The following is a 120,976-nucleotide window of genomic DNA, read 5'->3' on the forward strand; positions in this document are numbered from 1 at the left end:
AGGTGGTGATGATGTGGCAGTGTTTTTATGTGTTTTTGTGTTTTCTTATTGGGTGGATTTTTGATCTTTTTGTATGGTGAGTGTTTTTCTGATGTGGCAGCTGACTGGACACGTTTTTAGGTGTTTTTAGTGGGTCTTATTGTGGATGCTCATGTGTTGATTGGTTGGGGGCGTCAATCATGCTACCTCAGCAAGAGGGTTAGACAGGAACACCACCATGGAGGGATGCTAAAGGGACACGAGTGGGCTCACGGGAATGGAACAACTGACATGGGGAAGTGTAAAGGAGGGGGGGGGGGGGGGCGTTAGGGGCATGTAGAATGGTGATTGGTTAATGATGGTTGCTTACGTACCGTCTACATGACCCTATAGGCTTTGTAGGATTTAAACTTATAACCAATTAGTTGAGACACATTTACCAACTCATGCTCTTGAGGACATCTCTAACTTTAATTACAAACGATCTAATAATTTCATCTTAATCCTTAGATGATAATCATCACCTTTAAAACAAATATTATTATTAGGTAAAGGTTAGTTAAAAATAAAAACATTTTGTAAGCTTAAAATGAGAAAAGAAAAAGAAGAAGAAGCCGTAGTATGCTATTGCAAGTTGCAACCATCAACGGTGATCTATATTCTTCCATATTCTATGTCTATAAGTGATAATGCAATCTTATATAAACAATGACAATATTTTCGATTCTCTCATCAACCAATAGGAGTCTTACACAGTAAATTTCTTTAATATTATTCCTTTCCAAAAGACTTGCCACAAACACGCTCTCTTGAATGACATTTTTCCACTATCACTTCTCATGCTTCTTTACCAGTTATTAGTTATTACATGCCATAAGATAAAAAATAAAAACAAAAATGACCCTTAATGGTGAATTACCTTCCTACCCTTTTTGCCCTTTCCACCCTTCTTTTTCTTTAACCCATGCGGCTTGGTACGTTGGAACTTTTGAGTTTTTTTCAAGGGTAAAACTGGGATACTTTGTTCATGCTTGAAGAAGTTATCAGGATCAAACTCAGTCTTGATCTTCACCAACCTATTGAAGTTGTCTTTGAAGTACCTTGTCCCCCATGAAGTTGCATTTACAACACTTGTGTCATCACCATTTTTATCATTCATTCCAAGATCAAGATCTCTATAATTCACATAAGCCTGTCTTGGAGACACTGAAACATATTCACTCATGTAGTCATACAGCTTTCTGATCCAGTCAACATGCTTGTCCATAGCTTCTTTTTCAGGGCTCATCCAGTTGTTCACATACTGAATCTTGAAAATTATACCTTCTCTATGAGGAAATGGAATTGATGATTCTGCTATTCTAGCCATCATTCCTCCATATGGGTTCCAGACCATTATTGGGCTTTCTTCTTGCAAGAATCTTTGCCAGATTCCTTCTAGTCCAGCTTCTGGAATTGGGGTTGTTACGAAATCAGACTTTGCTTTAAAATAGTTCAAGAAAGCTGGTTTTCCGGCGAGTAGGGCTGCGGTCGGGACGCTTCTTGGGTAGCCGGCGATGAACAAGACGGATTCCAACCAACTCATTTCCAAGCAATCTTCTTTTGTTAATCCCAATTCTGGGAAATTTTCTCTCATGATTTGTTGGAGTGTGTTTACATCACCAAGAAAGAGTGCATTGTATGTTGTAGTTATGGTTTTTTGAGTTGTGTTTGGTATGTTTGAATTTTGGATCAAAACCCTAATGAAAAGGTTTTCATCAAGTTTGTCGGCAACTTGTTGCCACTTGTAAAGAGTCTTGGTGGCTCCTTGTTCCAATGTCCTTACGACATTGAAAACCGTGACAGTTTCAGGGACTGGTACGAGTTTAAGTTTCCAAGAAAGTATAACTCCGAAACTGCCCCCGCCACCTCCGCGGATGGCCCAAAATACATCCTCACCCATGGCTTTTCGATCCAATATCCTGCCATTTGCATCGATAATCTTAGCATCGAGTGCGTTGTCGGCTCCAAGCCCGTATTTTCTCATCATGGAACCGTATGCACCACCCGTGATGTGACCGCCTACACCTAGGCTCGTGCATAGCCCAGCCGGAACCCCATGAGTCTTGCTTTTCTCGGCAACTCGATAGTAGAGCTCACCAATGGTTGCACCGGCTTCAACCCAAACCGAACCATCTTCGACATCAACATTGATGCCACGTAGCTTGGCTAAGTCGATAACAACATACGGAGGGTCCATAACGGATGTATAGGACATCCCTTCATAATCATGTCCTCCACTTCTAACCCGAAGTTGAATCCCAAGCTTTTTTGCGCAAATAACTGCGGCTTGGATGTGGCTTTCATGTAATGGGGTGAAAATAAGCTCGGGTTTTACCGCATAGGAAGCGATGCAACGGAGATTTTGTGCGGTTGAATTCAAGAGGGGTGTGAAAGAAGTGTTGTTTGGGGTGAAAAAGATGTTGGAGAGTTGTGTTATAGAGATTGTATTAAGGGAAAGACATTGATGGAAGCTGTCTTGAATTGGGTTTGAAGCACAAAAGGAGGAAAGTGATGCTAGTAAGAGTAGAAGCACAATGAATCTTGAAAAATAAGCCATTTGAGTTTGTGAAGAAATATGAAGGATAGGGGTCACATTTATATGGAATGGGCGTTGATCTTTGATGACCGATGACCAACTATATGAGCTATTGCAAATGTCATGATGTAGAGGTTTGACACATTCTTATGTGGTAGGAATTTAATTCTGTTTTATGAGAATTTATTGGTAGGTCATTAAATATATTTTTTTTGTTGAAACATTCCAAAGTTTGTGGTCATATTTGACTCCCAAAACTTCCACTTTTTACCGGAAGGAACCCGACTCTTATATTTTGGGAAAAAAGTTGGTGGGTTATAGTAAAATTTTAACTTTTTCCATTAATAGTTTTCAGACTTTTTTTAACTGATAATTTTTTTAATCCTCTGTTATCGGTGGAACTTGAACCTAATACTTTTCTCTTCCCAATTTAGGTGCTTTTAAATGATTTGCCTTTGTCAATGGACCACCACCCCATAGTCCTTGCATGATGCCCCTCCAAGGATGAAACCAAGAAAATGAAGGATGAGTCTACCCCACCTAGTTAATTTATTTATTTTTTTAACCTTCACCGCTGTAACGCGTGGCCCTTCAATCTAACATTGTATACGTTGTGCCTTAAATTTTAAGCTCCGGCCGCAACGCGGCGGGGGTAAAACCTAGATAATATTAAAAACCAAACATTAAATAATAAAACTCAAATTAAACCTAAAGGGTTCCTATGTTAATTACTTTAATTATAGGGAGTGGATATGAAACTTCTAAAGGTTTCCTATGTAAATTACTTAGACTAGAGGGTATGGAGAGCCCCATCCTCAAGAGGATGGGCCGCCATGTCATCGTCACGTAGAAAGGGTTTGAGGGTGATGGACTTAGGGGGTGGGGGATGAACCTCTTTATATATATATATATGTATGTATAGGTATATGTGAGAGAAGGAGAGAGGAGAGAGGGGCGTCGACTTCGGCTGTGGGCGGACGTTTTGGACGGAGGGAGGGACGGCGACGGGGCTGGGGGTTGGTCTTTTTGGGGCGGCGGCGGGAGGATGGGCTGGGGACGAGCCCCATACCGCTTAATCTTAATAATAGGTAGTGGATATAAAAACCCGCCTCTCTTACGCTTCATCTTCCCCATAACATTTTTTTCATTAAAGCTCCATCAAAGCTTTCCAAGATTTCACAGCTATTCGATGGTTTATTCCAAGAAACTCAGAATTATCGTTGAAACAAATATTAAAAAACGGAGATGGCTCAATAACCGAGACAAACCATGCCCTTGCTGACGGATTTTCTTGTCCTTTAGCGAGCGTCCTCAACGTCTGGGGTTGAATGTTCTCGACGGCGACGGCAGGATGGAAATGGTGTTGAGGCCCGGCGACGGGCCAAGACGGGCCTTGCCAAGCCCCATACCGAGTGGCCTAAGTGTTGTTTGTTATTTAAATACCAAAAAATACATTTTACTTTTGAATATTAAGGGTATGTTTCGAATGAAGCTTTTAGTAGTTTCTATCTTTAAGCTTTTAAAAAAAAAAAAACTTTTACTCAATAAAAAACCTTGTTTGGTTGAATCAGCTTGAATTTTTTAGGTTAGGAGCTTGAAACTTTTGGTTTAACGCTCCTACTAGTAACGTTTAGAATGAGCTACAAGCTTTTAGGGAAAAACTGACTATGTTAACATTTGAAGATAATGAACTTTTTAGTTATATTTTTTTAGTTATGTCTATTTTGGTCATTTTATACATTTAAGCAACCCACTAATAGGTTATTAAATATGCTTAAGAAACACGTAGGGGTGCAAACGAGCCGAGCCGAGCCCGAGCTCGACCAGGCTCGAGCTCGAGCTTTATTTCTAAAGCTCGAGTTCGGCTCGAAGGTAATTTTTCAAGCTCGAGCTCGGCTCGGCTCGGGCTCGAAGCGTTTAGTATTTACTAATCAATATATATTAATTATAATTATTATTATACTTATAATTTAGTTATTTTTTATATTTATATAAATGGTAATAATTATTATATAAATATATGTTTAATATATTAATAAAAATATATAAACAGAAAGCTCGTTTAGGCTCGTGAGTCGGCTCGAGCTTGATAAGCGAAGCTCAGGCTCGGGCTCATTTAGTAAATTAGCTTGTTTTTAGGCTCGGGCTTGAGCTCAGGCTTGTTTAAGCTCGGCTCGTTCGAGCTTTTTTCGAGCCGAGCTCGAGTAGCTCGGTTCGTTTGCAACCCTAAAAACACGGCATTTACCAATGTCGTTTTATAAAAGTTTTCTAAGTGGGTCATTTAAAATTTGTTTTAGTATCTAGACGTGGTAATGGATATTACATTTTATTAAAATAAAATAATAACTTACTTGACTATGTAGTGGGTGTACTGCCACTAAAACATACATGATTCTGATCCAAATCTTTTTGTTTTCTAGAAAACTTATCACAAATCTCACCTAGTCGGTAAACGATATCAACTTTTTGAAAAGTTAGAAACTTAAATCCCATAAAGATTCATCCTCAAATCATTTGACGAGCCTTAAGCACGGTGAACTTTAGATGTATTAGACCAGACGTTATGGGGCCGGTTTAGGCCCGGCGAGGCCTGGCGCCAGTCCCCACACCGCCCCCCTTGGCCCGTTACGTGAAAACCGGCTCCCAGACGACGATTGTGACGGGCCTCATTTCAAACATTTAGCCGTTGGTAACGGCTATATTTATTTAAAAAAAAACTTTTTAACTTTAAATAAATACCCCTCCTTTCATCCATTTTTATACAATTTTCTCTCATTCTTCTTCCATTCTCATCCATTATTATAAAAAACACTCTCTTTTTTTATACAATCATGAATCCATTCAACCCGAACAATCCCAACCCGAACCAACCTAACTTTTTTTCGAGTACCGCTTACACTCCGACTATGGATCCTTCATGGGTGTCTCCATAATTTACGTTTTCGGGTTTCCAACAATCACCCAACGCCTTCTCACAAATGTTCCAAGTTCAACAAATGCAACAATACCAAGCACTCTAACAATTCATGCAACGCAACTTGGTTCAACTTGAACAATTCCAATCGCAACTGGCAACTTCCCAACCGTCACCCCCGGTTCAACTTGACGATGATGATGAAGAAGTCGTCCCCGAATCGCCACCTAAAGAACTCAAGCGCAAAAAAAAAACGGGGAAGGGGAAGGCGGTTGAAACCGAAACCGACACCGCAAAAAAGCGGTTCGAGAGCAAAGCCGAGACAGTGGACAAAAGTAGAGGAGGAGGCGCTAGCAATTACGTTTGTTAAGTCCTCAACTTGCCCGTATGAACCAAAGTTTATTTTTTTTAATTAAAATTTAAAAAGATTTATTTTTTACTTTGACTAATGCATTTTTTTTAAATTTAGGGAACAATCAAACGGGTACTAGTTTTTGGAAGGCGACAACGGATAGATTTAACGAGCTTATGGGGCAAGGCCTGACGCTGTATCGTGCAAGTGGCGGAAAATGAACAAGACTGGCAATGAATTTTGCGGGTATTATAACCAAATTTACAATAATCCTCCTAGTGGGAGTAACGATGAGGACATTCTTAACCTTGCGATGGCTAAATGGGATTCAAAAAATTCGGCGCCTTTCCCTCACCTCCGAGCATGGAACGTTTTAAAGAAAGAACCAAAATGGAAGTCGGTTCCAAAAGAGGTCGCAACCGCCAAAAGGACTAAAACTTCCGTGTCCGAAAGTTATAGTGGACTATCATTTTTGTAATCATCCGATACTTTTTCCTACCGTGTCATGTTGTAGACTTGTAGAACTTCAATTTGATATGAGGATAATTTTACTTGGCTATCACGAAACTAGTAGTTATTTTGTCACTTTATCTGGTGTTTTATATTTTTTAAGTAAACTGTAATTTTACCCCCTGGGGTTTAGGGCAATTGGCAGTCTTACCCCCCCCCCTAAGGAAATAATTGCAATTTTACCCCCCAATGTTTGCTGTTATGTCGCAACTTTACCCCCCGACGTCAAAGTTGTTAACAGATCTGTTAACTATAACTTGAAATGACAATATTACCCTTCCATTTTACCCCTCAACATTCCTGTTAAGTCGCACAATTACCCCCCACTGGTAAATTACTAATTTGTCCTTTATTATTACCCCTTGTACTTTGTGTTAAGACACAACATTACCCCATGCAACTTCCAAAACCCTTCCCGCCAAAATCAGAAACCTGTTCTATGATTCTATAATCAAAAATCTAAACCTGTTCTATGATTCTATAATCAAAAATCTGAAACCTATAAATAGCATCAAGCAAACTTGTTCAAAAATCTGAAACATGTTCAAAAATCTGAAACCTATAAACCATGTATCAAACCTTCAATGTTTGGCTGTTCAATGCGTTCTATACTCAAAAAATCAAACCTGTTCAAAAATCAAGCATACCTGCTGCACTAACAATTTCATTCAATGTATCTGACCATGTATCGAACCACTATCTGACCATGTATCAAACCACTGCTGCTCTGACCATTTATTAAACCACTGCCGCACTAACAATGTATCAAACCATTGCTGCACTAACAATGTGTTTCATAATCTGATTAAGCACACTCACATTCAGACATTGTAATTAACAAAATATGATTAAGCACACTCACATTTACTGCTGCACTAACAAAGTGTTCGAGAATCTTTTATGACTATTAGTAGCAGCAGCTAATAACAACAAACAGTTGAAAGACTTTAAACAGGTTGTTGATCAAATGGACTAACCACTGTCATCAACTGCACATTTTGATCAAATGGACAAAATGTAATCCTAATCAAACATCAGACTTCACAACTGCACATTTTGATCATGTAAGATCATGTAACTGTCATCAACTTATCAAAACATCAAACATCAAACTTCACAACTGCACATGTAACTGTCATCAACTATGATCATGTAACTGTCATAACTAGGCACATTTTGATCCTAACCTGTATCAAGAACACCAATATACCATCATGAGAGTATAAAAAAGGCTTATCAAGAACACATTACCTGTAACTATTGGTCATAACTAGGCACAATATAAACATCAAAAGATCCTAATATATTAAACCAAAAGATCCTAATATATTAAACATCAACTACACAACCATTTCCTGCTGAGGGGGAAACTGGAAGTGCAGGAAAGGGCGGCCCTGCATTTTCACAACCACGGAAACCACAATTGATCGGAGTGACAAACGAATCCTCATGTCCACTGCTAACACAGAAAGATCGATGTTCAATAACCCCTGTTTTTTACTTGTTCAACCTGACATTACTATAGTTGCTCGATTATACCTGACAGCAAAACGAACAGGGAGGATCGCTGGTTGACAGGGGCATCGCCGGCAGACAGGTGCATCGCCGGAGGTGTGGTCGCCAGAGGTGGAGGTGGAAGCATGGTGTTCTCTGATTCACTCATGATGAAGAAGAAGGAGTGGGGGTGGAAGCACGATGTTTATAATATGTGCCTAGTGATGATCGCCGGTGGGTGTGGAAGTGATGATCGCCACTGGGTGTGGAAGTGATGATCGCAAAAATAGCAAATGTGTCCAAACCTCAGGGACGATTTTGGCAATTAACTCTAATTACAACAAAGGTCCTTTTTATGATAAAAGCATTACACCTTAGGTCCTTTAGTACTAACCTAATTAAAATTTCTAGTTAAGCATGACATGTGCAAGGCACATGAGGGTACTTTGGTAATTTTACTTATTTATCCAAAATAAATTTATAAATAAAACACAAAATCAGATCCACCACACTACACCACCGAATTCCCAGACGTACAACTCTGCATCCTCTCCTTCCTCACCCCTCCGGAAATCTCATCATTCGCCTGCACATCCAAACACTTCATAACCCTCTACCGGACCGACTCTAAGCTCTGGTTCTCCCTTTGCGATCGCCACTAGGGATCCAAGACCCAGATCGCCAAATGGGGCTCCGGTTTGATCTCGTTCAAGCACCTTCACAGGACTAGGGGTGTTCATCGGTTCGGTTTATGGTTTATTCGGTTCGGTTTATTCGGTTTTCAAAATTTTGTACCCCAAACCAAAAACCAAACCAAACCAAATAAGGAATATGCAAACCGATCCAAACCAAACCAAATTCAATTCGGTTTGGTTTCGGTTACAAACCATATAAACCATATAAACCAAATCTAACCAAATTGTACTTAAGTACTTTTTTTTTCTAATTTATATTTATGTTTGTGTTCCAACTTCGGAACATCACAACTAATTTACACCTAACAATATATGAATAGAAGAAAGTTTCATTGCGAAATAAAATAAACACATCCATAAAGTAGTAGTAGACACAACCACAAAGTTAAAGTTTCAAAACATAGATCATAGAAACTATCGGATGACTTAAAGAGTGGTTTTGAGTTGGGCTTTTAGATTTATATTTGGTATTTTGGGTTGCATAAAAATAACTATTTTGGGCTAATAAATTGTATATGATTTATAAAAATTATTGTTTTTATTTAATAATTAATTAAGTTAAATGGTTTATTCGGTTATCCAAATAAACCAAATTAACCAAATAAAATAAAATGTACCAAACCAAAAACCATATTCACAATTCGGTTTCAGTTAGAAACCAAACCAAAAACCGAATTCGTTATTCGGGTCGGTTTATTTGGTTACGGTTACGGTTCGGTTTACGGTTTTTATTTGGTTACGGTTTTTTCTGAACACCCCTACACAGGACCCTTAATGAGTACGAAAATCTAATCGGGTTCTGGATATTGAGCAGCAGCCCGAGAACCCAGATTAATACCCCCAATTCGTTTCCCACCAAACCATCGGCGTTGGTGTTTTTTGACTGGGCCAGTCCTTTATTACCAGTTCAAGGGTTTTCCCGTCGAAGAATGGTGGGTATGATGTGGTAAAGTTGTCGTTTTTGTGGATGGCTATTTTGCCAAAAGGGGAGATTGTTAATTTTCATCAGCCGAATTCAGGTTTAAAGTTGGATTCGAATTCGATTAAGTTGTAGAAAAGGTGATGTTTTTCAGTAGAAAGGAGTAGAAAAGGTTTTAATCTGTTTTTTTTATTTCAGATTTTTGTTGTTTTAATCGAAAAGTAAGTTTGTTGTTTTATGTATAATTTGTGTGTAGAAGAGGTTTTGGTAGAAAGGGTTTTGGTGACAATGTATGGTGGTGGTGGGTTAGTGGTGGTGGTGGTGGTGGTGGCAGCATGTCAAGTGTAGAAAAACAATGACAAAGATGAGGTTGGAGGTTGGGTAGATGGAAAAGAACAATGACAAAGATATACTTTGAATATAATAGGTAAAATTACTAGCATACCCTCATGTGCAAGGCACATGCTATAGTTAACTGGAAATTTTAACCTGGTTAGTGCTAAAGGACGTAGGGTGTAATAAGTTTCCCAAATAAAGGATTGTAACTGTAATTATTAGAGTTAAAGGTTATCCATTGCAATACGATACAAACATAAAGGACGAAAAATATAATTTACCCTTTTATTTTATATTGTTACTTTACATAAAGGAATATATTTAACTCAAACTAAAACCAATGATTAGTAAACTATTGATATTAAGTTAAACTACAACGTGGTAATTAAATAACTGGGGTTAGTTAAAGTTCAGTGTCTACATGACAATAACGTACACTTTAACTACCCCTTTTTAGTTAAACCATAACATATGGTAGTGGAAAGTTCAAATGAGAATAAATTTTTTTTTTTGTAAGAATAAAAAAGAAGAAAATTTCAACCAATAAGAATCATTCATTTACTCTATTTAATTTTTGTATTTAATATTAGTGTAAGAGTATATTGGAAAATTTAGATATAACATTAATTGGTACTCTTTCTTTTTAATAGCTAACTACATTAAATTTGTAACTTATTTAAAAAAAAATATTTTTCAAAGAAGAAAAAAAAAAATTAAAGCGTGGGATGAATCACGAGGTGTGTAGGATTAACTACGAGCTGTGTAAGATAAATTTCAATATGTGTAAGATAAATTTCAAAACGTGCAAGATAAACTTTGATGTGTGTAGGCAAAAATTTTAGTGTGTAGGATGATAATGTTTATAACTAATTAATTAGTCAGATATAATAACAAATGAAACAAGAGAAAAACTATTTAATGTTGTACAACTGTACTCTTTATTTTTTTCTTTTAAATTTAATTTCTTTTTAAATGAACATTCCCACATATAGTATTAATGTACAATAAACTAAATACACGTTAGTTAAAACACTTTAACTAGCTCTTTTTAGTTTTTAGTTAAACCATAAAACATAGTATTAATCTAATACTAATAAAAAGGTATAGATAATACCACATGGCATTCTCATACTAAACAAAAGCCTACTTAAAGCCATATGTCATTTTCTCCTTCAATTCACATTTATTATTATTATTATTATTATTAATTATTTAATTAATTAATACAAAACAATAAAAAATTCCTTAACAACTTAATACTAATAAATATTTTATTGTTTACTTAGATATTAATTATTTAATTTTGACTTATCTAAAATATATAGTTAGTTATTAGTAACAATTCTACTTATAATAAACAATTTCATATAATGTCAATGTGACAACACCTTCTTATTCTTTAAAAAAAGATTTCTTTACAATAAATTATTATTTTATATTATAATAATAAAAAAGGTAAATAATAGGTTAATCTGATATTTGAAAACCGGTTTACTTCCATGCTTTGAAAACACTTTTAATGTTATTAAACCTATGTAACAAACGCGTTTAAGGATATACTATCTTCATACTAATTTTGATACAAGTCTATACTCACTGGATGTCCTAAATGGAGTTATATTTTTAGGCTTGCCATACCATTGATAATTAATAAAGGTCAATGTTCCAGTGGCGTTATTAAGAAATATTCATTGAAAGAATAGTTTATGTAACGAACTCGACTACAGGTCCTATCACTAGGTGACTAGGTTATTGAGGCACTCATATTATCCTCCGGAAGTAATAATAACACTTGAACATTTATCCCTAAATTTCGTTTAATACCGCCAAATAGAAATATTTCATTTATATTGAAAAGAGATAGATTCCTCTCGCCTAATGTTTTGACATGACGATAAATAAAAGTATAGGACAATTTTTATGTAAAGTTGGTTTGTTTATAAGAGAATTAGTTTTTACACATGACCAACTGTTGCATCATCTACGGTAAAGAATTCACTTATATAAATTTACGAAGAGAATATAAAATTAAATAATTTACAAATTTATATCCTTAAACCCGTGTAGTACACGGGTCTAATAATCTAGTGTACAATAAAACTAAATACAAGATAGCTGAAAAAGAAGTAAAATCTTGATTAATTCAAAGAAAACTGGTTTCCCAAATAAAACAACATACTAAAAACACATGATAGCGTTTACTTTCTCTTTCAAGAAACCACCATCTTCGGAGGGATTTTTGGAACAAAGAAATTTTCCTTCAATCACCCCCTATATTAAAAACACATGATAGAAGATTAGAAGACAATCCCTTTTTCTTTTACCATCCTTTTGAGTATTGACTTCCCTATGGGGAGTACTTTGAAAACAAACCAAACTTTCAAATTTCAATCACCCCCTATATTTTTTTATAACTTTTAAGAATAGGTGTGAGTGAAAAAAAAAAAAAGAGAAAAAGTTAATAAAAAGAGGAATAAAGATTATTATTTTTAGTTGCATATATAATATTAAAATAAAATGTCTTCAAACATGTTATTTCTTAAGTTTAAATAAAGTAATAACGCATGACATTGTGATGTACATACGTATGTGTGTGTGTTACATAAAATCGTGTTTCTTCTAGTTTGAAATATTAATCCAAAGTTTAACAATTAATGTATGTTTTAAGTTCAATGCAATTACATATGAACACCACCGTTACTTTTATGTTGCAACTAGGCCTAATGGATTTGATCTTTGTAGCCATTTTCAAGATCATATTCAAGAATTTATCAAATATGACTATTATCAAAATGTTCCTTCCCTTTTCTGATTGAATAAGAAAGAAACGAGTTTTATATGTTTAAAATGAATATTGACCAATTATTCAGTTCTTCAATATGCATAAATTTATAAGAAGGGTGAAGAAAACACAAGAATGGATATATATGTACACACACATAGTCACGGGTCAAATATATACATCTTAATATCTTAATAAGATATATATGTCGTATAGAATGGCTAGTAGGATAGAGACAAAAGTCAACGTCAACATCCCTCACTAGTCCTATTTTTTTTATAATTTAGATGCTATTACAACAATTACATGCTATAGTTGAAAATCGTTCATGAAGTTTGCATTAGTACATTAGAGAATGAGAAATACATTTTGATATCCTATTTTCTCTGTGAATATGAATTATATTGTAAGTTCTCATTTTGATATTTAAGTAAATTCAATTACCCAAAACAACTTGTTAAATGTTAACACTAAAATCATCAACATTTAATATTTAAATAACTTCGTTTTCGTGATTTCCCCTTGTAAGTCTTATTTTGAAAAAAATAATATAATCTTAATTAGGTGGCAAGGACAAACTACAAAATGTGAAAAACAATCATGTCGTCAGGGGCGGACCTACAGGGTGTGCGTCGGGGTCCCTAGACTCCAATCTTTTCTAAAAAGTTAGTAGAGACGGTATTGTAAATTTTTCAAGGATCCCATAAAAATAATAAGATGGACCCCATGGTAACAAAGCTAAGTTGTTGCAATTGTAAATTCTTTGTATTTATTCTTCAAGGTCACAGGTTCGACTCTCTTCATATTGTTTATAGCGTTTTTTTATTCCAAAAAACACAATAGCAAAGCGCCTCTGCCTTCACAGTTTTGTTCCTTCCATTCGCAGAATCACATCTAATTTTTATTTGGATACTTGTAACCTTTTTTAGATTTATAACTTTGTTGAATATATAAATTTCATATTTGAATACTTGAATAGAGTTGAATATAATATTTGAATTTCGAGCTATAAAATATGAACATAGAATTTTGATTTAGTTTTGTTTAAACTTGAAATTTAGGACTAATTATGCAAGGATTATGAAAAGAAATTTTGAATCTTAATCTTCAAAGATTATTGAAAAGAAAGTTTTAGGGCTAGTTATGCTAATAGTATTGAATTTTAGGGCTAATTTGTTGAATTTTTATAACTATGCAACTAGGGCCAAATATATCGTTTTTTAAAAGATCTAAATCCGTAGGGAACAACTTTAAAAATCTGTAATTTTTTTATATTAAATGACGTTGTATTTTTATTGAGTGTTATACATTTTTATCATGATATTGTATTTTATTATGTTCCTAGCTCCGCTCCGCCCCGCCCCGCCCTGCACGTCGAACAACCGAAAAATCATAATGTACGGTTGTGAAAAAAATTTACACCGAAAAATTGGACCCCATTAGAAAAAAATCCTGGGTCCGCCACTGCATGTCGTCATGTCGAGATCAGAAGTTGTATGGTAACCTACAAGTTGGGTTGATCATAAATACTTTTCTATTTCATTTTCAGGATGAATGATTAGTACAGATTATATAATATTAATGTAATGATATTTTATATATATTAATGAATTATTTTTGGGTTGTTTTATGGACTAAAAGAATGCTTTAGTCAACATCTTCGACCTTTTTGCATATTCACATTAAACAAACTGTAGTTAAATAAAGAACTTCCAATCGACATTTTCTATTACATTCGTTTAATTATAACATAAATCAAGAAAAAACTCCTGGTGCAAATAATCATATTAATGGCGATGATAAAACTGTATTACACATTCATTGAAAATTCAAGTTTTACACGAACTCGACAAAAAGGAGAAGTTTTCATCTTCGTTAGCTAGTGGCAAACATTGAACCCGAGCCATGCTACAACAAAATAGCCAAATCTGCAGTTTACAAAATACATAAAGTTAAGGTAAATAACGTAAAACATTGGGCATATGGCGCTTCTACCAATTTAACACGTTTATTTCTGAATGTGTTGTTTCAGATTCTAAAATATCCTGAAAAGGACCAAACAAACAAAAAAAATTAGATAAAAGGTGTATTTTAGTGCATAAAACCTCTTTAGATCATTTTATTCAAAAACTTTAGATTATTATTGAAACAACATGTATTTGAAACTGTAATTATTATAAAATTTTAATATAAAGAGTAGTTTGGGCCTGAGCCCACCCCAACCCCTGTTGACATAAACCCAATTTGGGCCGTTACCCAACCAGTCCATTTTGCTATCTTTAGTTTAAGGTGTCATGCACACACGAGCCATTATACATATGAAAACTATACGTACCAGAGAATTATTACAACGTTGCAAGAGGGGATCCCGCCTCGGTGAAATAAGATGAGAGATCTACCGCAGTGCTAGCTCATCATACATATTGATGAATGGATGTGACTGGATCTCATAGAAAAGAAAATATACCATAAGTTCATTTGCTATATCCTTTGGATCTTTCTGCACACTAAAACAATAACAAATTTTGTACTTGTTAGCCACTTGAGATGTGAAATAATAGAACATGGGTCATCAGGGGCGAAGTATAGTGGGTGCCCGGGGGTGAACCCCCCCCCCCAATGTTTCGGTTAGAAGTGTATAAGTTTCGATATTTCGTCCAAAAATTTTAAAATTACATAGGATCGCCCCCCGATTATTTTTGTAAAATTATAAATGATGGGTAGTTTGGTGAATATATTTTAACTCTTATTTGTCTCTTATTTGTTTAACCTTAGATTACCCACCACACAATAAACTTAATCACAACTTAAAACCAAATTATTAATTATCAAATATCGGCATTTGGCGTTTTATATTTTCTATGTGCATGAACGGGTCCTTTGAATGAATGAATTTTTTTATTTTTATATGGAACTATTATTATTTGACCCGACCTGAATCGAATAGCCGACCCGACCCGACCTGAAACATAACGATAGGAATTTTTTTTTTGGGTTCCATCACTTTACGCCTCCTCGAAACTTTTGGTCAAGCTCCGCCATTGTGGGTCATGGTCTAACAGAATCATGGTCATATGGTGTGGCCCAACAGTAGACTAGTAATGGGCCTGGGACTCAAGTGCCTGTCCAGGCTCAACTCAAGCTCGTATTACATACTAAAGCCTGCCCAGTGGCGGACCCAGGAATTTTTTTCTGGGGGTGCGGAATATTGCCTTTAGCTGTATAAAAATATCGGTTCATAGCGTGTCGGGTCGGATCATGTAAGATAAAAGAATATCAAACTAAAATTTATAAATCATCAAAAAACCCGTCAAACGTCATTACAAATTACAAACGTATTTAAAATTATGCCCCACATGTTTTTTTTTAAATATATCCAAAATATCATCTAAAGATACTAAACACGCCATAAGTTTATTACATTCTTACTCATTGTTCCTAACACATATAATTTGCTCCATAAGTTCATAAAACAACACTAAACACTTAAACAAAATAAACAATCATGTTCAACGATAGCCCATAACTTTCAATTATATTTTTAAACATTCAAGCCCTAATATTAAATGTTGATTACTTGTAACTAATCATTTAAACTAACAAAGCTATAAATAAAACAACAAAATCATTTAACTACAAGTCTAGAACAACAAAGAAATAAAAAAAGATTAAATCCTTACACGTCTATATTTTCTCCTAATCATCATCACATAAAACAAAATAAATAAACCATACTAGTTCTATATTGGAACTCTAACGTAATATAGGTCGGTCCAACTGGAATTTTGGTTTTTCCGGTAAAAAAAACCAACAGGTCGTGAGCAGTGGCGTCAAGTCGCTGGGAGTTTTTTTGGAGGCGAGATTTGGAAATGGAATGGGTGGATGGGTTTGAGTTATTTTATTTAGTTCAATTTCTTTAGGTTGGGTTTGGGCTTGTGTTAATAAAAATTGATTGAAGATTGGGCTTTGATTGGATTAAATAATTGTCCTATATATTAAAAACATAACTAAATAAACAGTAAACAAATATAGTAATAAAAATTGAATTTAATGGATAGTAAAATCATCAATGAATGAGCTGGTATCGGGTACCTGTATCGGTATCGAATTTATTAAACCGGGTGTATTTTCGGTACCGGTTCGACACCGGTATTCATCTGTTTTTACCCTCAAATGCCAATGTCGTACCAGTACCGGTACCGATCCGTACCGTACCAGGTATATTCGGTACCGGTACCCACTTTTGGGGATTTCGGTAACGGTATTTTCCGTATCGGTTCGTACCTAGCTCATCAAATCCCGTAGCAACGTAGCAATGCAAGTAATTGCACCGTTTATATTACTTTTTCATACACACAGTAAATAAATTGTATTTCGTTTGTTGTCCTATATATTAAAAACATAACTAAATAAACAGTAAACAAATATAGTAATAAAAATTGAATTTAATGGATAGTAAAATCATCAATGAATGAGCTGGTATCGGGTACCTGTATCGGTATCGAATTTATTAAACCGGGTGTATTTTCGGTACCGGTTCGACACCGGTATTCATCTGTTTTTACCCTCAAATGCCGATGTCGTACCAGTACCGGTACCGATCCGTACCGTACCAGGTATATTCGGTACCGGTACCCACTTTTGGGGATTTCGGTAACGGTATTTTCCGTATCGGTTCGTACCTAGCTCATCAAATCCCGTAGCAATGCAAGTAATTGCACCGTTTATATTACTTTTTCATACACACAGTAAATAAACTGTATTTCGTTTGAATGGGGTTTTGTATAGATAACTTATTTTGCTTTATTTTTTGTCTTTCTGTAATGAATGAATTGTAGCATGTAAAAAAATTACGATTTTCTCTTCGGTTCAAAATTACGCTTTCACCCTCAATTCAAAATTACGTTTTCCCCAGTTCAAAATAAAAATATGGTTTTCCCTAGCTAAAAATTACGATTTTACCTCCGCTAAAAATTACGATCTTGTCATCGTTTTAGTTTTCCTTTCTAACAAAATTATAGTAGTGCTTTTTAAATTGGTTGAGAATTATTCGGCTATCGCCCGGCAGCGCGGGGCGGGCATCAACTAGTTAAGTGAATAAGCGGTTAATAATTTTTTTTCTAAGTGGGGCGGTTGAAAAATTTCAAGGGGTGCGGGTGAAAAATTCCAAGGGGTGCGGTCAGAATTTCCAGCGAAAAATAACACTAAAAAATATTTTTTCATGGGGTGCGCCCTCCCACCCTTGGCTTAGGGTGGGTACGCCCGTGAGCCTGCCTAAAGGTGGCAACACATTTACTCGTGCATTGATTAGTTTTGATAAATCTTAATCTCTAACAAGTAAGCGTAAGTGCGTAACCGTAAAATTTTCAAAAACTTTTAAAAAACAAATATAAGAGAAAGAAAATGATAAGGAAAAATTATTATTACAAAATTAACGAGTCAAATATTTAAAAGAAAGTATATGACAGTGCATCTCTAACTTTAAGTAAGCAATGGTCTAATAATCTCATCTTAGTTATTATAAATGATAATCAACAATTTTAAAACATGTACTACTAATAGATTATTCTAAAATAAAACATCTTAACCTAAAAAAAAAAAGAAGTCTCAAGTTGTTGCAACCATCAATGGTGATCTCATGACTCATGTATTCTTCCATATTCCTATGCCTATGAAGTGATAATGAAAACTTATACACACGATTTTTGTCGCCACTAAAGCTGAAATTTCTTGTAGTGTATGACCAGAATTTCGATTCACCATGAACCAATAACAACTGCTTGTTTGCGAAAGAGATTTGGGCTATCGTGGTGGAGCGAGTGCGACTTCTACTTGGTTAATTCAGTTCAAGGGGCGTTCAACATGGTAGCGGGGCTGGATGGTTCTAAAGAAGTGATTAAATTTCGTTCGCGGTGATGTATTCTGTGTTCTGGTTTATTTGGAAGGCCCGAATTAAACGACTTGGTTTTCAAGAAGCTTAGTCCTTTGATCGACAATACAGTTGAGACACTATTCCAGTTGGTGCTGGTTCGTTTTGTTAATGAGCTTTGTTGCTTGCCCAAAATATCAACCAATAACAGTCTTACACATTAAATTTCATTAAGAGTGAATTTCAAGGATTGTCCTTTATCATTATACTCATTTTCAGGCGCTGTCCTTTATGTTTAAAATTGACGAGTTTTGTCCTTTATGTTTTCATATCATACACGTTTTGTCCTTTAGGCCTAACCCAGTTAGTTTTTTCAGTTAAATTTGGTCATGTGCTTTGCACATGAGGGCATTTTTGTCAATTCAAATGTTGCATAAGCTTTGACCTGTAAATCTGCCGTTAGACTTACCTTTGAATTGACAAAAATGCCCTCATGTGCAAAGCATATGACAAAATTTAACTGAAAAAACTAACTGGGTTAGGCCTAAAGGACAAAACGTGTATGATATGAAAACATAAAGGACAAAACTCGTCAATTTTGAACATAAAGGACAGCGCCTGAAATTGGTATAAAGATAAAGGACAATACTTGAAATTCACTCTTTCATTAATATTATTCCTTCCAAAAGTCTTACCATAAGATGTAAATTAAAATCACCACAAACACTCTCTTGAATTACATATTTGTGTTTACCTCTCATGCTTCTTTTCAGTTATTAGTTATTACATACCCAATCACCCATAACAAAAACAAAAAACAAAAACAAACAAGATCCTTAATGGTGAATTACCTATCTACCCTTTTTCCCCATTCCACCCTTTCTTTGGGGCTTGGTATGTTCAAGATTTTGAGTTGTTCTCAGGGGCAAAATTGGAATACTTTGTTCATGCTTGAAAAAGTTATCAGGATCAAACTCAGTCTTGATCTGCACCAACCTATTGAAGTTGTCTTTAAAGTAACTTGTTCCCCATGAACATGCAGTTACAACACTTGTGTTATCACCATTTCTATCATTCATTCCAATATCAAGATCTCTATAGTTCACATAAGCCTGTCTTGGAAACACTGTAACATATCCACTCATGTAGTCATAAAGGTTCCTCATCCAGTCAACATGTTGGTCCATTGCTTCTTTCTCAGGGCTCATCCAGCTGCTCACATACTGAATCTTGAAAATTATACCATTTCTATGCGGAAATGGAATTGATGATTCTGCTATTCTAGCCATCATTCCTCCATATGGGTTCCAGATCATCATTGGGTATTCTTCTTGCAAGAATCTTTGCCAGATTCCTTCTAGTCCAGATTCTGGAATAGGGGTTGTCGATGAACATGACGGATTCCAACCAACTCATTTCGAAGCAATCTTCCTTTGTTAATCCTAGTTCAGGGAAGTTTTCTTTCATGATTTGTTGAAGTGTGTTTACATCACCAAGAAAGAGTGCATTGTATGTTGTGCTTATGGTTCTTTGAGTTGTGTTTGGTATGTTGTAATTTTGGATCAATACCCTGATGAAAAGGTTTTCATCAAGTTTGTCGGCAACCTGTTGCCACTTGTAAAGAATCTTGGTGGCTCCTTGTTCCAATGTCCTTGGGACATTGAAAACCGTGACGGTTTCAGGGACAGGTACGAGTTTAAGTTTCCAAGAAACTATGACTCCAAAACTGCCCCCGCCACCTCCACGGATGGCCCAAAATACATCTTCACCCATAGCTTTCCGGTCCAATATCCGACCATTTGCATCAACAATTTTAGCGTCGAGTGCATTGTCGGCTCCAAGCCCGTATTTCCTCATCATGGAACCATACGCACCACCCGTGATGTGTCCGCCAACGCCTAAGCTCGTACATATCCCAGTCGGAATCCCATAAGTCTTACTTTTTTCGGCAACTCGATAGTAGAGCTCACCAATGGTTGCACCGGCTTCAACCCAAACCGAACCATCTTCGATATCAACATTGATGCCACGTAGTTTGGCTAAGTCGATAACTATATATGGAGGGTCCATAAGGGATGTATAGGATATCCCTTCATAATCATGTCCACCACTTCTAACCCGGAGTTGAATCCCAAGCCTCTTTGCGCAAATAACCGCGGCTTGGATGTGCGTTTCGCGTAATGGGGTGAAAATAAGCTCGGGTTTTGCGGCATAGGAGGCGATGCAACGGAGATTTTGTGCGGTAGAATTCAAGAGGGGTGTGAAAGAAGTGTTGTTTGGGGTGAAAAAGGTGTTGGAGAGTTGATTTGAAGAGTCTGTATTAGTGGAAAGACATTGATGAAAGCTATCTTGAATTGGGGTTGAAGCACAAAAGGAGGAGAGTGATGCTAGTAAGAGTAGAAGCGCAATGAGTCTTGAAAAATAAGTCATTTGAGTTTGTGAAGCTATGAGACCATGTGTAGTCATAAAGCCCCCAAAGGGGCGTTATGCGCCATGTGGCATGCCACGTCACCCCGGGGCTTTATGGGGCTTGAGGCCGTAGTCATAAAGCCCTACCTCATCATAACCAAAGTGTAAAATGCAGGGACCAAAGGTGTAAAATGCAGGGGACCAAAGTGTTTTAATGCAGGGACCAAATTGTAAAATGCAGGGACCAAAGTGGAAAATGGAGAACAAATCCCCTTCTTCCTCCTTCTTCCTCGCGCCGCTATGTCCTTCACGCCTTTCTTTTTTTTTTTCTCAAAGCGCCCCGGGGGGCGGTGTAATCGGCGCCATACCGGCGCTATGTTCTTCTTCGCGCCCCATTACATGTGGCCTGAGAAGGATAGGGGTCATATTTATATGGAAAGGGCGTTGATCTTTGATGACCAATTATATACATGAGCTATTGCAAATGCCATAATTAAGAGGTTTGACGCATATTTTAATTTTGTTTTCATGAGAAATTATTAGGCCACTGGGAGTGGAGGATTGATCTTCCGTGATGGCCATTTTCCACGAGTGATACACCACCGCCACCATGTATAATGCGTGCAATATTCCACGCGTGGATTTTATCACGCCGTGGAAAATGGGTGTTGTGAGGGAATATGGGGGTTTATTTTTGGGTGTTGTGACTTGTGAGTGATAGGCAATGCCACTAAAAAAGGTTGTGAGTGATGGAAAAATGGTTGATGACATGACGGAACTTGATTGAGTGCTTGTGAGTGATGAAATTCTATCACTAGTGACCACCCCCACCCCTTAGTGGGGTCATGAAATTAAAAATACATGTTTTTTTAAACATTCCAAGGTTTGTGGTCATGCTGACTCCCCAAAACTTCAACTCTTTTTTTCCCGGAAAAATCCGACTCTTAAACTTTGGGAAAAAAGTTAATAGGTTATAAAAAAAAAAGATAAATAAATAAATAAATAAATAAATAAATAAATAACATTCCAAATTTTGTGATCATATTGACTACCCAAAACTTCAACTTTTTTTCCGGAAAGAATCCGACTCTTAAATTTTGTAAAAAAGTTGGTGGGTTATCAGTAAAATTATAAAAAAATAATAGTATGATGGTAAATTTGTTCCGACTTAATAAACACCTTTTAGTGTATTATTTTTACCCGATTTATAAGAGTTGTTTGTTATTTAGATGCAAAAACAGTCCATTTTACTTTTGAATATTAAGTTCAATAGCTTACAACATGGGTTAAATATAAAAAAATGTAAGTCACAAACTTCTACATAATAATTACCACACGATTAAAAAATATAATAATATTATAATCTTATACGTTTATAATTCATGAATTTTATCACACATGTTGAGGAAAATATAAACTATAATCTTATAAAAATGTGTAACACCGTGAATAAATTCAATAATATTATAATCTTATCACATGGTTCTATATTATTGATGGACATATCAATTGTTTCATTAATACTATTATAAATTTTCCGTGTGATAAATTCATTTGTTTTTTATTTATAAAATTTGTGCGGCATTGGTATATTATCCTATATCTATATATAATTAAAAATTTAGTTATATAAACTATTTTACAACCTTCATTAATGAGACTCTTAAATACATTCTTTCTTCAAATTAATAAAATTAATATTATAATTGTAACAAATTAGACTTAAAATAAAATTAAAGATAACGTAACTGAATTAATGGAATTAAAGGAATTTTAAAGGAATTAAAGGAATAAAAAACTTTAAACATTTACTTTAAAATATACGTGTGTTATAGAATTAAAGGAATTTTAAGAACAACTCTTCATCTCCTTTTGTTAGACTTAAAATAAAATTAAAGATAACGTAACTGAATTAATGGAATTAAAGAAGAAATTAGAATTACAATAATTAAAGATAACATAACTGAAATAATAGAATTAAAGTAACTGAATTAATTGAATTAAAGGAGAAATTAGAATTACAATAATTAAAGATAACATAACCGAAATAATAGAATTAAAGGAATTTTAAGAACAACTCTTCATCTCCTTCCATCATTTGGTTGACCCCAAGTCTCAATATATTCTTCCCATTCGATTTGGTTAATCCAGGTCAGGTTTGGTTAACCGCTTAAAAAGCCAAACCAGTACTGCATAAGAAAAAAATATACTCAATTTGGCTATTTGAGCAAAAAAAAAAAACAAATAATAAAACCTCCTTTGAGTCAAATATGCTAAAAAGCTGGATGAATCAAATATGTCTGGATCTCATCTCATCTCTTTTTATAGTTGGTTTCTTTTGCAATTATCCTAAACCCATTTCAACCGGATCAAATGGTTTGAAAATCCTCATAACCGACAAACCGAAATATATTTTTTAATACGGAATTCACATTTATAGTTATTTATAAATATTTTTAACAGTTATAAATATTTATAAATATTTTTAAATATCGAATTCACATTTTTAATACCAAAAAAAGTAATGTCCTTTTTAATACCGAATTCACGTTTATAAATATTTATTGAAAACATAAAATGTAATTTAAATATTAGGTATGTACGTAGTCCGTGGCGAACCAAGCATATGTAAACGTTGGCCATTTTGGTTAACCTCAAATCAGGTTTGCATTAGAATGTAATATACACTTAGGATATGTCATTTTGGATAAGCACAATATTGGTTATCATTTTTTAATCAAATGGTTAAAGTTTATAGTTACGCTGGTAATATATGCAGAGTGCTGAATTCACCTGTCGTGTTGAAGTCAAACGCATACGCAATAGCCAAGATTGGTTCAGGCTGACATGTGGCGGTGGGAATTGCATGAAAGGTGTGTCGCGTAAAGACAATAATATGTGGTGTGATGGGTGCGAAAACCCCGTTGTCTTCCCCAGAGCAAGGTTTGTTTATAAAAATGTTTAGTTGTCTTAATTTGTAGCCATTCTCATGCAGGCTTATAACTGAAAATAAAGTACAAACCTTGCACAGTTTCAGGGTAGAACTCGAGGTGTTTGACTCAACAGCCGAAGCTGTCGTTGTCTGCTTTGAAGACACCGCCCAACGCTTGACAAAGACCACTGCTCATAGTATACTCACAGCAGAGACTGGCCTATCACGCGTCTACAACCTTTATTCCACTGACATACAGGATAAGTTCACTCCGGTGATGGTAAGGAACGCTGATGGAAGCATTTCAACACTGCCCAGTTGTTTGCACTCTCTTGTGGGTAGCACTCAGACCCTCCAGCTTGATTCGTGTACATATTATGATCATGGCCATCTTGAATCCTTCAACTGCAAGAATGTCCTGCTACATGGAGATGGTTGTAAGCCCTTTGGTTCTTCCACACCTCCATCGATCCCCGCTAAAGACAAAGGGGTACTACCCATTCCGACACCAATTAAGCGCGTTGAACCGATCGTAAGGTATATATCGGCTTACACTTTATTCGTGCCCTGTTTAATAAACAATTTTAATTAAAGATGTGCTACTTACCTTTCTACTCGATCTGAAATGTTATTTACATACCTGGTATATGTTTACTATATTTTAAAATTATGAGGCTACCACAGTCGGAAACTTGAGTTCGTAAATATAAAAGTGCATTGTTCTACATTAAAAAATATAGCAATAAAAAAACTTGGTACTGCATCACTTCGAATGTGTCAAGACATATAAGGGGAGAAGTGGGCTTTTAAAAAAAATCATCTTGGTGTCGTTATAAATGGAAAGGCAACAAAAAAACTTTCAACTATAATTGATTGATTTCCATAAACAATGTAATTGTGCATATTTATTTTTGGATAACCGTCTACATAAATGTTTCGTGCTTTTCCTTCGCAGGCCTGCTTATGCAGATTCGGATTCAGAAGAAACAGTTGACAGTGACCCATATGAAAGGTATACCGTCTGCACTTAGTATTAGTAATGAAAACCCGTACTACTTTTCGATGCATATATACGTAAACATAGTATACCATATTTAATACTTTTCTTTTTGTTATTTCACTGCACTCAGTTGGCTGGTGATGGGATTGGGGATGACGGTGGCATGCGTTAGCTAACGTTTGGTCTATGTGTCATCCAATAAGATAGGAAGGCGTGCGAGAGTTTATGCGTTTTTCTTTTTTCTGTTTCATGTTTTTTCCTTGGAAGACATCTTTTTACACTTCTTTTTGGCCGGCAAGTTTTGCGTATGCCTCTAGGCAATTGAAAAAGGTAATTGCGTATGCCTCTAGGCAATTGAAAAAGCACAAAGAGAATTACACAACTCATGACCTAGAGTTAGGAGCCATAATTTTTGCCCTTAAAATTTGGAGACATTATCTGTATGGAAGTAAGTTTACTATCTATACGGACCATAAGATTTTAAGGTATATATTTGGGCAAAAAGAATTAAACATGAGGCAACGAAGGTGGATGGAAATCCTAAGTGATTACGACTGTGATATTCAATATCACGAAGGGAAAGTGAATGTAGTCGCAGACGCCTTAAGTCGTAAGTATCACGAAAAGCAAAAGCGAGTCCGTGCTCTTAGGTTAAATCTACAATTAGATTTAATGGAACAATTGAAGAAAATTCAGGAAACGGCAATCAAGGACGATGCCGAAGGAATGAAAGGTTACCTAAAGAAATTAGAACAAGGAAAAGATGGAATTTGGAGATTCCACAAGAAACGAATTTGGGTACCTAAGCAAGGAGAATTAAGAAATAAGATTTTAGAAGAATCTCATAAATCTAGGTATACTGTACATCCAGGAAATAATAAGATGTACCAAGATTTAAGAAATAATTTTTGGTGGATAGGAATGAAAAAGGATATAGCCGAATACGTGTCTAAGTGTCTAACCTGTTCACAAGTTAAAGCCGAACATCAGAAACCTTCAGGACTACTACAACAGTTAGAAATGCCTGTATGGAAATGGGAACTCATAACAATGGATTTTGTTACTAAGTTACCCAAAACCAGAAAAGGTAATGATGCTATTTGGGTAATTGTTGATCGATTAACCAAATCAGCTCATTTTCTACCAATAAAGGAAACCTTTAGCATGGAAAGGTTAGCCAAGTTGTATGTAGATGAAGTAGTATCCTTACATGGAGTCCCACTCTCCATTGTATCGGATAGAGATAGCTGTTTCACTTCCCGTTTCTGGACAAGTTTCCAGGAACCAATGGGAACTCGACTTAATTTGAGTACTGCATATCATCCTCAAACGGACGGACAAAGTGAAAGGACGATACAAACCCTGGAAGACATGCTCCGAGCATGTGTAATTGACTTTGGTGGTAATTGGGATAGCCATTTACCATTAATTGAATTCTCCTATAACAATAGTTATCATTCGAGCATTGAAGCTGCTCCATTCGAAGCACTGTATGGACGCAAGTGCAGAACTCCCGTTTGTTGGGCAGAGATAGGAGAAAGTCAGTTATCAGGTCCAGAGATTGTACAAGAGACTACAGACAAAATAACTCAAATCAAGGAAAGATTGAAGACAGCTAGAGATCGTCAGAAGAGCTATGCAGACAATCGCCGTAAGCCGTTAGAATTCCAAGTCGGAGACAAAGTACTATTAAAAGTATCTCCTTGGAAAGGAGTAGTACGATTTGGAAGAAAGGAAAACTGAGTCCAAGATATGTTGGACCATTCCCAGTGATCCAACGAATAGGACCAGTAGCTTATCGTTTACGACTACCAGAAGAGTTAGCTGGAGTACATGATGTGTTTCATGTATCCAATCTCAAGAAATGTTTATCAGACGAATCCCTGGTAGTACATCTTCAAGATATAGAGGTAAATGAAAAGCTAAAATTCGTAGAGAAACCCTTACATATAGAAGACCGGAAGATCAAGTTTCTCAAACACAAACGACTAGTACTAGTAAAAGTCAAATGGGAATCCAAGAGAGGACCAGAGTATACTTGGGAACTGGAATCAGAAATGAAGCGAAAGTACCCTCATCTATTTCAGTAAATCTCGAGGACGAGATTCTTCTTAAGGTGGGGAGGATGTAACAACTGCCACTAAAATCAATAATTAGGACGATAATTAGTCAATAAGAAAACCCTAATTGAGACACCCAAGTAATTCTACACTAACCCTAAAATTTTTAGAATGATCAGAATCAGGATTAGGGCCCCTAAAACTCGAGGGGGCAAACCCTAGCTGATAATTATCTAAATTCAAACGTTGCACAGTTCTGATTGGTTGAATTCTTGAGTCACCAAGGCTAGTCCCGAGTCTAGGCAGCCTATGAATTAGACTGCTTAGCTTACGGACCGTAAGGGGTCAGGCATACGGTCCGTAAGGGAGACCCAAAAATTACTATAAATAGCCGACTTTGGGACTTGCACAGAGGAGTTGAAACGACGTTTATACCTTCTGTATACGTCGAATTATCATTGTTACACTACAATTAAACACACACACGATCACGAGGTGCTGCCGCAATCAGGGTAATAACTCGATCGCTATTACGATTCAACGTCCGATCGATTATAACTATCCAACGATTGTCCGAGTGCTGCTCAAATTGAGCTTGTACTTTGTTATTCATTGTGATTTCAACTTGAATGTTTGAGTGCTGTTCGAATTCGGACTATGCTCTGTCATTCGTTGTGAATCCATTTGATTATTAAGTATCGCACTTGATAATAGTTGTGAGGGTTTAATCTCGTGAATTGACGTAACTGCTGAATTAGTTACTAATCCCGTTTATGTGTGCATTGTTATTTAAATTAGGTTAGCAGGCTAATCAGTAAAGCTTATACTCTGCTCGTAAATCTGCAATGTGAGTCATTCTCTTTTTATCAACTGTTTTACAGAACTCCAAATTATTTTCAAAGTTATAGTTACAGTGATTAAGTCTATGTAATCACCAAGTTACAGCTGGTATGTGGGGTTTTGTATACATTACTTGTTTCCCGTCACACTTGGACAAACGGGTGGCCAAGGGGTGATCTGACCACAGTCACAGACACCATTGGACAAATGGGCTAGCCAATGGATGGTCGAGTGACAAATACTGTGGGTAGTTGGTTTGATATCAGAAACATTGTAATTCCCCTTAATACTGTAGATTATAACAAATGTGTCGTTTTCAGTAAAATGAATGATTCACTCAGTATTTCCCCGCTGATAAAACCTTTTTCAAACATGTTTCAGGTGATCTGGTATGAGCAAAGAAAAGTGTCGTGGAGCACTCCCAGCTTAGAAAAGTGGCTCAATGTAAATAAATAAATGAACATGTTTTGAAAATAAAGATTTCCTTGAGAAATCACATTATTGTAAATTTTGGGAATTTATCCCTAAGTTATGAAACGAGCAGTTTAGATTATTGAAAGATCCTGTTTTAAAAAGACTTCCGCTGTCGCTTAAATTAAATACCACGGGATTCCTGTCCCGCGGCTCCTGAAACGGGTAAAACCGGGTTGGGGGCCGTGACACCTATATACCCGGCTAAATCTCAGTATCTAATCAAAAAACCATATTTGAACACCAAAAAATACGGTGAGTTTCAAGACGATTACGACCGATGGAGAAAGACGAACGACAACGGTGAACAACAAACGACCATCGATTTCAGTGAGAATGACGAATACGGAATTAAGAGGTATCGATTAAATCATCTTCTAATCGCGTTTATTTTGTTATTCAGTCACAACTTAGTTGAACTAATCGGCGGTTTCATTGTATGGTGAACAAGCTAAACGAGAAAGACGGAGCAAGAAAAGAAACGATCCGCTGAAGACGGTGCACAGTAACGGCATAAATCCAGGTTTGATGTTGATTGAAGTTTCTTCTAGAAAAAAATCCGGTTTGGGTAACTAGCGTTATTTGATATGAAGAAGCGTAATTTTTTGTTGATTCATTGATATGTAGTAGCGGGATTAGCAGGATTGACATTAGATGATGTTGATTCTTTTAAATGAACTAGCGGTATTATGTTACATTGTGAATTTGGGAATTTTACTAGTTAAAATATGGAATTTTTGATATTGGGGCTTCTGATCTAATTGTGAAATTGGAGCTTTTGAGCTAACAAGCGGCATTAGCATGATTGATATTACATGATTCTTTGATATGAACTAGCGGTATTAGGTTAAATTGTGAAATTGGGGATTTTATTAGTTTAAATAAGGAATTTTGAATTAGGTTACATTGTGGAATTGGGAATTTTACTAGTTAAAATATGGAATTTTTGATATTGGGGCTTCTGATCTAATTGTAAAATTGGAGATTTTGAGCTAACAAGCGGCATTATCATGATTGATATTACATATGTTGATTCTTTGATATGAACTAGCGGTATTAGGTTATATTGTGAAATTGGGGATTTTATTAGTTTAAATAAGGAATTTTGAATTAGGTTAAATTGTGAAATTGGGAATTTTTACTAGTTAAAATATGGAATTTGATATTGGGGTTTCTGATCTAATTGTGAAATTGGAGATTTTGAGCTAACAAGCGGCATTAGCATGATTGATAATACATATGTTGATTCTTTGATATGAACTAGAGATTTTGAGCTAACAAATGGTAGTATGCATTCTGTGGGGAAATCAGTTAAAAAAATGTAAAGTGCACATCTTGTGACTTGAGCTAACAAGCGGCATTAGCATGATATTTAATTTTTGTATTGAAATATGAGTGTAGGGGTTGCTGATGATGATGATGATTTTGAGCCCCAGATTCAGATTCAGCCAATGATGACAAAGCAACCTCACAATTTAAAGGTAAATAAAAAGCAAACAAAATTAAGTCTACAAGATGATGATGATGATGACTTTGAAGTACCGATTAAAGACTTGATAGTCAAAAGGGGTGAAAACACAAAAAAAAGGCCAAATACTCCAACTGACCAAGATGATGATGACTTTGAGCTAGTAAAAAAGAAACCATCGAAAGACGAAAAGCAGATGGATCCTATAAAGGGGAAACAGAAGATTACCGATGCAGAACCAATTAGGACAGAACCAAGACCGTACTATGATTATCATCATGATGTAATAAGCCTACGGTGTAGTCCTTCAGGTTTCTTGGATACAGTTAAACACTTTACTGAAGCGCAGGTAGCGGATGTGAAGAGCATTGGATTTGGTGATGTCCTTGATATAAAGCTTTATCATATAAGCACACGTTTAGGGTATTGGCTCGTACGAAACTATGACGAGCAATACAGCACACTAAACATAGGAAATCACAAGATAGAAATCACCCGAGATTCAGTACATGACGTGTTTGGTATTCCAAAGGGGAATGTTATAGTACGAGAAAAAAATAAGCCTAGGAAAGGAGCGATAGTGGAAAAAAATACTGCTACTCAAGGCGTAGAAACAACCATTGATGAGTTCAAAAACCAGTGGCCAGACACCAACAAAATTACTCATACATTACTTGCAAAACCTATGAAAAAACAAACCAATGGCGGAAGATTATTCAAGTTAAATTTCCTAGCCTACTGGAACACTTTGTTTGTAGAGATAACAAAGTCAACAACTGTTAAACAAAGTTTTCTACTTGCAATCGACAAAGAGGAAGACATTCCAAAGCTGGATTGGTGCTCCTTTGTTTTAGAATCGCTGAAACGAACAAGACAAGGTTGGAAAAAGTTTGACTCACAATACAATGGACCAGTTGCATTTCTAACGGTATGTTATGTAGACATCTTTAAAGCTTATGCTAAATACGCTATTGATAGTAGTAATTTGGTTTTTTTCAAAAAACAATATGCAGCTTCTATACAGCCATTATTTCAACAAAAGACACAAAATTTTCGATGAAGCTGTCAAAATGCCTGTCATACAGTATGTAACATCTGGTATGATCGACGACGTGGAAGAATATTTATACAATAATGGGCCGCTAAATGTTGAAGATTGTGATGAAGTTGAGAAAGACGAAGAAACAAATGATAATCGCCAGGATCAACAACATGTTACTGCCTCGGGCATCAATGGCGATGATCATCAAAATGAAGAGGCTCCGACAACACCATTCGAAATCGTAAAACAAAACACTTCGACGCTATTCACGGACCTTTTCGCTGACAACATCCCACTACACGAGGCAGCTGCGGTACAAGAAAACCTCACCAAATTCGATACATTAGATGAGCCTATGGCAGATACAGATGAGTTCATAATACCACCAGTGGATACCACACAGGTCTACAAAAGAAGAAACCTGGCTGGAAACCTGGCTGGGGAAGATCCGATTGACGAAGGTTACATACCATCAACTACAGATTGGTTTGAGGGCTGGAATCCTAATGAACATATTTCAGATTTGAATTTAGATGAAATGGACATAGGGACACAAACGCAAAAAGAGCTTGACTACTGCAACACTCCGATTCAACTAACCGGGGTGATCTATGATCATGCTGCGTGGGAAGCCTCAAAAAAAAAAAAAAAAGGTAAACTGGATTTTTGTTTTTGTTACTATGAATAACACATGCTATAATACTTGTTTATGATGTTAGAAAAATAACTACTGTACATTTACATCTAGGAAAAACACATCTATAAAAAAATCACGCAATTTTAAAAAAATTAATAACGCATGTTATTTTAACAAATTAATAACGCATGGTTTGGGGCTTCTAATTTTGAACAATTGGGGTTTCAAAACATGGACGTATGCTGCTACTGGTTTGGGCTGACATAAGTCTGAACTAAGCACAAAATATATATGACCGGCACAGAAGAGGCCCATTAGCATAAGTCTTGATGCCATAAAAAGTGCAATGGGCTTCTAATAGTATTTACTACCCACTAGTTTAAGCTGTTGGTCCAATTTATTAGGAGTAACAAATAGCTTGATAATCACGCATGCTATTAAAAAAATGAAAATTAGCTTCTTAGACTGATAATCACGCATGAACTTGATGAAACTCCAATTTTGCAGCTGTTGTTGAAAACAATGGACAAGAATATAAAGAAATACATTTCTCTTGTTACGGAAATGAATAATCTCGTTAAGGGGGTAAAGGAAAAGTGTTTCTGGGATGTTGAAATTATGGAAATGTGTAAAAGATGGGATAATGCGGTTAAAAATACAGTTCCGAGAACTGATGAAGTAAGCTCTGAAGGTGATGAGGCGTTTCAAACAAAGTTGGACAGGGTGGCGAAACAATTCAAGAGTTAGGGGGCGATGGAGATGCAACATTGGAACATGAAAACACAGGAAAAGATAAAGGTAGATAAGAATTTGTGTTATTTGTTAATATTTACAGGAACTTATGTTTAATAATAACCAAAACGTTTGTGATTTTATAGGATGTGATGATGTTCATAATATGACATTTGATGATGGGGGTATTTCAGACTCATGCGTGGCTGCCTTACAAACCATCGAACCAGGCGTATACAGGCAGACGACAGAAGGTAACAAAAATACGATCATTACTAAAAAAAATTACAGTTTTCTAACTTGTGATTACAAAAAATTAACCTACTCAAACATAAAAACAGTGACACAAGCAGATGTGGTAAACAACATGGACCAACCTGTAAATTTGGCAGAGTGCAGTCAGCAACAAGCACAGAAACAGAATACAGTAACCGAGTCGATGTTAAATGAGCTTGAAAAGATAAACGCTGAGACAGAAGCTGATGAAGTGACAGAAGCAGAAATGCAGTCGGTTGAGACACTTTTAAAATTGGCTCCAATCCTACAAACATCAAGTGAAAGTAATCAAAACACTCCTGCTGGGAACACAAATAAAACGGATGACGAGAGACATACACAACTAGTGAGAACGCGTATCAAAATGTTGAGGGAAAAGAACGAAAAGCGGATGGCAGAATTAGGTGACGCATACAGATCACCTTACTGCAACAGGATAACCAACTTATATGAGCCACTTCTGGACCGTGACCAAACAATCATCTGTTATCTCTTATCTCCGGTCGGAGATATTGGGTAAGATTTTTATCCCTAATAATGAGTTTAAAATTTTCATTTCTTTTTTAAACTGTTCTTTGTTGGTATTAAAAAAACAGGACATTGATATACAAGTCTGACAGTGGAGTCGAAACGCTAAAAATCATTTTTGAAACCTTCCACCCATCGCAATACATATCTTATGGTGGAATGGACGCGTTTGTAGATGTGTTAAACTTTGAAGAGAAAAAAAGGGACAAAAAATCATCACCCTACAGGCTGTTCTTGCCAACTACAATATTGGTAAGTTTTTCAACAATAATCACGCATGGATGAAAATATAATATGTTAATCACGCATGGTTGAAGTTTTATATGTTACACACACATATTGAAGTTAAATGAACACATGTTTAAGGTTACCCAACCATTCTATATTATAATCACGCTTGTTAACGCTTAATGGAGCGATGGATTTTAATGAGAAAAATCACCAAAATTTTTGCAGCAAGACGAAATGTTTGAGCCAAAAATCAAAGATAATGATCGATTAAAAGTATTCGTACCAAGCCTAGACGATATATTGTGTAAGTATCAGGTGAAGAAAGTTGACATAGTGGATCTCATCTTCATTCCAGTACTACTTTCTGATCATTACTGGTGCCTCTGCTTTCACTTGAAAAATGGCGACATCGAGTTAATTGATAACTCTAGGTTTGCCGAATCGTTTACCAAACGCTACCGTGGACGCCCCGAAAAGCTGGTAATTCTAAGTAGCTTTATATTATTATAATGAATAGGTACTAATATGAATTTTTATCGTGCTTATAGCGAAGAGTTCTAGTACTATACCTAAAAGGCAAAATTGGACAAAAAGAGTGGATAACAAAGTTGGAAAAAGCAAAAATAATTCGAAAGGAAATGGATTGGAGAACTTTTCAAAACGGTTGTGACTGTGGTGTCTTCACTATGAGACATATGGAGACATACAAGGGCAAATCTCCATGGAATGCAGGGTTTGCTACCGAAGATAAAAAGAAGATTCAAGATTCACAACTACGGTTTTTGCGGTACCGATATCTTAGTAAGATTGTATTGTCCGACTACAATCTTATAAGGAAAGAGGTATACGACAAAGCTAAGGAATTTACGAAGAAATCGAGCCCCGTAGATGTTTTGCGCGATCTAGATAACAAAATAAAGGACAGATTGGATCAGTTCTTCAACCTTAAAAAGGGGAAACAAAATGATAAGTCGTAGAACTAGTTTCTTGATGTTCTTTGTTCCAAACATCTTTGACATGTTGGATTTTTGATTTTATTTTTAATTCTAATAATTTCTGGTTATAAACATAAACTAGTGGGACATTTTCATTATTCAACACACAAATTTCATACAAAAAATAAAACACTTAGATAGATATGATTTCACAACCCAGATGATTGATGATACATAATAACCATCAGAAATAAGTCTCCAAAAACTGGATCTTCGTGTCCATAGAGCATCCTAAGACGGTTGTTGCATCCGCAAGTTGTTTTAACTGTTTCTCATCCCGCTTGCCAAGATCAACCATAAACATCATAGCCACCTCTTTGACACTTGAATCTGACATACCAGACAACAAATTGAAAATCTTTTCTCTCCTTTCATGTTCTCTCTGACCCTATAAATGTTAGTTTCCAACAAGTCTTTACAAGACTTGTCTTCAGCTATTTGATCCTCGATCCTCTTTTTGAGATAAGCACGTATACCGGATGACGAAGAAGAACCACACGATGAATTACAAGAATCTGCCATATTTTAAGATAATAATTGAACGGTTTTCCAACGATATATAAAAGGAAATTGCAAAGCAAGAGGACAAGCTAAAATTATTAACCATGACAACTGTTTTTGTTGTAGTTTTCTTGGTCCAGTACCAGTACATATGTTATGTAACAAAAAATCACGCATGATACAAATTATCACGCATGAAGTAAGAAATCACGCATGCCCCAAATTATCACGCATGAAGTAAAAAATGACGCACGAATTAAATAATTAGGCAACATTATCAGGATACAACTTGATATATAATATACTTATTACTCGAAATAATGAAACCTACAACTAGACTAGACTGTTAACTCGATATGACTTGTAATTATGTAAAACATTAAATTTTACTTACCAAAATATCTCTCAACTACCAAATTAATTAACAATCTATATACATATATGATTCACCCCCCACCCCCCAATAGACATATGCAAAAAAAATATATATATCAACTCTCTTCAAACACAACAATGTCGACAGACCCCGCAAGCGAAGCAATCAAGGAGCTCTTGAATACCCGCAGGTTAACAGAACTTGCTTCTAATGTTAACTCTTGTAACAGTATTCTGGATGTGCAGGGAAGGCTCTTAGAACAACAAAAAAACAGGAAGTGTGGGGAAAGCTGCTGGAAGAACCAAAGTCTTTATTGAGGGATAAAGTCATACAACTGATGCAGGATCAAGCATCTGCAGATAACTTGGTATACTCATATCTGAAAGATGCAGTGGAGACCGTTGAAGAGAAGATGGAGACATCTGAGAAGGAGGTTGGGAAGATATTGTCACCGAACTAGGTGGTATGGCTGATTAATACACTATTTTATTGATTTTTGGGATGACCTAATGTGTTGTTGGTTTTTTGAACAATGGTAGTTTTATGTGTATTGAACTCATATGTGGGTATATTTTGGTAAATCATCCATCCGTAGCTTATTTATCACATGATTTCAGACTTTTTGAATGTTGTTTTAGCAATATTGATATGAAAAAGTGCATGTTAATTATTATCACGTATGTGCTTTTTTTAATGACGCTAGTTATGATGATGAGAATCAGTGTTTGGGTATGTTTCGGGTGGCGATCGCTGTGAACAAGGGTTAAAACAGGTTATCTAAAAAAATTTGTAAAAGATAGGGGTTTATTGGTCACTTGATATCTCCATTAGTCCTGTGTATAGTTATGATTAATCACAAAAAAGGGGTAAAAAGGAATCAATTGAGATATTTAATCACGCATATCATGGTAAAAAATGATGTGAATGTCATAGATTACATAAAGTTCTGTCTTAACAAAATCATGAAATATGGAATGTTTATGTTGTTCAAAAATTACTCGTCGTCGCATTCAAAATCACTATCTTCCTCATACTCCTCTTCGTCACCAGTTTCAACCTCCTCTTCCTCTTCGTCAACTAAACCAGGATCCTTTTCTAACTGAATTGCTCTTCTTTTCCTCCCCTCCTTATTGGCATCCTTATCAACAGCAGTAGCTTTACCCTTTAACAACTCGCAGGTTCGAATGTCATGACTTTTGATATTGCAAACACTGCATGTCCGACTTCTCTTGCCTTTTAGACTAATAATTTTCTCTTTTTTTGATTTAATCCGCTTATGTGAACCGCGTCCTTTGTTTCTAATACCGGTTGGCACACGGACTGTAGGTGGGGCGTCAGTGTTTGGTTTCTCGTAACCAATTAACCTTGAATATCTATCAAACTTAGGGTCGATGGGCTTGGTTATGCGAAGTTCATCAACCATTTCTTTCATCTCCCTCATCCGATCCCTGACTATAAGTAGATGATCGAAATCTTTCATCAGGTTACCAATAAGATACTCTCCGGTCTGCATAATCTCATATGCAACCTCTTTGGCCTTTTTATGCGCATCATTATCGTCAACACTAATATCAAATGTATTATTAAGATCATTCGGTACCACGTCTTTAGTCCATCTTCTCATAACATACTTGTTGGGAATTTCCTTCACTTTGAACATCTTGAACACAAAATATATATGTTTGCACAACAATCCATATTGTTCAAACCTGCGACAGGTGCATGATGCAATTACATCCTCCCCCTTCTTGAAACAAACCTAAACAAAAAAAGAATAAAAATAAAATAAAAAAGGCCACATGGTTAAGCAATAAACGCATATTAGCTGGTGTAGATATTATTACCTCTAATAAACCGTTGCCGTGAGCTTTCCAATCCTTCATACTTATCTTCAAAAAAGGTTCCTCAATTTTAGTCTCCATAGGAAGGCACTCGGACAGTGTTCCTTGTAACTCTGCCTGTTGATTAGCAAAAATTGACCTGGTGTAAATTTTCATAGCATTATCCTCTAGAGTAGATTCAGAAAAGTTATCTGGGATTGTATTTCTAGATATATGGTCATTCTTCCGATGGTTGAATCTTTGAATGTCCATTGCACCATCAAAATGGTTAAAGAACTCAACAAGGGTAAGTTGAGAATTCGCCACTTGACAGAAAAAATGGTTTGCGCTCTCTGATCTAGAAGTGGTCCGCATAAGCCCAGACATAGGCTCATGACGATAGAACGCTGGGATCCACGAAGATCTCATGCCAAACATATCATCAATCCACTTATTCTCAGTTAGACCGAATTCAATCATTATCAGCTTCCAGTCTCTCTCAAACGTTTCTGGCACAATCGAATCTGTCCATACAATGTCACACATACGTCTCTTAAACTCTTCGTTATTGCACAGCTCATGTCCGACCTATTAAAACAAAGAATTGGAACTTATTGAACAAGGGCAATGAAAAAAATGAGTAATGAACATAATAACGCATGATGATTTTTTTTTTACTCTGGGCAAATAAAAATATGAAATCAATATAATTATTATGCCAGTTCTAATAATAATCACGCAGATTGTATTTGAACCTAACCTTATCAGTAAGTTTCTTCATTATGTGCCACATACATAATCTGTGCCTACTCTTATCGAACACTGCTTCGATAGCTTGTTTCATCGCGGGATCCTGATCAGTGACAACCACCTTCGGCTGCTTACCAAATGAGTTGAAAAATGATTGTAAAAGCCACTTGTATGATTCAATGCTTTCGGATGCTAGCAACCCGGCTCCAAGCGTCACATTCCGACAGTGATTATCAATACCAGTAAAAGGTACAAAAACCATTTTATACCTTCAAAATGTGGATTGAAAAATGAATAAAAAAACAAGAAGATTATAAAAAAAAATAACAGGAATAACATTGAAGTGATGACTAACTTATTGGTTTTAAATGTAGCATCAAACAATATGACATCTCCAAATTCAGCATAGTTACGTTTGCACAACCCATCGGCCCAAAACAGGCCAGTTAATCGTTTATTTTCATCGACCGAATGAAAGAATGAATAATCAACCATAAACTGCTTTTTATCGGTCAACCTATTGATAACCATATCTGCATCATACTCGCCGATATAGCTATGTATCCTAGCTCTAAAATTCTTGCAATCGTCTTTAGTTGCGCCTACATTTTCAAACCCTCCGTATCTTTGTCTCATTATATTAAAGGCTTTCACTGGCCCAAGATTCAATGTACCAAGCTCCCATATCATCTCTTCTTGTGTCTCAGAAAGATGTCTATAAGCTGGTAATAAATGCATATCTTTGGGGCACACGAATGAATGATTATGCGACTGAACAAACTTATCAACCTTATACAACACCCCATCCGTCAAACAAAGCTTAATTTGAGCTTTACAGCCGGTTCGAATAGTCGGTCTGTTCCTACGTTTATATGGCTTAGACAACTTCGAATAAGGATCGTCAAATTCCTGTGGTTTATGCCCCTCCTTTGAACACACAGAATATTTAGACTTGATAATACCACCAACATGATGTTCACCTCCTTTTCGAGCGGAGAACCCTGCCTTCTTGACATATGTCTGATAAAAAACATATGTTTGTGCTATGGAAGAGAATTCCATTCCGATAACAGGAACACATGATGAAGCTACCTCTGGGATATACAATCTTCCATCTACACATTTTAAAAACGACAACAAAAAAAATTATAGGGATACAGGGAAAGAACAAAAATAACGCATCCAACATAATAACGCATCCAACATAATAACGCTTCAAAATCTAATACCGCACAAACAAAAAACATCCAGTAAAGTATACTTCTCTTGAATTCAAACAAACACGCGTGATTAAAAAAACATTTAAGAAAACTAATAATTGTCAAAATGATGCAGATCAAAAACAACACATCATACAACGATAATCTGGTTGAATTGTGGAAAATTGAAACCATTTAATTTACAACTTACTAGTCTGATCGTCTAAAAGAACGTTGTTATCTGATGTCGGATTCCTATATGTCGGATTCCGATATTGCTCTGCATCATCATGACCGGTATCGACCTCAGCATCTTCAAATTCGATATCATCTATGTTTTGAGCATTACTACTCTGTGGATCCATTACAAACAATAAGTGATGAAACCCTACTCGCCCACCAATAACCGCTAATTTGATAATTTGAAAAATGGAAATTAATTGAAACTGATCCGGATCGTAATTACCGGGATGCTGGAGATAACGAACTCGCGTAATTTCCTTGTTCTTAGTAAATGTCTGAATTACCCTGTGTCAAGAATGAAAAATGTCTAATTTGCCCTTAATGATTAAATCTTAATTGCGATATAATCAAACAGATCTGACGGCCAGCATATTAGCGTACGTGAAGTATGATTAACCCTTGTGTACATTACACTTTCTCTAAATACCATTGTAGAGATTATTTTATGTTTTGTACATAAATACTTTATTTGCCACATGGCATGAAGGAACCCCATTAGTTAGTTGTTAAATATGCTAACAAACACGGCATTTACCAATGTCGTTTTATAATTTTCTCTCTAAAGGTGACAGCTAATATTTTTTTAGTATTTAGACGTGGTAGTTAATATTACATTATTACTTTTAGTCAAATTAATAATTCAAGTATTCTGTTTTTACCATGTTATGATCCAAATCTTTTTTATTTTCTAGAAAACTGATCACAAATCTCACCTAATCGGTAAACAATATCAACTTTTTAAAAAGTTAGAAACTTATAATCCCATACAAGTGGTGACGAATCCCATAAAGATTCATCGTCAAATCATTTGACGAGTCGAGATCGTAGATTCGTAGATGAACTTATCTTTGTGTATCGAGCTTTTGGAATACAAAGAAAGTGATGATTACTTTATTATTATTTGTAGGGTTGAGAGAAGCTCATGAAGTGACCCTCCCAGATTATGCATAGTTATTTGCGCGATTAAAAGATAGCTAGATTATATACATAAAGAGTGATATATAATATCATTTTTGTAATCACAACAAACATCATGTTGTAGACTTGTAGAGCGTCAATTTGATATGAGGATAATTTAACAACAGCATATCACGAAAGTAGTTATTTTCTCGAGTGTTTTATATTTTTATAAATATGTTAAAAAATATAATAGTTACACCTAGATAAGATTGCGGTGTACATGAAGGACCATTCAAGCCACCTTTTCACCCGCGTTCCATAATCAATCATACCAAATCCTAACCAAATTTATGCATACACAAGGACTTACGTACCTTCCTTTTCTTCGCATGTAAAAGGCGGAATTGCGGTAATGACAACACAATACTTGTGTTTCTATATGAGACATAAAGTATATACAATAAACAACTCATTTAAACACATTTAAGAGAGACCTTCATACATAATTTTTTTTATCGATGACAACAATGAAAACATATCGTGAGGCTTTATAATCGCAAAATCAATTGTAATACGTGGTTGGTTTGTAAATCCATTTATGTGCGGTGTTCTCATCTTATCGAAGGTGAAAGTCCGACTAGTGTCATGTCATAGCTAAAGGTATTTATCATACCTATTGAAAAGAGTAGGGTCAACTTCAAGTTTATTACTCGTCGTTTTAAGATGGTTGAGTATTCTTACCCCCTTAATGACTTGAAAACTATCATGTCCATATTATGATGATCATAATTTAAAAACTATAAGCAGGGACGTCGTTAAGAATTTAAGCCCTTGTACAAGTAAAAAATGGAGCCGTGAATATAACTCATGCTCGCAAAATGTTGATGTTTTCTTTTTCTTCTTCTTCTTCTTATCATTATTATTGTTATTATTTTATTATTATTACTCTATGCAAGTGACAAATTAGTATAAGATTGATTAACATAAAAACTACGAAATAGATCATTTCATATAACAACTAAAATATATCCTTACATATATATTTATACCATGCATTAATATAACGGAAACATATGGCGACATTTAATTAAATGGTTAAAAACATTAATATAAAACAAATCATGTGGCATTAATGCATTAATATAAAAACAAACATTAACAGCAGACATCTAGCGGTTCCAAATTGTTTAATTATTTTTTGTTTTTCATATGTAAAAAATTGTTTAGAAACTTTTATGAAAGGATGTTGGTTTTCTTTTTTTATAATATTTCCCCTTTAATATAATAGCTTTAGGCTCAAGTGTTGTGATAAAACCATTAAACCGAATAAAAAATAGAAGTAAAGCGTTAAACCATGTACATGCGTTATGATATGTTAACTCACCAAAATTAGAACGAAACACAAAATACTAGCTTAAATAGTTATCGTTATAATCGATATCCAAATCGAACCCTAAACAATATTGTCGTAGCACTCGATTAAATCGAATTGGGTACTCAAGGTTGCCCATAATACCCTTAGCTTAATAAATTAAAATAATAAATGAGATAAAAGTGTGAGTTCAACTTACAAGATTTTGTTTTATTGAAATAGTTTGTTTAGTTTATTGAACATGTGTGTGCTAGATGTGCCTTGATTAGCTTATTGGATATAATAATAAGTTTATTGAATATAACAATAAGTGTGAATTCAACTTTAGTTTAACAACGATGGGATTAATTATTTTTGGGCGACCATTTTGGTTACTATTCTGAGTAAACAGTTTAATCATTTCAGTTTAAAAAGTAATCTTTTAATGTATTAGACTCTGAAATTGCTATATTTTAATGATTTTGACGTCTAATACTAACTATGTTACCTTTTTTCAGTTAAATGTAAGGCTATAATAGTCCTTTTTACACCTTTGGGACGATTTATGTAAATTATAAAGTTCTTTTAATATTTTTATTTGTGCAATTATTCATTTTTTGTTATTTCGTTATTTACGTTTTCTATTTAAAAAATATACTTTAAATATACGTAAAACATATTTTCTTCAATAGTTTGTTTTTTTATAAATATCGTTTATAAAAACATTTGTTTTTTAACCTTTTTAAAATCGTCTATCATTTTTAAAATCAGTTCTCTTTAAACCTTTTTAAACATTAAACAGTTTATTTTTAAAATATTCCTTTTAGAACCATTTCTGTAAAGCGTTCCTTTTATTTTTAAAGCGTTATTCAAATCGTGTATTTTTAAAAACCGTTCTTAAAGTCATTCGTTTTTTCTAACAATTCATTTTTACCTTTCTTTTTAAAATCGATTGTTTTTTCTTTTAAACAATTCATTTTTTTAATCATATATTTTAAAACCGTCTTTTTAAAATAGTTTATTTTATAAACTTTGTATTCTATAATTTACTTATATCCATTAGCAAAAATAAACTTTAAAAACTGAACGATTTTAAAAATCAAAAGGAATTTCTTAATGAACAATTTTAAACAAAAATGGCTTTTTCAAAGATTTAAAAAAACATCATTCATAAAAGAACAAAAGGTATTAAAAATTATGTTAAAGTATAAGGTTTTCAATATAGAATGAAAATTTAATAAATAAATAAAAGGTTTAACAAATGAACGAATTTCAAGCAAACGAACTGTCCAAAATATGGAAGATTTTAAAAAAGATAAACAGTTCGAATAACCCTTTAAAAATAAAAGGAACACTTTACAAAAACGGTTCTCAAAGGAACACCTTGAAAAAATGAATGATGTTAAAAAATGAATTATTTAAAAAAAAGTTTAAAAAGAACGATTTAAAAAAAACGTTTAAAAAGAAATGATTTTAAAAACAATAGATGGTTTAAAAAAGGTTAAAAACAAAGGTTTTTAAAAAAGATATTAAAAAAACAAATTGTTAAAGAAATTACGTATTTATTTGTATATTCAAAACGTATTTTGTTAAATGAAAATCGTGAAATAAAAAATTTAAGTAATAAAAATATTAAAAACAACTTTATAACTTACATAAACAGCCTTTAAGGTGTAAAATAAGCATGATAGCCTTACACTTAATTGGAAAAGGTAAACGAGTTAGTGTTAGGGCTAAAACCATTATAAAATGTAATCTTATGGCCTGAATAGTAATTTACTCTATTAATTAATTTACAAATGGAAGATGCATTGAGGAGTTATACCTTGTGCTTTGTGGGTTTTTAAAAAAAGGTTTAATTTTTTCTTTTTATCTAAAGCTTTCTTCTTTTGCAATTTTAATGAAATAAATTTTATTTTTTGTTTTTTACTTTTAACCAAAAACGTTTCATTATTTACAATTTAACTTTAGCAATTTTTTTACTTTCAACCTTGGTCCCATATACTTTTCATCTTTCACAAATTTTCATTTTACGTTTTGTTCTAAATTTTGCAAGTTAACACGGCACAATGTGCGTGTATGGTTCAACTTTTTAATGTTTCGCTTCACGTTTCTTCAAAATTTTAAGAGTTAACACAGCGCAACGTGTATGTACGGTACGACGTTTTTGTGTCTAATTTTCCCGTTTAACAAGTTCGTCGCAACGCGTGGGGTCCTAGATTGACTTAGTTATTTTTTCTATATTTCATGTTTCGGTCTAGTTTCTTAGCATTAATACGCTGCAACTTCAGTGTTAGTGGCGCTAACGATGGTGTGAGATTGGTGCTACGCGGGAAGCTTATTCTAGCTAATGTTATTGTCAAACAACTTTTTCTAATTAGAAAATGCATTGCTATCGTTCTCACTTTTCTCGACCTCCCTCTACTCTCTATTCTGCAATTACAAGAGCACCAACTAGACTATGCGGTTGTAAGACCCGTATCAATTTACTTGATTTTTAATAATAGATTATACCGTTTGTAAATAAAAGTTCCTTACTTAGCATAAATTTCGTACAAAAAGTTCACATGTAGCATAACCATAGTCCACTACACTAGGTTAAAACATTTCAAAAGTTGTTTAACGATTGTTTACAACCCATACACAAAGACTAGTAAAGATTTAATAACATTGCGGAAGCTTCAAAATGTAGTGTTCGGTTCTTCATCTTATGCTTGATCGCCATCCGTAAGTTCCCCCAACATAACCTAATGTCAAAACCACATCAAAGGTTAGTTTTGACAATATTAAAACATGTATATTTGAAGTCTGGGGTCAAAACTATTGAAAACAAATGAAAAATTCGGATCCGGGTCGCTCGCGCCCCGCGAGAGGTCTTACGCGGGCCGCGAGAACCTCCCGCGTGTCGCGACGTGTAACATCCCAAAAATGGGTTTGGTAATTTAAACCCGGTTAATATAAAGGAACGGGTAAAATACTGTTAGGAGTAAAAGTGAACCCGTACATGAATATTAACTAGGGATAATTAACCTAGTTGAATATTAGTATCGTTGGTATTAAACGAAGGATTGTAACCTTATTTAATTGAAACGAAGTTGAGGGACCAAAACCGTTAAAAAGGGAAACATGATTTATTAAATAAAGGAAAACACACACACACACACTTGGTGTGTGCGTGAGACGATCAGGGAGAAGAAGAACAAGGGTTCAAACCCTTGTTCTTGATAAATCTTCAAATTGAAGGGTGGAATGAAGTCCAAATTCACAACTGAACATGAATTAACGATCACCTTCACAAGGGGATCATAAGGTATGTCTTAAAACTCAGATTTGATGATCTTGTTCGAAGTGGGTTAGGATCAATCCATGAATTTGTATGAAATTAAGCATGTAGAGGTGTTAGAAACACCAAATAGAACTTGTGTTATGAATAATTTCAAGTAATTGGGTGATTTAGAATAAAACCCATTGCATGAGTGTGAAGATGATGATCATGATGAATTTGAAGATGTTATAGTGTGATCTTGTGATGTATAGGGTATTGTATGATAGGCTAAGATAGATAAACTTGATGTGGAATTTATGATTATGAGATTTTGCTTGAATGAAATGGTTCATAAAATGAAATAAGGAAGAACATGCTTAAAGAACTTGTACATTATGCTTAGAAAGCGATACGCGCGCCAGGTGTTTGATGAAATGTCTAAAAGACAATAATAAGTAAAATTGTATGCAAGTAATGGGTAAATAGATATAGTTCATGTGAAGATTATCTAGGGATGATGTCGAGTATACCTTATGCTTGTTTAAATGAATTAGTGATGTTGAGTATGCTTCATGTAGGTCGTATGTTAGATGTGAATTGATATGGTTGTTCATATGTATGAGCATATATGCTAATAAGAATGTGAATGTAATGACATGAGTGTATAGGAATCATGTCAAGATGGATGGGAGCATTGAAGGCTAACGGGCTAAGAAGACTCAATCAAGTAAGCGAACGAGAATACGGACACGCAAAGGTAAGTGAATCTCGAACCTACACTTTAGATGTAAAATGTATTGTAGTTTAATGATTATTGTGAATCATATGAGAAAGTATGATACAGTGGAAGTAATAAGGTAAGTTTACGGTAAAGGTGTCGAAAATGGTTAAGAAATAGTTTCTATTAAGTATAGGTAAGAAAGAAGCTTACATGATGGTATTATGCATAAAGATGAAATAGGTGGTTATACGCATAGGTATGGGTTAGTTTGTAAGTAAGTAATTGGGAATCATAGGATAGTATGACTATAAACTCGTAAGTATGGAGAATTAAGTGTATGCAAATTACATGTATAGACGGGTGTGTTTAGGATTGAAAGTAATATTGTGTAGAATGTAAGTTGTAAGCACATGTACAAATAGAAAAAGGTATGTATGCATGTATTGGAATTTAGTTATATGTATAAATGAATGAGACTTGTTATGTGTATACATTGATATGTTCATATGAATGAAATCTAATGATGCTAACCGTTTTCCTATTTAGAATGAAATAGGGAATGCAGGTATACTAGTGATGGAAGTTGAAGGTAGGCGCCGAAATCCAATGCGGGTGGTGACGTGATGTCGTGGGTCACGCAAATTTAATCCCTAAACAACTGTAGTTAGTGGTAGTAGGGTATCGAACTCAGGGAGTATGTGGAAAATGTGTTGATTGTGTAGCTTTGTATTTATACTAAAATTAAACTAAATTGCAGAAAATTAAAATTCTAGATTGTGGATTGTTGTTTTATAAAACTAAATTAAGGACTAATTCAAATCAACGTAGGTTGTAAACAATTAGGAGAGAACAATGATCACCCTAGGTTTCAGTTTCTTTAAACAATTGTGTGCAATTTCACTAGAAAGAGTTACATAGACATAACTCGTGTATGTCTGATTGAAGTGATAAAAGGGAACAAAGTACTCGGATTAGATAATGCGAGGTTGTTTCCCGATGACCTATTAACCAATAACCAACCCTAACCCTTCCCGTGATATCTCGGTTGCCAACGGCACCAAGAACGTACGATCAAGACTAGAAATTGTGATATAGATTAACGCACTACAAACAATCAAACACACACCATGACATTCAAGCAACGCAAAATATCATTCTAGAAATGCAGAAATTAACACACAAAAGTCTTAGAAACATTCACCTAGGATGATCACCGAAGAGTTTAGCCGGACATGGCTCGGTGAATCATCATCAACATTAATCTAGTGTTCATACGAATTAAAAACACAAACCGAATGTTTAGAATCGTTCACAAACCAAGCAAGTACTCCAAATTCGCTCCCAAAGTCTCCAAGAACCGTCAATGATGAGATAATACCAAAAGACACCCCAAAAACGACTATATTGTGGCAGTTACACATTTCACGTTCAGGTTCCACCGTAAATTACGGCTCCACCGTAATTTACGGTGGCAATCAAAGTGTTACGGTGAGATGAGCCTGATTTACGGTGCAACAGAATTGAGAAATGGGTCACCGTAAATTACGGTGATACCGTAATTTACGGTACCAAGCAGCCTTCACTTCTTTGTTTTGTCTTGTGTTCTTCTCTCGACCCGTTTTCACCAAAGCATCCATAAGCTGCCTTTTTATCCATCGCTTATCTCCTAATTTGTACCTGAAACATAAGCATCGTAGTTATCTAATTCAAGATAATTACACGGCTAAATGGAGGATTATTTCATGTTTTATCACACTTAAGGGTTGTCCAAAGGACCACCCGTCACATCCCCACACTTACCCGTTGCTTGTCCCAAGCAACTCATCAATATAGTTTCAACACAAGTGATCAAATCAGCCAAACAAATCATGCAATTTCTTTACCAACCCCCTTTTTAATGCCCCAAGCAATACACCCCTCACAATTTCTCTCCTCTCGGCTACAAGTGGAAACTAGCAAAGATAAGCTAGACACACACTAGGCAAACGGGTGGTTGCGCAATCATAAGCTTGTACCTGAATCAACTATACTCCTATAACGGGTCAAACATGAATGCAAATCAAAGGGGCTTAAAGGTTGTAACGTGGCTAGGTGTATGGGTAGGAAATGGAATATATATGAGTAGCGAAAATTCAACCCGGTCTTTTTATTACAACTACCAAAACAACTAACAAAGACATACTACTATATACAAGACAATGAAACCTTCTTTTTTTTCTTTTTTTTTTCTTTTCTTTCTCATTTTTTTTTCTTTTCATTTTTTTTTTTCAATCATAATACATTAACCATAACTATTTCAAACTCATAAACTACTAATTATATCACTAATGCTATAAGACCGGGTCAAATTTGGGTACATTTTCAAGTAAGTAGCTAGGGGAAACAAATGATAGGCTTTAGGCACAAAATTGGGCAACTAAATGACCAAACCCCCACCCCTCTCACTACCATGCTCATATATATAATTTATGAGGTCCAACCCCCCAAATCCCACACTCACTCACACAACCGACGAGGCTACCTAATGCCCTTATCCTTTCTACATTCATGTCTAACAAGGATTCAAATTGCATTCAAGCACAAGTTCTAACGCACCCCCACCCGTAGCCACTCTCATTAAAGATTATTTATATACATGTGTGGCTACAACTCTCACCAAGAATGAAAAGGGTAATAAGGGTTGCCGGTGCATTGACTTGGGGATAAATTAGGGCGACAAGATTTCATATTGTTTTGCTCGGCTTAAAATTTTTCAAAAATCTTCGAAAAATTCCCCCCATCCCCACACTTGGGATACATTGTCCCCAATGTATGGCTTTGGGAGGATTTGATCACATCCTCAATCAACATCCGCAAAAAGCTTTTATCTCAAACCCCAAATTTCTTTTTGTATTTTTTTCTTTTTATATTTTTTTTATGTTTTTTTTTTTCATTTTTGAACACAACACCACCAACCAACCAAACCCAACAATCAATCATATGATCAATCACCACCCATCCTCCCACCATAATCAACATAAACCAACAAATATATACAAACTATACAAGAGAGAAAATACCACCTGATCAATAATAACGCGGTCCTGGGGGCCCGAAAATGGACGACATCATATCGTTCCATTCTCCAAACCCGAACGAGCCGCTACTGCTTCCCTCTTGTTGTTGTGGTCCCTCTTGCCTTCTTGGATCAAGCCACTGAGAATGGTGGAGCTGTGGAGTCGGATACGAAACGCTACCATCATACGGTGGCAATGAGGCATAGTCCACATGTTGTGGATCCTCAACCACCGGCCTCCCAGCATGCCAGTCCGCATGCATCCGCCTCATCTGATCATCGTGATATCGGTTATTCATTTCCACCTCCTGCGAATATGCGTGAGTCCGGTGCCATGATTCATTGCGGTCGAGGCTATGTTTAAGTGCCCGCTCAATACTAGCGCTATTCCGCGTGCCTTGATCAAATAACGACCTCTCCGGACCCGACCAAGTATCAAAGATGGCCGCCGGCGGGCGTTGGCTCTCGATCACCTCCTGCATTGAACCACTATAAGCCCACCCCGGCTCATATGGTTGTTGCGCATAGTCATAAAATGTGCCACCATGACCACCATGAAAAACCCCAAAACCAACATTTGCACCACCCGTTGGCTCGTCTGCGTAATCATCATCCCCACTCGGAACTAACTCTTCATCACTCTCAGGTTCATCCGGTTCTCCCGGCATCAATTCCCTTGCACCTAATTTCAACGCCCTCCACCGTTGACCCTCCGATTTCAGCTTGTGATAACGTTCAGACGAGGTGTATGTCCAAACGTTTCCCAACCTATCCAAAGTAAAAGGCAAGTGCCTTTTCGTTAAACCGCGGTCTTCAGATGTGAGTGCCTTCTGCTGTTTCATTAAGCCCGTTATGATGCGGCAGTACGGGACAATGTCTCTCCCGTATTTGTTCCGGCATATCCACAAATGGTGCATGATCAGGTAGCGAATTGGAAACCGTGGGGACCCGTGCATCAATGAGTACAGAACAGGTATCTCTGGAAACCTCACCTGTTCTTTATCCCCTCTCCTTGGGATGACATTAAGTAAACAGATCGTATGCAAGAGCTTGGCTTCTATCTTCAGATTTTTTCGGTATAACACGCCACCATACCTACCGGGCAAAAACAAATCAGCCAACATACTGTTCCATGTCACGTGCTTCTCGGGTTTGAGCAACAAGTCATCAAGCGTGGGAATCATGTATTCCCTAGTTGGAAGGCTATCATATTTTCCCAACTTCTTCAACGTATCGAATGACATTTCAACTGGTACCCCATGTACCGTCCCAACCAACTTCATTTGTGATGGCCTGTGGAAGTTGTGACATTTAAGCGTTGCCATCCACTCCTGAATCTCAGTCAAAAACAAATTGCTCCTATCCTTATCCCAACACTTGAGTGCTCCTTCCCAACCCAAAGCACGGAACTTGTCATACACCCCGAACTGGCCCAACTGAGGCTCATCAACATCTCTTTCACAGATGAATGCGGCCGCTTTATTCTTTAACTTGTTCATGCAATCGTTATACAAAGTTGGCTGCCAAATTTCGGGTTGGTCATCCAATGACCCCGAATTCCACACCGGTTTATCTCTTGGGTCTAACTGCATCTCTTCTTCTTCCTCGCTTTCGCTTTCACTAACCCTACCAAGATATTGCCTCTTCTTCGATGGCTGCTCCTTCTCCTTGCCTTTGCCTCTTGACGAGGATGAACTTGAACCCGGCTTTTCCTTTGTCTTTGCCATTCCTACACACATGAAGAAACAACAAAATAACACAAAAATTAACATTCTCTTCACAAATCATCCCCACACTTGCTTGTTGCTATGGTTGTAGATGTTAGTGAACCCAAAATGTATCAAGGATTTTTCAAAAATTGGGCATGGTGTCTCTACAATGTAGAACATCCCAAAAATTCACTACTTTAACCATATTTCCTACATCTACAACCATCAACCATGTTCAATAACAATTTCATACTCATATCCTAGCAACAAACAAGTGGGCAAGAACATATAACCTAAATCACCTTGTTTTTCACAATGCATCTCCATAATATAGTAAAATAAGTGTTCATACCTTGTTTCAAGATGAGAGGATGCTTGTGAAACTAAAAATCCAAAAACCCCCAAATTATCTCAACCTAGGGTTTCAAACTTCGACCCCAAAACCACGTTTTCTCTGAAATTCCTCCTCACAATCACGAAGCTTGTGAAAAAGTAGTCGATTTAGACCAAAACTCCACTTGATTTGGGCAAAGATTGAGGATTTTATGAAGAGAACAAGGTGGAAGAAGAATATGGAGTTTGTGGGGTCTTGGAGAAGAAGAAGTGGAAAGGTGAAGAATGAATGAGTGGTTAGGGTCTAATGCACGTGAATATGATTGTTTATTTTCGGGTTTTTTATATATTTTTTTTTTTTTTATAAATGCAGAACCCCAATCGACCGACATGTTTTTACTGCGTACCGTAATTTACGGTCTCACCGTAAATTACGGTGAGACCTGGATGTCAAAAATGTGCCGTAATTCAGGCTGTTTCCACCGTAAACCTCACCCAATTTTTTCACCACCGTAAATTACGGTATTACCGTAATTTACGGTAAACACTGGACTTCAATTTACACCGTAAAACAGAAGGTTTTCACCATAAAATTCCAAAAATGTTCAACAACCACCGTAAATTACGGCTCCACCGTAATTTACGGTGGATACTGGGCATGCACATTTTTACAAAACTTTGAAGTTTATGTTCCAATTTTTTAGATTTTTTTAAATTTTTCGATTTTTTTATGTTTTTTAATTATTTCAAAAACTTGGGAAAATCACCCTACCCCCTCAAAAATCCCGTGTTGTCCTCAACACGATGTAAGAGCAATTCGCGACCCGAACTTCCCCACACTTGTTTCGAACACAGACTTTGAGGAACTATGGCAATTATGCAACTATACTAATAAAACAAAACAAAACTACTATGTACACTATCACCAAACCTGGGCCTCTTACGATTGTTCCTCCTCAACCGGGCGTAGGATGTAGCCCGCTTTGTCAAGCTCCAAGTTGTTGATGTCATTGCCATCCAAATACGGCTTTAACCTGTGACCGTTCACCGTTTGTTGTTTCAATGTTCGCTCGTCTTGAATGTCAACATCTCCGAACCTTCCCACTCGTCGGACAACATAAGGGCCCATCCACTTGCTCTTGAGTTTCCCCGCGAACATTTTCAACCTTGAATTGTATAACCACACTTTTTGACCCACTTCAAAGTTCTTCTTCTTTATCTTCGCATCATGAACCTTTTTCAGTTTGTCTTTGTATGCGGATGCACACTCATACGCTTGGTCCCTTATCTCTTCAATTTCATTCAGTTGAAGCTTCCTCGCCCGACCCGCTTCATCATAGTCCGCATTCACTGTTTTAATTGCCCAATATGCCCTATGTGCCAACTCCATAGGCAAATGACATCCTTTCCCGTAAACCATTCGATACGGAGTGGTATCAAGTGGGGTTTTGAAAGCCGTGCGATACGCCCACAATGCGTCATCAAGCTTGGTTGACCAATCTTTCCTATCCGTTCTAACCGTCTTCATTAGAATTTCTTTGATTTGGCGGTTAGATACCTCCACTTGACCACTCGTTTGTGGGTGGTACGGTGTAGCCACACGATGATTCACACTATATCTCTTCAACAACTTTCCAAAATTGAAATTTTTAAAATGTGAACCACCATCACTTATTATCACCCGAGGTACACCGAAACGAGAAAAAATGTTGGATTGCACAAACTTACATACAACGGAATGATCGTTGGTCCTTGTGGCAATAGCTTCAATCCATTTCGACACATAATCAACCGCAACCAATATGTATAAAAACCCATTTGAGTTTGGGAAAGGACCCATGAAGTCTATTCCCCAAACATCAAATACCTCCACTACCAAAATTGGTTGCAACGGCATTTCATCACGTTTCGAAATGCTTCCCATTCTTTGACAATTGATGCAATTTCGGGCATACTCACGAGCATCCTTGAAAATCGTGGGCCAATAAAACCCACTCGATAACACCCGATAGCCTGTCTTATTCCCACTAAAATGGCCCCCACATGCGGATGAATGAGCATGGGTCAATATCTCTAAAACTTCAGTTTCGGGAACACATCTTCTTATCACTTGATCAGCCCCGATTTTGAACAAGTCGGGTTCATCCCATATATATTGCTTCACTTGACTAGAAAACTGTTGTCGTCTCTTCTTAGTCCAATGATTTGGAATCGCACCCTTGTTCGCTTTTAACACCTCCATCAAAGCTTGCTCTTGTGCCACTTCCAAATTAGAGGCAATAATGACCGGCAAAGTGTCATTATCCCCTAAAAATACATACTTCAAGTGGCCCGGCAAGTCCTTAAGCTCTAACTTTGGTGGTTCCTCCAACGATGGTTTTGTACCCGAATCGATTTCCACCGGTAGACCCTCGAATTGATGGGTCCATGGTGGTCTACCTTCTTTCATCGCCATCACATCTTGTGCCTCCTCTTCAACCCGTAGCGCATAAGCATGTACCTGTTCAGAAAAGTCACACAGGCAAATATCCAAACCATCCTCCTCATACTCATGCGGGTTGCATCCATCGACTATGTCTGCCATAAAACACTCATCAACACCATTAGCATTAGAATTGTTAGTGAAAACATTCAAACGCATTTTTCGATTTCCGAATGCCATATCAACCGTACCAAATCTACAGTCGATAATAGCATGTGCGGTGCTTAAAAATGGCCGACCCAAAATTATGTTCTGTTGTTGTTTAGGGTCCGCCGATGAGTAGTCCAAAACCAAAAAGTCCACCGGGTAGTAAAACTCATCAATTTTAACAATAACATTTTGAACCATACCCCGGGGCAACTTATGAGACAAATCGGCCAAAACAACCGTTGTCTCTACCCTTGCTAATGGACCAAAGTCATATTGGTCGTATAATCCCCCCGGTAAAATGCTAACTCCGGCTCCAAGATCTAGCAACGCCTTAGCCATTTGAAAATTACCAACTTGTACATTAATCAATGGCGTGCCTGGATCTTGGAGCTTAGGAGGAAGCTCCCCATTCAACACCGCACTCACTTGCCCGGTCAAATCTACCCGCTTAGGCACTTTTTTCTTGTTTTGCCTCTTTTGTGTGCATAATTCTTTTAAGAATTTTGCATAAGCGGGAACTTGTTTTATTGCATCAAGAAGTGGGAGATTTATTTTAACTTGTTTGAACATATCCCACATTTCCTCTTTTTGAGGACCCCTTGACACAATAACATTTTTCTTTCCCGGATCAAGTAAAGCCGATGGGAATGGAACTTGACTCGGTTCACCCTCTATTTTTTCATTCTTTTCATTTTTACTTTTTTCACTTTCACCCAACCCCGGTTTTTTAATAGTTGTTTCTTTTGGTTTAACCGGTGAGAGTTCATCATCACTTTCCATTCCCGTGATGTCCTCAACCACCCCCTCGACCAATTCGGGTGACAAATTGGCCTTAAACTCTTTACCACTTCTTAACACACTAACATGGTTAATATTAACATTACCTCGTGACGAACCATGTGAAGGGTTTACCTTTGTGTCGCTTGGAAGTTGACCCTTACCTTTCTTTAGTTCCGCCACATCGGTTGCTAATTGCCCCATTTGAGTCGTTAGTGACTGAATGCTTTTATCGCGAACCTCATCTTTTTGCATCCGCACTTCATCAAGTTGATTCCGCTTTTGCATTTCCAATTGCATGCTTTTAAGCATCTCCATCACCTCGTTTCCACCCGAAGATCCCCTTTGATCTTGACCCGTTTGGTATTGTTTTTGATACCCTTGGTTATTTCCGCCCCGGTACCCACCTTGGTTATTATAAGATGGCCGTGAACCAAAATTACCTTGGCTACCTTGAAAATTTGGGTTCGCTTGATTTGACGGGTTCCCATATCTAAAGTTCGGGTGATTCCTCAACCCGGGGTGGTAAGTATTAGAATTCATGTTGTTGTAGTTCCTACCACCTCCTCCTTGGCCTTGACCTTGGATCGCATGAACTTCCTCATATTGCCCTTCCAACATCCCTTGGCAATTTTCAGCCGCGTGACCTATTTCATTACACAAAGCACACACATCATAAATTTGGTTAGTACTTTGAACATTACCTTCATCCATGGCATGCACTTGTGGTCGGTTAGTTGTCGGTCGGGCTCTCCTCGAAGCTTGGGCTTTCCTTTTTGATGTAGTTGCCATACTCTCCAAAAACTCCCAATCTTCATTCTCATAATTCGTTCCAAATGTCCCTCCGGTGATAGACATTAAATCCCGTGCATCTTCGGCGCTTAACCCCTCATGAAAAGCGTTCATTAACTCCCATAACTCAATCCCATGATGAGGGCAGTTTTTAATCATCATGTTAAAACGCTCGAACGCCTCATGGAACATCTCACCGTGTTGTTGTTGAAAGCTTCTCAACCCCTTCCGCGCATCATTAGTCTTTTGGGCGGTGTAGAATTCATCCAAAAAGGTTTGTTGCATCTCCCCCCATGTATAAATTGATGCTGAAGGTAATGTATAGAACCATTTCTTAGCTTTCTCTTCCAACGAAAACTGAAATAAGACTAACTTGACTTCATCGGCCGAAAAACCTTGACTCCCAAAAGTGTTGCAAATTGAGTCATAGGCCTCTAGATGAAAGTACGGCTCCTCCGTTGCTAACCCTTTATACTTCGGTAAACTTTGCAACGAGTTTGTTCTTACTTCAAAAGTTCTCCCTTGGTTGTTGTGAGGGATAACCACCGGTGAGGGGTTTTGAGTAATGATTGGCCTGAAATGTGCCTCTATTCCCCTTGCTTGTTCTCTAAGATGTCTTCGTGGCACACCATACCTACCTCTCGGAATAATCGGCCCATTCGGTCTTGGTACTTGCCCTTGTGGTGCGATCGGTTGTTGAAACTGTTGTGGTCGCATCGGTGGGCGCTGAGGCGGTCTTTGAAATGGTTGTTGGTGTACATGTTGTGGCCGGACCTGTTGCAATGGAATCGGTTGTGGCATTGGTGGCCCTTGTGGTCTTGGCCGAATATGTTGTGGTATAAGTTGTTGATGTTGCATTCCACCAACACTCGCCATCCCTTGAGATTGACTCTGAACATACCCAAAATCCCCTTGATCACCATAATCTCCATAACCATACCCATCATCTTCATACCCCTCAAAGTCTTCAAATCCTTCATCATACCCATCTCCTTGAATTCCCGATGATTGCCCAAATGGAATAGTCGAGTATTGGAAACCCGATTGATTTGGTGGTCGATACGGTGTAGCATGGACAATAGACGAAATTGGTGCCATAGTATGGCCCGAATATGATGGACCCGCACCCGGGAAAAAATGGGATAATGGTGGTATAGTAGTGGAAGGGTTAAAGGTGACGGTTGGTTCTTCTTGGGTAGTAATGGGTTGTGTGGTGTTGGTTGGTGTAACCTGTTGAGGTATGGTGGGTTCGGTAGTATTTGGTGGAATGGTAGTGTTAGGTGAAGGTTGAGTGGATGTTGGTATGAATGATGAGGTAAATTCACCCGTAGTGGGTGGTGGTGGTGGTGGATCCATGTATCGAATTGGTGTAACTGGTGTTGTTGGTGAACTATTGATTGTATTTTCCCTTAGCAAAATTCTGTTTGCTCGCAAAGTTCGCTCAATTTCCGGATCAAACGCCAATGGTGATAGCTTGTGAGAGCTCCTAGTACGCATGCACCTGTAAATACCTGCACACTAACACACCCCGCGTAAACCAGAAAAATAACAAACTTAAAACACAAACAAAAATAACACACGTTGCGCACTACTCCCCGGCAACGGCGCCAAAATTTGACGTGATGTCGTGGGTCACGCAAATTTAATCCCTAAACAACTGTAGTTAGTGGTAGTAGGGTATCGAACTCAGGGAGTATGTGGAAAATGTGTTGATTGTGTAGCTTTGTATTTATACTAAAATTAAACTAAATTGCAGAAAATTAAAATTCAAGATTGTGGATTGTTGTTTTATAAAACTAAATTAAGGACTAATTCAAATCAACGTAGGTTGTAAACAATTAGGAGAGAACAATGATCACCCTAGGTTTCAGTTTCTTTAAACAATTGTGTGCAATTTCACTAGAAAGAGTTACATAGACATAACTCGTGTATGTGTGATTGAAGTGATAAAAGGGAACAAAGTACTCGGATTAGATAATGCGAGGTTGTTTCCCGATGACCTATTAACCAATAACCAACCCTAACCCTTCCCGTGATATCTCGGTTGCCAACGGCACCAAGAACGTACGATCAAGACTAGAAATTGTGATATAGATTAACGCACTACAAACAATCAAACACACACCATGACATTCAAGCAACGCAAAATATCATTCTAGAAATGCAGAAATTAACACACAAAAGTCTTAGAAACATTCACCTAGGATGATCACCGAAGAGTTTAGCCGGACATGGCTCGGTGAATCATCATCAACATTAATCTAGTGTTCATACGAATTAAAAACACAAACCGAATGTTTAGAATCGTTCACAAACCAAGCAAGTACTCCAAATTCGCTCCCAAAGTCTCCAAGAACCGTCAATGATGAGATAATACCAAAAGACACCCCAAAAACGACTATATTGTGGCAGTTACACATTTCACGTTCAGGTTCCACCGTAAATTACGGCTCCACCGTAATTTACGGTGGCAATCAAAGTGTTACGGTGAGATGAGCCTGATTTACGGTGCAACAGAATTGAGAAATGGGTCACCGTAAATTACGGTGATACCGTAATTTACGGTACCAAGCAGCCTTCACTTCTTTGTTTTGTCTTGTGTTCTTCTCTCGACCCGTTTTCACCAAAGCATCCATAAGCTGCCTTTTTATCCATCGCTTATCTCCTAATTTGTACCTGAAACATAAGCATCGTAGTTATCTAATTCAAGATAATTACACGGCTAAATGGAGGATTATTTCATGTTTTATCACACTTAAGGGTTGTCCAAAGGACCACCCGTCAGGTGGTTTGAATGGATGGATGAATGGACTAACATAATCGAAAGCATGATATGTTAACGCCTAATTATGCATGTTTAAATTTTATATATGATGACACCGGTTGCTAATGATGTGATTGTACGTGGTGTCTGCAGGTTGTACAGAACTGTGGATTCTCATCATGGAGTGTAAAAGGTTGAAGATCGAGTCAAGAGATGGATTGTACATGTGGGTGCATGGTCACATAATTTAATAGTAGTATGTCCGATTTTTATAAATTTATAGGAAGCATTAATGTATTTAAGGTAAAAGAGTGAATTAATGTATTTCTAAGTATGTTAGAATGAATATGATGAAAGAAAATTTTTAAGTTCGTATTTCCGCTGCGACTTTTGGTTAAAGCGTGCTAGGGCGTTACACGACGTAATTCTGGTCGTCTTCCGCGTGGCGCGGGGGATCGGTTTTTCCAGCAGCTCATGTTTTGTGAGCTGCACTTTCTGCCAGCTCCGGAAAACTCATATTTTAACTTAAAATGTGCATATCTTTTGACTCGTAAGTCCGTTTTAAGTGATTTTTCTTCCTATATGTTTGTAAATTCATTACCGACATAACCATTATAAATTTGACACCCCTTAATTTACGGACTGAAAGACCATATGTCATTATGTAGTTATTCGACCCATTCTAATCTTACACATTTTATTACCATTTAACTAATAAACCTATGGCGCCTTATGCCCAACATCCGGGGCTTATTATCACCCGCATTTCTTACCAATTTCATGGTTTAATGCCTTTGTGATTATTATCGCCATTATCGACTACTAGAACGTTTAAAACTACCATTTTCACAACTAATAGACCCGTTGGCTCATCTTGTGGAACCATCCACTTATGATGACTACCAATTGGTTCGTTTACTATACTAAGTCTATTAATTCACCTCCATCCATAATCAATATAAATTCAACGCAGATTTAGATTCAACAATAAGATTTGCGAAACTTATCAACAACTCGTTTAATGTAACCAATAAAGTTACGTACCTTAGTGTACGCCCTTCAACCGCAAATCACCACCGGCTTGTCCACTCGACGTTCCGGTATCCTTTCCTATAGAGTTTAATTCAAGACATGTTTAGAACTCTCTTCAAACCTTACATCGCATAATACACCGAAACATCATAATTATGCGTTTAATCTTTAAATTTCCATTTTAAGCCTTCTTTGAGGCCTTTTTCACAAACACCTTAAGAGCAGATTTTTCACATGATTATATGACAAGTTTCTAGCTTATCATTTAGCCCTAATTTCACCTCAATCAACATTTTACATGAGTGTTAGCTTCTAGATTTCTGAAATCACTTCCAAATTGTCAAATTACACAAGATTAACACCCAATATCCTAGTGTTCATCAATTAACACATAACCCATTAATCACCTACAATGGTGATCATAGTTTCCACTAAAATTTTACATGATTTCAGCTTGTGTTTGTTTAGGGTTTGTCCCTAGACACTATAGTTGTTCTTAAATCATCACAACATATACATGCAACCCTAATTTCAGATTTTCCCAATTTCATGAGAATTTCAAGTTAAGAGTTTTCACTAAATTTTACATACCTTGTAATCCTCTTGCGATGAGGATCACGATTCTAAGCTCGGATTTTCGTTTGGACCAGATTTGCACCTCCAATTTGAGAGTTTTAGTAGAATTCTAGGGTTTTTGAAAGTGGGGTGTCGCCCCCTGTTGTTCTGATCGACCAGACACCTCCTTGTGGGGTGTTTGGTGTGTTTTATTAGATTAATTAAAATAAAGTTTCAATTTTTACAACTTAGGTCCCTCCATTTTGATCAACATTTAATTTAGTTGCTTTTAACCCTAATATAGGTTATTTCTAAACTTGTAGCTAACTAGGTTAAAATTCTAGTTAGAAAATCCTCATTTATTTTTACTTTATAATTCTAATATAAAGTTTTATATTTTCGGGGTGTTACAAGTCCACCCCCCTTAAAAGGGTTTCGTCCCCGAAACCGAAGTACGTACCAAATAATGTAAGGTGGAGATGTCGCATCTCCTCTTCGGACTCCCACGTAGTGTCCGAACCTTTCCTATGCTCCCATTTAATTTTGACTTGATCGATTTGTTTATTTCGTAAGTGTTTAACCTTTCGATCTAAAACCTCCACCGGTCTCACCGCATAATTCAGGCTATTATCCACTTCGATATCATCGTAATGGATATAAGTTGTTTCGTCCGCTAGACACTTTCGCAATTGCGACAAGTGAAATTTGCCATGTATTCCATTCAATTCTTCCGGCAACTCCAAGCGATAAGCCACTTTGCCAACCCGTTCGACGATTTTAAATGGCCCAATAAACCTCGGGCTTAGTTTTCCCCTTTTTCTAAATCTGATAACACCTTTCCATGGGGAAACCTTTGGCATAACCATATCACCTGGCTGAAACTCAATCTGTCTTCATCGTTTGTCGGCATAAGACTTTTGTCTATCTTGGGCCGCTTTCAAATGGGCTCGCACCACCTCGATTTTCTCATTAGCACTTCGGATCATATCCGTAGGTGCTAGTCCTCGTGGTCCCACTTCTCCCCAACATACCGGAGTTCGGCACTTCCTACCATATAACATCTCATACGGGGCCATCTTAATGCTTGCGTGATAGCTATTGTTATATGAAAATTCGACTAAGGGTAGATAGACATCCCAACTGCCTCCGAAGTCGATAATGCAGGACCGTAGCATATCCTCCAACGTTTGGATTGTTCTTTCGCTCTGCCCATCCGTTTGCGGATGGTAAGCGGTGCTGATAAACAGCTTGGTTCCCATTTGTTCTTGGAATTCACGCCAAAATTGTGAAGTAAACCGAGTATCTCGGTCCGATACGATGGATATTGGTACTCCATGACGTGCTATGATTTCATTAGTATACACTTCCGACATCTTCTCGGATGTATAAGTCTCACGTATCGGAATAAAGTGAGCACTTTTCGTTAATCTGTCTACGATTACCCATATAGCATCGAACCCACTGTTAGTTTTGGGCAATTTGGTCAACAAATCCATGGTGATTTGTTCCCATTTCCAAACTGGAATGTCCAACGGTTGCAGCTTACCATATGGCTTCTGGTGCTCTGCTTTAACTTGCAAGAAGGTCAAACACTTCTCCACGTACTTCACAATATCTCTTTTCATCCCGGGCCACCAATAATTTTGTTTTAAATCATTATACATCTTGGTCGCCCCCGGATGGATTGAATATCGGGATTTATGAGCTTCATTCAATAGAAGCGTCTTTACCCCACAAGTGTTTGGAACCCATATCCTTCCGGATCGAGTCTTCAACCCGTCATTCCTATCCGACAAATCTTTCAATTGGCCGATTATTCTTTCTTTCTTCCAGTTCTCTTCTTTCACTGCTTTAGATTGCGCTTCTTGAATACGTTCAAGTATACTCGAGGTTACCACGAGCTGCATCGACCTTACTTATATTGGAACATAATCCGCTTTTCTGCTCAGAGCATCCGCTACCACATTTGCCTTTCCGGGGTGGTAATGTATTTCACAGTCGAAATCTTTCACCATTTCTAACCATCGCCGTTGTCGCATATTTAACTCCTTCTGATCGAAGAAGTATTTTAAGCTCTTGTGATCGGTGAATATGGTGCACTTTACCCCATATAAGTAATGCCTCCATATTTTTAAGGCAAATACCACCGTAGCCAACTCAAGATCATGCGTGGGATATTTCTTCTCGTGTATCTTCAATTGTCTCGAGGCATAAGCTATCACCATGCCCCGTTGCATCAAAACGCACCCAAGCCCTGATAGTGAAGCATCCGAATAAACCACCATATCTTCGACTCCGTCGGGTAATGTCAGTACTGGAGCTTGAGTTAACTTTTCTTTTAGTGTTTGAAACGCTTTTTCTTGATCGACACCCCAAATGAACTTTTCTTTCTTTTGGGTTAGCTTTGTTAGCGGTGACGCAATCTTGGAGAAATCTTGAATGAATCTCCTATAGTATCACGCAAGCCCCAAAAAGCTTCTAATTTCCGAAGGGTTCTTCGGGGGATTCCATTTTGACACAGCCTCAATCTTGGACGGATCCACCAATACTCCGTCGGCACTTATGACGTGGCCAAGAAATTGTACCTTTCGTAACCAAAAGGCACACTTAGAGAATTTCGCATACAGCCTTTCTCGTCTAAGTGTCTCTAACGCTTCTTGTAAGTGGTGTGCGTGTTCAGCTTCACTTTTCGAATACACCAAGATATCATCGATAAACACGATGACCGACTTATCCAACATTGGCTTGCAAACCCGATTCATGAGGTCCATGAAAGCCGCGGGTGCATTTGTTAGCCCACATGACATCACGAGGAATTTGTAATGTCCGTATCTCGTGCGGAAGGCTGTCTTCGGCACATCTTCTTCCTTGACCTTTAGTTGGTGATACCCAGATCTAAGGTCAATTTTTGAGAACCAGTTCGCACCTTGTAATTGGTCGAATAAATCATCTATTCTCGGAAGCGGGTATCGGTTCTTTACCGTGAGTTTGTTTAACTCCCGGTAATCGATACACATGCGCATGCTTCCGTCCTTCTTTCTTACGAACAATACCGGTGCGCCCCAAGGAGACACACTCGGCCTTATGAATCCCTTGTCAAGCAGGTCTTGAATTTGGGACATCAACTCTTGTAATTCTGACGGTGCGAGTCGGTACGGGGCTTTTGCTACGTGTTTTGCGCTCGGAATCAATTCGATCCCAAACTCTACTTCCCGTTCAGGCGGTATCCCTGGTAAATCCTCCGGAAACACATCTTCATAATCTCGTACTACCGGTACATCTTCAATCTTCCGTGATTCCTTCTCGGGCTCATTCGCGTATATCATAAAGGCCTTGCATCCTCGCTTCATAAGTTTGTGAGCTTTCAACATTGAGCACACTATGGGGTTGCCCCCTTTTTCGCCATAAATGGTGACGTGTTTCCCTCTAGGAGATGTTAGTTTTATCTCCTTACGGAAACACACGACTTTTGCATGGTGCTGGGCTAGCCAATCCATCCCAACTACTTGAAATTCCCCCATTGACATCGGGATTAGGTCTATCAAGTATTCCTCATCGTCGATGCTTAATTTGCAGCCTCGACAAACATCACAAACTATAAAACTTTTGTTGTCCCCTATTTCAACTTCTAAGGGCACAGGTAATTTCGTCAATACAAATGAAGGATGTCGAATAAATCCATGCGAAATGAAGGATTTATTCGCACCCGTATCAAACAATACACGTGCTGGAATTGAGTTAATTGTGAATATACCTGAAACCACATCGGGTTCTGTCTTCGCTTTAGCCGCGGTAAGTTGGAAGGACCTCGCCTTCGCTTTGGGAGCTTCTGTTGGAGATTCTTTAACATCTCTCTTTCCAACTAAGTCCGGACATTCGGACTTTTTGTGGCCGGGTTGATAACATTTGTAGCAAACAGAGACTTTTCCCGGGCATAGCGAGGCCGTGTGCCCCGTCTTGTTACATATAGGGCATGGCTTGTCTTTGAACCGACATTCCCCTTTGTGTCCCTTCCCGCACACCTTACAATTTGGCGACCCACCTTTAGTATCTACCTTCTTCCCCGATTCTTAAGTTCGGGCTTTCTTTGTCGGGCTTGGATTCACATCATGTGCCCTTCGTTCACCTCTTTCGACTTGCTTCTTCAACTCGATTTCCCGTTCCCGAGCAACATTAATGATTTCGGTAAGGGTCTCGTATTTTGAAGGAGTCATAAACTCCCTATATTCAGCGCTCAACATATTGTAGTAGTAGTATATTTTCTGTTCTTCGTTCGTCACCAACTCACTACTAAACTTCATCTTATCCATAAACATCGCCGTGATCTTGTCTATGGTTTCACCCTTATGCCTAAGTTGCATGAACTCTTCCTTGATTTTGTTAATGACCGCTTTGGGACTATGATGTTTAAGAAATGGTGTCTTAAACTCTTCCCATGTCATGGTCCTTGCCGCTTCGGCTCCTATTTCATTCTTTTTGTTATCCCACCAATCCTTGGCTTGTCCTCTTAACTGACCCGTTCCATAAGCAACGAAATCGCTTTCGTCACAATGGGTTCTTTCAAACACCCCTTCAATGTCGCCCAACCATCTTTGGCAAATTATCGGGTCGACTTCCCCGTTATAGATTGGCGGTTTACACGCCATGAATTCCTTATATGAGCACCCTTTACGTTCTCCAGTTTTATCTTTCATAAGGTTGACCGTATCCTCCAACCTTTTAACTCGTTCTTCTACGAGTGACAGCACCGTACCTTGAATTTTGTCTATAAACCCATATAGACTTCCTTCAATTGCCTTTCCTACCTCTTCGGCAATTATCTCTTTCATTTGTTCGGTACTCGTCGGCACCGGATCATTATCGCTCCCTTTCGACATCTTGAAACTGAAATGTTTACATCAAACGTTAAACATTTCATTCATGACATTGCTTTGTTTGTTTCGGTTTAGCCAAGTTCCTAACTTGCTTTAATCGTTCATATTTAATGCACTTTCCGGGTTTGAGTGTGTTAACACGCTCTTCCCATGCATAACAATTCGTTTCTCATTCCTTACATAAGACATAGTCTACTAACATAGTGAGTAAATTCTTACCGGACGATCGATCAAGCTTGAACCGAACACTTTGTTGACAACCTTAAGCTCTGATTACCAACTTGTAAGACCCGTATCAATTTACTTGATTTTTAATAATAGATTATACCGTTTGTAAATAAAAGTTCCTTACTTAGCATAAATTTCGTACAAAAAGTTCACATGTAGCATAACCATAGTCCACTACACTAGGTTAAAACATTTCAAAAGTTGTTTAACGATTGTTTACAATCCATACACAAAGACTAGTAAAGATTTAATAACATTGCGGAAGCTTCAAAATGTAGTGTTCGGTTCTTCATCTTATGCTTGATCGCCATCCGTAAGTTCCCCCAACATAACCTAATGTCAAAACCACATCAAAGGTTAGTTTTGACAATATTAAAACATGTATATTTGAAGTCTGGGTCAAAATTATTGAAAACAAATGAAAAATTCGGATCCGGGTCGCTCGCGCCCCGCGAGAGGTCTTACGCGGGCCGCGAGAACCTCCCGCGTGTCGCGACGTAATTCTGGTCGTCTTCCGCGTGGCGCGGGGGATCGGTTTTTCCAGCAGCTCATGTTTTGTGAGCTGCACTTTCTGCCAGCTCCGGAAAACTCAGATTTTAACTTAAAATGTGCATATCTTTTGACTCGTAAGTCCGTTTTAAGTGATTTTTCTTCCTATATGTCTGTAAATTCATTACCGACATAACCATTATAAATTTGACACCCAAAATTTAATTTACGAACCGAAAGACCATATGTCACTATGTAGTTATTCGACCCATTCTAACCTTACACATTTTATTACCATTTAACTAATAAACCTATGGCGCCTTATGCCCAACATCCGGGGCTTATTATCACCCGCATTTCTTACCAATTTCATGGTTTAATGCCTTTGTGATTATTATCGCCATTATCGACTACTAGAACGTTTAAAACTACCATTTTCACAACTAATAGACCCGTTGGCTCATCTTGTGGAACTATCCACTTATGATGACTACCAATTGGTTCGTTTACTATACTAAGTCTATTAATTCACCTCCATCCATAATCAATATAAATTCAACGCAGATTTAGATTCAACAATAAGATTACGAAACTTATCAACAACTCGTTTAATGTAACCAATAAAGTTACGTACCTTAGTGTACGCCCTTCAACCGCAAATCACCACCGGCTTGTCCACTCGACGTTCCGGTATCCTTTCCTATAGAGTTCAATTCAAGACATGTTTAGAACTCTCTTCAAACCTTACATCGCATAATACACCGAAACATCATAATTATGCGTTTAATCTTTAAATTTCCATTTTAAGCCTTCTTTGAGGCATTTTCACAAACACCTTAAGAGCAGATTTTTCACATGATTATATGACAAGTTTCTAGCTTATCATTTAGCCCTAATTTCACCTCAATCAACATTTTACATGAGTGTTAGCTTCTAGATTTCTGAAATCACTTCCAAATTGTCAAATTACACAAGATTAACACCCAATATCCTAGTGTTCATCAATTAACACATAACCCATTAATCACCTACAATGGTGATCATAGTTTCCACTAAAATTTTACATGATTTCAGCTTGTGTTTGTTTAGGGTTTGTCCCTAGACACTATAGTTGTTCTTAAATCATCACAACATATACATGCAACCCTAATTTCAGATTTTTCCCAATTTCATGAGAATTTCAAGTTAAGAGTTTTCACTAAATTTTACATACCTTGTAATCCTCTTGCGATGAGGATCACGATTCTAAGCTCGGATTTTCGTTTGGACCAGATTTGCACCTCCAATTTGAGAGTTTTAGTAGAATTCTAGGGTTTTTGAAAGTGGGGTGTCGCCCCCTGTTGTTCTGATCGACCAGACACCTCCTTGTGGGGTGTTTGGTGTGTTTTATTAGATTAATTAAAATAAAGTTTCAATTTTTACAACTTAGGTCCCTCCATTTTGATCAACATTTAATTTAGTTGCTTTTAACCCTAATATAGGTTATTTCTAAACTTGTAGCTAACTAGGTTAAAATTCCTAGTTAGTAAATCCTCATTTATTTATACTTTATAATTCTAATATAAAGTTTTATATTTTCGGGGTGTTACAGCGGTGCGGGCGTGGAAGCCAATCCACGCCGAGCACACCACCCAGGAACGACGTTGAGCCGACGCTGTTGAAGGGGCGAGAGGAATTCCACCGACGTGGAGGGCAAAGTGGGAGACAACGTGGCCGCATGGTATTGGTTGTGTCATAACTAGCCGTTGAACGACTAGTTTGACTAAAAAAATATTTAAAAAAAAAACAATATATTCACATCTTTTAACATAGTTTTTTTTCAAAAAACACACAACCAATCCAACCATTTCTCTCGAGTCAAATATATAGCCACTCCCAATGGAAGGCACATGTTCATCATTTTCGTCATCGTCTTCGCTTAGGAAGCTTCTTTTATTCTTGTTAGATGACGACAGACTGGCTCTTTTAATTTCAGCGGTTCAAAAAGTGGTTTAAACTATATTGGTAGAACACATTGGAGTGTTCCACGAAACGGCCCTGGCAAAGACGACGGCGATGATCAAAGGTTTATGTAATTTTATTTTAAGTTTATGTAATCTTTTTAATTTATGTTATTTATCAAATTAATATTAATGTTTTTATTTTAAATTTAATAGATTTCTTTTAATTTTTAAATATAAAATAAATACAAAAAATGTATGCCATGTGTCGCACCACGCCACCCTTTTCATGCCCCGTTCTACTCCCTTTTTTTGCACCATGCCACTTTTCTGACACTTGCTGACGTGATTGTTACATGTCACATAACACCGCATTTTTAAGCCCCTCTATTCTGTATGATGTTAAAGGTATGAACTATTGTAATTTCATGTTTTGTAGGAAATTCAATTATCCAAAACAGATAAAATTAAATATTTGAATAACTTTGTCTCCATAATTCTCTTATTTTTAAGTCTTATTTAGATAAATTGATATGAACTTAGAGGTGGCAATGACAAACTACAAAATGTAAAAGAAACATTAATGTTTTAATTCATGTTGAGATTAGAAGTTGTCTAGTAACTTACAAGTTGGGTTGATTTTCAATACTTTTCTATTCATTTTGAGGATGATTATTATATTGATGCAATTACATTAAATATTATATTAATGTATTTTAACCAAACTTTGAAGCCAACGTGGGTCTGGTTAAGACAACATAGTCTGGCCGGAGTGGGGCAACATGACTCTAATTTGGGAGAGTACGGTGGCCAAACACTAAAAGGTCGACATTCCAAAAAAAAATACACATTTAATAAAGTAGTAAAATACATGGATACTCATGTGATTTTTCAAATTTTGGATTTGGTTCATAGCTTTCAAAAAGTAGACAAATGAACCTGGTGATTTGCACGTTGTAACACATTTAGTCCCCAACCTTTTTTTCCAAAAGTATGCATGGATGGTCCTTGTGGTTTGCACTTTGTAACACATTTAGTCTCTAACAGGAACGTTCCGAAACCTTTATATTTGTTGGCTAGAGACTTAGGGTATGTTTGGCAAAAGTAGCTGGTGGGTGGAAGCTGGTAGCTGTGGTGGTAGCTTTTAGATATATATGGTGTTTGGCAGAGTAGCTAGAGCTTTTAATAAAATGTATAAAATGACCGAAATGGATGTAACAAAAAATTTAAAAGTTTGTGCATTAAAACTTAATTATCTTTAGAAGTTAAAATAGTCATTTTTTCTCTAAGAGTTTGTAACTCGTTCTAAACGCTAAAAGTTAAAATAGTAGGAGCGTTCAACCAAAAGCTTCAAACTTCTAACCTAAAAGCTTCAAGCTCCTTCAACCAAACAAGGCTTTTAATTGAGTATAAGTTTTTTCTTAAAAACTTAAAGCTAGAAGCTACTAAAAACTCCATACCAAACATACCCTTAATTGTTACAAAGTGCAAAGCCACAAGACCATAAGTATACTTTTAAAAAACTAGACACTAGTTCCAAAGTTGAAAATCACATTAACTTATTTGTGTAGTTTACTCTTTAATAAAGTGTAGTTAAAAAACGACATTTTTAATCAAGAAGAAACTCCTTACTCCTGGTGCAAATACTTATTATTTCATATTAATGGTGATGACAAAACTGTATTACACATTCATTGATGATTGAAGTTTTACACGAACGAACCCGACAAAAAGGAGAAGTTTTCATCTTCATTAACTAGCTAGCTGCAAACATTGAACCCGAGCCATGCTACAACAAAATAGCCAAATCTGCAGTTTGCAAATTACATAAATTTAAGGTAAATAAATAACATAAAACAATGGGCATATGAACCTTTTACCAATTTAGTAGAGACAGTCAGTTTTGACAGTTTACTTATAAATATGTTGTTTCACATTCTATGTTATAATGAAAAGGGCCAAACAAGCAAACAAAAAATTAGATAAAAGGTGTACTTTTAGTGCATAAAAACTCTTTAGATCATTTTATTCAACACTTTAGATTAGTATTGAAATAACAAGCATTTGAAACTGTATTTATTATAAAATTTTAGATCAAAGAGTGGTTTGGGCCTTAGCCCATCCCAACCCAAGTTGACCTAAACCCAATTCAGCCCGTTACCCAACTGGTCCTTTTTGCCAATCTTTAGTTTGAAGCATGTTCATCGAGTAATGGCCGATTAATCGCTAGACGGTAAGTGGCGGTCCTATTCTGGCCAAATTCCGGCTAGATTCCATACAAATTTCGACCAAACCTTATAAATTTTTTCCAATTACTAAAAAAATACATTAAAAAATTTGTGTGTGTATATAAAATTAAAAATTACATATGAAAAATCCCAATTTCAGTTAATCCCGATTAATCGTTAGTTGGTACCTTGCCGACCGACTAGCGCCTACCGATTCTTACGACACTGGTTTGAAGTGTCATGCACACACAAGCGGTGGCGGACTCACCACATAGGGTGGGTGGGCGGCCGCACCCCTTGAAAAAAAAATTTAGTGGTATTTTTCGTGAAAAATCCCGACCGCACCCCTTGGAAATTTTCCTCCGCACCCCTTGAAAAATTCCGACCGCACCCCTTGGAAAATTCCAACCGCACCCCTTGGATATTTTCGTCCGCACCCCTTAAAAAATGTTAGGAATTTATATAAAAAAATTGTGAACACGGATTGTAACCAGATCAAATTATGTAAACAAGTTAGCCCACTAACCTCTTTAATAAAACTTAAATTCAATTCATCAACCCCAAACCCATTCAAACCTAACCCAACTACTAGTTTTATTAAACAAAATCAGTCCACATAAAAAAAATAAATAAAAAAACCCAAATCGCTGCCACTTGCCAACGATTCCTGGCCTCCCTCTGCCTCACCAGCATAATTTCGGCCGGCGACTTCAAAATTCTGGCTGCAGATTGGTTAATTCAGGCCGCCCCTGTCTACAATTTTTTTTTTTTTTTTTTTTGATGTTATGCGATTTTGTTCAAGAGTCATGTGATATTAGGATTTTAGAATGGGTTAAAAAAGTTTAAACTTTTATGTGTTTTGAGGTAATTTGGGGTTGTTCTAATCTTTATAGTATGGTTTGTTGTTTCTTAATTTCTTATTGATTATATGATTCTAGTATATGGTTTGAAAAGATGAAATTCAAAAATTGAACTTAAATAGGTAATTCGATTTGTTTGATGTTTTATTGGGTTTTTTCAATAGTAACATATATATATATATATATATATATAGGACAAAGATCCGTTAGGAACCACCCTTTATTGCGAGAACCGCGAGAACCAGTGTGAACACAAACAGTAATACCTAAAAAAAATCTAAAAAACACCCAAAAATTTTTTTTTTATTTTTTTACTATTTTTTATATAAAAATCGCTACTTTTAGTATCCAAAAAAAAAAAACAATTTTTTTTTTTGAACATAAAAAATAGTAAAAAAATAAAAAAAACATTTAGATTTTTTTTTATTTTTTTAGATTTTTTAGGTTTTTTGGGGGGTTTAGTTTTTAGCATTTTAGCTTGGGGGGGGGGGGGGGTTTAGGTTTTTGGGGGGTGGGGGAGGGGGTTTAGGTTTTTTTTTGGGGGGGGGGGGGTGGGGTGGGGGTTAGGTTTTTTTTAGGTTTTTTGAGGGTTTTAGTTTTTAGCATTTAGCTTTGGGGGGTGGGGGGTGGGGGGGTGGGGGTTAGGTTTTTTTTTAGGGTTTTTTTAGGTTTTTTTAGCTATTTTAGCTTGTGTTCACATTGGTTCTCGCGGTTCTCGCAATAAAGGTGGTTCTCGCATGAACCTTACCCTATATATATATATATATATATATATATATATATATATATATATATATATATATATATATATATATATATATATGGGGCTGCTAGAATGAAAACCACCCCGAGTTGTAAGAACCGCGAGAACTACACCCCACGGAGCGCCGTTCGCCATGATTTTTTTTTACAAGTAGATGTGTGTATTATAAACACAGCCGTAAAAAATCATGGCGAACGGCGCTCCGTGGGGTGTAGTTTTTTACACCACAAGTTTGATGTTTTTTAATTTTTTTTCTTTTTTCTTTTTTTTTTCACCAAACTTGTGGTGTAAAAAACTACACCCCACGGAGCGCCGTTCGCCATGATCTTTTACGGCTGTGTTTATAATATACACATCTACTTGTAAAAAAAAAATCATGGCGAACGGCGCTCTGTGGGGTGTAGTTCTCGCGGTTCTTACAACTCGAGGTGGTTTTCATTCTAGCGGCTCCCTATATATATATATATATATGTTGAAAAGGTTTAAAATTTTATATGTTTTTATGTATTTTTGAGTTGTTCTAGTCTTTAGTTGGGTGGTTTTGTTGATTATATGATTGTTGGTTGGTAAATAACAATTACTAGGGCTTGAAATTCAAATGGACCCAACCCGATCTGATTGTTAATGTGATAAGAAGTTAGGAACTAAGGTTTAATTGTTTGAAAATTGAAATGGACCCGACCCGATCTGATTCGACCCGCTATGAAACTTTGTTTGTTTGTGTTTACTTGTTTTACATGACCCGGCCCAATCCGACCCGCTATGAACCTATTTAGGGGTCTAAAATCTTTAAAAAATTTTCGCACCCCCAGGAAAAAAATCCTGGGTCCGCCACTGCACACAAGCCTTTACACATATGAAATCTATACGTACCAGAGAGTTATTACAACGTTGCAAGAGGCGATCCGGCCTCCGTGAAATAAGATGAGAGATTTACTGCCAGCTCATCATACATATTGATGAACGGATGCGACTGGATTTCAAGATAGAAAAACAAGCATGTCAGTCGGTTTAGGATCTTGAATGATTTTATAAAAAAAAATATATATTAAATTTTGTAGAAAAGAATATATACCATAAGCTCATTTGCTGATGCTCTATCCTTTGGATCTTTCTGCACACTAAAACAACAACAAATTTGTATGTGTAAGCCAATGGAGATGTGAAGCAATAGAGTATGGGCCATGGTCCGACAGAAGCCAAGTAATGGGCAGTGGCCCGACAGAATCATGGTCATAGGACGTGGCCCAACAATTGTTACACTGTTATAAACCAAAGAATGGTTACACTAATTTAGATTATAATTTACCATGCTTCAATAAACGAGCAGAATTGAGGCGAGAATTGATCAACAGGTGCACGAGGAGGTGGTTCATCAACAATAGTTTCCATAAGCTCATAAACATTGACCCAACCTTCACCTGGTTGTGGTGCAGAGTACGGAAATTTTCCCGTTGCACATTCTAACAAAACCAAACCCAAGCTCCACATATCACTTTTATAACCGTAGTTGCCTCCTATAATTCTTTCGGGCTGAAAGCACACGCACAAAAACGGAAAATGACTAAAAAGGATATTTTCGGTGAAAAATGGAGACACGAAAGTAAGCAGAACCTGTTAATTTACACATTAAAGACTTCATATCAAAACTTACTGGACAAGGTTAAAGATTACTCACAGACATATAATTGTATGTGCCAACAAAAGTATTAGCCAATCCAGACGTGCTTGCGAGTACTGCGCTAACGCCAAAATCGGTAATTTTGACTTCACCTTGGTGATTTATAAGTAAATTTGACGGTTTCAAGTCCCTGTGAATGATATGTTTCTCATGATGAAGGTACCACAACCCCTTCAACACCTGTTATATACATAAATAAAGTTTAAACTATCATGACTGCTAAAGAACTCATATTTTAAACAAAAATAGATAAAAATTGCAGCTTTTCTAACCTGCTTACAGATGGCTGCAAGATAAGGTTCTGGAATGGATCGAACGGTTTTTAGAAAATCAGCGAGAGATCCTCCATCCATGTACTCCAAGATTATAGAAACAGCTCCGTTATCGTAAAAAGATTGGTAACACACAACAATGTTTGCACATTGTGATGTTTGGTTGATTTTGAGTTCTTGTGCAATTTGCTTGCGAATCGACTCATCAACGTTCATTTGAATCATCTAGTAGCCGAGAAACACGTTAAAAAGGTCCTTATAATTAAGTATTTGCACAATCTTTCAAATAGAATTTCCCATATTACATGTGATTAAAGAACTTAATTTTCTGCAGGGTATAAAAGATAATCTGGTTCAAACTTGAAAGTACCTTTAAAGCAAAGAACTGCCCGGTCCATTTATGCTGTACCAAACGAACGATTCCACCATTTCCTTTTCCAACTACTTTAACCGCATCAAAGTCGGCTAAGCTTAACTGGTTGTCTGATGGCTGAATAAGTGGTGGCTGAACCAAAAAGTTGAAATTATAAAAAAAGAAATAATAAAAGAAGGAAAGTTATTTGACATATGAAGCGTTGAATGCTAATTACAATCCTAGACGAGTGATACAATAACATTATTTTAGTTTTCGTAATGCATTTCTTTCGTGTGAATTTAAAATAACACAGTACTAATATTGTAAGACATCTATATAACTTATTTCACCGTAAGGGTAAACTTGTAATTTCGAATCCACCAAGAATAATCATTTTGAAATAAGAAATCACAAAGCAACTCATTCAAAACACCATAAAATAAGCAGATGATCATTTGTTCTTCATCCAAACACTCAGCTATGTATCGTTACACATACATACTGATCAATTTTAAAGTGTTGTTCATGAAATACTAAAGTAATCCTAAAAAGTAAGCAAGTTTTAGCAGATAGATATCAAATGCAATGAAACCCAGATCCATAAAAGCAAAAAGAAAAAGATGCTTACACTGTCAGATTGGGTTTGAGAAACAATTCGAACACCATTTCTATTCACTAGCAGCTCACCGTCCATAAACGTCCCGGATTCAGTTCTGCAATACGCATTTGATTTATCACAACATAATTAAGATACAACTTTTAGCTACATACACACAAGGAAGGAGAGACAAGAAGAAATATACAGGAATTTAGCAAGCGAAGTTTCATCAGGAGGGGGGAGGTTTAGTTTCAGAATTGGGGCCAATTTTCCTTTGTTCATCATCACTAAATCATACAGTCTTTCTTTCTTTGTGTTCTTCCTCTTGTTTTTGTATTCAAGTTTTGAAAAGTCTTTGTGAAGTCACCTTCCCAACTTGAACAAGTGGGTTTTCCACAACCTATTATTTTATTTTTATTTAAAGTGCCAAAACCATTCGTGATTTACTTGAGATCAGATTTGTTAAAAACTTGAATTAATCCAGCTTAAATTAGCTCGAGTTACTTGTATGATAAATGAGTTACATACGAGCTTTTCTTATTGACATCGAGTAGGCTTGTGAGCATAAACAAACATGTTATTTTTATTGTTTTTATTTAATGTATTAAATATATATTAAATTATAATAATAGTTGTATGTAAAATTATAACAAAATACTAAATAGCACGTATTATGTAAACTTATTAATATAAAATACATTCATATACATCTCTCTATATATATTAATACATACAAATGTAGGACTAGACTCATTTTATATAAACACATACTAATAGTATAGAGATGGTCTTAGTTGTTTACAAGATTCGAATAAAATTTGAGTGGTTCTTTTTGTTAAAAATAGGTAAATTGGATTTAAATAATCTCAACTTGCTCAATTTGGCCGATAATAATCCCAACGCAGTTATTGGCCGATAATAATCCGAACTGGTCCACTTTTGGCCGATAATAGTCCGCCGTTAGAAATAGCTTAACGGAGTTAAGCTTTTTTCCGAATTACAAACCGATGTTTTATGGATTTTGATCAGAACGAGGATACGAGTTGGTTGATATAAAATTTACCTCGAAATACTGCCCCAAACGACGAAAACGGTGCTTAAATTCGGGTGTTTAAACTTTCAATTAACAAAAATCAAGTCGTTTAAAGCACCGTTTCGAGGTAAGTTTTACATAAATCGAATCGTATCCTCGTTCTGATCAAAATCCATAAAACATCGGTTTGTAATTCGGAAAAAAACTTAACTCCGTTAAGCTATTTTTAACGGTAGACTATTATCGGCCAAAAGTGGACCAGTTCGGATTATTATCGGCCAATAACTGAGTTGGGATTATTATCTGCCAAATTGAGCAAGTTGGGATTATTTAAATCCAATTTGCCTTAAAAATAAGTGTGAAAGTTTGTCACCGTAAGAAACCCCAATAACATGAAATGTTATTATGTTAATTTGGTTTATAGATTCCAAAAGTTTTTTTTTTAAATGAAGAAGAAGTAAATTTACCATCTAAAACACTTTAATTACTATAAAAAAGATTGTAAAAGAATAAAATTTTTATCTAAAACATGGTAGAGTAAATTTGTCAATGAAAGACACTCAGTGTTTTTAGGAAAAAGTAATGTAACACAAATACTTTTTGTTCCTTCTATTAGGCTATAGCATATATATGGATGATAGTTTGCATAGCTTAAGGGATAGTGGATGAGAGTGGGAGTCAAGGTGGTAGATTATGTTGGTAGATGAGGGTGATGGTTCCTATGCTTTAATTTATGACAACCATAACTCTTTTTCAATTAATTAGGGGATTTTGATTGGGGAAATGGGAGGGGATAGTGAGGGTCTTGGTCCACACCATATAGGGTGATGGATTAGATTGGTAGATGAGGTGAGGTATGGCACTGACGTGGAGGATAATGGTGGTCATTTAGGTCATGACCACACCACATAACCTTAGACTGTCCGTAATGGGGCGGTATATAGCGCCGGAATGCTTGACCGCGCCCCATAGCGCCCGGCCACACCGCTACAACCGGCGCTATGGGTTGGTTTTGTTGTCTCCGCGCGATATACATAACGTTGCACAATGTTCCTTCCCCACTCACACACACATATATACATACATATGTATGTATAATTGAAGGGGTTATATAACTCCTTTCCACTACACCCTCTTCTGATATAAAGCCCCATAAAACCTCTCTCTTGCATTTTTCGCCACTTGTCGCATAACGCCCTCTAAGGGGCTTTGTGACTATACATGGCCTTAGGCCATGCATAATGGACGTTATAGGGGCATGAAAAGGAAGTGACATTTCTAGAATAGTGCCCAAGAAAGAGGAAAAAAATGGTAAGTATTGAATGAAATGGACATTAACTGTTAGACATTTTTTGCAGAGGCGTTATAATATTGATGTAACAAAAAATACCTCTTAGGAGGCATTAACCATTATACATGGTCTTATCGCATTATGTGATTTAAGTTAACATGCTACTATCCTATTTTTTTTTCTTTGTATTGATAAATCAAGTTTATAATAAAACGAGCAATGAATCGTGTGATTTCTTCTTAGAATAAAATATTGGAATAGAAAACATTTTTTTTGTTGTTTCTTGTGAATGTTTTTGTCCCATATGTTACTTTAGGTGTCGTATGATTTATATCCGTGATGTTGTGTGTTTATATTGATTGGCAAGCTGAAGTGTTAGTTTATTTCAAATCGGATCGATGCATCACGTTACTAGCCCCAACACATATCATTGTTGAGGAATAAAAAATATCCATAGTATTACAAGAAAAACATCTCACTCCCTGAAAATTAATTAGAGTTAAGAAAGAGGCGTTTCACGGCATAATGTTTATATCTTTGTGGATCTTATGGAAGGCGAGGAATAACTACATATTCGCGGATAAAAAGCCAAAGGTTTTGGAAATAATATCGGAGACAAAGGTTTTGAGTTTTTCGTGGTTTAGATGTTGATATAACAAAACTTGTATTGAAAATCTTGGTGTAAGTTCGAGGTGATGTAATTTGGTTGGGGCGGCTCTTTCTCCTCCTTGAAGAAAGAATTTTGCGCTCGTTTTTAATGAAGTTTGCTTTCCAAAAAAAAAGTTAATTTGAAGAACATTGTGAAACTCAAGAAACTAGACACGTGATATCAAAATTTTGTGTTTAGCAGTAACACATCGCATGTTAAGGGGCAGAATTTTGTGTTTAGCAGGGTAGAGTTCGCTATTCAGAAGGGGGTAGCAGCGCAACTTGTTGCACGTCTACCTGTTATTAGTTTGTAATCGTCTCTGATTTAAATGATAAAAGTTAAAAAAATTATAGAGTACACCATTTACCATTAGGATGTGAGTCTCTCCGAGTTTGCTCGTGTGTGTTTGTTCTTTTATTTTCATACTTAATAATTAGGTGGGCCGGGTCGGTTTAGGTAGTAGATCAAAATGGTTCTCTTTGAAATCAACATGAAACATGTGTACTTTGATTTGGTGATATCAAAATTATTAGTCGTGTGTCTAATAAAGGTGTGAATTTAACTAAACATTACTTTCAAGCCATTAATTAAGTTCCTGTTTTTTCTAGAACATTTAATACATTCTCCTACTATACAAATACAAATACAAGCTAAAAAGGAATAGTGCTACTATACAAATACAACCTAAAAAGGAATAGTGCCAGTCAGCTTGCCTGGCACATTTCTATTGGATCAACCAACTTTTAATTTAATTTATATTTTCGTCCTTTGTTTAAAATTACAGTTTTGTCCCCAGCTAAAAAAATTAAATTACAAGTTTGCCCACTTTTAATTTAATTTATATTTTCGTCCTTTGTTTAAAATTACAGTTTTGTCCCCAGCTAAAAAAATTAAATTACAAGTTTGCCCCTAGCTAAAATTACGTTTTCGCCCCCAGCTCAAAATAAAATTATAATTTTTCACATTTCTATTGGATCAACCAACTTTTAATTTAATTTATATTTTCGTCCTTTGTTTAAAATTACAGTTTTGTCCCCAGCTAAAAAAAATAAATTACAAGTTTGCCCCTAGCTAAAATTACGTTTTCGCCCCCAGCTCAAAATAAAATTATAATTTTTCCCCTAGCTAAAATTACGTTTTCGCCCCCAGCTAAAAATAAAATTATCCTTTTGCCCTTAGCTCAAAAACTTTCCTATTGGACCAAACAACTTTTAATTTAATTTTATTTCCAATTTAAATTTACGCTTTTATCCTTCGTTTAAAATTACGGTTTTGTCCCCAGCTAAAAAATTAAATTATAATTTTGCCCCAAGCTAAAATTACGTTTTCGCCCCCAGCTCAAAATAAAATTATACTTTTGCCTTTAGCTCAAAATTACGCTTTTGCCCTCGATTCAAAAACTGCTTTTTAATTTTGTTCCCAGTTTAAAAATACGGTTTCGCCCTCCGTTTAAAATTACGTTTTTGCCCCAGTTAAAAATAAAATGTTGTTTTTCCCTCCAGCTCAAAATTACGATTATGTCCTCAGCTCAAAATTAGGTTTTTGCCTTCGGTTCAAAATAAAATTATGTTTTCCCCCTAGCTAAAAATTATTAGCTACCTGTCACTTCCCTATCGGACGAACTCATTTTTTATTTAATTTTATTCCCAGTTTAAAATTACGCTTTCGTCCTTCGTTTAAAATTACGTTTTTGCCCCCAGCTCAAAATAAAATTATAATTTTGCCCTAGCTCAAAATACGGTTTTGCCCTCGGTTCAAAAACTCTTTTTTAATTTTGTTCCCAGTCTAAAATTACGGTTTCGCCCTCCGTTTAAAATTACGTTTTTGCCCCCAGTTAAAAATAAAATGTTGTTTTTTCCTCTAGCTCAAAATTACGATTCTGCCATCAGCTCAAAATTACGGTTTTCCCACAGTTCAAAATAAAATTATGTTTTCCCCCTTAGCTCAAAATTATGACTTTGCTCTCAGTTTAAAATCATGATTTCGTCTCCTTTTCATAATATAATTCCGATTTTGCCCTCTGTACAGACATACATGTTATGAGAGAGAAATATTTGTTTTATTGCCCCGCAACGCGGGCGGGGCAATGACTAGTTTCCTACATATGCAAAACCCAAATGGGGGAACAGTGCCAGGCAGCCTGGCACTCCCCCATTGTACCAACATGTTTAATGTTTTATATACATTTTAAAATTACGTTTTTGTCCCCACCTCAAAATAAAATTACGTTTTTGGCCCCAGCTCAAAATAAAATTACGTTTTTGCCCCAGCTCAAAATAAAATTACGCTTTTTGTCCTCATCTCAAAATTACGATCTTGCCCTCAATTCAAAATTACGACTTTGTCTGGCATTCTCCCATTGGACATTGGACCAACCAGTTTATTATTTTATATCCATTCTAAAATCATGTTTTTGTCCCTCTCTAAAATTATGATTTTGCCCCCAGCTCAAAATAAAATTATGCTTTTGTCCTCAACTCAAAATTACGATTTTTCCCCCATTCAAAATAAAATTGTGGTTTTGCACTTAGCTCAGAATTACCTTTTCGCCCCCAGTTCAAAATAAAATTTTGTTTTTGCCCCCACTTAAAAATTTTGATTTTGCCCCCTGTTCAAAAATGTGATTTTTCCCCGTTTAAAAATTGTGATTTCGCCCTCAATTCAAAATTACGTTTTTTCCCCAGTTCAAAATAAAATTATATTTTTGCCTCCAGCTCAAAATTACGATTTTTCCCTCGGTTCAAAATAAAATTGTGCTTTTGCCTCAAGCTTAAAGTTATGATTGTGCCCTTAGTTCAAATTTATATTACGTTGTTACCCCAAGTTAAAAATTACGAATTTGCCCCTGTGAAAATTTACAATTTTGCCCCAGGTTCAAATTTACAGTATTGCCATTACTTTAGCTTTTGTCAAATTACGATTTTACCTCAGTCAAAAAATACAACTTTCCCTCAGTTAAAAATTACAATATTGCCATTGTTTTAGTTTTTTTTTTATCAAAACTATAAAAGTGTTTTGTTTTAATTGGTTGACTCGATTTAATTGTTTTCCGTGTCAATGAGCTGATTAACACTCGCTCATTATTCGATAATCGCCCCGCAACACAGGCGAGGCACCAACTAGTTACATACATACTTTATATGACGTCTAATAAATACGTGAACTTAATAAAAAATGTGTAGAACAACAAAACTCATAAAATTACAATAATAAATTCAGAGAAAAAAGTATTCTATTATCAAATGTGTGTACCTTTTTATGAGTTGTGTAGTCAGGATTGACTTGTCTGATAATGATGAGCATGGTCATATATTGTGGGCTATTATTAAAAGATATGAAATGGCGTTAGGTCATGTGTCCATGTTGTGATATAGAAATTGAAGTCAAAATTTCTACCTAATCAATCCATTCGCTAATTTCGGTTCTCATAGCATCACAAAATTAATAAAATACTTCTTTAATTTATAAGCTGTCTTATACCTAACCCAAAAAAAAAAAAAAAAAAAGATAAGATGTGGATTAAAAAGTTTCTTTATTAAACGCCACAACCATTTTCTTAGAAAAACAAATCTAAAATAATTGACATATTAAATGTCATGGTTACTAAAAAAATCTTTACTTTTAAATGATTAAGTAATTAATTGTGAACCATGCATCATTTTTTTGCTTAATAGTTAAATAAAACTAAAAAAATTAACACATGAAACATGTAACGGAAACATGTAGGTAGGGGTGTAAATGAGCTGAGCCTGAGCTCAACCAGGCTTGAGCTCGAGCTCAATTAACTTATGAGAGCTCGAGCTCGGCTTGATTCGAGTTTTGTTTTTAAAGTTTGAGCTCGACTCGTTTGTAGTTTCTCAAGCTCGAGTTCGGCTCATTTATTATCTAGTAACTAATATAATAAATAGAAATAATATAAAAAATAGACTCGTTTAGGCTCGCGAGCTTGATAAGTGAAGCTCGGACTCATTTACTAAACAAGCTTATATTTAGGTTTAGGTCGGCTCGTAAACAAGTTTAAATTAGCTTGGCTCGGCTCGTTTACTAAATATTAATAGAAAATAATGTTACACTGGGCTCGATAGGGCTCAAAGTTCTTTACATGCCAAGCTCGAGCTCGTGCTCGATAAATAAACGAGCTTTATTTTAGGCTCAAGCTCAGTTCAGACTCGATAAGGCTTGGCTCTTTTTAAGCTTTTTCTCAAGCCGATCTCAAGTAGTACGCGAGCCGCTTGGCTCGTTTGCTTCACTACATGTAGGCATGAAAATCGTGTTAGTGAACACATAAGCGAGATTGATTTGTTACGAGACACTGACTGAAAATCAGTGGGTGTTTGGAATTCCATCTCAAAATGACTTATTAACTTATATAAGTCATAAGTGAGAAATTAAAAATTTTAACTTCTCAAAAATGACTTCTCAACATACAGAATCCCTCAAAATAAGTCAACCCAAACACTTGAAAAACAACTTATTAACTTTTATAAGTCAATAAGTCATAAGTTCTTCAAAATAAACTAACCCAAACACCCCTTTAGTCTCACACAAACTCGAATACACATGATATCTATAAAATCCGGATTATCAAAGTTTAAACCTTTTTAAATGATTTCAATCATAACCCTTTGTGACCTATCCTTGATTCTTTTGTCCGAATAGATATAAAAGAAAAAAAAAATATTTTATATTATAAAAATACTTTTTTCTAATTTTTTCATTGTCATCATATATATTATATTAGTTTAATAATATATTAAATTTTAAAAGTGGTTCCTTAATTTGTAGTTTCTGGTGTAACCGACAATCAATCACCAAGTGGGAGAGACTCACCGAGGGTCAATACCCAAAATTCTATTCAGGTCTTGATCAAATTTAGCTGCCTGCCTGCCAGAATTTAAACCCTTTTTTCTTTGTCAACCACTTCCAATTTTCAGTTCCTAAAACGTTTATCGATCTCTTTCCCTGAATTCCACTCCTAATTTCTGATCCGGAAGCGCGACAACGCCATTCACGATTCCTAATTAGGTAAATTCTTTTTTTTGTATGATTTCGTCATCTGAAATGCGTTTATTTTGTTTCAATTTTTTCTGTATTTGATTGTGATTCGGCGGCATATTCATTTACTCCGAATGTTTCTGATCATCGTCTTTGTTATCTGTGATTATGCTTTAATTTTGAGCTTACAGTATTTCTCACAGGATCCTTAACTAATATAAATTACTGAGGAACAAAGAGTATTTGCTCATAAACTATTTTAGGGTTTACATACATACATACATACATACTCTTTAAAATTTAGCTGTGGTTTTTTTTGTATCTGTCGTCTGATCCAGAAGGATTTAAACGGAATATTCTTTTACTGAAACAATATTTTGTGTTACAACTTTATCACTTTGATGTAATGCTAGCTAGGTTAATTTTTGGGATTATGAACCAATTTTTTTACATGAACTGGCTAAGAGTTGATCGCATATGGACCGAATTTGAAGTAGTCTAATCGAATATACAAAAACAGGTGCGTGCTTGAAGAAGTGGTAACTAGTAGCTGGGGAGCAGCCCTGCAGGACATTAAACCTGTGAAATGGATCTGAGTAATTCCTCTTGACTTTTCTTTAGCCTTATGGCATCAGTATCTTTATCCTTAAACACCATTAGTTTACCAATGTTATCAAATAGTTTCCCTTTGAATTTCTTCTTTGCATAATATATGCTTCATGCTGTGTAAATAACTCCTTTTACGCTTATCATTGTTATGTTATGATGAATTAACTACTTGTTAGTTAACTTTTTAATTTGATTAGTACTCTCAATTAATCACCCTAAAGTAGCAAAAAAAATTCTAATTATCACATGCCTTCACCCTCGACACTACCACAACTCGAGAATATACCTCCACTTGTAAGCCTCAATCTTTAGAACCTACATGAGGAAATATGTAGATTTAAAATCCTACAATGATGTAGTAGAAATCTAGTTATCATTACCAAAAAAAAAAAAAAAAAAAAAAATCTTGGGGGCTTACACTTGAAACCATTTGGTTCTTTTAGCTGGAAGCCCTAAATTTAATATAATTTATGTAAATTGAGACTTTCTGGTTTCACAGATGCTGCTATGGAGGAAGGGAAGGTTTTGAAAAATGGTGTAGAATTGGTGAAATCAGTTTCCGATAAACATCTTGATCTTTTGAGGCCATCGTCTCGCCTGTTTTCATTGTTTAAAGGTAGATATCATGTGTGATCAAATAAATGTCATCAAGAATTATTGGAAGTAGTTTACTATATCAAATATGATATCTATACTGTACCATAAAGCTTTTAGCTTTCTACTTTAGAACGTCTTAAAATTAAAAGCTTAAATCTAGGTCACCCAATACTATTCTTATCATGTCCATTTAGTCTAGGCTTTTTGATGCTATTTTGATCATGATATGATTATATGTGGAAAACGGGGGGATTAATTGTTAATAAAACGACAAGTTATGGGGAGTGGTTATACTTATGTATGTTGATGGCAGGGCATACGTCAAATAACAATGATCGTGAAAAAGGAAAGTATGCACTGATCAAGAACGATGATGATTTCCAACAAGGACTTTATGACAAACCGCTACCGTGTTTTGGCTGTGGAATTGGATGGTTTTCGTAAGCGTCGTTCATTATCACGTACCAGAGAAAGAAAATAAAATCATGGTTGACGCTAATTATTTTTTGTTTCCAGTTTTTTAATAGGGTTTGGGTTCCCTCTGATGTGGTACTACGCTACATTCCTATATTTTGGAAATTATTATCGGAAAGATCCTAGGGAACGTGCAGGCCTTGCTGCTTCTGCAATTGCTGTAAGTCTCCGGGAACCGGCTTAAATGGGTAAACTTTTCAGGCCACTCTAGGCAGGCTGTTATTCAAAACATGATGTTGTTGTGATTGCAGGCATTGGGGTGTTCGGTGATCTTGTTTGTTGTAGCAATGATCCTTCTGTTCTAGCGGATGTTGGTGCAAGATGATGATATGTGTTGAGAGATTTTGCTTGATGAAACTGGATCTGCAGGAACTTGTAGATACAAATACAAGTCTTGATGAACATGAACATAGTTTTAAATTTTGTGGTTATCATACACATCTTTATACCAACCAATTTGTACAATCTTGAGAAGCATTATAAAGTACTTTTGTGCATTGCACTTGTTAGTTACAGTGAATTGAAAACCTCATGTGTCTGGCATTAGCAATATGGTTTATCGCGGTTTCTTACTTGAATTTATGCGCGTGCTTATTTGTATTTGTTTCCTTCTGTTTTGCTACTTCAAGATTTTAGATTTTGTAGACAATCTAACTTTAAGGAATTTGGTTGATAAGAGCCTGCAGTGGTTGTCAAGACAAAGCATTATTTGCATTTTTTGACTTGGTGATCTAATTTGACTGGTTTATGTATGGATAAGAGTGATTTAGGTTATGCTTTATTTACCGGGTCAAATAGCTTGAGCTAAAAAAGTATGATTAAAAGAAGCAAGTTAAATGCGTCGAATAGGTTAAACAATTCGAAAACTCATATTAAACTTACTTAGATGTAAACCTTTCACAGAATAAAGTTTAAAGTTTTATTGTAAGTAGTATTATATGTAGTTCTTATCTACTGGATCTTCAATTCTAAACACCTAAACTTGATTCTAAAAAGTGTGCATCAGATGCGAAAAAACTCACTCCAGGCTGATGTAAATACAACCAAAGGATCCTCTCGTATGCTCTCGCCTCGCCTCGACTTTCAAGACCAAAACGTGCGCTTTTTAAACTCAAGCGCCTGAAAATCTGCTTAGACTGCTGCTGAGTTAAGCTACTTAAGAACTGCAGTCCGCATAAACTTGGGGCTAGTGACCCAGATTATGAATAAAATATAACGAGTCTAGCATTTGGCTTCGTATTATTTCCACTGAAACTGCTCGTTAACAAGTGATTCAACAACACCTTTTGGCAGAGATTAGGAAGCTCACCTTCCAAGGTCAGGCTGTTAATCTGTAGCGCCAGAGGGATTAAGAAAGCACACTTGTCTTTAACTATTAGCAACCACTTGTACATAATTCCCATTTTGGGATCTTGAAGTCTTGAACTAACGTTATTAAGACCATTTGAAGGGGTAATATGCAAAACTTGCCTATCAAAAGGTCGCAAGATAAGCGTTAAAGACAGGTCAAGTAAAATGCTAGGCAGGTTAGCAAAAAATTGTAACACACGCAAAACAATAACCATAATTATACAATTACATCACGGATATTAAAGTCACCTTATCCCATCAGTTCCTATTCAGAAACCCAATCTAATAGCTTATTGCAAATAAAGGGTGATTTTGGGGCCGTAAATTAACATAAGCCCATATAAAGTTTTTATGAGAAAGGCCTAGTAGAAGTTAGTGGTGCACAAATCGGGTTTTCTGAATACCCGGTTCCGGACCGGGTTCGGGTACGATCGAATTCTACAAAATCGGGTATTGACAATACCCGGGTCGGGTTCGGGTTTTATATAAAAAATGTATACCCTATATACCTGGATTCGGGTAGGGTTTTCTAATATACGGGTATTATAATACCCTATTTTCGGGTTCGGGTATGGATCGGGTATGCCTCGGGTATTCATTTTTTTTGGATAAATCATAGAAATATAAAATGCAAAATATTTTTATTTCATAAAACATAGAAATACATGACACCTAAATAATCATTGAACCGGATCGAATAAGATGATGAACATAGATAGCTCTGAATAACTTGATCGTCTTCGTTTATTGTTCGTCATCAAAGACCCCTTTTATATGGTATAGAGATACAATGTAAACCGAACAAATGATCATAATACACTTTCTAACGGCTATATAGCCGTTACCAAGGTACAAAACTCGAAAAAACACAAAAAAACGAAAAAACCTGAACAGAGTATTGGGAAACCCGGACCGGGTATTGAAAAAACCCGGTTCCGGGTTCGGGTTGAAACCCGGTACTCGTAAAACCCAGGTTGAAAATGGGTAAAAAAAACCCGGTTCCGGGTTTTATAACAGAAATGCATACCCAACCCCTACCCGGTTCCAGGTTTTATTTTCGGGTCCGGGTTTTATAAAAAACCCGGTTTTATAATACCCGGTTCCAGGTTTTATTTTCGAGTCCGGGTTCGGGTTTTTTGTACACCACTAGTACAAGTTGGTAAATTGGTTATGCCGTAATGGTAGAAGCTCATATAGTTAGCTCATAGACCACGACACATAGTCCAAGGGTTAAGATATTGGTGTAGTGCTTTTTCTTAAGTAGAAGCCCATAAAATCATACTCGCCTTTTTGTTTGATTATATTTGCATGGCCCGGTATCACACTGATGCACACTTCAGCTCTTATTTCATTAATGGTGAAATCCCCCTTTTTCTATTTCATCAAGCAAGCAAGCAAGAACCTTTCTAATTCTTTCCTTGGTTTATCAGGTAATCCCTTAAATGGGAGTGTTCTTAATCTAAACGGGTTTATAGAATCTTGAAGTTTTTATTTAAATAAGATATTTGGAGAGGGTGTAGGGGCCTTGGAGTTTTTACTTTGTTTTCGGCCAAAAACGATTGAGCTTGGCCGCCTGTTTCCTTAATTTTTTTTCTGTATGATTAATCACATTATTTACGATGATAAAACACAACACCTTCTTTTTTAACGACAAATGTTACTACTTTACACCAATACTAAAATACCCTTATGTTTATGTTTGAACAAGGGACATCTCCTTTAAAAGGTCCGTGTCTAACAAGTGAGCTAGTCCCATTTGATTTTAGTTAATTCTCAAGATATATATGTATTTTTTTAACTTGTATTTTCAATCATTAAAAGAGTAATTCATGTTAAACACATAATTTCTATACATCTTATTTAAGATGTTTTAATACTAATAATAACAATATTTATAAATAATGAGATATATTGACCTGACATAAAATTTGATGATCTAATAGCTTAGGGTGAACGGAATGGACGGTAAAGTGGGGCGGTAAATCTGTTTACCGAGCGGTAACACCGCCGCCAACCCCCTTACCGTTCGGTGTCATTTATTTATCGGTGAACCTATACCGATCGACAATGGAGCGAGTTTTGACTGTTAGAGACATTCAACGGCTATATTGCCGTTTAAAACAAAAAAAAAAATAATTGTTTTTTAAATTTAACTATAAATACCAAACATAAATTCATACCCAAACCAAACCAAAAAATACCAAACATTTACCCAATCATTTCAAAACAAAATGGCGGATGAAATCCCTTTGTTTTTTCCACCCGATAGTAGCGACGCATCATCCGATAGTTCGGGGGGAGGGGGGGGGGGGCGCCCCCTCCCGCCCCAAGGAAGTTGCGCCCATGATCTCAACTAACTTGAAATATCGCTTAATAAGTCTATAATTTTAAACAGTTTGAAGTTTCTAACGCTTTTTAACATCGTGTAACAATATATATACTATGATAAACGCGTGGGTTTCATTTAGTTTCATGCCCATCTCAAACCCACGTAAACTACTAAGCTCAATCTCATACTTGATCACATATTTGAATACACGTCTCATTACTTGTGATGGTGATGAATGTTTTTATGTATAAAATATTCTCTTGGTCGTTGGTCTTCGTTTATTTCCATCCCTATCTAAGTGATTTAAATATTTAATCATAGATGATTATGAAAATAATAAACTGAAAAGCCTGGTTTTGTACATGATGGATGATGATATGGAGCGACAGGTGGAAGGAGGCCAGCTGTTGAGGTAACTTGGCAGAGACTATATATTTACATGTCATTTTCATTTTTCTAGTGTTCACTTGACTTTATACATACATTGCTTCTTTAATTTAAATAAAATGGAGACGGATGCTTTGTTTGATAGTTTATTGCCACGAAGCGCTGAGTGACAATATTCTAGTTCTAGTATATAATATTCGATTTCTTCCGTCCAGTTTTGCAGTTTTGTCACATTTTTGAAAATCAAGTTATTATTATTTATATAACAACCAACGAAAATCTTATGCTATTAGTTTATAAGCTAATAAGAAACCTCACGTCTTTTGCTTGGTAATTAAGAATGTTTTTATTAAGGGGGAGAGGGTGGTTATTACTTGCAAAAATTTCATCACTTACAACATTCAATCAAGTTCCGCCATCTCATCAACCATTATTCCATCACTCAGACTATCTACAATGCATCGGCCTGCATTTACTACATGTATCCTAGTCATCACTTCACATCAGCTTTTTACACATTCTTAACATATGTACTCTTTCTCACATGAATGTATAGTGTCACACTCATAATAAGGTCTAAGAGAGACCAATCTAGAGAGAACATGGGTGCAGGAACCGAACATGATCTGTTGATTATATCTATAAACATGGGTCAAAATATAGAATCTAATCCTGTTTATTCAATCATAACGTAAATATAGATACCAAGTTAGAAACACTTACTTGTAGAAGTGGTCATCTTTGAAGGCGAAGATAAGGTCATGATTCTCGTTATGGTACCTTGGGTTGATGGATCACCTTAGAGAGAATTTTAGTATTGGTGTTCTTATGAAGTTGTTCATCTCTTATGATCAAATATATATATAACATCAAAATGAATGATGATCATGAATAGTGATCGGTTATGAAAACTCTTTACATTCTCTATTAAAGGTACCTAAAGGGAAATCATAATTGCCCCTTAAACTAATCAATAATTACAATTACTACCATCAAGTAATTGTCGGGGACTAGTTATGTCACATTGGTAATGTTACCAAATGATGCGTAAGGCCACATCAACGGGTTATTTCTAACATAATCAACTTAACCACGAGGAAGGTGAAACAGAAAAATTAAAAAGAAAATCACACCGATATGGTTTATAGACCTAATTGAACGTTTTTTAAATATCCATTGCTTTCAAAAGAAGAAAAAAAGGAAAAGAAAATAGTGCATGGTGCACTTCATTAAAGGAAGCTGCTTTTAATTTATTAATATTAATCGAATATTTGAAACAACTCTAAAAGGGTAAAAAGAAATTGAAAAGGTAATATGATGTTAATCTTATAGGTCGTGCAAATTGCTTTAAGATTTGCTAGTTGTTTTCGACAAGCCCACCAAAAGAAACCAAAGTATACTAGTTAAAGTTTTTTTTTTTTTTTTATTCATATAAAATCGAGTGAATATTATATATTAATTTTTAAAAAAAGATATTGGAAGAGTATCTAATGGTTTAATTTTAATTCGAATAAAGCAATGTAAATAGTAAATAAACCTCATATTTATGATCCATTTAGAAAGAATCATGTTTGATTTAGATATTTATTTTTATTTATAAGTTCATTTTAATGCAAACTTACACATTCATATCACTCTTGCCCATAATTAAACTTAAACTCTCACCACTTTAAAAGAGTGAGACCATTTCAACACCTTCATTCTAACCTTTCTAAATTGTATAGCAAACTAATTTGTATCCATTTAAGTTTTACAACAAATCACACTGAGTGACTCTTAAAAGCTTTAATCGACGCCACAATGGTCACCGCTCACCATTGAGACACCTACACTCTTATTAGATACATAATCAGTATCTTTTGTTAACCATTATATACTTCTATTAACGAAAAGTGTATTTTTTTCAACAATCTAAAAGGGGAAATATAATAACAAACGTTACATTAATAAAAGAAAACCGGTTTTAAGTAAAAGAAATTAAAAACCGGATAGACACTTGGTACCTTTTACTATAAAAGATATAACTATAGGAAAATGTCAAAGTGAGCATATAACCATATGTACAGCTATAAATCACCTACGAGTTCCCAAGAGGGGTGGAAAGTTTCAAACCAAGATGTAGAGTACAGTTGTTACAATCTGGTTGAAATTTTCAAATCATTGGATTGGAGAGATACCATACCATGAATGATGTGTTGAGTTTGAGGTGAATACAAATAATTATTGTGTATTATTAAAAGAAATTTGCAAATTATTTGAAAATGTCGATACAAGACAAAAAACAAATGCAATGTTTTATTGCTTGGAAGATTTATGATTTAATGATTTAAAAACTACATACCAACGCCACCAACACCACTATATATCTCCCTTGTGTTTCCACTTTTGGTCTACACTTTAAAAGCAAGCACTAACTTAAGTTTAAACTCATACCCATGGAGCCAGACCCCGACTCTTCACCGGCCTTGTGGTTCCAACCACCAGTCACCACTACTCGCCGCCGCAGTACACCACTGATCGACCCGGTTTTTCTCATAATCCTCATTCCAGTCCTTGCACTGCTATTTTTCTTCATATGCATCCCTCCATTTTTATCTCATGCTTCACATATTCTCAACCCAAAGTCCACCTGGGATTCCCTTAACATGTTCCTTGTTCTTTTCGCAATCCTTTGCGGTCTCATGTCTCGTAAAGACGAAGACGACGTTACATTAACATCTTCCAGTGCTAGTTTTGTAGCAGAGGGTAGTGATCATAGTAGTGTCGGTTCCGATAGGAAAGTGATGCCGTATGGGTATTTTGATGTGGAAACTTTAAGGGAAAGTGAGAATTCGAATCAGAATGAAGAAGATGATGAGGTAGTTAATTCCGATGTGAAGGAGATTCCTGTGGATACTTTCGTGGTTACTTCAAATGCCGCAGAACAACCTCATTCTTTCCGAAGCGTTGGAAAGGATGTGAAGTTTAATGTTCCAACAAAAATTGAATCTGATGATTCAAATAAAGTCATGATATCTTCTTATCCTCCACCGCCACCTCCACCACCACCGATGAAGCTTAGATCGCATCATAAACATAAGACATTGGAGCGGAAAGTAAGTGATGCTACGAAAGAGATAGCTACAGCCATATCTTCACTCTATAATCACAGGAAAAAGAAGAGCAAACGGCCGCCACCACCACCACCCTCCGTGTTACGAAATCCGTTCAAGAGAATTTACTCCGTTCCTGCAACTGTTCCACCGCCCAGCTCGATTTTCAACAACATATTCAAATCCGGCAACAAAAGCAAGCGATTTCTTTTACCGTCCCCTGCTCCTCCCTCTTCAAGCATGATAAAAACTGGAACAAAGAGTAAGCGTTTCAATGCTTCCTCACCACCTCCACTACCCCCACCAAGATACACTATGAGCACAGGAAAACCACCTCTACCAACCAGAACTAGCAGTTACAACGAAAGTGGTTCACAGTCTCCAATGCCGCCTCCGCCGCCTCCGTTTAAGGTGTCGGATATGAAGTTTGAGGTTCGTGGTGATTTTGTTAAGATACGGAGCGCTCACAGTTCTGCGTGTAGTTCACCAGACCATGATATTGATGACCTTGTTGGTGGTGATCTAATTGGGCCGGGTTCTCGGCTGATTTGTTTTCCTAGCCCGGATGTGGATGCTAAGGCTGATAGATTTATATCCAGGCTTAAAGATGAATGGAAAAAGGAAAAGATCAATTATGTGAACGAGAAATTGGGCTGAAGCCCAAAACAGCAAGATGTGGTCGAGAGAGAATTGCTTTCTACGATTTTGCCCCTCCCTTGAAATACAATCTTATGAGTTTGTACGTCAAGGGTTTACATGTGATGATGACGAGTGGTGAGACGTTTGGATTGTAGGGGTGTTACAGTAATTTCATCGCTCTTCACCGTCATTTCAAATCCCACGTTTCGGGATATCTTTTCTTTAGATCAAGTGACTCGGTTGTATAATAATATAATAAAAAGTAGCGTTAAGTGTTGAGAAGGTTTCCCATTTGGTTCAGTTAGAAGTATGTGTTGCATCATCCGCAGCGCTAAAGGCTTCACGTGTTTCTACTTGCCTCTACGTCGGCCTGGCTGCCCTTCTCTCATCCCTCCCTCCTAGACCCCGCCCAACTCGCCTTTCCACAACACCCCCCCCCCACCCACACACACACACACACATATGTAGCCTTCTTGGTCGTTCCCCTCCCACGGACCTCTCTACCTTGGCACTCAAGCACTCCGTTAAAGATGTCATATAAAACTAAACAAATATCTTGGAATCGTTTTTATATAGGTCATTTACAAAATTTGTTGATAGATTATGAAAAAAGTTTAATTCCTTTCATTTTCTCAAAATCTTTGCATAATCTAAAGGGTTATTGGATTTTAATAATCATAAGTTTTACCCGATGACCAATAATAATCCCAACTTCAAAAATTCCCTACAATAATCCCAACTTGTAAGATTTTGGCCGCCATCGATGCTTCTCTAACTAGGTTATAACCAAGTTAGTTTTTTGCTGACATAGCAGATGAGATGGACAAAACTTTGTTATTTGTTTACTTGGCTGCTTATGTGGCATATACCCACTAATAAGTTCTGATGGTGAGCACAAAAGAGGCTCGACAGGAAAGGAACAGATCAGAATGGTAAAATCATCTTAATGTAAACTTCTTGTTGCGAATTTCATATAATTTTGATAATAAGATTAAGGTGTGTGCAATAGACTGCAATTTAACCTTGTTTCGTGGTATCCTTGGCTAATACACTATTTCTTGCTTTTGCAAGTTGCAACGTTATTGTATGTAAAGCGGATCCTACTGCTTGTATGCCCAAGCATGAAGCACACATTCAAGTTTCAACAGCATACCTGGATTTGAAATAGTACAGAACACACATTTTCCTTTCAGCTGATTCTACAACTATAACAATATACACCAAACCAACATAACATAATAAACCAACAAATAAAATACAAAATGTAAGTTCAACTTTCATGTTCGGAAACCTGGGCTGGTGTCGGGTCTTGTTCTTGTAGAGGCGGCTGCACCACCTTTTGTTTTTTCTTCTCCTTGAGAACAACTTGTCTTGGCATGACTTCGAGTAAGAACGAACCGCCATTCCATACAGTTGCTGAAACCTTGAGAATTTGGAAAGCAAGGTGCAATTCGTATGACAGAAATATAGGGACCGTCAGTGCGGTTGTTGCTACAGTGAAAAGTCCTTGCAGAAGGATATACATAAAAGGACGGTTTTGATCTCCAAGCAAACCGCTTAATCGCCACCACAAGTTGTTCGCCTTTTGTGCCTTTTTAGAGAGTTCCCTATCGTATAACAATCAGTTAAGCCACATTAGAATATATGATCCAGTAAAAAAACTATCATATAACAACTATTTATATTAGGACAGAGGGAGTAGCGTCAAATAAAAAAAATATATATTTGTAATGGTAGCACATATCCGAATTGGGCAATAAATTAGGATCAAAGACTCGGCCCGAAAGAATTAATTATAATGGGATTAGGTAGGACCTTTGAGATAAAAGTGAAAAAAACAAGAGCAATAATGATAATGGGCCAAGTAAATCTAGTTTAATGTACTTCACAAACATTGTTCATTGCGCTTACTGTCTACTGAGTAGCGTACCAAAAAAGGGCAGCATTTAAGAAAGTAGATATATCTGGTCAATTGTCAAAAAAAACCATGTGGACCTTTACTGAATCAACATATAAGCCCCTGGACATTATCTTTAACGAGAAAAAAAAAACCTTTTCTATGTAAAATATACGAAACTGTAATCAGATATTGCTTGGTTAAGTACCTAAACCATATTGAAACATTATTTGCGTTAGGTTCTAAAAATCTATGGATTTCATAAATCAGACATAGAGTTCACTAAATTATGTTCACTTTCAGTCAAGTCCATCGCACTTCTAAATAACACGTTCCCGTATCTTCTAATAACGAAAATACATATAAATCTTGTGGGACCAAACGAATATATACATATAAATCTTGTGGGACCAAAGGAATATCAGCAAACATAACGAACTTCTCACCTTCACAAGAAATTCTAAAACAGATGCCATTGCAGTTTTTATAAACGCTATGTATCATGTTATTTTATTTTATTTTATTTGTCAGTTAACAAAATAGAGGAAAAAACTAAAAGAAAACTAAGATAGATAACCTGTAAGAAGTCATGACTTCAGGATCCCTTAATAACCTCTGTCTTCGAAGAACATTGACGATGAGAAAATAAAGAGCTTGCCAAAGGCTATAAGCAATTAACGGGACCATAAATAACCATTGCCACAAAAATGATCTGTCTCCAACATAAGGCCATGAGGCCCTACGTGCAGTTCCTTCCGGGTGCATTGCTTCAAAGAAGGCTGGGTCCCACCATCTTATTGTAAAGAACACTACCCCTATAAATAACCCAACAAAGAGAGACATAATTTGTTTTTAAAAGCTAAGTTCATAGGATTAGGTAATAACTAACAAGTATAAAGTGTGAAACAGTTTATTTAACAATGTCATAATCAAGAAGCTGCGTAACAACTCACCTGGTAAAAGATGTATAAGGACGCTTACAAGTTTGTCCACGGAACTAAAGACTAAACTACAACGCCAAACAATCAATGCCCATGCTAGTGGACCCTACAGACGAACAAACATTCAAGATGATTAGTTACTAAAAAAATGCAAAGTAAAGCAACATATAGTTACCTCTGCAAATGAGAAGCAAACCATGAAAAGCTTTTCGTTTTTAGGATAAAACAAAAGCATGATCAAGAAGATGGTGTTGGCATAATAGCAAAAATCCTGCATATTGTATTAAACATAGTTAGGTAAGGAACTTGATTACTATATGCAAAAAACATTAATATCAGGTTAAATTAAAACTTACCAGCAGATAGTAATGCCATTTCTTGTACCGATAATAAATCCACCTAAGTGGAACGAACGTGATATAGAATAAACAGTACACATATCGGATATCTTGTGGCCCTGAAATGAAGTAGGACCAACTGTGAGATTAACAAACTTCTTGCTGGAAAATTTCATAATGGTAAATCAACAAGACATGTACTACTCACTTGCACCCAAAATAAAGCAAAAACCCCCAAATGCAAAGACACCCATAAAATGAGTAACCTACAAGCCACAAAGAAAAAAACAAATTGGACATAGATGTTGATGTTAGTCCCAATACAGAAACCCTCAGAGATGGTCAGTTTTTGACTTGTGATGTCAACTATCATGATACAAAATGCAAATTCTGGAAACAACAAAGAGATTTGTATTTATATACCTTAGTGATAAAACTTTCATGTTCTTCAGCCTGTTTGGCGATTTTAACAGCTTGTTTGGACAAGATTTCCTTGGTTTTTTCTTTCGTCTCTGCAACTCTCTACACAAACAAACAAACAAACAACAAACTCCCAATTCAAACCCAATCAACAAATATTACATATTAGCAGAATCAGAATCATATTGAAATGAAAAGCAAAGCAAAGCAAAGCATACCCTGGATCGATCTTTTAACCTGTCCTTGACGGTTTGAAAGCCATGGCCATTAGATTGATAATCTTCCGTGTCTTCATTGCTCGACATGGTGGTATCTTTTCCAGAGTTGAATATGATTTTGCTTTTGCCCCCCTTTTAAATATCTTCGAACTAAGAAGGGTCTAGATAGATCGGTATGGGTTGGGGTTTGGAAGATGTAAGGCGGTTTCTTCACTGATCGAAGAAACTTATTATTAAACTAACTAAAACCTACTTAATAATTCATTCTATTCAATTGAATTATTGGGTAATTGACGAGTGTTCGTTGATGTGTCACGTAGATACCAAATCTCGATTAACAAGCTTATGTCGTCTTGATAAAAGTATCAACTTTAACCCGCCGGTCACGTTATCAGATTTCATCTTACCTTAATTTTAACCCGACATTTATACTATTATTTTGGACAGGATTGAATAATATATATTTTAAGTCAGTTGTTCTGAGTATAATTTAGGTTATCACCCCGTGAAGAGGATAAGGCCATCATCTTGATGTCTGCCACATGTCCTGATGATGATGAGAATATATTTTTGAGGAATTTCAGTTTGCCGGATGATTAGAGAGGCGTGTAGTCACTCTCAGACCAAATTATTTCGGTGGTTCACCCGAATAATTCAATCGGATACAACTCTGATTTCGAGAATAGAACCAGTGTATGTTTTTGTGTGCGAACTTTGAACCAGGAAAATGATCAAAAAACCGTGTATTCGAATTTGGGGGTGTTTACAGATAACTGCCTCTGGCAGCTCGACCCCAGCTAGGAGCTCTGCCCCTTGGACCCCGCCAGGGGCTGCCGCCCCTTGGACCCTGCTCCCAGGGGCGCTGCCCCCTTGGAACCCCCGTAGAGTACGGGCTCCGCCCGTACACTTGAATAATAATAACTCAAACAAGCGTGCACTCCCGCACCTCCTAACTTGCTTGATGTGTGTTATCATTCGCTTTGATCACCAAGTCAATCCCCGATCACACTAAAATTGATCACCAAGTCAATCCCCGATTACACTAAAATATCTAACATATATTATTATAATTCATATCATAATAAAAAACTTAATATGTAATTGGTTGGTATAGTTCTGATATAATCACTGTGAAAATTGGATCAAATGCCAAAACTACGGTTAAAAGTGTGAATGTTCAGTTTCGGTTACATAAGGTGCTGATTGGCATTTACACAAACTTCAATTATCTGTAGAATATTTAACCCGACCCTTACTGACTTCTTTTTAAGTGTGTGTTTGCAACCAAGAGAAGAAACTGTATTTGAAATTACTCAATACCATGGGGATAAACTACTTTGCTTTTGAGGCTAAACCCTCTATATATTCATTTAGTTTTGTTAATGTTTTGTGGTGTGTAGATATAGATTAAGAAATGAAGAGGTAAAAAGGAGCAATGAAACTCGGGAATTGATCGAACGAGACTCATTTTATAAAGTAATGTAAATAATTTTGAACCGGATTCCGATCATGACTAACGGGAATGACCACATCACAAGAAGATTTTTTTTTGTATTTGAAAAATAAAATCATTCCCATGGAAGAATTTCATGAACCTCACATCACACTATCCACAACCACAAGATAGTTCCAATTTACAAACTGGCCAACCAAGGCTAAACAAACGGGTCCAGTCCTTGGTCTGGTTTCTCCATGAATCTGGTTTTCAGCCCAAGCCCAAGCCCAGTACTAAGCATAACTTCAAAGCTTTAGAAACAGATTGAAACTACAATGACTTAACACAAACATAACATGCAAAACTTCTAACTTAAAAAGAGTATGAAAAAGATAGATGAACAAATGTTATCATGAAGTAGGTCTCAACGAGTCTAACAAGTCGGTGGATCATACTAGAAGCTTACCAAGTCTCAAAATCATATCAGATGGTTAAATAGGAGAGACTGACTGACTGCAATCATGGACGTGCTCGCTTATTGCTACTACATGAAGGACACTTGTACTGTTTGATGTGTTCAGCTCTTGCAGGTGTAATTTTCACACACTTGCCATGAAACCACCTCTCACATATATCACAGCAGATCCAGAATTCATCAGATGCATAATTCTCTCCACAAGCTCCGCATAACGTATCTCCATGTTCATCTTCATCTTCATACTCCAATTCATCATCTTCTTCATCCTCTTTTCCTTGCATCTTTGTGTATTTCATCTGGGATTCAGATCCTCTCTGCATTGATGGAGTAATTTAATTATATGAAAATAATACAATTATTAATCAGGTATTAAAAATAATTTATTATACTTATTGCTATTACTATTATAGTTATTACTATTACTACCATGAACTCTAATTTCATTTCCTGCCAACCAAACACATGTCCGATTCTTCTAATACAATTTTTGAACAAACACCCCCTTAAGGAAGTGAAATGCTTTTTAAGTGTATACATTAGCCTTCTGTCATAACAATATAAGTAGAGCTGTAAACGAACTGAACGAACACGAACAAGGCCTTGTTCATGTTCGTTCGTTAAGGAAATAAATGTGTTCGCGAACGGTTCATGAACACTTAACGAACGAGATTTTATGTTCGTGTTCGTTCATTAAGGAAATGAGCATGTTCACGAACAGTTCACGAACACAAACGAACGCAAATATATTTGGCGAACGCAACGAATGATAAAGGTGGATAGCCCAGAGAGTAGCACTGGAACATAAATCCCTTATTGTGGAATGGAGCTCGATCGCATTCGTAGATGTAAATAATGAGAAAGGAAAGAGAAATGATGCATAAACAATGTGAAATAGGGTTTCTTAATTTAATTGTTAGGGTAATAAAATAAATAAAAGTCTAATAATATAAAACGTATAGATAAAATATGTGAAAGTACAAAAATCTTTAATTAAAACCCAAACATACGAACATAAATGAACGCAACTGAATGAATGTTCATGAACGCGTTCACGAACACCTTACCGAATGTTCACGAACACAATTGAACGAACGAGACCTCTGTTCATGTTCGTTCATTTAACTAATCGAACGAAATTTTTTGTTCATGTTCGTTCGTTTGTTAAACGAACGAACATAAACGAACTTCCCGCCGAACGGTTCACGAACTGTCCGCTCAACGTTCAGTTCGTTTTCAGCTCGTTTGCAGCCCTAAATATAAGTGAACCCATACATTTTTTAAGGTATTGGCATACAAAATTTATAATAACTTTACTTAATCAAGTTGAAGTTATGATTACTCTTAGGCATTAGCGTGTCTCAAACTAATAGGATAACAAAAAAAAACTGCTAAGTGCTAACATGCATGAATGACTGACTGATAGTTACTGAAGCCGAACTGGAAATTAAGATTGTGGTGAAGGGACAACAGTTGAATTACTAAAATGCATGAACAGATAATTCTAGTAAATTAAACTATATAGAAGTGAGCTTTTTACCCCTTTTGTGTTTGACTTGGATTTAGTGCTGCTATGATTAGAGATGGTCTGTTTCTTGCAATATCCGGCCACAACCTCAAAGATAGTTGGGAGATCATTTATCATATTGAAGAGACGTTTCCTGCATTAGAAAATGAAACCATTACTCACAAGAAAGATAACAGAACTGACTAGTGTGCGTGTTAGATAGTTTTTGCCTAAAACCAAAATCAAACAAAAAATATTCGGTCTGTGGAGTTTATAAACTAAAAGTATCAATTAAAAAGTATGTTATTCATTTCATCCCAATCTAACGGCTGGAATGTAAAACATAACATACTGAACTGCAAAAGCACGAAATTCAAATCTATTGTAAGAATCCGACCAACAAGAAACTGAACCCCAACAAAACATTTGTTTTTAATAATGATATACTTAAATTTGGATTTAGTTTTTTATAATAAATAATTTTCGTAATAGTTCGTTTATTATTATAACATGTTGCTAACTAATGCACTTTTCCCTTTTTCAAAATGGTTTGTTTTTTCCACTTTTTTACACATCCGTATATAAAAAAAAGATATACCTGTCTGATTTGTCAAAACCAAATCTTGCACCAAAATAATAAGCCACAGAAAGCAACCATGCATCACTATGAACAGCAACGAGAGACAGCCAATCATTTTCAGGCATTCCATCGCGTGCAAAGTTAATTCCTAATGCAGGTTCAGGGAGCTCTGGGGGCACCTCTTCTGCTGGTAAGTTAACTTCCCATTGTTCACTAGGGAACCCATACAGGCAAAGGTTTTCTTTCTCTGAAATATCAATTATTACAATGTACAAACAATTTTAAAACTAAAAACTAAGAACGATAAGGCAGTTGACCTAAAAGGAACCTGAGTGTACGTTACATATATGGCGATGAACCTGATAAGATTAAAAAACAAAAACAATAACTTTGTATAGTTTAGTTGCTCTTCTAACATTTCTCCGTTTTATTATCATTCTTTTAGGGTTTGTTTGGTTGGCTGCAATGGAATGAAAAAGAACTGAAATTGACGGGGTATTGGAATGGAGCAAGATAATGCAATGGGAGATGACATTCCATTATCATTTTTGATTGGCAGGTAAAAGTGAAATGAGTTTGAGTATTAACTTCTATATTATATATGAAGATTTAAGACAATATGTAATCTTGTTCTACATCTACTTTACACATTATTTGATAAAAGTTATCACACTTTTGTATGAAAAAATACAGATTAAAATTAACAAAAACGATTTATAGCCACAACCTATGCAGTTAATATTGGTGATATATCGGTTATATCGGTCCCTTAGTAAAATATCGGTGTCAAATATCGGTACCGATATTACCGGAAATATTGGCCGATATTTGACCGATATCACCGATATTTGACCGATATATCACTGATATATCACTGAATTATTGGTGTTAAATTGCTATATATATAAATTCTGCATTATATTAAAATTACATATATCCCACATATCTCTCACCGAGATAACCTATATTTCAAATATCGGTCCTTGACCGATATCCGATATTTTACCACATTAACTGCATAGGCCACAACTACAAATATAATAAAAAGAATACATTCTGGTTACTTGCATTAATAAAAGGAATACTTTCTAGTACTTGTAAAACGAACACGAAGATTTAAAGTGGTTCGGTCGGTGTGACCTCGTCCACTATACTGCAACTAGGCAAATTATTAATCAGGGGCTCCAAAAATTACAAGTACAATACTATCAATATAGAGACTAGTAACTTAATCCCCAAGTTAGGCTCAAGCCCGCATAGAACCCATTAGGGTCGGCTACCACTAACGAGACTACATCACCCAACAATCTTCCATATCAGTATATTTGTTATGAATCAATCAAACCCACTCTTCTGATTCGATACTCCAACCATTCACTTACTAACAGATTATTTAGCTATTATATGTTGTATCTCAAAGCATTATTAACTGTATTAAATCAGAAACTAATTGTTTTGAAGATACACAGCCAAACTTTGGAACAACAGAAACATATACTGATATATTATCCAATTTAAAGATGTATTTTCTACACAATTCAATTAATAAAACATACGCACAAAACATACCTGGATCGCATTGCCGATAAAACCGTTCAACATCTGCACAGATAGGAACATTATCAGAATGCAGAATTCAACGCTATACAGAAACCCTAACTTCATGAAAACTAAAACGAGCACGATTAAATAAGATATAAATAAAAGGAAAACAAAGGAAAGATGTTCAGCACACCGGTTGTGAGAGCTTTTATCAAGCCGTTACGACGGCCTTGAAAATCTCTGTAAACTTCTTCGACGGTTCTCGGATTGTATACGCCACCACGACCTCCACCGTCCATTGTGGTCGTTCTCCGTACAGATTTGTTGCAGTATGTGATTTAACCGAAAACTGAAATCAATTGGAAGGAAGGAAGGAAAGAGATCGTAGAGGAGGAGGGATTTGGGGAGGTTTATTTTTATTTTTATAAACAGAACAGAACAGACAGAGCAAAATACTCGTGTTTACTTTCCCTTCAGATTCGCCAACGTGGATTTTATTTATTGGTTTCTTTTTCATGACGTGGAAATGGCGTTTGAAACCTCCTCCTCAACCCGATTTGGAGGTGCGAAATAAATGTAAAAGATAATGTTAAGGTATTAATTAGTTTTTTATATAAGTTTGAAATAATAATATTTTGATTAAATTGTCAAAATTGTTCCTGAAGTTTGGTTATGTTTGTCAATTTTATTCAAAATAACTTTTTTTTACCATATTGTTCTTCACTTTTTGGATTTTTTGTCATTTTCATCCAAACATCTAACTTTTTTGTTAAAATCGTCCCTGAGGTTTGTGAGTTTTTGCCATTTTTATCCAAATATGTGACAGAACAAACAACCTAAATTAGACATTTGGATGAAATAACAGAAAAATCTCAAAAGTGAAGGACAAAATGGTATAAAAAAATTGTTGGATGAAATTGATAAATATGTCCAAACCTTAGGGATGATTTTGACAATTTACTCATATATTTTTATTCATTTACAAAGATAAATAAAGTGATCACCTTCTTAAATTAAAGTGGACCACCCAAACTTAGCTTTGAACCGGTCGGTGACGTTGTTTGAAATTACAATGTTGAGTTGTTCTTAAATGGGTATGGGGCTTGGGTTGGGACGTGGGTTGGGGGAAAACGCCTAAGCCACCACCATAGGTGGGCTTGGGTTGGGGCGTGGCCCTTGGGGCTTGGGTTTCAAGCCGGGCGTAGGGCGGGAGTGACATGCTAGCTGGCTGGCTCTTATTCGCTTACCCCGCCATGTCATAGCGGGCCATTTTGAACATTTTGAAAGTTTGAATTTTTAATAATATGTCACGCGGTGTACCCAACCCAAGCCCAACCCACGTCCCGCCATACCTTGCGGACACGTTACTAGGCGGTGAGGGGGGCTTCCATTCTACGTGTCAACTCATGCCCCAACCCAAGCCCAACCCAAGTCCCACCATACCCCACAGTCTTATGATCAGGCTCCTCCCCCACCCATCTATCCACCACCTAAACTTTTCATTCAATGACATCAAATCTAGTTGGACAAACCGATTTAATAAATATGACGTGTTATTATATAGATGTGTGTTATAACTAATGAAAATCGTAGATTAAACATGTGACACGCCCCATTATATAGGGTTAAAGGTTTTTTTTTAAAGCTCAAAGTTAGTTACACTTAAACTTAGCAAGTTAGACGCATTGTTGAAAGTAGTTGGATATCTCATCGTAAGAGCATTTACAATGGGCTAATGGGAAGGAGAAAGATAGGTTCGTGTGAAGTATGTTAATTCGTCGGTTTTTTGTTAAAATGTTCCATTGTGACACTCTGTGAGCTTCGATCCGTTGTTGATGCTCTACTAGGTTAGAGCGTAGACACATAAGTTATATACATGACCGACAACATTAATTACAACACTGAATCTCAGAGTTATCAACATTTTTTCTTGTGCCCTTTTGTAATCAACAACAAAAAATAAATCGTAAATTTATAATAAAAAAACTCTTATACGACAAGGCTTAATGATAATTGGACCACCCCTCCATCTTCGACCCACCTCCACCGCTAGACCGCCTCCCTCCGTTGCCCGAAGATCGCTGGACCGCCCCCTCCGCCGCCAAACCGTCGTGCCTCACCAGAATCCCGTCGCACCACATCGGCCACCTGCGGCACACCGCCTCACACCAAAGCTTGTGCCGCCGGAAAACCGGGCTTGACCAGGTTTGACTTTCTGTTTTGATCGGTGTGACTTTAACCGTGAAGGAGTTCTCAGGTCACGATATTGGGTTTCAAGATACGTGTCAATGAGTTGATTCGGGATCTCGGTTAGTTGCCCGAAAACCCCCTATGGTTGTGTAATAGTTTTAACGAATTGTAATTGGATCACTGGAATGGGTTTGACGGTTTTAGTTGTACACGATTGCTCTTTGTAATTAATAAGATAGCAATCAAGAATTACTAAAATAACATTTTATTTAAAATTAAAAATTGTACACCGATGATTCCCAACAAACATCACCTCATATTTTTTTTATCTACATTTTATTGTGTGAAATCAAACCGAACTCACGATGTATTTTTTTCTACGTTTCGTTGTTTGAAGAGTCATATATTCTAAAAGATTTTATCTACGTCAAGACGAAGTTAATATCCCCGTTCGTTGACTAAAATCGAGCCAATCTCACTACATATTTTTTTATTTGCGTTTCATTGTGTGAAAAGCTATATATATATATATATATATATATATATATATATATATATATATATATATATATATATATATATATTCTAAAAGATTTTATCTACATGACGACGTATTTTTTTATCTACGTTTCGTCGTGTGAAATCGAACCGAACTTGGTACGCTTTTTTATCTACGTTCCATTGTGTGAAATCGAGCCGAATACACAATGTATTTTTTATCTACTTTTAACTGTGTGAAAAAATGTATATTATAAATGGTTTTATCAAAGGTTTTTTGACATGGACCGCTTATTGGCAAATAAGTCATAGTTTTGATGATGTGGACTACTTATGCGGCACTCAACGTCAGCAAAACCTAATTGGATTAACTTTTAGTTAGCATCAGATCGTTGAGGAAAAATAAGTTAAAAATTATCACTGACACAAAACATTTCTTTACTTCGATGTTGCCGAGAAATATGTTAAGATTATAAAAATCTAATTTTCCTAAAATGGAATGCACAAATTATAATAACTTTAACTATCTATTTATACAGTACACATATACAAATTACAATAACCCTAATCATCTAATTTGTATCGTACTCACAATAACCCTAATAATCTAATTTGTATCGTACTCATGCTAATTATAACCCAACTTAAACTCTATTTTATATATCACATACTCATCTTAGTTATAACCCAACTTAAAATCTATTTTAATCATCAAATAAGCTAAGTAGGTAAACATATGATCTCTAATAAACCGATAACTAGAAAACTATATAAATAAATAAACAAAACTATATAAATTAGATTTTAAGTTGAATTAGCTTTAATCTAGATTAATTCTCAAATCTTGAATTATATTTTAACCTACAATAACTAGTTTAATACCCGTCCGTTGGACGGGTTACAGGTTACGTACATTAATGTAATATAACATGAATGAATGAATATAAAGATATAAAACAGAGTCAGATTACACAATTATATGAACTAATGTGACATAAAAAGCTAACCTATAAGCTAACCCATTCATCAGTTGTGATCCTTGCAAGAAATTCAGCACCTTCATGAATATACGAGATCCTTCCATTAACAAATGTTACTTGAATTACATATTCCCAAAATTCCTTCAAACTAAGAATTCATTTCTTGGTTTCCATGATTATCAATCCATGAGTTTGTACTATTTCTCCTGCACACCAGTCACTCCCATTTGTATCTCGATTATCATATGGTGTGGCATTTGAAATCCCCAATACTTGAACGCATTAACGGTGTTTTCTAAGGTTACAAAACTAAAACTAAAATGATTGATCTAATGATTTGTTGGTTACCTCTATGTGTGGAATTTCTTTCAATGGCCTATCAGCAAATTTGACACATAATTCTCTTAGAACAGCCTGCAATGCACAAATCCCATTAAAATTCATGTTTGCATAGAACAAATCTTTCAATGAATGAGTTGGGCAAAGCGTCATTTACATTCGAGTCGGGTCAGATCTACCCAAAAAACTCTTTATTTCCAATTTCTTTAAAGATGTTAATAAAGAGGGTGTCCAGCCAACTCGGGCCTGCGTAAACCCTGCGCGGCCGCGCATGCCGGAGCCTTGTACAAGGAGTTTGCTTTTTAAAATAATGAATGCCCTAAAAATGATTTCGAAATTTATATTATACAAAAATATGTATTAAAAATACACTTTACAAACCCGTTCGACCCAATTCCTTTTTAGGTTTTTTTAACTCTTTTTAGTCATTTGTGGAGGTAAAATTTTGTGGCTGCATTGTCTGACCTGATGAGATACAACTACGACAGGTGCACGTTGTCGTTCAAGCTCAATAATAACTGGCTCCAACATGTTATACATACAAAATGCATACTTTGACTTTGCTTAAAATGCCGAACTTGTATTTGCAACAACTGAATTAATTATTTACTTTCAATATTTGTTTTTTTGTTACAAATAAACTCTATTTTTAATAAACTGTTAAAAGAAATTAATAACTTTGGTCTAATTTTGGTCATCCTTATAGTAAGCTTACTGGTCTGTTTTTTCTTTTCTTTGCATTTTTACAAGAACAATGGGTTGTTTGTAATAAAAAAAAAACTACTATAATTTGACATCTAGGGGTTGTGTGGATACGAAATATAATGGGCTTTTATGCTGTTTGAACTTGTAATAATCAGATAATCAGTTGTCGCAAAAACTAATTACTTAGGCTTGAGAACAAAATAAACCTTAAGGGAGTGTCACCACCAATTCTTGCTCTCACATTATCGCGACTCTCACCGAGCCTGGTAAGCAAAATTTGCAAGGTGTCAAATGCGTCTTCACCTGCGACAAAGTAAATTTATATTAATGCAGAGTATTAACTCTAGTTTATTATTTAAGATGATGTTAACAGACTCATCATAACCGTTGCTTAAAAACTAAAAAAAAGATAACATAGCTTTGATCACCTACCAAGAATATACAATTTGCCCGAGAAGATAACCACTATTGTTCACCAGAATAATTTTTCAGGAAAAATATGGTGATATTATGAAATTATGCTAACTTTAGTGTGTCGCTTAAATTAAGAAAAAAAAAACGGGGTAAACAGGAAATACTTACTTGATACTTACTTGTATCTGGCCCCATGGCCACTAACCATATATATCACGTCATTAATCGGCGCATAAACCTAGTCAACATTAGGTAAAAATAATTTAAATCAAAATAATAAATAATTTATATGTCACAAACAAATTTGTTTAAAAGAATTTACTACCTTCTCGTAATTATCAAGCCGGCGTTTAAAGTCCTTATACCGAGCTTCAACATTTGGCATGTTAAAGAATATATAAAGATGGTCCATATATATACACCTTCAATTGAAAAATAAGATGGTTTTATAAAGTAAGCATACTCATCAGCATCGGGACTCTGTTGAATCTTGAGTCGGATATTTCTTTCAATTATCTAGCGATCATTACAAACTGTTTCCAAAAATATGATCTGTAGTGTTCATTGAACAACAACTAATATTAACAACTTAAAACATTCATATTTTTGAATAACAATTGTCTATATAAAATTGTAAAAATAAAAATAGAAAAGCAATTTAACACAAGAAAGAATGAAAAAGAAAGAAGAAAAGTAAAAGCTAACCGTTCTAAAGCTGTGTCAAGAGACATGCGCCCCTCTTTGTTTGGTTCCAAAAGCATATATGAGCCCTTAGACAAACCAGTTCATTCTCTTTCAAGCTTTTGATATTGACTTTGATTAAACATAAAAAATCACCTACAATCATGAACTTGATTTCAAACAGCAATAAGCAAACAAAATTAAACATCAAAGTTATATGATGAACGATTACAGAGTTGTGAAATGTAATAACAGAGTTTGGAAGAACATACACATGACAAATTGTACCGGTTGGAGGATTTAACTGTCACAGGCATTTCATCGAACAACTTGCGTGCAACATTCAAGACCCCACATTTCACTTACATAAACATCAACGCCTTACACGCACAAACAAATTCCATTCCAAACCTGCCTTCACAATAGATTCATGAACCACCCTCCCAAAACCCAAATTAAAATCTTCACCACAAATTAAAATCAGGTGTAGCCCCTTTACCCACCATTTTCGATACATATACAACCCATCTTTCAAACACACAACTCTGACATAACCAAAAATAAGAACATTAGAAGGATGCAGAATATTTGAAGTTTCAATGACAATGTATGCCTCGTTTAAAAGATTAGACACATAGCATCTGGCTAACTTTTCAACCGAAACAGGGGATGTTTTGAGACCGGAAAAATTTGCACAAATCGCCAATTACAAGAGATTGGGGGAACCGTCGTCAAAGAGAACTCCACTTCAGATTTCCTTCTTGCGCTCATCATTCTATATTTAACCTCTTGAAACCCTAAAATTAGGGGAGATTGGGGCAGTTGAATTGACGGTTTACCAGAATTGCAGGAGGATCCAGTTGTGGAGGTCATGAGTGGGGAAAACCACCTGCTATTAAAACAAGTGATTATATATTAACATGATTTTAAAACACAAATAGGTTTTTTAGATGTTTCTGTAAAACACAAATAGGTTTGAGAAGATCATCTGATTATGGTGTCTTTTAAAACACAAATAGGTTTTTTAGATGTTTCTGTAAACAAGTGATTATATATTAACATGATTTTAAAAAGTGTAGCTAGCAGACCACATAAAAACATGAGTTTTTAACCTCCACGAATTTTGCTAAATTACTTTGGAGGATGCAGAAAAGAAAGAAATTCAAGCTTTGACCTTTAAGGCATCATCACATGAAAGGCAATCATACATACCACCAAACTAAATGTTTTGGTCTCTATGCTTTTTGTTGGAGTTGGTAATTTTGAGGCATCTGTCGTGTTCTAAGTGTTTGTGTTGTGTTGACAAATTTTTATTTATTTTTTAATTTTGAAGTATAATTTTTATTTATATTTAAAACATTCTAAACTATGACCTAATGGTTGATAATAATCCATAATGACAATCTAATCAATAATTCTCATAACTTATACTTTCGTTGTCAAGAATATCTCACGCCACGCGTATAATCATCATAGATTTACACTTGATTTTTACTTGCTTTCTCTTACAACTCACAAGGATGATTGTGGACGAAATGAGGAAACATAGTTTTGTATGAGCTTAAATCAAGTGTAAGTTTATGATGATGATGATGCTTATTGGATTGCCCCTACAGCAAAAAGTGAATTTTAGGAGTGTCATTGGTCAAACTAGTTCTATACCCGTCCGGTGGACGGGGTATATTAAGGGTGGATGGTATGGTTGGGGTGAGTTAGGGTGTTTGAGTTTTCTTTACCCAATGATATAAAGTCATGTCAACTCCCCCTTCACTCCCCATTTTCTACTCAAACACTAGGTATGATTCAAACGCCCACTCAATTAAAAAAATAAAAAAATTCATTGGCTCTCTCTCCTCCCTTTGTTCTTCTTCATCTTCGGTGTATACTCACCGAAAAAACACCTTCTCTCCTACTCCCCACTCCCCATTCAAACACCCGGTATGAATCACCGCTTGGCAAAAGGACTCCCCGAGCTCGGTCCACGCAATCACACCGAGTGCCCTAAGGGTATAATGATATAAGTATTTTATTCTATGCATTCTAAACGTTGTTATTTAGTAAACATTTGATGGAAATTAATAACATTCAAACTCAACAAACATATTCACCGATTTAAAAACAAAACATTTGGTGGCCAACTATGTTCTCCTAAAATCTAGTATTTTAATTTATAAACCTATATATTCTTTAGTCGAACATATTATATTTATATAATATCAAGTTACATGGGACGCATGTGTAACACTTCCTATCCATTGGTACAACTGCATGTAAAACGACGGTAAAACAACCAATTTTAATGTTTTATCATAATTAAATTAATAAACTAATAAAGTTTAAATAAAAACAATAGAATTTCATAGTATGTTTGTTTTAATAAATTATTTAATAACAATGAAGTTAAATCGATTATCTTTAAAGAAATGAAATGCTTCCTATCTATATTATAATTATAATCGGTGGAAAACAAAAATATAATGTCAATGATCTCTAGATCAAGTGGTGAAGAGTTTGCATTTCTCTTGAGAGATGCAGGTTTAACTCCTACTTGGTGCAGAGTGAGGCCCTGGTGGACAATGATAGAAGACCCAGGGAAACCTAGGTTGGATCCTTGAGCCAAACGGGTTTTACCGGTAATTTCACTATCGTGTCTACGGGCGGGTGGGGTTACCGGGTTTTCTTCGGAATTGGTGGTGGACTCAGGTTACTCTCGGAGTACTCCGTTTGTCCTGTGGGTGCCCCGAGAATGCTCGGGATTGATTCTGTTGGCCGTTCAAAAAAAAAACAAAAATATAATAATTAAAGGTGAAAAAATATAATAATTAAATGAAATGTTGTATTGTTAAAGACGGCTTTAGTTGAATGGACCCAAACACAACTTGAACCTAGATATTCAATGTAATCCACTTCTCCAAAACCCTAAATCCCCTTTCAACTCTCCACTTAACCAAAACACTGAAACAAAGTGGCGTGGATTCACTGCTTCTTTTCTAATGGAATACATTTTTCGCTAATTATTCTTTCAAATCAGATCCGTACCCCGGTAAGTAATCAAGTTCGCACAAATTTCTGTTTCTAGGGTTTTAATTAGTTGATTTTGATTAGCAATTTGTTATAGTGAAGTTAGGTATATCGGAGTTTATGCACGGAATCGGGAATGGAGTAGAGACGTAAAGCTTGAATCCAAATTTGGAGTTTTAAAGAATCTGTTGCTTTGCTCGATCTATGAAGCAGAATAAGCTCAATGTTGGAGCCGAACTGAATGTTTGCGAACATGTAAGTGAATATGTTGTCAATTTTATGATTTGAAGTCTGGATCGATTTGGTGTTTAGTTATTGTAAAAGAATAAATGATACGTTGATTAACTTAAACAGTTACGTCTTTTAAACAAACCATGACATTTCAGAATATAGTGAACTTTTAAGCATCAAACGCAAGAACAATTTATTGTTTGCTTTGCACTGAAACCCGAGGAGTTTTAGTGGTTCTTATAAGAGATACAACCGAATCTGCTGTGTTATACACATTATCCTCCTTCCAGTGATCATCTGAACCGTAACGTCTATGACTTTGCCCCATCTCCATTTCCAATTCTTTAGCGCATGTGACCTTTTGCTACATATTGCAAGTCTACAAAACTAATATAAAAAAACTTGTCAATAACATTTAGGGTTTATATAAAGCATTTTTATACATATATAAACAAAGAGCTAGTAAGTGTTTCAAATATTGAACTGTTAGATTAGTAAAACATACAAAGTAGCTCTATGTTTTACAGATAAGTATTTGTATTTTTTTAGAAAATGTTGTTTAAAAAGAAGTATTTTGTTTTTTATAAACTATTTGTTTTTAGATGAAGTGTTTTAGTCATTTATAGAAATATTTTAATATGAAGTGTCTTTATAGATTTGCTATAGAATTGAGTTTGAAATAACAGTGTAATTGCATGCTGCAATGAAAAACGCAAATACGTTACCTCTTCGCTGATTTCACGGTCTAAGATAGATTTGTAAGGACTGAAAAACGGGTTGTATTTGATGATCTCAACACTTATATCATCTTCCTGTACCACACGATATTTAATACATGAGAACAAAATAAGCTCAATACTAACATATGTATGATAAACAATTTAAACTGCATTTCAGTTCAAGGTGTAAGTCAGGTTTGCAAGATCTCGAAATCATCCCGTATTCAAGTGTCTCAACTCTGTTATCATCTTTCTGTGCGTTTCAAAAAAAAAAAAACATGAGAAAAAATCAAACTCACTACTAAGTTACTAACAATATATTTTAAATATATTAACCTTCACTTCAGGTCACGGTGTAAGTCGGATCTCAAACGGATGGAAAACGGGTGTGGGTCGGAACACTCTCGTTAGTTGCAACGCCCTTCTCTGGCTCAACCTAGCGTGAAACGAAACTTTCAAATTAGAAGGTACATGTATTAAAACATTTGATTAGTTAAAATACCTTGGAATTTAGATCTGTTGCTTTCATCTTTATCTGCTCCATTTGCTTAAACTTTGATAACCTATTTTATTATAGAAAAATTAATTGTGCTGCTTCTTATATATAGGTTGTAATTGGCAGTTTCAACGTACCCCACTTGCCCACTACATGACAGTTTCTTTGTCTATCAACTGAAAACTGGTGGGAATTTAAATCAGCAGTTGCAAACATGGTAAAAATACCTAATATTTCGCTAACTGCATATTATTATTTTTTTTAAATTTTATTATTTGATCACATGATAAACAATGCAGGTAAAAAGTGGAGATTCAATTGTTAATATCTAAACGCAAGTTAACCAAATAAAATTATATATCATAGCAAAACTACCTAGTTATACGTTTATATTTTATAATGACTCTTTGTAGTTGATTAAATAATGCACACTCTTCTATTTACAGATTTGAATTGATATAACTAAGTATGTAATTTGATATAAATAGATATGTTTTTTTTTTTCTGTTTAGTATATAGGTTTGTTTTTTTCACTTATTTTTACATACAATTGTACATGCTATTTTTTTTTCTGTTTAGTATATAGGTTTGTTTTTTTTTTCACTTATTTTTACATACAATTGTACAAAAGTCTTTTTTTTAAACAGTTTACTAACAATGGTTAATTTTTCTAGTGTGATTTATTTTTGCAGGTTGCATTTAATGAAGTTTTATTTTTGTCTTTATTGTTGTTTTTATAAGTTAGAACGTGGATGGAAGTTTCTTTTTAATTGTTGTTTTTAGTTTTTACAAGAGAATCGTGGCCAGTAATCTTCCCATTAAAATCGGGTTAGTAGGTCAAAAGGAATCCAGAAAAAACCTCCCCGCTTTTTTCTGATTTATGACGGTCAAGATTAAATCTTAGGCTGATCCAACGATGCAGATTAGTTATGTTCCCCTTTGACTTTAAGGGGAACATAAGAATATATAATTGGTCAATGTATTATTATCGACCAATACGTCGTAGTTTGGATTATTAAATTCAAACTGCTTTAACAATATATATATATAACGGTAAAGCTTATGATGATGATGATGCTTATTGGATTGCCCCGTGATAGCAAAGTTAACCATGCTAAAATGCATTGTAGTGTAATAGCGTATCACTTTTTTTTTTAACTAAACGGTAAAGTTAACTCTAAATAAACTTTACGATTGAACATCAGCCTGACGTGAGAGTTAAATAAACCTTCCTCTTGCACTTTTTGTCTCCTTCATGCTAGCATATCTCCACGTGGGGGATGAGCCCTCCCTGCAGATGCCGTGTCAAGGCCAGCCGGTTGTTTTGTGTGTTGAATATGGGTTTTGCTTCATGTTCATAGGTGAAAAGATGACGATAAGAGGCGGGAAAGACCACAATGGGTAGTAGCTGTCACTATCTATAGCTCGTGATTAAGAGGTGAGCTGGAAAAGTTTAAAAAACTCTTATATCAAGTTTATAAAGGAAAAGTCCAAGAAATGTTTAGAATTGTTGTTATAAGGTAGAAAACTAAAGAATGCAAAATGCGTTTTCTGGATTTAGTTTCCTGTTGATTGAAAAGTTTTCTCGAAATCATTCTTAGTCGATCCCATCCTAAGTTATTTAAGAAATAAATCTGGGTTGGAGCGTTTGTAGATGGATGGCCACCCCACCCCACCCCACCCCACCCCACTTCACTTCATCATAAGTTTTGTACTTGCCACTTGCTGGCATCTACCATTGCCAATGCACCCTTTTCTATATTGTATTGCAATAACAACCACCCACACTTTATTTCTAATACGATATTAATCATAATTTGCTGCAACAAACTTTCTAAACCTAAAAGTTTAAGAGTTATCTTTAAGCTATTGCTTTAGTTTATCAACCTACGTATCTTCCTTCCTTCCTGTTTACCCCTTTTCTCATAATTCTAATGCCAATTGCTGCTAATTGTGGTTTGCTTATTTATTTATTGTGTTAAAGATAAAAGATAGAATAAATGGTTAGGGGAGACGAGTATCAACTACTTGAACCCACTTGATCCACCAACCAATCAAGCTATGTACCTCATCTCCTACGTTTAAGTGATCAACGAGTCGGGGCGGTGTTCTAGGTTTATCACTTGAACCCGTGTCGCTTCCTAAGAAATTCCCCCACCTGACATTTACTTCTCTACTTTTTCTCCATGATAGTGAACCCGCCAATCCATCACTTGGCCGGGATGAAATAACATGGGGCAATGTATCGCGCCATCATTTGAACCCGGAGGCTCATCACGGTAGTGCCCCGCACCCTTATACAAGTATCTTATTTATATAAAAGTACATATGTGTTATTACCATTATTAGTATTACAACTGGAACCCAAATATATTCACTAGTCCCCTTAGGGTGTTCGGTGTGGCTTTCGGTAAAGCCACTTTACCGATTCGGTAAAGTGTGGCAAACCGTTGCCAACCTTTTGCCACATGAAGTGTTTGACGAAATGGGTATAAAATCGGTGAAGCTTTACCGATGCGGGAAAGGAGAAAGGAAAGAGAGAGGGGGTATGGGGTGGGGTCCATTCCAATCTCAACCAATCACATTTTTTTTCTTTTTTTTTATTTAAAAAGTTTACCAATTCACCAAATGTTTAAACCATTGCCAACACTTTTCAGCAAAGTTTAAACATTTTTGACTGATTGACATGGCGCGCTCTAATTGGTCGGTTTTTTGGTTTACCACTCCAAAGTGTTTAACCACTCCTTACACCCTTACTTTCCACTGCTCAAATCGGCGGAATAAGTTGATTCGGTTATCTACAAGATAACACCAAAACGATATAAAAAGCGTATAACATGAACATGCTATTTTATGTCCTTTTCTTCTTATTTTTTCCTTAATTCAAAATTTTGATGGTTTACCTTTTTATTTCTAATTTTATTGATTCAGTAAAAGCAAGTTGTCCTTTCCTGAAAAAAAGTTTGAAAACATGTTAATGTTTGTCGTGATTAGATGCCTAAATGGATTAACATATTATAAAAACGCAGGGTTATTGTATAGTAGCTAGGTAAGAATATACAACCCCCTATGTGTTATTTAAACATCCTACATTGCTATTCCTGAATGTCACGTCGAACTGACTTTTTTAATCTTTGTGTTTTTATTTTTGTCTATTGACAATTACTATTTTAATCATTACTACTACTTCTACCATTATTATTAGTAACAAATATATAATATATAATATATAATAAAAGTATAATAAAAACATAAATAACAACAAAAGATACAGTAGTAACATATAATAATATAACTTACATAAATTCTCTAATAATGTATAATAACATTAAAAAAAACAATACTAAGCTGATTAAGTTCACAATACATATTATATATGAACAGAAGATATTGAGTATTGTTCTTATAACTTCATCCTTCACAAATTGGTCACCTAACACCAATACATGCTATTGCAATGACTAATCGTTGTCAAGGTCTAGACCAAAGCGTAAGGCAAGTCATACTTCCTCGCACATTTAAAACTTAGTACAACATGATACTTTAAAGAAGCATCAGTTGTCTCTCAGGTATAATCATCCAATTTTCACTTTGTGTCGAATCTAAATACCGAGTGAATGCTTAATAATTTGAGGTGCCCTTTCTTGTTCATTGGTAGTTATTGCTAAAAATTCAAAACTTTCTTTAACTTCCATCTCTTGTATTTGTGTGATATAAGATGAAAGTCATTTAAAAGAGTAAATTACTATTTTAGTCGTTGTGGTTTAATGAAATTACGGTTCCAGTCTAATAGTTTTAAGGTTTGTTTCAATTTCAGTCCATACCACTAAAACTCTCAGACATTTTCATTTTCAGCTAAGTTAATATAAATGACATTGTTACCCGTGTGGCTTAATATAAAATAATAATAATTAACTTTTATTATTAACACTTTTAAATCCTATTACCTCTGTTACACATCTAATTATTCGACGACAACCTCCAAAACATCAACACCATCGCCTCTAAACCTTCTTCATCACAGTGCACCACCATCATATCTGGTTTTCTCTTCCTCACTCATCTGACCTATCTCGCCATTCCTCCCTTACCATCGTTCCAATAATCCATATTCTAGGCAAAGTTCTAAAGCCCACAAAGAAGGAGGAAAGTTGGAGCTGGTCTGGCTTGTTAAATTTGGATTTGTTTAAAAGTTAGTCTGGTGGTTCTCTTCCAACTTATTTTGATTACTTGCCTTTGATTTAACTAGAATTAGGACCAAGTCAGGACAACAAGGTAAGCGATAGTATGAATCAAGGATTGCAGATATAGACCAGTGGTCTAGGGCATAAAGAAGGTCATAGAGCTACTGTCGACCAATGGTGGTGTAAGTTGATATTTGATTGTTGGTGAAGAGGATAAAATGGGGTGCACGAAGGTGGTGATGGTTAATGGGGAACAAGAAGACGGGAAGGGGGATTAAAGGATGGTTACATGTATTTGCAGTGGTGGTGATGGTTAATGGGGACCAAGAAGACGAGAAGGGGGATGAAAGGGTAGTTACCTGTATTCACAGTGGTGGTGATGTTGCTGGTGGCCGGAATTTGTGTTGGTGGGAAGTCTGACGATGACCAAGTAGAGGTGGTGTTTGCTGGACAAATGCCTTAGGATGACGATGAGGGTAAGGGTGGGGGTGGTTCAAAGAATTACTTGTATATTGTTTTTAGTTAAAATAAGGTGGGCATTACATGCATATTAAAGTGCATAGGTAATATCGTCAATTTAAATGAACTTAATAGAAAAATTTAACGGTGTTAGTAGTGTGCATTGAAATTGAAAGAAACTCTAAAACTATTGGATTGTAAGTGTAACAAATAAACTATTAGACTAAACTCGCAATTTTTATCAAACTAGCGGGACCAAAATAGTAATTAACTTTATATAAAATTTTAACAAGGCATGGATATAAATGGTATATATGCTTTTTTTCATAGATTTAATGAATCATCTATCGGTGGTTATTAAATTAGATCCATAACATTTAAAGTTTAAGCCATCTCTAAATAGTTTAAAACATAAAAATATAATTTAATAAAAATGTTTTGATGTTAGGGGGCCCGGACACATCACGGGTGGGTAACACCGCTGTCATCCCCCTAGGGTAGGGGTTGAGGGTAAGTTATTCGGGTAAGTTAAGCCACAAGGGTAAGGGTTGAGGGTTGAGATGTTTAATGAGTTTAAGGTTCATGGGTGTGTGTGATTGGTTAGTAAAGTAAAGTAAAAGAGTAAGATATATGGTTCTAAGGTATTTAAGATAGACACCACCAGCGTTTTGTAATGATAAGATATTTTGTAGTAAGTTTGACATGGTATCATTAGATTGGTCAGGACTAGGACTAAGGTACTACGATACAAGTTATAGAGAAAATAAAGAGAGGGGGGGCCAAAAGTGTAATATTACTGAGTAGAGGTAGACAAGAATAAAGAGTGAACAAGAGAGGCAGAGATTCTTTAATAGTGACAGCAATATTTGTCTCTTAACAGTTTGGGCTTTTGAGGTTGCTGCTCAGAAACCACACCCCCACCCCACGCTTGTAATTGTAATTGTAATTGCAATTGTCTGGCTTGCTTGGTTTTCCCACTATATATTACTATATCTATCTCCCCTTCACCCTCACTCCCCAAAATCGAAGCCGCACCATTTGGCTTTTCTCACCACCATTAACGCATCAATCATAACATCTCTCTCTTCGACCTTCACATTCCAATCCGTGTGTCTTATTTTTTATCAAACATAACTCAAAACATCTTATTAATTAGTAGATGAATATGCCGGAGAGAAGTTCTAGGTATCAACAACCACCGCCACCACCACCACTGCATCGGAGGAAAACTCCGTCCTTCTCCTCCTCTCTCCTGGACTCCATTCTCCGCTCCATTGACGAAACCAACGACGACACCTTAAACCAACAACAACAAGTTCATGATTATGATCATGACCTTATGTTTTTTGCTTCTTCTTCTGATCAGCCAAAGCGGAGCAGTAAAATCCAGCCGCATTTGATAAACGAAGATGAACGGATCCCTAGTCTCCGACGAGCCATCATGATCGACCACTGGATGGAGACTCAATCCAACAACAACAACCGTGATCATGTTTCTCGAAAGTACTTCAGTTCGGATTCAAGTAGCAGTGGAGCCACCATGTCTGAAACAACTGAGACTCCCTCAACCTACAGATCCTTACCCAACTCCTTCACCGTCTCTCGAGATGCAGTTTCTATCGATAAAAAGAGTGAAGTAAAGTTTATGAAGTCGACGAGGCTCAGAGCCATGAAGATCTACGGTGATCTGAAGAAAGTCAAACAGCCCATCTCACCAGGTAGTAAGATTTCTGCATTTATTTACTCTCTCTTCGCTTCTTCTTCTTCTTCTTCTTCGAAGAAAGCCAAGATGGAAGAGTCCATGCAGAACTTCAGATCGTTGAAGAAATCACGGTCCATTAAACAGCAGGACAGCTGCACTTCCTTTTCAAGGTCTTGTATGAGCAAGAAGCAGCATAGCAGTAGTAGTGTGAAAAGGTCTGTTAGGTTTTATCCTGAAACCGATACTGTTATTCTGGATCGAAAATCAACCCATGAACGTGATTCGTATGAGAGACGGTGGTTTGCGGAGAAGAACTACACCAAGAATTACAAGAGTTTTATGGAAGACGATGATGAAGACGATCTGTTTGAGTTGGAGATTGCAACTGCTGCTTACACACAAGAACTGCCTGTCTTTGAAACAACTGATTTAAGGAAGATTAGGAAGATCTAATTAGTTAAGTTAATTAATGTAACCTTTTCAATATTTCTTGTAATAAACATTAATTGTTTCGGCCTCTCTTTAATTAGGTATGAATTTTGTTATCAATTTGTATCAACAACATATATGGTTCCATTTATTCTTCATCTCTTTAACCGTGCTTTCTCGTCAAAACAATGGAGGGTAAAATATTTACCTTTTTTTTAAAAAAAAGGACATATTTACTGATTTAATTACGTGTCAAATGGTTTGTGGAGAAATTATGGGTTACAACTTACTAATTCATTTTGAAGTTGATTATGCTCTTTTTTTGCATTATATTAACATATTATATATAAACACAATAATTACTTTCATGCATTAATGTTTGATTTAATTTTAAGCATGTATGCTTTATAGTTTTATAGTACTGATCCATTTTAAACCAAACTACTAAGTAGTAGGATAATCAAGGGTATCTATCCATAAAGAGTGACTGTAGATAATTTAATCAAGATTTTAGGGAATATTAATAACTAATACTTGTATTATATGCTGGCATACAGATGATACATATCATCATACTCAATATATACAAACACATACAACCTAAGTGAGGTAGGGGTGGTCATCACTCATCACTCACTCAAAACATCCAATCAAGTTCCGTCATGTCATCGAACATGCCCAAATCCCGTTACTCACAACACCCAACAATAAACCCTCACAACCCAATGAATCGAACAACACGTACCATTCTTCACGCGTGATAATTTTACGCGTAAAAAAATTGACGCGTTAAACTCGATGGTGGCGGCGGTGTTTTGTTTTCTATAACTCGTTATATATGTCACGGCTAAAAGGTGACCGCCCCGGGTGGCCTAAGGAACATTTAAACTACTTCAATGTTTTTTTTTTTTTGAACGGCAAAATTACTTTATATATAAATCTAAAGAGCCAACAAGAACCTGAGAACAAAACAAACAAACGACAAAGAAAACATAAAACCGAACCCTATTACATCAAATTAACCAAATCAAACGCCACCCAGTTCTCCCATTTCAGATTTAAATTTCTCGATCGATTTCTTATCCAAAGAAAAGCTTCTTCTTTGACGGCCTCCACAGTCTTTGACATCGGGATAAAACAATTTTCAAAAACCTTAGCATTTCTCGTATTCCATATTCTCCAAAATGTATCTAATTTCTGATCAGAGTTGATTTATTTACTCGCATAGAATATTGTTAACTATCTTCTATATGGCGCGTCCTTCTCCCACATTAAACTTAGGGAGCACGAATAGCTAAGTATCGCTCAAATTGCAACCTTAATTTATATAATAATTCGGTCAGGTGGTGGTAATTGAAGAGTGTTTAAAACTGGACAAAGTGTCGAACTCTATTTGACAAGGAGGTAACGTTTAAGATTGAAAACAAAAATAGAATAGAATTATATATGGAAGAAAATAAAGGTTGGATCATTTTCTTTGGAATTAAGGAGAAACTAGGGTCCAATGAAGTATCCTGCTGAAGTCAAAATAAAGCATAAGGGTGCATGATGGCGCACATGCAAAACTCTACTTTTGCACCTAATCAAAATTCTAAAGTAGATTTTCCAACTTTTGCACTCATTGTGCATCAATATAACACACACACACTAATCAACCATTTTCTTTACCTTTTTTTTACATCATGTTTCTTTAAATTGTCAAATCAAATCCACCATCCTAAAAAAGTACAAACTTACTTTTCTGTTTTATATATTGCGAAACTTGAATAATTCTAAATTGTAACTCTATTGGGAGGTTTAAATTAACTTGTACACCTTATCTATGCTAATAATGGGCCAGTATACACAACACATACATATTCAATTATTGCATTCAACTAGAAAACAACTAGTTTGGAGGCGATACTGGCATAATTAAGTTTAAAAAAATGTCTAGAGAAAACAATAAAAATAGACCCCACGATTTTAATTCATGTATGGTACCAACCATCCATCCACATTCCATGGTTCAAACAAGCCCATAGCCCAGGATCATTAATACTTGTCTTGCACCCTCATGTCAACCCAAAAAACCAGCTATGCATGTTTCAGCTCCATATATAACATGCAAGTGTCAAAACATATAATTATATTTTATCTATTAATCAATAACTAATAATTGCATGTAATTATATGAAAATGATGGAAATTAATAATTCAGAAATAGTTATACATCAAATGGAATATTAAATAATAAAAGCTGCTAATGTTAATTTACAACATATCTATCGTCTGAAATATTATCTTCACAGACGACTAAAATGAAAATGTCATGTTTATGATTATCATTCGAACATATTAAATTAAGTTATTATTTATTTTGAAGTTATACGTTTTTTTTTAATACAAGACAAAATCCCATCCATGGAACTCAGGAAAGGATACAGTTTGATGGGAGAAGAAACATTTGTAGCTTGCTAGGCTGCTAGCTCATATGTCTGTTGGTTACCCACATTATAAAATCTCAACAGATCCTTACCACCTTCTATGTTGGGATGTGTGTGTGTGTTTAGGTTATGATTAAAAGGATTTTTATCCTATAAAAATTAGGAAGCCACCAGAGAGATAAGCAAACAAATAACGCGGACATCATGTTAAAAAAAAAACGGATGACATCACGAGTATTTTCAATAACACTATGTTACAACGTATCACTCCTCGCCACTCTTTCACGCCCCAACCCAATCCGCCCTTTTTGACACCACACCATTATTTGACAGGTGCTGACGTGGCTGTCACATGGCACTTCCCGTCCATTTTCAAAGCTTCCCACTCCGTATAGTCTTGTATAGCATTCAATCCTCTCAAAAAAAAATCATATACGCATAGTCGCATGCAAACATATTATATAAACTCTTTTAGCGGCGAAAACACACTTTTTGTAAAATCTACTTTTAAAATTCATATATTGTCTATTTTATGAGACTTAAACTTAAACCACTTTAATAATGATAAATATTTAGTGTCACTAGCCAATACGCCATCAACAAATTTATATACATTATAAATCTACCGTTGTTGCATTCAATCAACTAAATAATAAACGAACTTTTCTTTTTATTTGTATAAAATATAGTATTAATTTTATAATCAGCAAGTATAATGGATTGGAAGTATAATATTAAACATAGAATGATTAAGGATCGTACGACAGATGCAAACTCATGAGAAGGTTGTATGGAACGCAGAATCGCACGTGACCACCTGGCTTCTATGTCTCTCTGCTTTCAATGCCTCCACGTGCGATCCTTTCTTCATGTACTTGTTTCGAGTTTCTGATCCTTCATGATTTTGTTCCAACATGATTACTTACCACTATGTAGAAAAAAACTCAGTGACTCAAAATTCTCCTGAAGAATTGTTTATAAATTATGAACCATATAGCACTACAGATTTAATCTTTCTAAATCCCGAGTTTTATGTCACATCTCACCTTAAGGTGTTAACGTGACTAACTGATACCATACTTTACGACAGAAGTACTTTATTATTTTTACAAACTTACAATGGAAACTAAAAAAAGCTAGCAAATATCAAGATGATACAGACAGGTGAGTTCGAACTTAACAATCTTTAACGGGTTCCACCTCTAAGTTTCCTCTTTTGCTTCTAGAGTTCCCTTCAAACGATTTCTTGAGATACATGCTTAAAAATAATAAAGCAGTTTAATACTAGTAGTTTAACAATCATTTTTCAAAACTGATACCGGAGTATATCTTTTATTTATATAAATTTTGAATTTCGTTTGTGTATGTTTTTTATTGGTTTATTGCTATCTAATCTCATGGCATGCATGTAGGAATTAGAAATCTTATATGTGTATTGGGTCCTGGTATTTTTAAAACAATAAATTTTGAATCTTTTGAATTCTTTGAGTATTTTTGGTCATTTGATTGTGTTGTGACCCAAGAGCCCAGCCCACAAGTTACAAGCCCATTGCAATTCAGAAGGGGTGAAAGAAAAAAAACACAACCTGCGG

General features: G+C 35.9%; 10 protein-coding genes, 3 long non-coding RNA genes, 1 other non-coding gene and 1 pseudogene across 19 annotated transcripts; 6 read left to right on the forward strand and 9 right to left on the reverse strand.

Moving 5' to 3' along the window:
• Positions 1–681: 681 nt before the first annotated feature.
• Positions 682–2,675, reverse strand: LOC110886982 (berberine bridge enzyme-like 13). The gene has a single exon (XM_022134872.2). It carries the CDS (start codon positions 2,576–2,578, stop codon positions 884–886), a length of 1,695 nt encoding a protein of 564 aa, XP_021990564.1. The 5' UTR covers positions 2,579–2,675; the 3' UTR covers positions 682–883.
• Positions 2,676–19,117: 16,442 nt separating this feature from the next.
• LOC110886983 lies at positions 19,118–21,239 on the reverse strand (annotated as a pseudogene).
• A 2,368-nt stretch (positions 21,240–23,607) lies between these two features.
• On the forward strand, positions 23,608–24,945 carry LOC118482780. The gene is made up of 4 exons (XM_035978444.1): positions 23,608–23,780; positions 23,869–24,306; positions 24,725–24,781; positions 24,900–24,945. The coding sequence occupies exons 1-4, from the start codon at positions 23,611–23,613 to the stop codon at positions 24,943–24,945; spliced, it is 711 nt and encodes a 236-aa protein (XP_035834337.1). The 5' UTR covers positions 23,608–23,610.
• A 10,975-nt stretch (positions 24,946–35,920) lies between these two features.
• On the reverse strand, positions 35,921–39,060 carry LOC110883616 (protein FAR1-RELATED SEQUENCE 5-like). Its single transcript, XM_022131338.1, has 5 exons — positions 38,907–39,060; positions 37,852–38,611; positions 37,507–37,765; positions 36,771–37,334; positions 35,921–36,685 (listed from the first exon to the last, which is right to left on the reverse strand). Exons 1-5 carry the CDS (start codon positions 39,058–39,060, stop codon positions 35,921–35,923), a joined length of 2,502 nt encoding a protein of 833 aa, XP_021987030.1.
• A 9,181-nt stretch (positions 39,061–48,241) lies between these two features.
• LOC110886984 lies at positions 48,242–50,441 on the reverse strand. The gene is made up of 2 exons (XM_022134873.2): positions 50,292–50,441; positions 48,242–49,959 (listed from the first exon to the last, which is right to left on the reverse strand). The coding sequence occupies exon 2, from the start codon at positions 49,955–49,957 to the stop codon at positions 48,242–48,244; it is 1,716 nt and encodes a 571-aa protein (XP_021990565.1). The 5' UTR covers positions 49,958–49,959; positions 50,292–50,441.
• Positions 50,442–54,603: 4,162 nt separating this feature from the next.
• Positions 54,604–54,709, forward strand: LOC118483592. Its single transcript, XR_004870880.1, has one exon. It is a non-coding gene; the product is annotated as a small nucleolar RNA R71 (small nucleolar RNA).
• Positions 54,710–64,051: 9,342 nt separating this feature from the next.
• LOC110883734 lies at positions 64,052–65,755 on the reverse strand. Its single transcript, XR_002560598.2, has 3 exons — positions 65,629–65,755; positions 65,050–65,115; positions 64,052–64,259 (listed from the first exon to the last, which is right to left on the reverse strand). It is a non-coding gene; the product is annotated as an uncharacterized LOC110883734 (long non-coding RNA).
• A 2,228-nt stretch (positions 65,756–67,983) lies between these two features.
• Positions 67,984–73,490, reverse strand: LOC110886985 (mitogen-activated protein kinase kinase 2). The gene is made up of 9 exons (XM_022134874.2): positions 73,318–73,490; positions 73,143–73,227; positions 72,530–72,664; positions 72,160–72,384; positions 71,885–72,067; positions 71,516–71,739; positions 71,282–71,327; positions 71,080–71,179; positions 67,984–68,164 (listed from the first exon to the last, which is right to left on the reverse strand). Exons 1-8 carry the CDS (start codon positions 73,395–73,397, stop codon positions 71,090–71,092), a joined length of 1,068 nt encoding a protein of 355 aa, XP_021990566.1. The 5' UTR covers positions 73,398–73,490; the 3' UTR covers positions 67,984–68,164; positions 71,080–71,089.
• Positions 73,491–80,865: 7,375 nt separating this feature from the next.
• On the forward strand, positions 80,866–83,338 carry LOC110886986. Of its 2 annotated transcripts, XM_022134875.2 has the most exons (6): positions 80,866–81,110; positions 81,601–81,676; positions 82,189–82,305; positions 82,600–82,726; positions 82,803–82,920; positions 83,012–83,338. In XM_022134875.2, the coding sequence occupies exons 2-6, from the start codon at positions 81,667–81,669 to the stop codon at positions 83,063–83,065; spliced, it is 426 nt and encodes a 141-aa protein (XP_021990567.1). In that variant the 5' UTR covers positions 80,866–81,110; positions 81,601–81,666; the 3' UTR covers positions 83,066–83,338. The 2 variants fall into 2 exon arrangements, with proteins under 2 accessions (XP_021990567.1, XP_021990568.1); XM_022134876.2 differs by lacking the exon at positions 81,601–81,676 and having other exon boundaries at positions 80,935–81,110.
• Positions 83,339–89,261: 5,923 nt separating this feature from the next.
• Positions 89,262–90,575, forward strand: LOC110883617 (formin-like protein 14). The gene has a single exon (XM_022131339.1). The coding sequence runs from the start codon at positions 89,262–89,264 to the stop codon at positions 90,573–90,575; it is 1,314 nt and encodes a 437-aa protein (XP_021987031.1).
• A 1,067-nt stretch (positions 90,576–91,642) lies between these two features.
• LOC110886987 (glycerophosphocholine acyltransferase 1) lies at positions 91,643–94,920 on the reverse strand. Its single transcript, XM_022134877.2, has 8 exons — positions 94,372–94,920; positions 94,157–94,255; positions 93,942–93,999; positions 93,752–93,852; positions 93,571–93,666; positions 93,408–93,501; positions 93,032–93,269; positions 91,643–92,164 (listed from the first exon to the last, which is right to left on the reverse strand). The coding sequence occupies exons 1-8, from the start codon at positions 94,456–94,458 to the stop codon at positions 91,828–91,830; spliced, it is 1,110 nt and encodes a 369-aa protein (XP_021990569.1). The 5' UTR covers positions 94,459–94,920; the 3' UTR covers positions 91,643–91,827.
• Positions 94,921–96,130: 1,210 nt separating this feature from the next.
• On the reverse strand, positions 96,131–100,377 carry LOC110886988 (PHD finger protein ALFIN-LIKE 4). The gene is made up of 5 exons (XM_022134878.2): positions 100,104–100,377; positions 99,938–99,970; positions 98,387–98,615; positions 97,822–97,942; positions 96,131–96,598 (listed from the first exon to the last, which is right to left on the reverse strand). The coding sequence occupies exons 1-5, from the start codon at positions 100,207–100,209 to the stop codon at positions 96,326–96,328; spliced, it is 762 nt and encodes a 253-aa protein (XP_021990570.1). The 5' UTR covers positions 100,210–100,377; the 3' UTR covers positions 96,131–96,325.
• Positions 100,378–103,512: 3,135 nt separating this feature from the next.
• Positions 103,513–106,646, reverse strand: LOC110886989. 5 transcript variants are annotated; one of them, XR_002563095.2, is made up of 7 exons: positions 106,221–106,646; positions 105,990–106,128; positions 105,742–105,873; positions 105,362–105,588; positions 105,205–105,274; positions 104,829–104,925; positions 103,513–103,992 (listed from the first exon to the last, which is right to left on the reverse strand). It is a non-coding gene; the product is annotated as an uncharacterized LOC110886989 (long non-coding RNA). The 5 variants fall into 5 exon arrangements; XR_004870110.1 differs by having other exon boundaries at positions 105,362–105,458; positions 105,990–106,646; XR_002563091.2 differs by having other exon boundaries at positions 105,990–106,646.
• Positions 106,647–108,646: 2,000 nt separating this feature from the next.
• Positions 108,647–110,616, forward strand: LOC110883735. The gene is made up of 4 exons (XR_002560599.2): positions 108,647–108,760; positions 108,836–108,993; positions 110,036–110,155; positions 110,297–110,616. It is a non-coding gene; the product is annotated as an uncharacterized LOC110883735 (long non-coding RNA).
• Positions 110,617–115,992: 5,376 nt separating this feature from the next.
• Positions 115,993–116,982, forward strand: LOC110883619 (protein BIG GRAIN 1-like A). Its single transcript, XM_022131340.1, has one exon. It carries the CDS (start codon positions 115,993–115,995, stop codon positions 116,980–116,982), a length of 990 nt encoding a protein of 329 aa, XP_021987032.1.
• Positions 116,983–120,976: the final 3,994 nt, after the last annotated feature.

Source organism: Helianthus annuus, chromosome 10 (genome assembly GCF_002127325.2).
Source record: "Helianthus annuus cultivar XRQ/B chromosome 10, HanXRQr2.0-SUNRISE, whole genome shotgun sequence".
In the NCBI taxonomy this organism is placed as follows: Eukaryota; Viridiplantae; Streptophyta; class Magnoliopsida; order Asterales; family Asteraceae; genus Helianthus; species Helianthus annuus.

Excerpts from the sequence above, each read along its gene's own strand:
- LOC110886982 (XM_022134872.2), bottom strand. The coding sequence starts at position 2,578 with ATGGCTTATTTTTCAAGATTCATTGTGCTTCTACTCTTACTAGCATCA.
- LOC110886987 (XM_022134877.2), bottom strand. The coding sequence starts at position 94,458 with ATGTCGAGCAATGAAGACACGGAAGATTATCAATCTAATGGCCATGGC. Across the intron at positions 93,270-93,407 it reads CCTTATACATCTTTTACCAG|GGGTAGTGTTCTTTACAATA; the intron begins GTGAGTTGTTAC and ends GGTTATTTATAG. Across the intron at positions 92,165-93,031 it reads GAAGTCATGACTTCTTACAG|GGAACTCTCTAAAAAGGCAC; the intron begins GTTATCTATCTT and ends GTTATACGATAG.
- LOC110886986 (XM_022134875.2), top strand. Across the intron at positions 82,306-82,599 it reads CCTGTTTTCATTGTTTAAAG|GGCATACGTCAAATAACAAT; the intron begins GTAGATATCATG and ends TGTTGATGGCAG. Across the intron at positions 82,727-82,802 it reads TGTGGAATTGGATGGTTTTC|TTTTTTAATAGGGTTTGGGT; the intron begins GTAAGCGTCGTT and ends TTTTGTTTCCAG.
- LOC118482780 (XM_035978444.1), top strand. The coding sequence starts at position 23,611 with ATGCAGAGTGCTGAATTCACCTGTCGTGTTGAAGTCAAACGCATACGC. Across the intron at positions 23,781-23,868 it reads GTTGTCTTCCCCAGAGCAAG|TTTCAGGGTAGAACTCGAGG; the intron begins GTTTGTTTATAA and ends AACCTTGCACAG. Across the intron at positions 24,307-24,724 it reads CGCGTTGAACCGATCGTAAG|GCCTGCTTATGCAGATTCGG; the intron begins GTATATATCGGC and ends TTTCCTTCGCAG.
- LOC110883619 (XM_022131340.1), top strand. The coding sequence starts at position 115,993 with ATGCCGGAGAGAAGTTCTAGGTATCAACAACCACCGCCACCACCACCA.
- LOC110886984 (XM_022134873.2), bottom strand. The coding sequence starts at position 49,957 with ATGGCAAAGACAAAGGAAAAGCCGGGTTCAAGTTCATCCTCGTCAAGA.
- LOC110886988 (XM_022134878.2), bottom strand. The coding sequence starts at position 100,209 with ATGGACGGTGGAGGTCGTGGTGGCGTATACAATCCGAGAACCGTCGAA. Across the intron at positions 99,971-100,103 it reads GATAAAAGCTCTCACAACCG|ATGTTGAACGGTTTTATCGG; the intron begins GTGTGCTGAACA and ends CTATCTGTGCAG. Across the intron at positions 96,599-97,821 it reads CCAAGTCAAACACAAAAGGG|AGAGGATCTGAATCCCAGAT; the intron begins GTAAAAAGCTCA and ends CCATCAATGCAG.
- LOC110883617 (XM_022131339.1), top strand. The coding sequence starts at position 89,262 with ATGGAGCCAGACCCCGACTCTTCACCGGCCTTGTGGTTCCAACCACCA.
- LOC110883616 (XM_022131338.1), bottom strand. The coding sequence starts at position 39,060 with ATGGATCCACAGAGTAGTAATGCTCAAAACATAGATGATATCGAATTT. Across the intron at positions 37,766-37,851 it reads GCTACATTTAAAACCAATAA|GTATAAAATGGTTTTTGTAC; the intron begins GTTAGTCATCAC and ends CACATTTTGAAG. Across the intron at positions 37,335-37,506 it reads TGAAGAAACTTACTGATAAG|GTCGGACATGAGCTGTGCAA; the intron begins GTTAGGTTCAAA and ends TTGTTTTAATAG.
- LOC110886985 (XM_022134874.2), bottom strand. The coding sequence starts at position 73,397 with ATGATGAACAAAGGAAAATTGGCCCCAATTCTGAAACTAAACCTCCCC. Across the intron at positions 72,665-73,142 it reads CTCAAACCCAATCTGACAGT|CCACCACTTATTCAGCCATC; the intron begins GTAAGCATCTTT and ends TTTTTGGTTCAG. Across the intron at positions 72,385-72,529 it reads GGCAGTTCTTTGCTTTAAAG|ATGATTCAAATGAACGTTGA; the intron begins GTACTTTCAAGT and ends CTCGGCTACTAG.